Source organism: Schistocerca americana, chromosome X (genome assembly GCF_021461395.2).
Source record: "Schistocerca americana isolate TAMUIC-IGC-003095 chromosome X, iqSchAmer2.1, whole genome shotgun sequence".
NCBI lineage: Eukaryota > Metazoa > Arthropoda > Insecta > Orthoptera > Acrididae > Schistocerca > Schistocerca americana.
Genome location: NC_060130.1, coordinates 20,758,094 through 20,902,272, shown reverse-complemented (window position 1 = coordinate 20,902,272; position 144,179 = coordinate 20,758,094). Strand labels below are relative to the sequence as shown.

General features: G+C 40.2%; 1 protein-coding gene across 1 annotated transcript; it reads right to left on the bottom strand.

Moving 5' to 3' along the window:
• Positions 1–70,438: 70,438 nt before the first annotated feature.
• LOC124554919 (molybdenum cofactor biosynthesis protein 1-like) lies at positions 70,439–137,983 on the bottom strand. Its single transcript, XM_047128609.1, has 7 exons — positions 137,855–137,983; positions 136,454–136,674; positions 132,022–132,277; positions 118,046–118,270; positions 108,669–108,814; positions 95,954–96,039; positions 70,439–70,494 (listed from the first exon to the last, which is right to left on the bottom strand). Exons 1-7 carry the CDS (start codon positions 137,981–137,983, stop codon positions 70,439–70,441), a joined length of 1,119 nt encoding a protein of 372 aa, XP_046984565.1.
• Between the last annotated feature and the right edge of the window lie 6,196 nt (positions 137,984–144,179).

The following is a 144,179-nucleotide window of genomic DNA, read 5'->3' as shown; positions in this document are numbered from 1 at the left end:
CGGAATCAAAACTGGTCTCGCAGGATAGCTTCAAAACATAGACAGTAAGAAGAGTCAGTCTTCTTGAACGTAAGTCGGCATTGTGCATTTTGTAATTAATTCCGATGCAATTTCTGTGTTTCATCGTCAGTAAGAAGGTCCAAGGGAAACAGTAAACCTGAAGTGAAGCATCGGAATCTAAAACTTGTCTCACAGGAATGGTTCAAAACATTGACAGTAAGGAGAGTCAGTCTTCTAGTACTTAAGTCGGCATTGTGCCTTTTGTATTTAATTCGGATGCAATTACTGTGTTTCATCGTCAATAAGAAGGTCCAAGGGATACAATAAACCAGAAGTGAAGCTTCGGAATCTAAAACTGGTCTCACAGAAGAGGTTCAAAGCATAGACAATAAGAAGAGTCAGTCTTCTTGTACTTAAGTCGGCATTGTGCTTTTTGTATTTAATTCCGATGTAGTTTCTGTGTTTCATCTTCAATAAGATGGTCCAAGGGATACAGTAAACCTGAAGTGAAACACCGGAATCAAAACTGGTCTCACAGGAAAGCTTCAAAACATAGACAGTAAGAAGAGTCAGTCTTCTTGAACGTAATTGGCATTGTGCATTTTGTAATTAATTCCGATGCAATTTCTGTGTTTCATCGTCAATAAGAAGGTCCAAGGGAAACAGTAAACCTGAAGTGAAGCATCGGAATCTAAAACTTGTCTCACAGGAATGGTTCAAAACATTGACAGTAAGGAGAGTCAGTCTTCTTGTACTTAAGTCGGCATTGTGCCTTTTGTATTTAATTCGGATGCAATTACTGTGTTTCATCGTCAATAAGAAGGTCCAAGGGATACAATAAACCAGAAGTGAAGCTTCGGAATCTAAAACTGGTCTCACAGGAAAGGTTCAATTCATACAATGTAAGAAGAGTCAGTCCTCTTGTACGTAAGTCGGCATTTTGCCTTTTGTATTTAATTCCGTTGCCATTTCTGTGTTTCATCGTGAATAAAAACTTCCAAGGGATACAGTAAACCTGAAGTGAAGCACCGGAATCAAAACTGGTCTCACAATAAAGCTTCAAATCGTAGACAGTAAGAAGAGTCAGTCTTCTTGTACTTAAGTCTGCATTGTGCATTTTGTATTTAATTCCGATGCAATTTCTGTGTTTCATCGTCAATAAGAAGGTCCAATGGATACAGTAAACCTGAAGTAAAGCATCGGAATCTAAAACTGGTCTCACAGGAATGGTTCAAAACATTGACAGTAAGAAGAGTCAGTCTTCTTCTTCTTAAGTCGGCATTGTGCTTTTTGTATTTAATTCGGATGCAATTACTGTGTTTCATCGTCAATGAGAAGGTCCAAGGGATACAGTAAACTTGACGTGAAGCTTCGGAGTGTAAAACAGGTCTCACAGGAAAGGTTCAATTCATAGAATGTAAGAAGAATCAGTCCTCTTGTACTTAAGTCGGCATAATTCCGATGCAATTTCTGTGTTTCATCGTCAATAAGAAGGTCCAAGGGATACAGTACACCTGAAGTAAAACATCGGAATCTAATACTGGTCTCAGAGGGAAGGTTCAAAATATAGACAGTAAGAAAAGTCAGTCTTCTAGCACTTAAGTCGGCATTGTGCCTTTTGTATTAAACTCCGATGCAATATCTGTGTCTCATTGTCAATAAGAAGGTCCCAGGGATACAGTATACCAGAAACGAGACATAGGAAACTTAAAGTGGTCTCACAGGAATTGTTCAAATCATAGACAGTAAGAAGAGTCAGTCTTCATGTACTTATGTCGTCATTGTGCCTTTAGTATTTAAATCTGATGTAATTTCTGTGTTTCACCGTCAATAAGAAGGTCCAAGGGATACAGTAAACCTGAAGTGAAGCACCGGAATCAAAACTGGTCTCACAGGAAAGCTTTAAAACATAGACAGTAAGAAGAGTCAGTCTTCATGTACTTAAGTCGGCATTGTTCATGTAGTATTTAATTCCGATGCAATTTTTGTGTTTCATCGTCAATAAGAAGGTCCAAGATAAACAGTAAACCTGAAGTAAGGCATCGGAATCTAAAACTGGTCTCAAAGGAAACGTTCAAAACATAGACAGTAAGAAGAGTCAGTCTTCATGTACTTAAGTCGGCATTGTGCCTTTTGTATTTCATTCCGATGCAATATCTGTGTTTCATCGTCAATAAGAAGGTCCAAGGGATACAGTAGACCTGAAAAGAAACCTCGGAATCTGAGGCTGATCTCACAGGAAAGGTTCAAATCATATTCAGTAAGAAGAGCCAGTCTCCTTGTACTTAAGTTTGCAATGTGGCGTTTGTAATTAATTCCGATGTAATTTTTGTGTTTCACGTCAATAAGATGGTCCAAGGGATACAGTAAACCTGACGTGAAGGGTCGGAATCAAAACTGGTCTCACAGGATAGCTTCAAAACATTGTAAGTAAGAAGAGTCAGTCTCCTTGTACTTAAGTCGCCATTGTGCATTTTGTATTTAATTCCGATGCGATTTCTGTGTTTCATCGTCAATAATAAGGTCCAAGGGATACAGTAAACCTGAAGTAAAGCATCGGATTCTAAAACTGGTCTCACAGGAATGGTTCAAAATATTGACAGTAAGAAGAGTCAGTCTTCCTGTACTTAAGTCAGCATTGTACCTTTTGTATTTAATTCGGATGCAATTACTGTGTTCCATCGTCAATAAGAAGCTCCAAGGGATACAGTAAAACTGAAGTAAAGCATCGGAATCTAAGACTGGTCTCAGAGGGAAGGTTCAAAATATAGACAGTAAGAAGAGTCAGTCTTCTGGTACTTAGGTCGTCTTTGCGCCTTTTGTATTTAATTCCGATGTGATATCTGTGTTTCATCGTCAATAAGAAGGTCCAAGGGATACAGTAAACCTGAAGTGAAGCACCGGAATCAAAACTGGTCTCACAGGAATGCTTCAAAACATAGACAGTAAGAGGCCTCGGTCTTCTTGTACTTAAGTCGGCATTGTTCATTTAGTATTTAATTCCGATGTAATTTTTGTTCTTCATCGTCAATAAGAAGGTCAAAGATATACAGTAAACCTGAAGTAAAGCATCGAAATCTAAAACTGGTCTCACAGGAAACGTTCAAAACATAGACAGTTAGAAGTGTCAGTCTTCATGTACTTAAGTCGGCATTGTGCCTTTTGTATTTAATTCCGATGCATTTTCTGTGTTTCATCGTGAATAAAAACTTCCAAGGGATACAGTAAACCTGAAGTAAAGCATCGGAATGTAAAACTGGTCTCACAGGAAAGGTTCAAAACGTAGACAGTAAGATGAGTCGGTCTTCTTGAACTTAAGTCGGCATTGTGCCTTTTGTATTTAATTCCGATGCAATTTCTGTGTTTCATCGTCAATAAAAAGGTCCAAGGGATACAGTAAACCTGAAATGAAGCATCGGAATCTAAAACTGGTCTCACAGGAAAGGTTCAAATCATAGAATGTTAGAGGAGTCAGTCCTCTTGTACTGAAGTCTTCATTGTGCCTTTTGCATTTAATTCCGATGCAATTTCTGTGTTTCATCGTCAATAAGAAGGTCCAAGGGATACAGTAAACCTGAAGTAAAGCATCGGAATCTAAGACTGGTCTCAGAGGGAAGGTTCAAAATATAGACAGTAAGAAGAGTCAGTCTTCTGGTACTTAAGTCTCCATTGCGCCTTTTGTAATTAATTCCGATATAAATTCTGTGTTTCATCGTCATGAGAAGGTCCAAGGGATACAGTAAACTTAACGTGAAGCTTCGGTGTGTAAAACAGGTCTCACAGGAAAGGCTCAATTCATAGAATGTAAGAAGAGTCAGTCCTCTTGTACTTAAGTCGGCATAATTCCGATGCAATTTCTGTGTTTCATCGTCAATAAGAAGGTCCAAGGGATACAGTACACCTGAAGTAAAGCATCGGAATCTAATACTGGTCTCAGAGGGAAGGTTCAAAATATAGACAGTAAGAAAAGTCAGTCTTCTAGTACTTAAGTCGGCATTGTGCCTTTTGTATTTAACTCCGATGCAATATCTGTGTCTCATTGTCAATAAGAAGTTCACAGGGATACAGTATACCAGAAACGAGACATAGGAAACTTAAAGTGGTCTCACAGGAATGGTTCAAATCATAGACAGTAAGAAGAGTCAGTCTTCATGTACTTATGTCGTCATTGTGCCTTTAGTATTTAAATCTGATGTAATTTCTGTGTTTCACCGTCAATAAGAAGGTCCAAGGGATACAGTAAACCTGAAGTGAAGCACCGGAATCAAAACTGGTCTCACAGGAAAGCTTTAAAACATAGACAGTAAGAAGAGTCAGTCTTCAAGTACTTAAGTCGGCATTGTTCATGTAGTATTTAATTCCGATGCAATTTTTGTGTTTCATCGTCAATAAGAAGGCCCAAGATAAACAGTAAACCTGAAGTAAGGCATCGGAATCTAAAACTGGTCTCAAAGGAAACGTTCAAAACATAGACAGTAAGAAGAGTCAGTCTTCATGTACTTGAGTCGGCATTGTGCCTTTTGTATTTCATTCCGATACAATATCTGTGTTTCATCGTCAATAAGAAGGTCCAAGGGATACAGTAGACCTGAAAAGAAACCTCGGAATCTGAGGCTGATCTCACAGGAAAGGTTCAAATCATATTCAGTAAGAAGAGCCAGTCTCCTTGTACTTAAGTTGGCAATGTGGCGTTTGTAAATAATTCCGATGTAATTTTTGTGTTTCACGTCAATAAGATGGTCCAAGGGTTACAGTAAACCTGACGTGAAGGGTCGGAATCAAAACTGGTCTCACAGGATAGCTTCAAAACATTGTAAGTAAGAAGAGTCAGTCTTCTTGTACTTAAGTCGCCATTGTGCATTTTGTATTTAATTCCGATGCGATTTCTGTGTTTCATCGTCAATAATAAGGTCCAAGGGATACATTAAACCTGAAGTAAAGCATCGGAATCTAAAACTGGTCTCACAGGAATGGTTCAAAATATTGACAGTAAGAAGAGTCAGTCTTCTTGCACTTAAGTCGGCATTGTACCTTTTGTATTTAATTCGGATGCAATTACTGTGTTCCATCGTCAATAAGAAGGTCCAAGGGATACAGTAAAACTGAATTGAAGCTTCGGAATCTAAAACTGGTCTCACAGGAAAGGTTCAATTCATAGAATGTAAGAAGAGTCATGCCTCTTGTACTTAGGTCGGCATTTTGCCTTTTGAATTTAATTCCGTTTCCATTTCTGTGTTTCATTGTGAATAAAAAGGTCCAAGGGATACAGTAAACCTGAAATCAAGCATAGGAATCTAAAACTGGTCCCACATGAAAGGTTCAAATCATAGAATGTAAGAAGAGTCAGTCGTCTTGTACGAAAGTCGGCATTGTGCCTTTTGCATTCAATTTCGATGCAATTTTTGTGTCTCATCGTAAATAAGAAAGTCCAAGGGATATAGTAAACCAGAAGTAAAGCATCGGAATCTAAAACTGGTCTCACAGGAAACGTTCAAAACATAGACAGTAAGAAGTGTCAGTCTTCATGTACTTAAGTCGGCATTGTGCCTTTTGTATTACATTCCGATGCATTATCTGTGTTTCATCGTTACTAAGAAGATCCAAGGGATACAGTAAACATGAAATGAAGCATCGGAATCTAAAACTGGTCTCAAATGAAAGGTTCAAATCATAGAATGTAAGAAGAGACAGTCGTCTTGTACGAAAGTCGGCATTGTGCCTTATGTATTTAATTCCGATGCAATTTCTGTGTTTCATCGTCAATAAGAAGGTCCAAGGGATAAAGTAAACCTGAAAGGAATCATAGGAATCTGAAACTGGTCTCACAGGAATGGTTCTAGTCATAGACAGTAAGAAGAGTCAGTCTTCTTGTACTTAAGTCGTCATTGCGCCTTTTGTATTTAATTCCGATGTAATTTCTGTGTTTCATCGTCAATAAGAAGGTCCAAGGGATAGACTAAACCTGAAGTAAAGCATCGGAATGTAAAACTGGTCTCACAGGAAAGGTTCAAAGCATAGACAGTAAGAAGAGTCAGTCTTCTTGTACTTAAGTCGGCATTGTGCCTTTTGTATTTAATTCCGATGCAATTTCTGTTTTTCATCGTCAATACGAAGGTCCAAGGGATACAGTAAACCTGAAATGAAGCATCGGAATCTAAAACTGGTCTCACAGGAAAGGTTCAAATCATAGCATGTAAGAGGAGTCGGTCCTCTTGTACTAAAGTCGGCATTGTGCCTTGTGCATTGAATTCCGTTGCAATTTCTGTGTTTCATCGTCAGTAAGAAGGTCCAAGAGATACAGTACACCTGAAGTAAAGCATCGGAATGTAAAACTGATCTCACAGGAATGGTTCAAAGCATAGGCAGTAAGAAGAGTCAGTCTTCTTGTACTTAAGTCGGCATTGTGCCTTTTGTATTTAATTACGATGCAAATCCTGTGTTTCATCGTCAATAAGAAGGTCCAAGGAATACAGTAAACCTGAAATGAAGCATCGGAATCTAAAACTCTTCCCACAGGAAAGGTTCAAATCATAGAATGTAAGAGGAGTCAGTCCTCTTGTACTAAAGTCGGCATTGTGCCATTTGCATTTAATTCCGATGCAATTTCTGTGTTTCATCGTCAATAAGAAGGTCAAAGGGATACAGTAAACCTCAAGTAAAACAACGGAATCTAAAACTGGTTACACGGTTAAGGTTCAAAACATAGACAGTAAGAAGAGTCAGTCTTCATGTACTGAAGTCGGCATTGTGCCTTTTGTATTTAATTCCGATGCAATATCTGTGTTTTATCGTCAATAAGAAGGTCCAAGCGATACAGTAAACCTGAAGGGTAACATAGGAATCTGACACTGGTCTGACAGGAATAGTTCAAATCATAGACAGTTAGAAGATTCAGTCTTCTTGTACTTAAGTCGTCATTGTGCCTTTTGCATTTAATTCCGATGCAATTTCTTTGTTTCATCGTCAATAAGAAGGTCCAAGGGATACAGTAAACCTGAAATGAAGCATAGGAATCTAAAAATGGTCTCACAGGAAAGGTTCAAATCATAGACACTAAGAAGAATAAGTCATCTTGTACTTAAGTCGGCATTGTGCCTTTTGTATTTAATTCCGATAGAATTTCTGTGTTTCATCGTCAATATGAAGGTGCGAAGGATACACGAAACCTGAAGTGAGGCACCGGAATCAAAACTGGTCTCACAGCAAAGCTTCAAAACATAGACAGTAAGAAGAGTCAGTCATCTTGTACTTAAGTCGGCATTGTGCCTTTTGTATTTCATTCCGATGCAATATCTGTGTTTCATCGTCAATGAGAAGGTCCAAGGGATACAGTTATCCTGAAAGGAAACATAGGAATCTGAAACTGGTCTCACAGGAAAGGTTCAAATCGTAGGCAGTAAGATGAGTCAGTGTCCTTGTACCTAAGTCGGCATTGTGGGTTTTGTATTTAATTCCGATGTAATTTTTGTGATTCACATCAATATGAAGGTCCTAGGGATACAGTAAACCTGAAGTGTAGCACCGGAATCAAGACTGGTCTCACATGAAAGCTTCAAAACATAGACAATAGGAAGAGTCAGTCTTCTTGTACTTAAGTCGGCATTGTGCATTTTGTATTTAATTGCGATGCAATTTCTGTGTTTCATCGTCAATAAGGAGGTCCAAGGGATAAAGTAAACCTGAAAGGAACCATAGGAATCTGAAACTGGTCTCACAGGAATGGTTCTAGTCATAGACAGTAAGAAGAGTCAGTCTTCTTGTACGTAAGTCGTCATTGCGCCTTTTGTATTTAATTCCGATGTAATTTCTGTGTTTCATCGTCAATAAGAAGGTCCAAGGGATAGAGTAAACCTGAAGTAAAGCATCGGAATGTAAAACTGGTCTCACAGGAAAGGTTCAAAGCATAGACAGTAAGAAGAGTCAGTCTTCTTGTACTTAAGTCGGCATTGTGCCTTTTGTATTTAATTCCGATGCAATTTCTGTGTTTCATCGTCAATAAGAAGGTCCAAGGGATACAGTAAACCTGAAATGAAGCATCGGAATCTAAAACTGGTCTCACAGGAAAGGTTCAAGTCATAGCATGTAAGAGGAGTCGGTCCTCTTGTACTAAAGTCGGCATTGTGCCTTGTGCATTGAATTCCGTTGCAATTTCTGTGTTTCATCGTCAGTAAGAAGGTCCAAGGGATACAGTACACCTGAAGTAAAGCATCGGAATGTAAAACTGATCTCACAGGAATGGTTCAAAGCATAGGCAGTAAGAAGAGTCAGTCTTCTTGTACTTAAGTCGGCATTGTGCATTTTGTATTTCATTCCGATGCAAATTCTGTGTTTCATCGTCAATAAGAAGGTCCAAGGAATACAGTAAACCTGAAATGAAGCATCGGAATCTAAAACTCTTCCCACAGGAAAGGTTCAAATCATAGAATGTAAGAGGAGTCAGTCCTCTTGTACTAAAGTCGGCATTGTGCCATTTGCATTTAATTCCGATGCAATTTCTGTGTTTCATCGACAATATGAAGGTCAAAGGGATACAGTAAACCTGAAAAAAAGCAACGGAATCTAAAACTGGTTACACGGGGAAGGTTCAAAACATAGACAGTAAGAAGAGTCAGTCTTCATGTACTGAAGTCGGCATTGTGCCTTTTGCATTTAATTCCGATGCAATATCTGTGTTTTATCGTCAATAAGAAGGTCCAAGCCATACAGTATACCTGAAGGGTAACATAGGAATCTGACACTGGTCTCACAGGAATAGTTCAAATCATAGACAGTAAGAAGATTCAGTCTTCTTGTACTTAAGTCGTCATTGTGCCTTTTGCATTTAATTCCGATGCAATTTCTTTGTTTCATCGTCAATAAAAGGTCCAAGGGATACAGTAAACCTGAAATGAAGCATAGGAATCTAAAAATGGTCTCACAGGAAAGGTTCAAATCATAGACAGTAAGAAGAATCAGTCATCTTGTACTAAAGTCGGCATTGAGCCTTTTGTATTTAATTCCGATAGAATTTCTGTGTTTCATCGTCAATATGAAGGTGCAAGGGATACACTAAACATGAAGTGAGGCACCGGAATCAAAACTGGTCTCACAGCAAAACTTCAAAACATAGACAGTAAGAAGAGTCAGTCTTCTTGTACTTAAGTCGGCATTGGTCATTTACTATTTATTTCCGATGCGATTTCTGTGTTTGATTGTCAATAAGAACGTCCAAGGGATACAGTAAACCTGAAGTAAAGAATCGGAATCTAAAACAGGTCTCACAGGACACGTTCAAAATATAGACAGTAAGAAGGGTCAGTCTTCTTGTACTTAAGTCGGCATTGTGCCTTTTGTATTTCATTCCGATGCAATATCTGTGTTTCATCGTCAATGAGAAGGTCCAAGGGATACAGTAAACCTGAAAGGAAACATAGGAATCTGAAGCTGGTCTCACAGGAAAGGTTCAAATCGTAGCCAGTAAGAAGAGTCAGTGTCCTTGTACCTAAGTCGGCATTGTGGGTTTTGTATTTAATTCCGATGTAATTTTTGTGATTCACATCAATAAGAAGGTCCAAGGGATATAGTAAACCTGAAGTGTAGCACAGGAATCAAGTCTGGTCTCACATGAAAGCTTCAAAACATAGACAATAAGAAGAGTCAGTCTTCTTGTACTTAAGTCGGCATTGTGCATTTTGTATTTAATTGCGATGCAATTTCTGTGTTTCATCGTCAATAAGCAGGTCCAAGGGATACATTAAACCTGAAATGAAGCATCGGAATTTATAACTGGTCTCACAGGAAAGTTTCAAACCATGGACAGTAAGAAGTGTCAGTCTTCTTGTACTTAAGTCGGCAATGTGCCTTTTGTATTTAATTCCGGTGCAATTTCTGTGTTTCATCGTCAATATGCAGGTCCAAAGAATACAGTAAACCTGAAGTGAAGCATCGGAATCTAAAACTGGTCTCACAGGAAAGGTTCAATTCATAGAATGTAAGAAGAGTCATGCCTCTTGTACTTAAGTCGGCATTTTGCCTTTTGAATTTAATTCCGTTTCCATTTCTGTGTTTCATCGTGAATAAAAAGGTCCAAGGGATACAGTAAACCTGACGTAAAGCATCGGAATGTAAAACTGGGCTCACAGGAAAGGTTCAAAGAATAGACAGTTAGAAGAGTCAGTCTTCTTGTACTTAAGTCGGCATTGTGCCTTTTGTATTTAATTCCGATGCAATATCTGTGTTTCATCTTCAATAAAAAAGTCCAAGGGACATTGCAAAATTGAAGTGAAGTTTCGGAATCTAGAACTGGTCTCACAGGAAAGGTTCAAAACATAGAAAGTAGGAGGAGTCAGTCCTCTTGTACTGAAGTCGGCATTGTGCCTTTTGCATTTAATTCCGATGCAATTTCTGTGTCTCATCGTAAATAAGAAGGTCCAAGGGATATAGTAAACCTGAAGTAAAGCATCGGAATCTAAAACTGGTTACACGGGGAAGGTTCAAAACATAGACAGTAAGAAGAGTCAGTCTTCATGTACTGAAGTCGGCATTGTGCATTTTGCATTTAATTGCGATGCAATTTCTGTGTTTCATCGTCAATAAGGAGGTCCAAGGGATACATTAAAGCTGAAATGAAGCATCGGGATCTAAAACTGGTCCCACATGAAAGGTTCAAATCATAGAATGTTAGAAGAGTCAGTCGTCTTGTACGAAAGTCGGCATTGTGCCTTTTGCATTCAATTTCGATGCAATTTCTGTGTCTCATCGTAAATAAGAAGGTCCAAGGGATATAGTAAACCTGAAGTAAAGCATCGGAATCTAAAACTGGTTACACGGGGAAGGTTCAAAACATAGACAGTAAGAAGAGTCAGTCTTCATGTACTGAAGTCGGCATTGTGCCTTTTGCATTCAATTTCGATGCAATTTCTGTGTTTCATCGTCAATAAGGAGGTCCAAGGGATACATTAAACCTGAAATGAAGCATCGGAATTTATAACTGGTCTCACAGGAAAGGTTCAAACCATAGACAGTAAGAAGTGTCAGTCTTCTTGTACTTAAGTCGGCAATGTGCCTTTTGTAATTAATTCCGGTGCAATTTCTCTGTTTCATCGTCAATAAGCAGGTCCAAGGAATACAGTAAACCTGAAGTGAAGCATCGGAATCTAAAACTGGTCTCACAGGAAAGGTTCAAATCACGGAATGTAAGAAGAGTCAGTCTTCTTGTACTTAATTCCGCATTGTGCCCTTTGTAATTAATTCCGATGCAATTTCTGTGTTTCATCGTCAAAAAGAATGTCCAAGGGATACAGTAAACCTGAAGTAAAGCATCGGAATCTTAAACTGGTCTCACAGGAAAGGTTCAAAACACAGACAGTACGAAGAGTCAGTCTTCTTGTTTTTAAGTGGGCATTGTGCCGTTTGTATTTAATTCCGGCCAAATTTCTGTGTTTCATCGTCAATAAGAAAGTCCAAGGGATACAGTCAACCTGAAGTAAAGCATCGGAATCAAATCTGGTCTCACAGGAATGGTTCAAAACATAGACAGTAAGATTAGTCAGTCTTCTTGTACTTAAGACGGCATTGTGCCATTAGTATTTAATTCCGATGCAATTTCTTTGTTTCATCGTCAATAAGAAGGACCAAGGGATACAGTAAACCTGAAATGAAGCATAAGAATCTAAAAATGGTCTCACAGGAAAGGTTCAATTCATAGACAGTAAGAAGACTCAGTCATCTTGTACTTAAGTCTTCAATGTGCCTTTTGTATTTAATTCCGATAGAATTTCTGTGTTTCATCGTCAATATGAAGGTCCAAGGGATACACTAAACCTGAAGTGAAGCACCGGAATCCAAAACTGGTCTCACGAGAAAGGTTTAAATTATAGACAGTATGAAGAGTCAGTCTTCTTGTACTTAAATCGGCATTTTGACTTTTGTATTTAATTCCGATGTAATTTCTGTGTTTCATCGTCATTATGAAAGTCCAAGGGATACAGTAAACCTGAAGTGAAGCATCGGAATCTAAAACTGGTCTCACAGGAAAGGTTCAAATCATAGACAGTAGGAAGACTCAGTCATCTTGTACTTAAGTCAGCATTGTGCCTTTTGTATTTAGTTCCGATGCAATATGTGTGTTTCATCGTCAACATGAAGGTCCAAGGGATACAGTAAACCTGAAGTGAAGCATCGGAATCTTAAAACTGGTCTCACAGGAAAGGTTCAAATCATGGAATGTAAGAAGAGTCAGTCCTCTTGTACTTAAGTCAGCATTGTGCCTTTTGTATTTAATTCCGATGCTATTTCTGTGTTTCATCGTCAATAAGAAGATCCAAGGGATACAGTATACCTGAAATGAAGCATAAGAATCTAAAACTGGTCTCACAGGAAAGGTTCAAATCATAGACAGTAGGAAGACTCAGTCATCTTGTACTTAAGTCGGCATTGTGCCTTTTGTATTTAGTTCCGATGCAATATGTGTGTTTCATCGTCAACATGAAGGTCCAAGGGATACAGTAAACCTGAAGTGAAGCATCGGAATCTAAAACTTGTCTCACAAGAAAAGTTCAAATTATATACAGTGAGAAGAGTGAGTCTTCTTGTTCTGGGTCGGCATAGTGCCATTTTTATTTAATCCCAATTCAATTTCTGTGTTTCAACGTCAACACGAAGGTCCAAGGGATACAGTAAACCTGATGTGAAACACCGGAATCAAAACTAGTCTCACACGAAACATTCAAAACAAAGACAGTAAGAAGAGGCAGACTTCTTGTACTTAAGTCGGAATTGTGCGTTTTAAACTTAATTCCGATGCTATTTCTGCGTTTCATCGTCAATAAGAAAATCCAAGGGATACAGTATACCTGAAATGAAGCATAAGAATCTAAAACTGGTCTCACAGGATAGGTTAAAAGCACAAACAGTCTACTTGTACTGAAGTCGGCATTTTGAATTTTTTATTTAATTCCGGTGCAATTTCTGTGTTTCATCGTCAATAAGAAGGTCCAAGGGATACAGTAAACCTGAAATGAAGCATCGGAATCTAAAACTAGTCTCACATGAAAGGTTCAAATCATAGAATGTAAGATGAGTCAGTCGTCTTGTACGAAAGTCGGCATTGTGCCTTTTGCATTTAATTCCGATGCAATTTCTGTGTCTCATCGTAAATAAGAAGGTCCAAGGGATATAGTAAACCTGAAGTAAAGCATCGGAATCTAAAACTGGTCTCACAGGAAAGGTTCAAATCATAGACAGTAAGAAGAGTCAGTCTTCTTGTACTCAGGTCGTCATTGCGCCTTTTGTATTTAATTCCGATGTATTATCTGTGTTTCATCGTCAATAAGAAGGTCCAAGGGGTACAGTAAACCTGAAGTGAAGCACCGGAATCAAAACTGGTCTCACAGGAATGCTTCAAAATATAGACAGTAAGAAGATTCAGTCTTCTTGTACTTAAGTCGGCATTCTTCATTCAGTATTTATTCCAATGCAATTTTTGTTCTTCATCGTCAATAAGAAGGTCCAAGATATACAGTACACCTGAAGTAAAGCATCGGAATCTAAAACTGGTCTCACAGGAAACGTTCAAAACATAGACAGTAAGAAGCGACAGTCTTCATGTACTTAAGTCGGAATTGTGCCTTCTGTATTTCATTCCGATGCAATATCTGTGTTTCATCGTCAATAAGAAGGTCCAAGGGATACAGTAAACCTGAAAGAAAACCTACGAATCTGAGGCTGCTCTAACAGGAATGGTTCAAATCATAGACAGTAAGAAGAGTCAGACTCATTGTACTTATGTCGGCATTGTGGCGTTTGTATTTAATTCCGATGTAATTTTTGTGTTTCACGTCAATAAGAAGGTCCAAGGGATACAGCAAACCTGACGTGAAGCACCGGAATCAAAACTGGTCTCACAGAAAAGCTTCAAAACATAGACAGTAAAAAGAGTATGCCTTCTTGTTCTTAAGTCGGCATTGTGCATTTTGTATTTAATTCCCATGCAATTTCTGTGTTTCATCATCAATAAGAAGGTCCAAGGGATACAGTAAACCTGAAGTAAAGCATCGGAATCAAAAACTGGTCTCACAGGAATGGTGCAAAACATTGACAGAAAGAAGAGTCAGTCTTCTTGTACTTAAGTCGGCATTGTGCCTTTTGTATTTAATTCGGATGCATTTACTGTGTTTCATCGTCAATAAGAAGGTCCAAAGGATACAGTAAACTTGAAGTGAAACTTCGGAATCTAAAACAGGTCTCACAGGAAAGGTTCAATTCATAGAAAGTAAGAAGAGTCAGTCCTCTTGTACTTAAGTCGGCATTGTGCCTTTTGTATTTAATTCCGATGCCATTTCTGTGTTTCATCGTGAATAAGAAGGTCCAAGGGATAGAGTAAAAATGAAGTACAGCATCGGAATGTAAAACTGGTCTGACAGGAAAGGTTCAAAGCATAGACAGTAAGAAGAGTCAGTCTTCTAGTACTTAAGTCGGCATCGTCCCTTTTGTATTTAATTCCGATGCCATTTCTGTGTTTCAACGTCAATAAGAAGGTCCAAGGGATACAGTAAAACTGAAATGAAGCATTGTCTCACAGGAAAGGTTCAAATCATAGACAGTAAGAAGACTCAGTCATCTTGTACTTAAGTCGGCATTGTGCCTTTTGTATTTAATTCCGATCGAATTTCTGTGTTTCATTGTCAATATGAAGGTCCAAGGGATACACTAACCCTGAAGTGAAGCACCGGAATCTAAAACTGGTCTCACAGGAAAGGTTTAAATTATAGACAAAAAGAAGAGTCGGTCTTCTTGTACTTAAATCGGCATTTTGACTTTTGTATTTAATTCCGATGCAATTTCAGTGTTTCATCGTCATTATGAAAGTCCAAGGGATACAGTAAACCTGAAGTGAAGCATCGGAATCTATAACTGGTCTCACAGGAAGGGTTCAAAATATAGTCACAAAGAAGAGTCAGTCTACTTGTACTTAAGTCGGCATTGTGCCTTTTGTATATAATTTTGATGCAATTTCTGTGTTTCATCTTCAATAAGAAGGTCCAAGGGATACAGTAAACCTGAAGTGTAACACCGGAAACAAAACTGGTCTCACAGGAAACCTTCAAAACATAGACAGTAAAAAGAGTCAGTCTTCTTGTACTTAAGTCGGAATTGTGCGTTTTGTACTTAATTCCGATGAAATTTCTGTGTTTCATCGTCAATAAGCAATTCCAAGGGATACAGTAAACCTCAGGTGAAGCATCGGAATCTTAAAACTGGTCTCACAGGAAAGGTTCAAATCATGGAATGTAAGAAGAGTCAGTCCTCTTGTACTTAAGTCCGCATTGTGCCTTTTGTATTTAAATCCGATGCAATTTCTGTGTTTCATCGTCAATAAGAAGGTCCAAGGGATACAGTAAACCTGCAGTAAAGCAACCGAATCTAAAACTGGTCTCACAGGAATGGTTCAAAACATAGACAGTAAGAAGAGTCAGTCTTCTTGTTTTTAAGTGGGCATTGTGCCTTTCGTATTTAATTCCGACAAATTTCTGTGTTTCATCGTCAATACGAAAGTCCAAGGGATACAGTAAACCTAAAGTGAGGCATCGGAACCTAAAACGTGTCTCACAGGAAAGGTTCAAATTATAGACAGTAAGAAGAGTCAGACTACTCGTACTTAAGTCGGCATTTTGACTTTTGTATTTAATTCCGATGCAATTTCGGTGTTTCATCTTCAATAAGAAGCTCCAAGGGATACAGTAAACCTGAAGTGAAACACCGGAACCAAAACTGGTCTCACAGGATTGGTTCAAAACATAGACAGTAAGAGGAGTCAGTCTTCTTGTACTTAAGTCAGCATTGTGCCTTTTGTATTAAATTCCTATGCTATTTCTGTGTTTCATCGTCAATAAGAAGGTCCAAGGGATACAGCAAACCTGAAGTGAAGCATCGGAATCTATAACTGGTCGAACAGGAAAGGTTCAAATCATAGACAGTAAGAAGACTCAGTCATCTCGTACTTAAGTCGGCATTGTGCCATTTGTATTTAGTTCCGATGCAATTTGTGTGTTTCATCATCAACATGAAAGTCTAAGGGATACAGTAAACCTGAAGTGAAGCATCGGAATCTAAAAGTGGTCTCACAGGAAAAGTTCAAATTATAGACAGTGAGAAGAGTCAGTCTTCTTGTACTTATGTCGGCATTTTGACTTTTGTATTTAATTCCGATGCAATTTCTGTGTTTCATCGTCAATATGAAGGTCCAAGGGATACAGCAAACCTGAAGTGAAGCATCGGAATCTATAACTGGTCGAACAGGAAAGGTTCAAAATATAGACAGCAAGAAGAGTCAGTCTTCTTGTTCTGAAGTCGGCATAGTGCCATTTGTATTTAATTCCAATTCAATTTCTGTGCTTCATCGTCAATAAGAAGGTCCAAGGGATACACTAAACCTAAAGTGAAGCATCGTAATCTAAAAATGGTTTCAAAGGAACGGTTCAAAACATAGTCAGTAAGAAGAGTCAATCTTCTTGTACTTAAGTCGGCATTGTGCCTTTTCTATTTAATTCGGATGCAATTACTGTGTTTCATCATCATTAAGAAGGTCCAAGGGATACAGTAAACCTGAAGAGAAGCTTCGGAATCTAAAACTGGTCTCACAGGAAAGGTTCAAAGCATAGACAGTAAGAAGAATCAGTCTTCTTGTACTTGCGTCGGCATTGTGCCATTTGTATTTAATTCTGATGCAATTTCTGTGTTTCATCGTCAATAAGAAGGTCCAAGGGATACAGTAAACCGGAAATGAAGCATCTGAATCTAAAACTGGTCTCACATGAAAGGTTCAAATCATAGAATGTAAGAAGAGTCAGTCGTCTTGAACGAAACCCGGCATTGTGCCTTTTGCATTTAATTCCGATGCAATCTCTGTGTTTCATCGTCAATAAGAAGGTCCAAGGGATACAGTAAATCTGAAACTAAACATAGGAATCTGAAACTCGTCTCACAGGAATCGTTGAAATCGTCGACAGTAAGAAGAGTCAGTCTTCTTGACCTTAAGTCGGTATTGTTCATTTAGTATTTAATTCCGATGCAATTTTTTTGTTTGATCGTCAATCAGAAGGTCCAAGGGATACAGCAAACCTGAAGTGAAGCATCGGAATCTATAACTGGTCTCACAGGAAAGGTTTTTAAAAATGGACAGCAAGAAGAGTCAGTCTTCTTGTTCTGAAGCCGGCATAGTGCCTTTTGTATTTAATTCCGATGCAATATCTGTGTTTCATCGTCGATAAGAAGGTCCAAGGGATACAGTAAACCTGAAATGAAGCATCGGAATCTGAAACTGGTCTCACATGAAAGGTTCAAATCATAGAATGTAAGAAGAGTTAGTCCTCTTGTACGAAAGTCGGCATTGTGCCTTTTGCATTTAATTCCGATGCAATTTCTGTGTCTCATCGCAAATAAGAAGGTCCAATAGATACAGTAAACCTGAAGTAAAGCATGGGAATCTAAAACTGGTCTCACAGGAAAGGTTCAAAACATAGACATTAAGAAGTGTCAGTCTTCATGTACTGAAGTCGGCATTGTGCCTTTTGTATTTAATTCCGATGCAATATCTGTGTTTCATCGTCATTATGAAGGTCCATGGGATATAGTAAACCTGAAGTGAAGCTTCGGAATCTAGAACTGGTCTCACAGGAAAGGTTCAAATCATAGAATGTAAAAAGAGTCAGTCCTACTGTACTTAAGTCGGCATTGTGACTTTTGTATTTGATTCCAATGCCATTTCTGTATTTCATCGTGAATAAGAAGGTCCAAGGGATACAGTACACCTGAAGTAAAGCATCGGAATGTAAAACTGCTCTCACAGGAAAGGTTCAACGCATAGACAGTAAGAAGAGTCAGTCTTCTTGTAGTTGAGTCGGCATTGTGCCTTTTGTATTTAATTCCGATGCAATATCTGTGTTTCATCGACAATAAGAAGGTCCAAGGGATACAGTAAACCTGAAATAAAGCATCGGAATCTAGAACTGGTCTCACATGAAAGGTTCAAATCATAGAATGTAAGGAGAGTCAGTCGTCTTGTACGAAAGTCGGCATTGTGCCTTTTGCATTTAATTCCGATGCAATTTCTGTGTCTCATCGTAAATAAGAAGGTCCAAGGGATACAGTAAACCTGAAGTAAGGCATCGGAATCAAAAACTCGTCTCACAGGAAAGTTTCAAATCATAGAGAGTAAGAAGACACAGTCATCTTGTACTTAAGTCGGCATTGTGCCTTTTGTATTTAATTCCGATGTAATTTTTGTGTTTCATCGTCAATAAGTAGGTCCAAGGGATACTGTAAACCTGAAGTGAAGCATCGGAAATTAAAACTGGTCTCACAGGCGAGGTTAAAAACATAGACAGTAAGGAGTGTCAGTCTTTTTGTACTTAAGTCGGCATTGTGCTTTTTGTATTTAATTCCGATGCAATTTCTGTGTTTCATCGTCAATAAGAAGGTCCAAGGGACACAGTAAACCTGAAATGGAACATCGGAATGTAAAACTGCTCTCACAGGAAAGGTTCAAATCATAGGCAGTAAGAAGAGTCAGTCATCTTGTACTTAAGTCGGCATTGTGCCTTTTGTATTTAATTCCGATGCAATTTTGTGTTTCATCGTCAATAAGCAGATCCAAGGGATACAGTAAACCTGAAGTAAACCATCGGAATCTAAAACTGGTCTCACAGGAAACGTTCAAAACATAGACAGTAAGAAGAGTCAGTCTTTATGTACTTAAGTCGGCATTGTGCCTTTTGTATTTAATTCCGATGCAATTTCTGTATTTCATCGTCAATAAGAAGGTCCAAGGGATACAGTAAACCTGAAGTAAAGCATCTGAATCTAAAACTGGTCTCATGGGAAAGGTTCAAACCATAGACATTAAGAAGAGTCAGTCGTCTTGTTTTTATGTGGGCATTGTGCCTTTTGTATTTAATTCCGATGCCATTTCTGTGTTTCATCGTCAATAAGAAGGTCCAAGGGACACAGTAAACCTGAAATGAAACATCAGAATGTAAAACTGGTCTCACAGGAAAGGTTCAAAACATAGACAGTAAGAAGAGTCAGTCATCTTGTACTTAAGTCGGCATTGTGCCTTTTGTATTTAACTCCGACGCTATATCTGTGTTTCATCGTCAATAAGAAGGTCCAAGGTATACAGTATACCTGAAATGAAGCATAAGAATCTAAAACTGGTCTCACAGGAAAGGTTCAAATCATAGACAGTAAGAAGATTTAGTCATCTTGTACTTAAGTCGGCATTGTGCTTTTTGTATTTAGTTCCGATGCAATTTGTGTGGTGTCACCGCCAGACACCACACTTGCTAGGTGGTAGCTTAAATCGGCCGCGGTCCTTTTAGTACATGTCGGACCCGCGTGTCGCCACTGTGTGATCGCAGACCTAGCGCCACCACAACACAGGTCTCGATATACGATAGAGCACTCGCCCCAGTTGTACGACGACATTGCTAGCGACAATACGGACGAGGCCTTCCTCTCATTTGCCGAGAGACAGTTAGAATAGCCTTCTGCTAAGTCCATGGCTACGACCTAGCAAGCCGCCAATTGTAACAGTGCATGTATCTTACGAGTCGCATTAGTATAGTCGAGAGAGATGTATCACCAGGAGTGAATAAAGTTAAGTATATTCCAGCTACGTACTTTTCTTGCTACCATTCAATAGTCATCCTGTTCCAGACTTCACACCCGTCTGCGATAGATAGCGTGCCTATCGGGCCCCTCAAAATAACACTGTGTCGGCACTTCTGTCGACACATCAATTTGTGTGTTTCATCGTCAACATGAAGGTCCAAGGGATACAGTAAATCTGAAGTGAAGCATCGGAAGCTAAAACTGGTCTCACAGGAGAGGTGTAACTTATTGACAGTAAGAAGAGTTTGTCTTCTTGTACTTAAGTCGGCATTGTGCTTTTTGTATCTAATTCCGATGCAATTTCTGTCTTTCATCGTCAATAAGAAGGTCCAAGGGATACAGTAAACCTGAAGTGAATCATCGTAATCTAAAAATGGTCTCACAGGAAAAGTTCAAATCATAGTCAGTAAGAAGAAACAATCTCGTTGTACATAAGTCGGCATTTGTGCCTTTTGAATTTAATTCGGATGCAATTACTGTGTTTCATCGTCAAAAAGAAGGTCCAAGGGATACAGTAAACCTGAAGTGAAGCTTCGGAAACTAGAACTGGTCTCACAGGAAAGGTTCAAATCATAGAATGTAAGAAGAGTCAGTCCTCTTGTACTTAAGTCGGCATTGTGCCTTTTGTATTTAATTCCGATGCCATTTCTGTGTTTTGTCGTGAATAAGAATGTCCAAGGGATACGGTAAAAATGAAGTAAAGCATCGGAATGTAAAACTGGTCTCACAGAAAGATTCAAAGCATAGACAGTAAGAAGACTCAGTCTTCTTGTACTTAAGTCGGCATTGTGCCTTTTGTATTTAATTCCGATGCAATTCCTGTGTTTCATCGTCAATAAGAAGGTCCAAGGGATACAGTAAACCTGAAATGAAGCATCGGAATCTAAAACTGGTCTCACAGGAAAGGTTCAAAACATAGACAGTAAGAAGAGTCAGTCTTCATGTACTGAAGTCGGCATTCTGCCTTTTGTATTTAATTCCGATGCAAAATCTGTGTTTCATCGTCAATAAGAAGGTCCAAGGGATACAGTAAACCTGAACTGAAGCATCGGAATCTAAAACTGGTGTCACAGGAAAGGTTCAAATCATGGAATGTAAGAAGAGTCAGTCCTCTTGTACTTAAGTCGGCATTGTGCCATTTGAATTTAATTCCGATGCACTCTCTGTGTTTTATCGTCAATATGATGGTCCAAGGCATACAGTAAACCTGAAGTAAAGCATCGGAATTTAAAACTGTTCACACAGGAAAGGTTCATAACATAGACAGTAAGGAGAGTCGGTCTTCTTGTCTTTAAGTCGGCATTGTGCCTTTTGTATTAAATTTCGATGCAAATTCTGTGTTTCATCGTCAATAAGAAGGTCCAACGGATACAGTAAACCTGAAGTGAAGCATCGGAATCTAAAACTGGTCTCACAGTAAAGGTTCAAAACATAGACGGTAAGAAGAGTCAGTCTTCTTGTACTTAAGTCGGCATTGTGCCTTTTTTTTAATTCCGATGCAATTTCTACGTTTCATCGTCAATACGAAAGTCCAAGGGATACAGTAAACCTTAAATGAAGCATAGGAATCTAAAACAGGTCTCATAGGGAAGGTTCAAAACATAGACTGTAAGATGAGTCAGACATCATGTACTTAATTCGGCATGGTGCCTTTTGTATTTAGTTCCGATCGAAATTCTGTGTTTCATCGTCAATTTGAAGCTCCAAGGGATACAGTATACCTGAAGTGAAGCATCGGATTCTAAAATTGGTCTCAGAGGAACGGTTCAAAGTATAGACCGTAAGAAGAGTCAGTCCTCTTGTACTTAAGTAGGCATTGTGCGTTTTGTAATTAATTCCGATGCAATTTCTGTGTTTCATCGTCAATAAGAAGGTCCAACGGATACAGTAAACCTGAAGTGAAGCATAGGAATCTGAAACTGGTCTCACAGGAAAGGTTCAAATCATAGACAGTAAGAAGAGCCAGTCTTCTTGTACTTATGTCGGCATTGTGCCCTTTGTATATATATCCGATGCAATTTCTGTGTTTCATCGTCAATAAGAAGGTCCAAGGGATACAGTAAACCTGAAGTAAAGCATCGGAATCTAAAACTGATCTCACAGGAATGGTTCAAAACATAGACAGTAAGTGGAGTCAGTCTTCTTGTTTTTGAGTCAGCATTGTGCATTTTGTATTTAATACCGACGCAATTTCTGTGTTTCATCGTCAATAAGAAGGTCCAAGGGATACAGTAAACCTGAAGTGAGGCATCAGAATCTAAACTGGTCTCACAAGAAATGTTCAAAATATAGACAGTAAGAAGAGTCAGTCTTCTTGTAATTAAGTCGGCATTGTGCCTTTTGTATTTAATTCCGATGCAATTTCTGTGTTTCACCGTCAATAAGAAGGTCTAAGGCATACATTAAACCTGAAATGAAACATCGGAATCTAAAACTGGTCTCACAGGAAAGGTTCAAACATAGACCGTAAGAAGAGTCAGTCTTCTTGTACTTATGTCGGCATTGTGCCTTTTTTATATAACTACGATGCAATTTCTGAGTTTCATCGTCAATGTGCAGGTCCAAGGGACATAGCAAACATGAAGTGAAGCATCGGAATCTAAACTGGTCTCACAGGAAGGGTAAAAAACATAGACAGTAAGGAGAGTCAGTCTTCTTGTACTTAAGTCGGCATTGTTTGTATTGTATTTAATTCCGATGCAATTTCTGTGTTTCATCGTCAATAAGAAGGTCCAAGGCATACACTAAATCTGAAGTGAAGCATCGGAATCAAAACTGGTCTCACAGGAAAGGTTCAAATCATGGAATGTAAGAAGAGTCAGTCCTCTTGTACTTAAAACGGCATTGTGCCTTTTGTATTTAATTCCGATGCAATTTCTGTGTTTCATCGTCAATAAGAAGGTACAAGGGACACAGTAAACCTGAAATGAAACATCGTAATGTAAAACTGGTCTCACAGGAAAGGTTCAAAACATAGACAGTAAGAAGAGTCAGTCATCTTGTACTTAAGTCGGCATTGTGCCTTTTGTATTTAACTCCGACGCTATATCTGTGTTTCATCGTCAATAAGAAGGTCCAAGGGATACAGTATACCTGAAATGAAGCATAAGAATCTAAAACTGGTCTCACAGGAAAGGTTCAAATCATAGACAGTAAGAAGATTTAGTCATCTTGTACTTAAGTCGGCATTGTGCTTTTTGTATTTAGTTCCGATGCAATTTGTGTGGTGTCACCGCCAGACACCACACTTGCTAGGTGGTAGCTTAAATCGGCCGCGGTCCTTTTAGTACATGTCGGACCCGCGTGTCGCCACTGTGTGATCGCAGACCTAGCGCCACCACAAGGCAGGTCTCGATATACGATAGAGCACTCGCCCCAGTTGTACGACGACATTGCTAGCGACAATACGGACGAGGCCTTCCTCTCATTTGCCGAGAGACAGTTAGAATAGCCTTCTGCTAAGTCCATGGCTACGACCTAGCAAGCCGCCAATTGTAACAGTGCATGTATCTTACGAGTCGCATTAGTATAGTCGAGAGAGATGTATCACCAGGAGTGAATAAAGTTAAGTATATTCCAGCTACGTACTTTTCTTGCTACCATTCAATAGTCATCCTGTTCCAGACTTCACGCCCGTCTGCGATAGATAGCGTGCCTATCGGCCCCCTCAAAATAACACTGTGTCGGCACTTCTGTCGACACATCAATTTGTGTGTTTCATCGTCAACATGAAGGTCCAAGGGATACAGTAAATCTGAAGTGAAGCATCGGAAGCTAAAACTGGTCTCACAGGAGAGGTTCAACTTATTGACAGTAAGAAGAGTTTGTCTTCTTGTACTTAAGTCGACATTGTGCTTTTTGTATTTAATTCCGATGCAATTTCTGTCTTTCATCGTCAATAAGAAGGTCCAAGGGATACAGTAAACCTGAAGTGAAGCATCGTAATCTAAAAATGGTCTCACAGGAAAAGTTCAAATCATAGTCAGTAAGAAGAAACAATCTCGTTGTACATAAGTCGGCATTTGTGACTTTTGAATTTAATTCGGATGCAATTACTGTGTTTCATCGTCAAAAAGAAGGTCCAAGGGATACAGTAAACCTGAAGTGAAGCTTCGGAAACTAGAACTGGTCTCACAGGAAAGTTTCAAATCATAGAATGTAAGAAGAGTCAGTCCTCTTGTACTTAAGTCGGCATTGTGCCTTTTGTATTTAATTCCGATGCCATTTCTGTGTTTTGTCGTGAATAAGAATGTCCAAGGGATACAGTAAAAATGAAGTAAAGCATCGGAATGTAAAACTGGTCTCACAGGAAAGATTCAAAGCATAGACAGTAAGAAGACTCAGTCTTCTTGTACTTAAGTCGGCATTGTGCCTTTTGTATTTAATTCCGATGCAATTCCTGTGTTTCATCGTCAATAAGAAGGTCCAAGGGATACAGTAAACCTGAAATGAAGCATCGGAATCTAAAACTGGTCTCACAGGAAAGGTTCAAAACATAGACAGTAAGAAGAGTCAGTCTTCATGTACTGAAGTCGGCATTCTGCCTTTTGTATTTAATTCCGATGCAAAATCTGTGTTTCATCGTCAATAAGAAGGTCCAAGGGATACAGTAAACCTGAAAGGAAACCTAGGAATCTGAGGCTGGTCTAACAGGAAAGGTTAAAATAATTGACAGTAAGAAGAGTCAGTCTCCTTGTACTTAAGTCGGCATTGTGGCTTTTGTATTTAATTCCGATGTAATGTTTGTGTTTCACGTCAATAAGAAGGTCCAAGGGATACAGTAAACTTGACGTGAAGCACCGGAATCGAAACTGGTCTCACAGGAAATCTTCAAAACATAGACAGTAAGAGGAGTCAGTCTTCTTGTACTTAAGTCGGAATTGTGCATTTTGTATTTAATTCCGATGCAAAATCTGTGTTTCATCGTCAATAAGAAGGTCCAACGGATACAGTAAACCTGAAGTGAAGCATCGGAATCTAAAACTGGTCTCACTTAAAGATTCAAAACATAGACAGTAAGAAGAGTCAGTCTTCTTGTACTTAAGTCGGCTTTTTGACTCTTGTATTTAATTCCGATGCAATTTCTGTGTTTCATCGTCAATAAGAAGGTCCAACGGATACAGTAAACCTGAAGTGAAGCATAGGAATCTGAAACTGGTCTCACAGGAAAGGTTCAAATCATAGACAGTAAGAAGAGCCAGTCTTCTTGTACTTATGTCGGCATTGTGCCCTTTGTATATATTTCCGATGCAATTTCTGTGTATCATCGTCAATAAGAAGGTCCAAGGGATACAGTAAACCTGAAGTAAAGCATCGGAATCTAAAACTGATCTCACAGGAAAGGTTCAAAACATAGACAGTAAGTGGAGTCAGTCTTCTTGTTTTTGAGTCAGCATTGTGCATTTTGTATTTAATACCGACGCAATTTCTGTGTTTCATCGTCAATAAGAAGGTCCAAGGGATACAGTAAACCTGAAGTGAAGCATCGGAATCTAAAACTGGTCTCACTTAAAGATTCAAAACATAGACAGTAAGAAGAGTCAGTCTTCTTGTACTTAAGTCGGCTTTTTGACTCTTGTATTTAATTCCGATGCAATTTCTGTGTTTCATCGTCAATAAGAAGGTCCAAGGGATACAGTAAACCTGAACTGAACCATCGGAATCTAAAACTGGTGTCACAGGAAAGGTTCAAATCATGGAATGTAAGAAGAGTCAGTCCTCTTGTACTTAAGTCGGCATTGTGCCATTTGTATTTAATTCAGATGCACTCTCTGTGTTTTATCGTCAACAAGATGGTCCAAGGCATACAGTAAACCTGAAGTAAAGCATCGGAATTTAAAACTGTTCACACAGGAAAGGTTCATAACATAGACAGTAAGGAGAGTCGGTCTTCTTGTCTTGAAGTCGGCATTGTGCCTTTTGTATTTAATTTCGATGCAAATTCTGTGTTTCATCGTCACTACGAAGGTCCAACGGGTACAGTAAACCTGAAGTGAAGCACCGGAATCAAAACAGGTCTCACTGGAAAGGTTCATAACATAGACAGTAAGAAGAGTCAGTCTTCTGGTTTTTAAGTCGGCATTTTGACTTTTGTATTTAATTCCGATGCTATTTCTGTGTTTCATCGTCAGTAAGAGGGTCGGAGGGATACAGTAACCCTGACGTGAAGCATCGGAAACTAAAACGGGTCTCACAGTAAAGATTCAAAACATAGACGGTAAGAAGAGTCAGTCTTCTTGTACTTAAGTCGGCATTGTGCCTTTTGTATTTAATTCCGATGCACTTTCTGTGTTTCATCGTCAATAAGAAGGTCCAAGGCATACAGTAAACCTGAAGTAAAGCGTCGGAATCTAAAACTGGTCGCACAGGAAAGGTTCAAAACAATGACAGTGAGAAGAGTCAGTGTTCTTGTCTTTAAGTCGGCATTGTGCCATTTGTATTTATTTCCGATGCAATTTCTGTGTTTCAACGCCAATTAGAAGGTGCAAGGGATACAGTAAACCTGAAGTGAACCATAGGAATCTAAAACCGGTCTCACAGGAAAGGATCAAAACATTGACAGTAAGAAGAGTCGGTATTAATGTCTTTAAGTCGGCATTTTGACTTTTGTATTCAATTCCGATCCAATTTCTGTGTTTCATCGTCAATAAGAAGGTCCAACGGATACAGTAAACCTGAAGTGAAGCATCGGAATCGAAAACTGGTCTCACAGTAAAGGTTCAAAACATAGACGGTAAGAAGAGTTAGGCTTCTTGTACTTAAGTCGGCATTGTGCCTTTTTTTTAATTCCGATGCAATTTCTATGTTTCATCGTCAATACGAAAGTCCAAGGGATACAGTAAACCTTAAATGAAGCATACGAATCTAAAACAGGTCTCATAGGGAAGGTTCAAAACATAGACAGTAAGATGAGTCAGACAACATGTACTTAATTCGGCATGGTGCCTTTTGTATTTAGTTCCGATCGAAAGTCTGTGTTTCATCGTCAATTTGAAGCTCCAAGGGATACAGTATACCTGAAGTGAAGCATCGGATTCTAAAATTGGTCTCAGAGGAACGGTTCAAAGTATAGACCGTAAGAAGAGTCAGTCCTCTTGTACTTACGTAGGCATTGTGCGTTTTGTAATTAATTCCGATGCAATTTCTGTGTTTCATCGTCAATAAGAAGGTCCAACGGATACAGTAAACCTGAAGTGAAGCATAGGAATCTGAAACTGGTCTCACAGGAAAGGTTCAAATCATAGACAGTAAGAAGAGCCAGTCTTCTTGTACTTATGTCGGCATTGTACCCTTTGTATATATTTCCGATGCAATTTCTGTGTATCATCGTCAATAAGAAGGTCCATGGGATACAGTAAACCTGAAGTAAAGCATCGGAATCTAAAACTGATCTCACAGGAAAGGTTCAAAACATAGACAGTAAGTGGAGTCAGTCTTCTTGTTTTTGAGTCAGCATTGTGCATTTTGTATTTAATACCGACGCAATTTCTGTGTTTCATCGTCAATAAGAAGGTCCAAGGGATACAGTAAACCTGAAGTGAGGCATCAGAATCTAAACTGGTCTCACAAGAAATGTTCAAAATATAGACAGTAGGAAGAGTAAGTCTTCTTGTAATTAAGTCGGCATTGTGCCTTTTGTATTTAATTCCGATGCAATTTCTGTGATTCACCGTCAATAAGAAGGTCTAAGGCATACATTAAACCTGAAATGAAACATCGGAATCTAAAACTGGTCTCACAGGAAAGGTTCAAACATAGACCGTAAGAAGAGTCAGTCTTCTTGTACTTATGTCGGCATTGTGCCTTTTTTATATAACTACGATGCAATTTCTGAGTTTCATCGTCAATGTGCAGGTCCAAGGGACACAGCAAACATGAAGTGAAGCATCGGAATCTAAACTGGTCTCACAGGAAGGGTAAAAAACATAGACAGTAAGGAGAGTCAGTCTTCTTGTACTTAAGTCGGCATTGTTTGTATTGTATTTAATTCCGATGCAATTTCTGTGTTTCATCGTCAATAAGATGGTCCAAGGGACACAGTAAACCTGAAATGAAACATCGGAATGTAAAACTGGTCTCACAGGAAAGGTTCAAAACATAGACAGTAAGAAGAGTCAGTCATCTTGTACTTAAGTCGGCATTGTGCCTTTTGTATTTAACTCCGACGCTATATCTGTGTTTCATCGTCAATAAGAAGGTCCAAGGGATACAGTATACCTGAAATGAAGCATAAGAATCTAAAACTGGTCTCACAGGAAAGGTTCAAATCATAGACAGTAAGAAGATTTAGTCATCTTGTACTTAAGTCGGCATTGTGCTTTTTGTATTTAGTTCCGATGCAATTTGTGTGGTGTCACCGCCAGACACCACACTTGCTAGGTGGTAGCTTAAATCGGCCGCGGTCCTTTTAGTACATGTCGGACCCGCGTGTCGCCACTGTGTGATCGCAGACCTAGCGCCACCACAAGGCAGGTCTCGATATACGATAGAGCACTCGCCCCAGTTGTACGACGACATTGCTAGCGACAATACGGACGAGGCCTTCCTCTCATTTGCCGAGAGACAGTTAGAATAGCCTTCTGCTAAGTCCATGGCTACGACCTAGCAAGCCGCCAATTGTAACAGTGCATGTATCTTACGAGTCGCATTAGTATAGTCGAGAGAGATGTATCACCAGGAGTGAATAAAGTTAAGTATATTCCAGCTACGTACTTTTCTTGCTACCATTCAATAGTCATCCTGTTCCAGACTTCACGCCCGTCTGCGATAGATAGCGTGCCTATCGGCCCCCTCAAAATAACACTGTGTCGGCACTTCTGTCGACACATCAATTTGTGTGTTTCATCGTCAACATGAAGGTCCAAGGGATACAGTAAATCTGAAGTGAAGCATCGGAAGCTAAAACTGGTCTCACAGGAGAGGTTCAACTTCTTGACAGTAAGAAGAGTTTGTCTTCTTGTACTTAAGTCGGCATTGTGCTTTTTGTATTTAATTCCGATACAATTTCTGTCTTTCATCGTCAATAAGAAGGTCCAAGGGATACAGTAAACCTGAAGTGAAGCATCGTAATCTAAAAATGGTCTCACAGGAAAAGTTCAAATCATAGTCAGTAAGAAGAAACAATCTCGTTGTACATAAGTCGGCATTTGTGCCTTTTGAATTTAATTCGGATGCAATTACTGTGTTTCATCGTCAAAAAGAACGTCCAAGGGATACAGTAAACCTGAAAGGAAACCTAGGAATCTGAGGCTGGTCTCACAGGAAAGGTTAAAATAATTGACAGTAAGAAGAGTCAGTCTCCTTGTACTTAAGTCGGCATTGTGGCTTTTGTATTTAATTCCGATGTAATGTTTGTGTTTCACGTCAATAAGAAGGTCCAAGGGATACAGTAAACTTGACGTGAAGCACCGGAATCGAAACTGGTCTCACAGGAAATCTTCAAAACATAGACAGTAAGAGGAGTCAGTCTTCTTGTACTTAAGTCGGAATTGTGCATTTTGTATTTAATTCCGATGCAAAATCTGTGTTTCATCGTCAATAAGAAGGTCCAACGGATACAGTAAACCTGAAGTGAAGCATCGGAATCTAAAACTGGTCTCACTTAAAGATTCAAAACATAGACAGTAAGAAGAGTCAGTCTTCTTGTACTTAAGTCGGCTTTTTGATTCTTGTATTTAATTCCGATGCAATTTCTGTGTTTCATCGTCAATAAGAAGGTCCAAGGGATACAGTAAACCTGAACTGAACCATCGGAATCTAAAACTGGTGTCACAGGAAAGGTTCAAATCATGGAATGTAAGAAGAGTCAGTCCTCTTGTACTTAAGTCGGCATTGTGCCATTTGTATTTAATTCAGATGCACTCTCTGTGTTTTATCGTCAACAAGATGGTCCAAGGCATACAGTAAACCTGAAGTAAAGCATCGGAATTTAAAACTGTTCACACAGGAAAGGTTCATAACATAGACAGTAAGGAGAGTCGGTCTTCTTGTCTTGAAGTCGGCATTGTGCCTTTTGTATTTAATTTCGATGCAAATTTTGTGTTTCATCGTCACTAAGAAGGTCCAACGGGTACAGTAAACCTGAAGTGAAGCACCGGAATCAAAACAGGTCTCACTGGAAAGGTTCATAACATAGACAGTAAGAAGAGTCAGTCTTCTGGTTTTTAAGTCGGCATTTTGACTTTTGTATTTAATTCCGATGCTATTTCTGTGTTTCATCGTCAGTAAGAGGGTCGGAGGGATACAGTAACCCTGACGTGAAGCATCGGAAACTAAAACGGGTCTCACAGTAAAGATTCAAAACATAGACGGTAAGAAGAGTCAGTCTTCTTGTACTTAAGTCGGCATTGTGCCTTTTGTATTTAATTCCGATGCACTTTCTGTGTTTCATCGTCAATAAGAAGGTCCAAAGCATACAGTAAACCTGAAGTAAAGCGTCGGAATCTAAAACTGGTCGCACAGGAAAGGTTCAAAGCAATGACAGTGAGAAGAGTCAGTGTTCTTGTCTTTAAGTCGGCATTGTGCCATTTGTATTTATTTCCGATGCAATTTCTGTGTTTCATCGCCAATTAGAAGGTGCAAGGGATACAGTAAACCTGAAGTCAACCATAGGAATCTAAAACCGGTCTCACAGGAAAGGATCAAAACATAGACAGTAAGAAGAGTCGGTATTAATGTCTTTAAGTCGGCATTTTGACTTTTGTATTTAATTCCGATGCAATTTCTGTGTTTCATCGTCAATAAGAAGGTCCAACGGATACAGTAAACCTGAAGTGAAGCATCGGAATCTAAAACTGGTCTCACAGTAAAGGTTCAAAACATAGACGGTAAGAAGAGTCAGGCTTCTTGTACTTAAGTCGGCATTGTGCCTTTTTTTTTAATTCCGATGCAATTTCTATGTTTCATCGTCAATACGAAAGTCCAAGGGATACAGTAAACCTTAAATGAAGCATAGGAATCTAAAACAGGTCTCATAGGGAAGGTTCAAAACATAGACAGTAAGATGAGTCAGACATCATGTACTTAATTCGGCATGGTGCCTTTTGTATTTAGTTCCGATCGAAATTCTGTGTTTCATCGTCAATTTGAAGCTCCAAGGGATACAGTATACCTGAAGTGAAGCATCGGATTCTAAAATTGGTCTCAGAGGAACGGTTCAAAGTATAGACCGTAAGAAGAGTCAGTCCTCTTGTACTTAAGTAGGCATTGTGCGTTTTGTAATTAATTCCGATGCAATTTCTGTGTTTCATCGTCAATAAGAAGGTCCAACGGATACAGTAAACCTGAAGTGAAGCATAGGAATCTGAAACGGGTCTCACAGGAAAGGTTCAAATCATAGACAGTAAGAAGAGCCAGTCTTCTTGTACTTATGTCGGCATTGTGCCCTTTGTATATATTTCCGATGCAATTTCTGTGTATCATCGTCAATAAGAAGGTCCAAGGGATACAGTAAACCTGAAGTAAAGCATCGGAATCTAAAACTGATCTCACAGGAAAGGTTCAAAACATAGACAGTAAGTGGAGTCAGTCTTCTTGTTTTTGAGTCAGCATTGTGCATTTTGTATTTAATACCGACGCAATTTCTGTGTTTCATCGTCAATAAGAAGGTCCAAGGGACACAGCAAACATGAAGTGAAGCATCGGAATCTAAACTGGTCTCACAGGAAGGGTAAAAAACATAGACAGTAAGGAGAGTCAGTCTTCTTGTACTTAAGTCGGCATTGTTTGTATTGTATTTAATTCCGATGCAATTTCTGTGTTTCGTCGTCAATAAGAAGGTCCAAGGGACACAGTAAACCTGAAATGGAACATCGGAATGTAAAACTGGTCTCACAGGAAAGGTTCAAATCATAGACAGTAAGAAGAGTCAGTCATCTTGTACTTAAGTCGGCATTGTGCCTTTTGTATTTAATTCCGATGCAATTTTGTGTTTCATCGTCAATAAGCAGATCCAAGGGATACAGTAAACCTGAAGTAAAGCATCGGAATCTAAAACTGGTCTCACAGGAAACGTTCAAAACATAGACAGTAAGAAGAGTCAGTCTTTATGTACTTAAGTCGGCATTGTGCCTTTTGTATTTAATTCCGATGCAATTTCTGTATTTCATCGTCAATAAGAAGGTCCAAGGGACACAGTAAACCTGAAGTAAAGCATCTGAATCTAAAACTGGTCTCATGGGAAATTTTCAAACCATAGACATTAAGAAGAGTCAGTCGTCTTGTTTTTATGTGGGCATTGTGCCTTTTGTATTTAATTCCGATGCCATTTCTGTGTTTCATCGTCAATAAGAATGTCCAAGGGACACAGTAAACCTGAAATGAAACATCGGAATGTAAAACTGGTCTCACAGGAAAGGTTCAAAACATAGACAGTAAGAAGAGTCAGTCATCTTGTACTTAAGTCGGCATTGTGCCTTTTGTATTTAACTCCGACGCTATATCTGTGTTTCATCGTCAATAAGAAGGTCCAAGGGATACAGTATACCTGAAATGAAGCATAAGAATCTAAAACTGGTCACACAGGAAAGGTTCAAATCATAGACAGTAAGAAGATTTAGTCATCTTGTACTTAAGTCGGCATTGTGCTTTTTGTATTTAGTTCCGATGCAATTTGTGTGGTGTCACCGCCAGACACCACACTTGCTAGGTGGTAGCTTAAATCGGCCGCTGTCCTTTTAGTACATGTCGGACCCGCGTGTCGCCACTGTGTGATCGCAGACCTAGCGCCACCACAAGGCAGGTCTCGATATACGATAGAGCACTCGCCCCAGTTGTACGACGACATTGCTAGCGACAATACGGACGAGGCCTTCCTCTCATTTGCCGAGAGACAGTTAGAATAGCCTTCTGCTAAGTCCATGGCTACGACCTAGCAAGCCGCCAATTGTAACAGTGCATGTATCTTACGAGTCGCATTAGTATAGTCGAGAGAGATGTATCACCAGGAGTGAATAAAGTTAAGTATATTCCAGCTACGTACTTTTCTTGCTACCATTCAATAGTCATCCTGTTCCAGACTTCACGCCCGTCTACGATAGATAGCGTGCCTATCGGCCCCCTCAAAATAACACTGTGTCGGCACTTCTGTCGACACATCAATTTGTGTGTTTCATCGTCAACATGAAGGTCCAAGGGATACAGTAAATCTGAAGTGAAGCATCGGAAGCTAAAACTGGTCTCACAGGAGAGGTTCAACTTATTGACAGTAAGAAGAGTTTGTCTTCTTGTACTTAAGTCGGAATTGTGCTTTTTGTATTTAATTCCGATGCAATTTCTGTCTTTCATCGTCAATAAGAAGGTCCAAGGGATACAGTAAACCTGAAGTGAAGCATCGTAATCTAAAAATGGTCTCACAGGAAAAGTTCAAATCATAGTCAGTAAGAAGAAACAATCTCGTTGTACATAAGTCGGCATTTGTACCTTTTGAATTTAATTCGGATGCAATTACTGTGTTTCATCGTCAAAAAGAAGGTCCAAGGGATACAGTAAACATGAAGTGAAGCTTCGGAAACTAGAACTGGTCTCACAGGAAAGGTTCAAATCATAGAATGTAAGAAGAGTCAGTCCTCTTGTACTTAAGTCGGCATTGTGCCTTTTGTATTTAATTCCGATGCCATTTCTGTGTTTTGTCGTGAATAAGAATGTCAAAGGGATACAGTAAAAATGAAGTAAAGCATCGGAATGTAAAACTGGTCTCACAGGAAAGATTCAAAGCATAGACAGTAAGAAGACTCAGTCTTCTTGTACTTAAGTCGGCATTGTGCCTTTTGTATTTAATTCCGATGCAATTCCTGTGTTTCATCGTCAATAAGAAGGTCCAAGGGATACAGTAAACCTGAAATGAAGCATCGGAATCTAAAACTGGTCTCACAGGAAAGGTTCAAAACATAGACAGTAAGAAGAGTCAGTCTTCATGTACTGAAGTCGGCATTCTGCCTTTTGTATTTAATTCCGATGCAAAATCTGTGTTTCATCGTCAATAAGAAGGTCCAAGGGATACAGTAAACCTGAAAGGAAACCTAGGAATCTGAGGCTGGTCTCACAGGAAAGGTTAAAATAATTGACAGTAAGAAGAGTCAGTCTCCTTGTACTTAAGTCGGCATTGTGGCTTTTGTATTTAATTCCGATGTAATGTTCGTGTTTCACGTCAATAAGAAGATCCAAGGGATACAGTAAACTTGACGTGAAGCACCGGAATCGAAACTGGTCTCACAGGAAATCTTCAAAACATAGACAGTACGGAGAGTCGGTCTTCTTGTCTTTAAGTCGGCATTGTGCCTTTTGTATTTAATTGCGATGCAAATTCTGTGTTTCATCGTCAATAAGTAAGTCTGTGGGATTCAGTAAACCTGAAGTGAAGCATCGGAATCAAAAATGGTTTCACAGGAAAGTTCAAATCACAGACAGTAAGAACAGTCAGTATTCTTGTTTTTATGTTTTCATTGTGCCTTTTGTATTTCATTCCGACGCAATTTCTGTGTTTCATCGTCACTACGAAGGTCCAAGGGGTACAGTAAACCTGAAGTGAAGCACCGGAATCAAATCTGGTCTCACTGGAAAGGTTCATAACATAGACAGTAAGAAGAGTCAGTCTTCTGGTTTTTAAGTCGGCATTTTGACTTTTGTATTTAATTCCGATGCTATTTCTGTGTTTCATCGTCAGTAAGAGGGTCGGAGGGATACAGTAACCCTGACGTGAAGCATCGGAAACTAAAACGGGTCTCACAGTAAAGATTCAAAACATAGACGGTAAGAAGAGTCAGTCTTCTTGTACTTAAGTCGGCATTGTGCCTTTTGTATTTAATTCCGATGCACTTTCTGTGTTTCATCGTCAATAAGAAGGTCCAAGGCATACAGTAAACCAGAAGTAAGGCGTCGGAATCTAAAACTGGTCAAACAGGAAAGGTTCAAAACAATGACAGTGAGAAGAGTCAGTGTTCTTGTCTTTAAGTCGGCATTGTGCCATTTGTATTTATTTCCGATGCAATTTCTGTGTTTCATCGCCAATTAGAAGGTGCAAGGGATACAGTAAACCTGAAGTGAACCATAGGAATCTAAAACCGGTCTCACAAGAAAGGATCAAAACATAGACAGTAAGAAGAGTCGGTATTAATGTCTTTAAGTCGGCATTTTGACTTTTGTATTTAATTCCGATGCAATTTCTGTGTTTCATCGACAATAAGAAGGTCCAACGGATACAGTAAACCTGAAGTGAAGCATCGGAATCTAAAACTGGTCTCACAGTAAAGGTTCAAAACATAGGCGGTAAGAAGAGTCAGTCTTCTTTTACTTAGGTCAGTATTGTGCCTTTTTTTTAATTCCGATGCAATTTATATGTTTCATCGTCAATACGAAAGTCCAAGGGATACAGTAAACCTTAAATGTAGCATAGCAATCTAAAACAGGTCTCATAGGGAAGGTTCAAAACATAGACAGTAAGATGAGTCAGACATCATGTACTTAATTCGGCATGGTGCCTTTTGTATTTAGTTCCGATCGAAATTCTGTGTATCATCGTCAATTTGAAGCTCCAAGGGATACAGTATACCTGAAGTGAAGCATCGGATTCTAAAATTGGTCTCAAAGGAACGGTTCAAAGTATAGACCGTAAGAAGACTCAGTTCTCTTGTACTTAATTAGGCATTGTGCGTTTTGTAATTAATTCCGATGCAATTTCTGTGTTTCATCGTCAGTAAGAAGGTCCAACGGATACAGTAAACCTGAAGTGAAGCATAGGAATCTGAAACTGGTCTCACAGGAAAGGTTCAAATCATAGACAGTAAGAAGAGCCAGTCTTCTTGTACTTATGTCGGCATTGTGCCCTTTGTATATATTTCCGATGCAATTTCTGTGTTTCATCGTCAATAAGAACGTCCAAGGGATACAGTAAACCTGAAGTAAAGCATCGGAATCTAAAACTGATCTCACAGGAAAGGTTCAAAACATAGACAGTAAGTGGAGTCAGTCTTCTTGTTTTTGAGTCAGCATTGTGCATTTTGTATTTAATACCGACGCAATTTCTGTGTTTCATCGTCAATAAGAAGGTCCAAGGGATACAGTAAACCTGAAGTGAGGCATCAGAATCTAAACTGGTCTCACAAGAAATGTTCAAAATATAGACAGTAAGAAGAGTCAGTTTTCTTGTAATTAAGTCGGCATTGTGCCTTTTGTACTTAAGTCCGATGCAATTTCTGTGTTTCACCGTCAATAAGAAGGTCTAAGGCATACATTAAATCTGAAATGAAACATCGGAATCTAAAACTGGTCTCACAGGAAAGGTTCAAACATAGACCGTAAGAAGAGTCAGGCTTCTTGTACTTATGTCGGCATTGTGCCTTTTTTATATAACTACGATGCAATTTCTGAGTTTCATCGTCAATGTGCAGGTCCAAGGGACACAGCAAACATGAAGTGAAGCATCGGAATCTAAACTGGTCTCACAGGAAGGGTAAAAAACATAGACAGTAAGGAGAGTCAGTCATCTTGTACTTAAGTCGGCATTGTTTGTATTGTATTTAATTTCGATGCAATTTCTGTGTTTCATCGTCAATAAGAAGGTCCAAGGCATACACTAAATCTGAAGTGAAGCATCGGAATCAAAACTGGTCTCACAGGAAAGGTTCAAATCATGGAATGTAAGAAGAGTCAGTCCTCTTGTACTTAAGTAGGCATTGTGCCTTTTGTATTTAATTCCGATGCAATTTCTGTGTTTCATCGTCAATAAGAAGGTACAAGGGATACAGTAAACCTGAAATGAAGCATAGGATTCTAAAACTGGCCTCACAGGAAAGGTTTCCATCATAGACAGTAAGAAGACTCAGTCTTCTTGTATTTAGGTCGGCAATGTGCCTTTTGTATTTAATTCCGATGCAATATATGTGTTTCATCGTCAATAAGGAGGTCCAAGGGATACAGTAAACCTGAAGTGAAGCATCGGAATCTAAAACTGGTATCACAGGAAAGGTTCAAAACATAGAGAGTAAGAAGAGTCAGTCTTCATGTTTTTAAGTGGGCATTGTGCCCATTGTATTTACTTCCGACGCAATTTCTGTGTTTGATCGTCAATAAGAAAGTCCGAGGGATACAGTAAACCTGAAGTGAAGCATCGGAATCAAAACTGGTCTCACAGGAATGGTTCAAAACATAGACAGTAAGAGGAGTCGGTCCTCTTGTACTTATGTCGGCATTGTGCCTTTTCTATTTAATTCCGATGCAATTTCTGTGTTTCATCGTCAATACGAAGGTAAAAGGGATACAGTAAACCTGAAGTAAAGCATTGGAATATAAAACTGGTCTCACGGGTGAGGTGCAAAATATAGACAGTAAGAGGAGTCGGTCTTCTTGTTTTTATGTCGTCACTGTGCCTTTTGTATTTAATTCCGAAGTAATTTCTGTGTCTCATCGTCAATAAGAGAGTCTGAGGGATACAGTAAAACTGAAGTGAAGCATCGGAATCAAACCTGGTCTCACAGGAAGGGTTCAAAACATAGACAGTAAGAAGAGTCAGTCTTCTTGTACTTAAGTCGGCATTGTGCATATTGTATTTAATTCCTATGCAATTTCTGTGTTTCATCGTCAATAAGAAGGTCCAAAGGATACAGTAAATCTGAAGTGAAGCATCGGATCAAAACTGGTCTCACAGGAAAGGTTTAAAACATAGACAGTAAGAGGAGTCAGACTTCTTGTACTCAAGTCGGCATTGTGCCTCTTGTATTTAATACCGATGCAATTTCTGTGTATCATCGTCAATAAGAAGGTACAAGGGATACAGTAAACCTGCAATGAAGCATAGGAATCTACAACTGGTCTCACAAAAAAGGTTCAAAACATAGACTGTAAGAAGAGTCAGTCTTCTTGTACTTAAGTCGGCATTGTGCGTTTTGTATTTATGTCCGATGCTATTTCTGTGTATCATCGTCAATAAGCAGGTCTAAGCGATACAGTAAACGTGAAGTGAAGCATCGGAATCTAAAACTGGTCTCACACGAAAGGTTCAAAGCATAGACAGTAAGAAGAGTCAGTCTTCTTGTTTTTAAGTCGGCATTGTGCCTTTTGTATTTAATTCCGATGCAATTTCTGTGTTTCATCGTCAATAAGAAATTCCTGGGCATACGGTAAACCTGAAGTGAAGCATCGGAATCGGAAACTGGTCTAACAGGAAAGGTTCCAAGCATAGACAGTAAGAAGAGTCAGTCCTCTTGTACTTAAGTGGCTTTGTGCCTTTTGTATTTAATTCCGATGCAGTTTATGTGTTTCATCGTCAATAAGCAGGTCCAAGGGATACAGTAAACTTGAAGTGAAGCATCGGAACCTAAAACTGGTCTAACAGGAAAGGTTCAAAACATAGACAGTAAGAAGAGTCAGTCTTCTTGTCTTTAAGTGGGCATTGTGCCAGTTGTATTTAATTCCGACGCAATTTCTGTGTTTCATCGTCAATAAGAAAGTCCAAGAGATCCAGTAAACCTGCAGTGAAGCATCGGAATCTAAACTGGTCTCACAGGAATGGTTCAAAACAGAGACAGTAAGTGGAGTTAGTCATCTTGTACTTAAGTCGGCATTGTGCCTTTTGTATTTAATTCCGATGCAATTTCTGTGTTTCATCGTCATTAAGAAGGTCCTAGGCATACAGTAAACCTGAAGTAAAGCATCGGAACCTAAAACTGGTCTAACAGGAAAGGTTCCAAGCATAGACAGTAAGAAGAGTCAGTCTTCTTGTACTTAAGTCGGCATTGTGCCTTTTGTATTTAATTCTGATGCAATTTCTGTGTATCGTCGTCAATAAGCAGGTCCAAGGGATACAGTGAACCTGAAGTGAAGCATCGGAATCTAAAACTGGTCTCACAGGAAAGATTTAAATCATGGTATGTAAGAAGAGTCAGTACTCTTGTACTTAAGTCGGCATTGTGCCTTTTGTAATTAATTCCGATGCAATTTCTGTGTTCCATCGTCTATAAGAAGGTCCAAGGGATATGGCAAAACCTGAAATGAAACATCGGATTCTAAAACTGGTCTCACAGGAAAGGTTTAAATCATAGACAGTAAGAAGAGTCAGTCCTCTTGTACTTAGGTCGCAATGTGCATTTGTATTTAATTCCGATGATATTTCTGTGTTTCATCGTCAATAAGAAGGTCCAAGGGATACAGTAAACCTGAAATGAAACATCCGATTCTAAAACTGGTCACACAGGAAAGGTTTAAAACATACACAGTAAGAAGAGTCAGTGTTCTTGTACTTAAGTCGGCATTCTGCCATTTGTATTTATTTCCGATGCAATTTCTGTGTTTCATCGTTAATAAGAAGGTACAAGGGATACAGTAAACCTGAAATGAAACATCTGATTCTAAAACTGGTCACACAGGAAAGGTTTAAAACATACACAGTAAGAAGAGTCAGTGTTCTTGTACTTAAGTCGCCATTCTGCCTTTTGTATTTAATTCCGATGCAATTTCTGTGTTTCATCGTCAATAAGAAGGTACAAGGGATACAGTTAACCTGAAATGAAGCATAGGATTCTGAAACTGGTCTCACAGGAAAGGTTTAAATCATAGACAGTAAGAAGACGTAGTCTTCTTGTACATAAGTCGGCATTGTGCCTTTTGTATGTAATTCCGATGCAATTTCTGTGTTTCATCGACAATATGAAGGTCCAAGGGATACAGTAAACCAAAGTGAAGCATCAGAATCTAAAACAGGTCTCACAGGAAAGGATCAAAATAAAGACAGTAGGATCGGTCAGTCTTCTTGTACTTAAGTTGCCATTTTTGCTTTTGTATTTAATTCCGATGCAATTTCTGTGTTTCATCGTCAATAAGAAGGGCCAAGGGATACAGTAAACCTTAAGTGAGGCATCGGAAACTAAAACTGGTCTCACAGGAAACTTCAAGTCATGGAATGTAAGAAGAGCCAGTCCTCTTGTACTTCAGTCGGCATTGTGCATTTTGTATTTAAATCCGATGCAATTTCTGTTTTTCATCGTCAATAAGAATGTCCAAGGGATACAGTAAATCTGAACTAAAGCATCGGAATCTAAAACTGATCACACAGGAAAGATTCAAACATAGACAGTAAGAGGAGTCAGTCATCATGTTTTTAAGTCGACATTGTGCCTTTTGTATTTAATACCGACGCAATATCTGTGTTTCATCGTCAATATGAAGATCCAAGGGATACAGTAAACCTGAAGTGAAGCATCGGAATCAAAACTGGTCTCACAGGAAGGGTTCAAAACAAAGACAGTAAAGTGAGTCAGTCTTCTTGTACTTAAGTCGGCATTGTGCATATTGTGTTTAATTCCGGTGCAATTTCTGTGTTTCATCATCAATAAGAAGGTCCAAGGGATACAGTAAACCTGAAGTGAAGAATCGGAATCAAAACTGGTCTCACAGGAAAGGTTCAAATCATGGAATGTAAGAAGAGTCAGTCCCCTTGTACTTAAGTCGGCATTGTGCCTTTTGTATTTAATTCCGATGCAATTTCTGTATTTCATCGTCAATAAGAAGGTACAAGGGATACAGTAAACCTGAAATGAAGCATAGGATTCTAAAACTGGTCTCACAGGATAGGTTTACATCATAGACAGTAAGAAGACTCAGTCTTCTTGTATTTAGGTCGGCAATGTGCCTTTTGTATTTAATTCCGATGCAATTTCTGTGTTTCATCGTCAATAAGAAGGTCCAAGGGATACAGTAAACCTGAAGTAAAGCATCGGCATCTAAAACTGGTCTCACGGGCGAGGATCGAAACGTAGACAGTAAGAAGAGTCGGTCTTCTTGTTTTTAAGTGGGCACTGTGCCTTTTGTATTTAATTCCGATGCAATTTCTGTGTTTCACCGTCAATAAGAAAGTCTGATGGATACAGTAAACCTGAAGTGAAGCATCGGAATCAAAACTGGTCTCACAGGAAGGGTTCAAAAAAAAGACAGTAAACTGAGTCAGTGTTCTTGTACTTAAGTCGGCATTGTGCATATTGTGTTTAATTCCGATGCAATTTCTGTGTTTCATCGTCAATAAGAAGGTCCAAGGGATACAGTAAACCTGAAGTGAAGAATCGGAATAGAAACTGGTCTCACAGGAAAGGTTCAAAACGTAGACAGTAAGAGGAATCTGTCTTCTTGTACTTAAGTCGGCATTGTGCCTCTTGTATTTATTTCCGATCCAATTTCTGTGTTTCATTGCCAACAGGAAGGTACAAGGGATACAGTAAACCTGAAATGAAACATAGAAATCTAAAACTGGTCACACAGGAAAGGTTCAAAACATAGACAGTAAAAAGAGTCAGTCTTCTTGTACTTAAGTCGGCATTGTGCCTTTTGTATTTTATTCCGATGATGTTTCTGTGTTTCATTGACAATATAAAGGTCCAAGGGATACAGTAAACCAAAGTGACGCATCGGAATCTAAAACTGATCTTACAGGAAAGGTTCAAAATATAGACAGTAAGATGAGTCACTCTTCCTGTACTTAAGACGGCATTTTGATTTTTGTATGTAAATCCGTTGCAATTTCCGTGTTTCATCGACAATAAGAAGGTCCAAGGGATACAGTAAACCTGAAGTGAAGCATCGGAATCTAAAACTGGTCTCACAGTAAAGATTCAAATATAGACGATAAGAAGAGTCAGTCTTCTTGTACTCAAGTCGGCATTGTTCCTTTTGTATTTAATTCCAATGCAACTTCTGTGATTCATCGTCAGTCAGAAGGTCCAAGGGATACAGTAAACCTGAAGTGAAGCATCGGAAACTAAAACTGGTCTCACAGGAAGGTTCATATCATAGAATGTAAGAAGAGGCAGTCCTCTTGTACTTAAATCGGCATTGTGCCTTATGTATTTAAATCCGATGCAATTTCTTGTTTCATCGTCAATAAGATGGTCCATGGGATACAGTAAACCTGAACTAAAGCATCGGAATCTAAAAATGATCACACAGGAAAGGTTCAAAACATAGACAGTAAGAGGAGTCAGTCTTCATGTTTTTAAGTCCACATTGTGCGTTTTGTATTTAATACCGACGCAATTTCTGTGTTTCATCGTCAATAAAAATGTCCAAGGGATACAGTAAACCTGAAGTTAAGCATCGGTATCTAAACTGGTCTCACAGGAATGGTTCAAAACATAGACAGTAAGAAGAACAGTCTTCTTGTTCTTAAGTCGGAATTGTGCCTTTTGTATTTAATTCCGATGCAATTTCTGTGTTCTTAAGTCGGAATTGTGCCTTTTGTATTTAATTCCGATGCAATTTCTGTGTTTCATCGTCAATATGAAGATCCAAGGGATGCAGTAAACCTGAAGTGAAGCATCGGAATCAAAACTGGTCTCACAGGAAAGGTTCAAATCGTAGAAAGTATGAAGAGTCAGTCCTCTTGTACTTAAGTCGGCATTGTGCCTTTTGTATTTATTTCCGATGCAGTTTCTGTGTTTCACCGTCAATAAGAAAGTCTGAGGCATACAGTAAACCTGAAGTGAAGCATCGGAACCTAAAACTGGTCACACTGGAAAGGTTAAAAACATAGACAGTAAGAGGAGTCAGTCTTCATGTTTTTAAGTCGGCATTGTGCCTTTTGTATTTAATACCGATGCAATTTCTGTGTTTCATCGTCAAGAAGAAGGTCCAATTGATACAGTAAACTTGAACTAAAGCATCGGAATCTAAAACTGGTCTCACGGGAGAGGTTCAAAACATAGACAGTAAGAGGAGTCAGTCTTCATGTTTTTAAGTCGACATTGTGCCTTTTGTATTTAATACCGACGCAATTTCTGTGTTTCATCGTCAATAAAAAGGTCCAAGGGATACAGTAAGCCTGACGTTAAGCATCGGTATCTAAACTGGTCTCACAGGAAAGGTTCAAAACATACACAGTAAGAAGAGTCAGTCTTCATGTTTTTAAGTCGACATTGTGCCTTTTGTATTTAATTCCGATGCAATTTCTGTGTTTCATCGTCTATATGAAGTTCCAAGGGATGCCGTAAACCTGAAGTGAAGCATCGGAATCAAAACTGGCCTCACAGGAAAGGTTCAAATCGTAGAAAGTATGAAGAGTCAGTCCTCTTGTACTTAAGTCGGCATTGTGCCTTTTGTATATAATTCCGATGCAGTTTCTGTGTTTCACCGTCAATAAGAAGGTCTGAGGGATACAGTAAACCTGAAGTGAAGCATCGGAATCTAAAACTGGTCACACTGGAAAGGTTCAAAGCATAGAGAGTAGGAAGAGTCAGTTTTCTTGTATTTAAGTGGGCATTGTGCCTTTTGTATTTAATTCCGACGCAATTTCTGTGTTTCATCCTCAACAAGAAAGGCCAATTGATACAGTAAACCTAAGTGAAGCATCGGAATCAAAACTGGTCCCACAGGAATGGTTCATAACATACATAGTAACACGAGTCAGTCTTCTTGTACTTAAGTCGGCATTGTGCCTTTTGTATGTAATTCCGATGCAATTTCTGTGTTTCATCGTCAATATGAGGGTCCAAGGGATACAGTAAACCAAAGTGAAGCATCGGAACCTAAAACTGGTCTCACGGGAGAGGTTCAAAATATAGACAGTAAGATGAGTCAGTCTTCTTGTACTTAAGTTGGCATTTTGATTTTTGTATTTAATTCCGTTGCAATTTCTGTGTTTCCTCGTTAATAAGAAGGTCCAAGGGATACAGTAAACCTGAAGTGAAGCATCTGAATCTAAAACTGGTTTCACAGTAAAGATTCAAAACATAGACAGTAAGAAGAGTCAGTCTTCTTGCACTTAAGTCGGAATTGTACCTTTTGTATTTAATTCCAATGCAACTTCTGTGGTTCATCGTCAGTCAGGAGGTCCATGGGATACAGTAAACCTGAAGCGAAGCATCGTAATTTAAATCAGGTCTCGCAGGAAAGGTTCAAAACATAAACAGTAAGAAGAGTCAGTCTTCTTTTACTTAAGTCGGCATTGTGCCTTTTGTATTTAATTCCGATGCAATTTCTGTGTTTCATCGTCAATAAGAAGGTCCAAGGGATACAGTAAACCTCAACTAAGCATTGGAATCTAAAACTGATCACACAGTAAAGGTTCAAAACATAGACAGTAAGAGGAGTCAGTCTTCATGTTTTTAAGTCGGCATTGTGCCTTTTGTATTTAATACCGATGCTATTTCTGTGTTTCATCGTCAAGAAGAAGGTCCAATTGATACAGTAAACTTGAACTAAAGCATCGGAATCTAAAACTGGTCTCACGGGAGAGGGTCAAAACATAGACAGTAAGAAGAGTCGGTCTTCTTGTTTTTGAGTCGGCACTGTGCCTTTTGTATTTAATTCCGATGCAATTTATGTGTTTCATCGTCAATAAGAAGGTCCAAGGGATACAGTAAACCTGAAGTGAAGCATCGGAATAAAAACTGGTCTCACAGGAAAGGTCAAAACATAGACAGTAACAGGAGTCAGTCTTCTTGTACTAAACTCGGCATTGTGCCTCTTGCATTATTTCCGATGCAATTTCTGTGTTTCATCGTCAATAAGAAGGTACAAGGGATACAGTAAACCTGAAATGAAGCATAGGAATAAAAACTGGTCTCACAGGAAAGGTCAAAACATAGACAATAAGAGGAGTCAGTCTTCTTGTATTAAACTCGGCATTGTGCCTCTTGTATTTAATTCCGATGCAATTTCTGTGTTTCATCGTCAATAAGAAGGTACAAGGGATACAATAAACCTGAAATGAAGCATAGGAATCTAAAACTGGTCTCACAGGAAAGTTTCAAATCATAGACAGTAAGAAGACTCAGTATTCTTGTACATAAGTCGGCATTGTGATTTTTGTATTTAATGCCGATGCAATTTCTTTGTTTCATCGTCAATAAAAAGGTCCAAGGGATACAGTAAACCTGAAGTGAAGCATCGGAATCTAAAACTGGTCTCACAGGAAAGGTTCAAATGATAGATTGTAAGAAGAGTCAGTCCTCTTGTACTTAAGTCGGCATTGTGCCTTTTGTATTTACTTCCGATACAGTTTCTGTGCTTCATCGTCAATATGAAGATCTAAGGGATACAGTAAACCTGAAGTGAAGCATCGAAATCAAAACTGGTCTCACAGGAAAGGTTCAAATCGTAGAATGTAAGAAGAGTCAGTCTTCTGGTACTTAAGTCGGCATTGTGCCTTTTGTATTTAAGTTCGATGCAATTTCTGTGTTTCATCGTCAATAAGAAGGTCCAAGGGATACAGTAAACCTGACGTGAAGCATCGGAATCTAAAACTGGTCTCACAGGAAGGGTTCAAATCATAGATTGTAAGAAGAGTCAGTCCTCTTGTACTTAAGTCGGCGTTGTACCTTTTGTAGTTAATTCCGATGCAATTTCTGTGATTCATCGTCAATATGAAGATCCAAGGGATACAGTAAACCTGAAGTGAAACATCGGAATCAAAACTGGTCTCACAGGAAAGGTTCAAATCGTAAAACGTAAGAAGAGTCTCTTGTACTTAAGTCGGCATTGTGCCTTTTCTATTTTTTTCCGATGCAATTTCTGTGTTTCATCGTCAATAAGAAGTTCCAAGGGATACATTAACCCTGAAGTGAAGCATCGAAAACTAAAACTGGTCTCACAGGAAAGTTTCAATTCATAGAATGTAAGAAGAGTCAGTCTTATTGTACTTAAGTCGGCATTGTGCCTTTTGTATTTAAGTCCGATGCAATTTCTATGTTCCATCGTCAATAAGATGGTCCAAGGGATACAGTAAACGTGAAGTAAAGCATCGGCATCTAAAACTGGTCTCACAGGATAGGTTCAAAACATAGACAGTAAGAAGAGTCAGTCTTCTTGTTTTTAAGTATGCATTGTGGCTTTGTATTTAATTCCGACGCAATTTCTGTGTTTCATCGTCAATAAGTAAGTCCAAGGGAAACAGCAAACCTGAAGTGAAGCATCGGAATCAAAACTGGTCTCACAGAAATGGTTCAAAACATAGACAGTAAGAGGAGTTAGTTTTCTTGTACTTAAGTCGGCATTGTTCCTTTTGTATTTAATTCCAATGCAACTTCTGTGGTTCATCGTCAATAAGATGGTCCAACTGATACAGTAAACCTGAAGTGAAGCATCGGAATCTAAAACTGGTCTCACAGGAAAGGTTCAAATCATAGAATATAAGAAGAGTCAGTCCTCTTGTACTTAAGTCGGCGTTGGGCCTTTTGTATTTAATTCCGATGCAATTTCTGTGTTTGATCGTCATTAAGAAGTTCCAAGGTTCAAATGGTTCAAATGGCTCTGAGCACTATGGGAATCAACTGCTGAGGTCATTAGTCCCCTAGAACATAGAACTAGTTAAACCTAACTAACCTAAGGACATCACAAACAACCATGCCTAAGGCTGGATTCGAACCTGCGACCGTAGCGGTCTAGCGGTTCCAGACTGCAGCGCCTATAACCGCACGGCCACTTCGGCTGGCCAAGGTCCAAGGGATACAGTAAACCGGAAGTGAAGCATCGGTATCAAACCTGGTCTCACAGCAAAGGTTCAAAACATAGACAGTAAGGGGAGTCAGTCTTCTTGTACTTAAGTCGGCATTGTGCCTTTCGTATTTAATTCCGTTGCGATTTCTGTAATTTCATCGTCAATAAGATGGTCCAAGGGATACAGTAAACCTGAAGTGAAGCATCGGAATCTAAAACTGGTCTCACAGTAAAGATTCAAAACATAGACAGTAAGAAGAGTCAATCTTCTTGTACTTAAGGCGGCATTGTGCTTTTGTTTTTAATTCCAATGCAATTTCTGTGTTTCGTCGTCAATAAGAAGGTCCAAGGGATACAGTAAACCTGAAGTGAAGCATCGGAAACTAAAACTGGTCTCACAGGAATGGTTCAAAACATAGACAGTAAGAAGAGTCAGTCTTCTTGTACTTAAGTCGGCATTGTGCCTTTTGTATTTAATTCCGATGCAATTTCTGTGTTTCATCATCAATAAAATGGTCCAACTGATACAGTAAACCTGAAGTGAAGCATCGGAATCTAAAACTGGTCTCACAGGAAAGGTTCAAATCATAGAATATAAGAAGAGTCAGTCCTCTTGTACTTAAGTCGGCGTTGGGCCTTTTGTATTTAAATCCGATGCAATTTCTGTGATTCATCGTCAATATGCAGATCCAAGGGATACAGTAAACCTGAAGTGAAACATCGGAATCAAAAATCGTCTCACTGGAAAGATTCAAATCGTAGAACGTAAGAAGAGTCTCTTGTACTTAAGTCAGCATTGTGCCTTTTGTATTTAACTCCGATGCAATTTCTGTGTTTCATCGTCAATAAGAAGGTACCAGGGATACAGTAAACCTTAAATGAAGCATAGGAATCTAAAACTGGTCTCACAGGTAAGTTCAAATCATAGACAGTAAGGAGACTCAGTCTTCTTGTACTTAAGTCGGCATTGTGCCTTTTGTATTTAGTTCCGATGCAATTTCTGCGTTTCATCGTCAATATGAAGGTCCAAGGGATACAGTAAACCAAAGTGAAGCATCAGAATATAAAACGGTTCTCACAGGAAAGGTTCAAAATAAAGACAGTAAGATGAGCCAGCCTTCTTGTACTTAAGTCGCCATTTTGATTTTTCTATTTAATTCCGATGCAATATCTGTGATGAAATGAAGCATAGGAATCTAAAACTGGTCTCACAGGAAAGGTTCAAATGATAGATTGTAAGAAGAGTCAGTCCTCTTGTACTTAAGTCGGCATTGTGCCTTTTGTATTTACTTCCGATACAGTTTCTGTGCTTCATCGTCAATATGAAGATCTAAGGGATACAGTAAACCTGAAGTGAAGCATCGAAATCAAAACTGGTCTCACAGGAAAGGTTCAAATCGTAGAATGTAAGAAGAGTCAGTCTTCTGGTACTTAAGTCGGCATTGTGCCTTTTGTATTTAACTTCGATGCAATTTCTGTGTTTCATCGTCAATAAGAAGGTCCAAGGGATACAGTAAACCTGAAGTAAAGCATCGGAATCAATAACTGGTCTCACAGGAGAGGTTCAAAACATAGTCAGTAAGAAGAGTCGGTCTTCTTGTTTTTATGTCGGCATTGTGCATTTTGTATTTAATTCCGACGCAATATCTGTGTTTCATCGTCAACAAGAAGGTCCAAGGGATACAGTAAACCTGAAGTAAAGCATCGGCATCTAAAACTGGTCCCATAGGAAAGGTTCAAATCATAGACAGTGAGAAGAGTCAGTCTACTTGTTTCTAAGTGGGCATTATGAAATTTGTATTTAATTCCGACGCAATTTCTGTGTTTCATCGTCAATAAGAAGGTCCAAGGGATACATTAACCCTGAAGTGAAGCATCGGAATCTAAAACTGGTCTCACAGTAAAGGTTCAATTCATAGAATGTAAGAAGAGTCAGTCCTCTTGTACTTAAGTCGGCATTGTGCCTTTTGTATTTAGTTCCGATGCAATTTCTATGTTCCATCGTCAATAAGAAGGTCCAAGGGATACAGTAAATTTGAAGTAAAGCATCGGCATCTAAAACTGGTCTCACAGGATAGGTTCAAAACATAGACAGTAAGAAGAGTCAGTCTTCTTGTCTTTAAGTGGACATTATGGCATTTGTATTTAATTCCGACGCATTTTCTGTGATTCATCGTCAATAAGAAAGTCCAAGGGAAACAGTAAATCTGAAGTGAAGCAACGGAATCAAAACTGGTCTCACAGGAATGGTTCAAAACATAGACAGTAAGAGGAGTTAGTTTGCTTGTACTTAAGTCGGCATTGGTCCTTTTGTATTTAATTCCAATGCAACTTCTGTGGTTCTTCGTCAGTCAGAAGGTCCAAGGGGCACAGTAAACCTGACGTGAAGCATCGGAATCTAAAACTGGTCTCACGGGAAGGGTTCAAATCATAGATTGTAAGAAGAGTCAGTCCTCTTGTACTTAAGTCGGCGTTGTACCTTTTGTAGTTAATTCCGATGCAATTTCTGTGATTCATCGTCAATATGAAGATCCAAGGGATACAGTAAACCTGAAGTGAAACATCGGAATCAAAACTTGTCTCACAGGAAAGGTTCAAATCGTAAAACGTAAGAAGAGTCTCTTGTACTTAAGTCGGCATTGTGCCTTTTATATTTTTTTCCGATGCAATTTCTGTGTTTCATCGTGAATAAGAAGTTCCAAGGGATACATTAACCCTGAAGTGAAGCATCGGAAACTAAAACTGGTCTCACAGGTAAGTTTCAATTCATAGAATGTAAGAAGAGTCAGTCTTATTGTACTTAAGTCGGCATTGTGCCTTTTGTATTTAAGTCCGATGCAATTTCTATGTTCCATCGTCAATAAGATGGTCCAAGGGATACAGTAAACCTGTAGTGAAGCATCGGAATCAAAACTGGTCTCACAGCAAAGGTTCAAATCATAGACAAAAAGAAGAGTCAGTCTTCTTGTACTTAAATCGGCATTGTGCCTTTTGTATTTAATTCCAATTCAATTTCTGCGTTTCTTCGTCAATAAGAAGGTCCAAGGGATACAGTAAACCTGAAGTGATGCATCGGAATCTAAAACTGGTCTCACAGGAAAGGTTCAAATCATAGAATGTAAGAAGAGTCAGTCCTCTGGTTCTTAAGTCGGCATTGTGCCTTTTGTATTTAATTCCGATGCAATTTCTGTGTTTCATCGTCAATAAGAAGATCCAAGGGATACATTAAACCTGAAGTAAAGCATCGGAATGTAAAACTGGTCTCACAGGAAAGGTTCAAATCATAGGCAGTGAGAAGAGTCAGTCTTCTTCATTTTAAGTCGGCATTTTGCCTTTTGTATTTAATTCCGATGTAATATCGGTGGCTCATCGTCAATAAGAAGGTCCAAGAGATACAGTAAACTTGTTGTGAAGCATTGTAATCAAAACTGGTCCCACAGGAAAGGTTCAAAACATAGAGAGTAAGGCGAGTCAGTCGTCTTGTACTTAGGTCGGCACTGTGACTTTTATATTAATTTCCAATAAAATTTCTGTGTTTCATCGTCAATAAGAAGTTCCAAGGGATACAGTAAACCTGAAATGAAGCATAGGAATCTAAAATTGGTCTCACAGGAAAGGTTCAAAATATGGACAGTAAGAAGAGTCAGTCTTCTTGTACCTATGTCGGCATTGTGCGTCTTGTATTTAATTCCGATGCAATATCTGTGTATCATCGTCAATAAGCAGGTCCAAGGGATACAGTGAGCCTGAATTGAAGCATCGGAATCTAAAACTGATCTCACACGAATGGTTCAATTCATGGAATGTAAGAAGAGTCAGTCCTCTTGTACTTAAGTCGGCATTGTGATTTTTGTATTCAATCCCGATGCAATTTCTGTTTTTCTTGGTCAATGTGAAGGTCGAAGGAATACAGTAAACCCTCACTGGTGCATCGGAATCTAATACTGGTCTCCCAGGAGCAGCTCAATGGACAAACTCTTAGAAGTTTAACTCTTCTTGTCCTTAAGTCGGCATTGTGCCTTTTGCATTCAATCCCAATGCGGTTTCTGTGTTTCATGGTCATTGCGAAGATCCAAGGGATACATTAAACCTGCCTGGTGGATCAGAATCTAATATTGGTCTCCCAGGAGCCGCACAAAGCACAAATTCTTAGAAGATTCTTTCTTCTAGTACTAAAGTCAGCATTGTGCCTTTGGTATTCAATCCCGATGCAGTTTTTGAATTTAATGGTAATTGTGAAGGTCCAAGAGATACAGGAAACCTGCACTGGTGTATTGGAATCTAATACTGGACTCCCAGTAGCCGCTGTAAGCACAAATTCTTCGAAGATTCACTCTTCTTGTACTTAAGGCGGCATTGTGCCTTTTGTATTCAATCCCGATGCAATTTCTGTGTCTCATGGTCAATGTGAGTGTCCAAGGGATTTACTAAACCTGTACTGGTGCATCGGAATCTAATACTGGTCTCCCAGGAGCCGGTCAAAGCACAAGCTCTTAGAAGATTCACTCTTCTTGTACTTAAGTTGGCATTGTCCCTTTTGTATTCAATCCCGATGGAATTTCTGTGTTTCATGGTCAATGTGAAGGTCCAAGGGATACAGTAAAACTGCACTGGTGCATCGGAATCTAATACTGGTTTCACAGGAGCCGCCCAAAGCAGAAACTCTTAGATGATTCTTTCTTCTTGTACTTAAGTCGGCATTGTGCCTTTTGTATTCAATCACAATGCAATTTCTGTGTTTCATGGTCAATGTGAAAGTCCATGGGATACAGTAAACCTGCACTGGTGCATCGATATCTAATACTGGTCTCCCAGGTGCCGCTGAAATCAGAAACTCTTAGAAGATTCGTTCTTCTTGTACTTAATTTATTTATTTATTTATTTATTTATTTATTTAACCTGGCAAGATTAGGGCCATCAGGCCCTCTCTTACATCTAACCAGGCATCCTACTTATATTACATTCATATGTTTAAGTAGGCATGTTAAACTACATTTCTCCAAAAAGTGGAATAAACAATTAGAAAGGTACACCTGGAAAAATATATACATATAGAGTTTATATTCGTAGATCATAGGTACTGTTATAATTAGACATTATTGAAGAGACAAATTTTAGATAGGAGTGCTGGCAGCAGGGAGTATGAGGGACACTCATTGTGAACGGAGGAGAAGAATACACATGATGAAACATAATTAAGGAAATATAAAGGAAAAGAAGATTGCCTGGCTAATAGAGATAGATGAATGGGAAGGCATCTCAGGAGCAAGATGGGAGAAGCTAGCTTTGCTATTTGACAGATGAGAGGATTGGCCTGGTACATTAATTTTGTGGAGAACTTTATGAGGATGATAGTACGAAATGCTTCAACTTCTTCTTAAAAGCAGCAGGAGATTGAATTTTGCGCAAGGTAAGGGGCAGTTTGTTCCGGATGCTGACAGCGGCAACTGAGAAGGAGTTTGCAAAAGTTTTTGTTTTGTGAGAGGGCACAGTTAGGATACCAAATAAGAGTGACCTCGTGTTTCGATTATGATGGCACGACAGGTTTTTAATCTCTGAAGCAAGGTACTGGGGTGCTTGCGCGACGAAGAGTTTGTGAAGTAGACATAGAGTGTGGTAGTCACGCAATTTGTCCGGCTGCAGCCACTTTAGCTCGGAGTATGAAGCACTAACATGATCATATCGGCGAATGTTGCAGGTGTAATGCACACAGGCATTCATGGTTATCTCTAGCCGTATTTTCTTTTCACTACCCGTGCCTTGTTGAATCACATCACAATAGTGGAGGTTCGGTAGAAAGAGTGCTTGCACGAGCTGGCGTTTCAAGTCCAGTGGAAATATGTTCTGAAACTTTTTGAGAGCATAGAGACAAGCAGACGTCTTTCGGCACACTGCGACTGTATTCTCCGCCCAGTTGAGATGCTCATCCAAAGTTACACCCAATTTTTCACTGTTTTCTGATATGGTATTGGAGTACCATCGAGCAGAATAGAAGGTAGCCATTCGCGGAGATCTGAACTTATTAATTTCTGATGGGCTATTAAGATTACTTGCGTCTTCTTTGCATTTAGTTTAAGCCCCAGGCTTTTCGCCCATGTCACTACCGAAGACAGATCATCATTCATCTGAGCGTTTGCAGTGTTTACGTTTTCAGGTCTGACGCTTAGGTAGAGCTGGAGGTCGTCGGAATAGAAATGATATTTACAGGACAGAACCGACGAAATATAGTTGACATATAAAGAAAACAAAAGTGGTCCTAAGACTGATCCTTGTGGCAGTCCCGAGGAAAGATGTTTCCAGGAAGATTTTTCATTTACGCAGACAACACATTGCTGTCTGTCTTTTAAGTAGCTTTCAAACCATCTCACTGCACTAACAGAGAAATTAAGCTGTTGCATTTTTTTGAGCAATATGTCAAAGTTACCAGTGTCAAAAGCTTTGCTGAAGTCCAGTAGCGTCAATATTGCTGCCTTTAGATTGTCAGTGGCACATTTCAGGTCATCTAATACTTTAATTAGAGCAGTGTTTGTGCTGTGATGTTTACGGAAACCAGATTGAAATTTGTGATACAGGCTGAATTCGTGCAAGTGTTCAGTGATTTGGTCATGAACAATATATTCGAGTGCTTTGGAAACAGCAGGCAGTATGCTAATTGGTTGGTGCCTTTTGTATCCAATCCCGATGCAATTTCTGTGTTTCATGGTCAATGTAAAGGTCCATGGGATACAGCAAACTTGCACTGCTGCATCGGACTCTAATACTGGTGTCCCAGGAGCCGCTCAAATTACAAACTCATAAAATTCACTCTTCTTGTACTTAAGTCGGCATTGTGCCTTTTGTATTCAACCGCGGTGCAATTTCTGTGTTTCATGGTCACTATGAAGGTCAAAGGGATACAGTAAACCTGAACTGGTGCATCGGAATCTAATACTGGTCTCCCAGGAGCCGCTCAAAGCAGAAACTTTTAGAAGTTTCACTCTTCTTGTACTTAAGTCGGCACTGTGCCTTTTACATTCAATCCCGATGCATTTTCTGTGTTTCATGGTCAATATGAAAGTCCAAGCGATACAGTAAATCTGCACTGGTGCATTGGAATCTAATACTGGTCACCCAGGAGCCGCTCAAAACACAAATTCTTACAACATTCACTCTTGTTGTACTTAAGTCGGCATTGTGCATTTTGTATTCAATCCCGATGCATTTTCAGTGCTTCATGGTCAATGTGAAGGTCCAAGGTATACAGTAACCTGCACTGGTGCATCGGAATCTAATACTTGACCCACAGGGGCCGCTCAAAGCACAAACTCTTAGAAGATTAACTCTAATTGCAGTTATGTAGGCATTGTGCCTTTGGTATTCAATCGCGATGCAATTTCTGTGTTTCATGCACAATGTGAAGGTCTGAGGGATACAGTAACCCTGCACTGGTGCATCGGAATATAATACTGGTCTCCCAGGAGCCGCTATAAGCACAACCTCTTAGGAGATTCACTCCTCTTGTACTTCAGTCGGCATTCTGTCTTTTGTATTCTATCCCGATGAAATTTCTGTGTTTCATGGTCAATGTTAAGGTCCAAGGGATACAGTAAAACTGCACTGGTGCATCGGAATCCAATACTGGTCACCCAGGAGCCGCTCAAAGCTCAAATTCTTAGATGATTCACTATTCTTGTACTTATGTCGGCATAGTGCAATTTGTTTTCAATCGCGAAGCAATTTGTGTGTTTCATGGTCAATGTGAAGGTCCAAGGGATACATTAAAGCTGGAATAGTGCATCAGAATCTAATACTGGTCTCCCAGGAGCTTCACAAAGCGGGCACTCTTAGAAGATTCACTCTTCTTGTACATAAGTCGGCATTGTGCCTTTTGTATTCAATCCCGATGCAATTTCTGTAGTTCATGGTCAATGTGAAAGTCGAAGGTATACAGTAAACCTGCACTGAAGCATCGGAATCTAATACTGGTCTCCCAGGAGTCGCTCAAAGCTCAAACTCTTAGAAGATTCACTCTTCTTGTACTTAAGTCGGCATTGTGCAATTTGTATTCAATCCCGATGTAATTTCTGTGTCTCATGCTCAATGTGAAGGTCCAAGGGATACAGTAAAGCTGGAATAGTGAATCGGAATCAAATACTCTTCCCCTAGGAGACGCTCAAAGCACAAACTCTTAGAAGATTCGCTCTTCTTGTACTTAAGTCGGCATTGTGCCATTTGTATTCAATCCCGATGCATTATCTGCACTTCATGGACAATGTGAAGGTCCAAGGTATACAGTATACCTGTACTGCTGCATCGGACTCTAATACTTTACATATCAGGAGTCACTAAAAGCACAAAATCTTAGAAGATTCACTCTTCTTGTACATAAGTCGGCGTTGTGCGTTTTGTTTTGATTCCCGATGCAATTTCTGTGTTCCATGGTCTATGTGAAGGTCCAACGGATACAGTAAAGCTGGAATAGTGAATCGGAATCAAATACTCTTTCCCTAGGAGACGCTCAAATCACAAACTCTTAGAAGATTCGCTCTTCTTGTACTTAAGTCGGCATTGTGTCTTTTGTATTCAATCACGGTGTAATTTCTGTGTTTCATGGTCAATGTGAAAGTCTGAGGGATACAGTAACCCTGCACTGGTGCATCGGAATCTAATACTGGTCTCCCAGGAGCCGCTATAAGCACAACCTCTTAGGAGATTCACTCCTCTTGTACTTCAGTCGGCATTCTGTCTTTTGTATTCTATCCCGATGAAATTTCTGTGTTTCATGGTCAATGTTAAGGTCCAAGGGATACAGTAAAACTGCACTGGTGCATCGGAATCCAATACTGGTCACCCAGGAGCCGCTCAAAGCTCAAACTCTTAGAAGATTCACTCTTCTTGTACTTAAGTCGGCATTGTGCAATTTGTATTCAATCCCGACGTAATTTCTGTGTCTCATGCTCAATGTGAAGGTCCAAGGGATACAGTAAAGCTGGAATAGTGAATCGGAATCAAATACTCTTCCCCTAGGAGACGCTCAAAGCACAAACTCTTAGAAGATTCGCTCTTCTTGTACTTAAGTCGGCATTGTGCCATTTGTATTCAATCCCGATGCATTATCTGCACTTCATGGACAATGTGAAGGTCCAAGGTATACAGTATACCTGTACTGCTGCATCGGACTCTAATTCTTTACCCATCAGGAGTCACTAAAAGCACAAAATCTTAGAAGATTCACTCTTCTTGTACATAAGTCGGCGTTGTGCGTTTTGTTTTGATTCCCGATGCAATTTCTGTGTTCCATGGTCTATGTGAAGGTCCAACGGATACAGTAAAGCTGGAATAGTGAATCGGAATCAAATACTCTTTCCCTAGGAGACGCTCAAATCACAAACTCTTAGAAGATTCGCTCTTCTTGTACTTAAGTCGGCATTGTGTCTTTTGTATTCAATCACGGTGCAATTTCTGTGTTTCATGGTCAATGTGAAAGTCCAAGGGATACAGTAAGCCTGCATTGGTGCATTGGAATCTAATACTGGTCTCCCAGCAGCCGTACATGGCAGAAAGTCTTTGAGGATTCACTCGTCTTGTACTTAAATCATTGAGCCTCTTGTATTCAATCCCGATGCATTTTCTGTGCATCATGGTCAATGTGAGGGTCCAAGGGATCCAGTAACCCTGCACTGGTGTATGGGAATCTAAAACTGGTCTCCCAGGAGCCACTCAAAACACATACACTTGGAAGACTCACACTTCTTGTACTTAAGTCGGCATTGTGCTTTATCTATTCAATCCCAATGCAATTTCTGTGTTTCATGGTAAACGCGAAAGTAGAAGGGATACAGTAAACCAGCACTGGTGCATCGGAATCTAATACTGGTCACCAAGGAGGCGCTCAAAGCACAAACTCTTTGAAGATTCACTATTCTTGTATTTAAGTCGGCTTTGTGACTTTGTATTCGATCCCGATGCATTTTCAGTGTTTCATGGTCAATGTTAGGGTCCAAGGGATTCACTAAACCTGCACTGGTGCATCGGAATCTAATACTGGACCCCAGGAGCCGCTCAAAGCACAAACTCTTAGAAGATTCACTCTCCTTGTACATAAGTCGGCATTGTGCCTTTTGTTTTCAATCCCGACGCAATTTCTGTGTTCCATGTTCAATTTGAAGGTCCAAGGGATTCAATAAACCTGCACTGGTGCATCGGAATCTAATACTGGTCTCCCAGCAGCCACTCAAAGCACAAACTCTTAGAAGATTCACTCTTCTTGTACTTAAGTCGGCATTGAGCCTTTTGTATTCAATCCTGATGCAATTTCGGTGCATCATGGGCAATGTGAAGGTCCAAGGGATTCAGTAAACCTGCACTGATGCATGGGAATCAAATACAGGTCTCCCAGAAGTGTCTCAAAGAAGAAACACTTGGAAGATTCACACTACTTGGACTTAAGTCGGCATTGTGCCTTATGTATTCAATCCCGATACAATTTCTGTGTTTCATGGTCAACGCGAAAGTCGAATGGATACAGTAAACCAGCACTGGTGCATCGAAATCTAATACTGGTCTGCCAGGAGCCGCTCAAAGCAGAAACTTTTAGAAGTTTCAATCTTCTTGTACTTAAATCGGCTTTGTGCCTTTTGTTTTCAATCCCAATGCATTTTCTGTGTTTCATGGGCACTGTGAAGGTCCAAGGGATACAGTAAATCTGCACTGGTGCATTGGAATCTAATACTGGTCTCCAAGGAGCCGCTCAAAGCACAAACTCTTAGAAGATTCACACTTCTTGTACTTAAGTCGGCATTGTGCATATTGTATTCAATCCCGATTCAATTTCTGTGTTTCATGGTCAATGTGAATGTCCAACGAATGCTTTAAACCAGCACTTGTGCTTCGGAATTTCGATCGGGTCTCCCAGTAGCAGCTCAAACCACAGACTCTGAGAAGATTCACTCTTCTTGTACTTAAGTCGGCATTGTGCCTTTTGTATTCAATCCCGATGCATTTTCAGTGCTTCATGGTTAATGTGAAGTTCCAAGGTATACAGTAACATGCACTGGTGAATTGGAATCTAATACTTGCCCCCAGGGGCCGCTCAAAGCACAAACACTTAGAAGATTAACTACAATTGTAGATAAGTCCTCATTGTGCCATTGGTATTCAATCACGATGCAATTTCTGTGTTTCATGCCCAATGTGAAGGTCCAAGACATTCAGTAATCCTGCACTGGTGCATCGGAATCTAATACTGGTCTACCAGGACAAACTCAAAGCACAAACTCTTAGACAATTCACTCTTCATGTACTTAAGTCGGCATTGTGCCTTTTGTATTCAATCCTGATACATTTTCTGTGTTTCATGGTCAATGTGAAGGTCCAAGGTGTACTGTATAGCTGCACAGGTGCATCGGAATCTAATACTTTACCCATCAGGAATCGCTCAAAGCACAAATTCTTAGAAGATTCACTCATCTTGTACACAAGGCGGCATAGAGCCTATTGTATTCAATCCCGATGAAATTTCTGTGTTTCATGGTCAATGTGAAAGTCAAAGGGATACAGTAAACCTGCACTGGTGCATCGGAATTTAATACTGGTCTCCCAGGAGTCGCTTAAAGTAGAAACTCTTTCAAGATTCACTCTTCTTGTACATAAGTCGGCATTGTGCATTTTGTATTCAATCCCGATGTAGTTTCTGTGTCTCATGGTCAATGTGAAGGTCAAAGAGTTACAGTAACCTGCACTAGTGCATCGGAATCTTATACCTGACCCCCATGGTCCGCTCAAAGCACAAACTCTTAGAAGATTATCTCTAATTGTACTAAAGTCGGCATTGTGCCTTTGGTATTCAATCGCGATGCAGTTTCTGTGTTTCATGCACAATGTGAAGGTCCGAGGGATACAGTAAACCTGCATTGGTGCATCGGAATCAAGAACTGGTCTCCCAGGAGCCGCTCAAACCACAAACTCTTAGAAGATTCAATCTTCTTGTACTTACGTCGGCATTGTGCCTTTTGAATTTAATTGCGATGCAATCTCTGTGTTTCATGGTCAATAGGAAGGTCCAACGTATATCGTAAACCTGAACTGGTGCATCGGAATCTAATACTGGTCTCCCAGGAGTTGCTAAAAGCGCAAAATCTTAGAAGATTCACTCTTCTTGTAGTTATGTTGGCATTGTGCCTTTTGTATTCAATCCCGATGCAATTTCTGTGCTTCATGGTCAATGTGAATGTCCAAGGGTTATTGTAAACCTGCACTGGTGCATCAGAATCTAATACTGGTGCCCCAGGAGCCGCTCAAACCACAAACTCTTAGAAGATTCACTCCTCTTGAACTTAAGTCGGCATTGTGCCTTTGTATGCAATCCCGATTAAATTTCTGTGTTTCATGGTCATTGTGAAGGTCCAAAGGATACAGAAAACCTACACTGGGGCATCGGAATGTAATACTGGTCTCCCAGGAGCCGCACAAAGCAGACACTCTTAGAAGCTTCACACTTCTTGTACTTGAGTCGGCATTGTGCCTTTTGTTTTGAATCCCGATGTAATTTATGTGTCTCAAGGTCAATGTCAAGGTCCCAGGGATTCAGTAAACCTGCACTGGTGCATCGGAATCTAATACTGGTCTCCCAGGAGCCGCTGAAATCACAAACTCTTAGAAGATTCACTCTTATTGTAATTAATGCGGCATTGTGTCTTTTGTATTCAATTGCGGTGCAATTTCTGTGTTTCATGGTCATTGTGAAAGTCCAAGGGATACAGTAAGCCTGCATTGGTGCATCGGAATCTAATACTGGTCTCCCAGTAGCTGAACATGGCAGAAACTCTTAGAAGATTCACTATTCTTGTACTTAAGTCGGCATTGAGCCTTCTGTATTCAATCCCGATGCATCTTCTGTGCATCATGGTCAATGTGAAGGTCCAAGGGATTCAGTAACCCTGCAACGGTGCATTGGAATCTAATACTGGTCTCCAAGGAGCCGCTCAAAGCACAAATTCTTAGAAGATTCACTCTTCATGTACATAAGTCGGAATGGGCCTTTTGTATTCAATCCTGATGCATTTTCCGTGTTTCATGATCAATGTGAATGTTTAAGCGCTACAGTAAATCAGCACTGGTGCAATGGAATCTAATACTCGTCTCCCAGGAGGCGCTCAAAGCACAACCTCTTAGAAGATTCACTATTCTTGTAGTTAAGTCGGCATTGTGCCTTTTGTATTCAATCCTGATCCAATTTCTGTGTTCCTCGGTCAATGTGAAGGTCCAAGGGATACAGTAAACCTGTACTGGTGCATCTAAATCTAATACTGGTCTCCCAGGAGCCGCTCAAAGCACAAACACTTAGAAGATTCACTCTTCTTGTACTTAAGTCGGCATTGTGCCTATTGTATTCAATCCCGATTCAATTCCTGTGTTTCATGGTCAATGAGAATGTCCAAGGAATGCTGCAAACCTGCACTTGTGCAACGGAATTTAATTCTGGTCTCCCTGGAGCAGCTCAAAACACAAACCCTTAGAAGATTCACTCTTCTTGTACTTAAGTGGGCATTGTGCATTTTGTATTCAATCCCGATGCATTTTCAGTGTCTTATGGTCAATGCGAAGGTCCAAGGTATACAGTAACCTGCACTGGTGCATCGGAATCTAATACTTGACCCCCAGGGTCCGCTCAAAGCACAAACTCTTAGAAGATTAACTCTAATTGTACTAAAGTCGGCATTGTGCCTTTGGTATTCAATCGCGATGCAATTTCTGTGTTTCATGCACAATGTGAAGGTCCGAGGGATACGCTAAACCTGCATTGGTGCATCGGAATCAATAACTGGTCTCCCAGGAGCCGCTCAAACCACAAACTCTTAGAAGATTCACTCTTCTTGTACTTAAGTCGGCATTGTGCCTTCTGTATTTCATCGCGATGCAATTTCAGTGTTTCATGGTCAATAGGAAGCTCCAAAGTATACAGTAAACCTGAACTGGTGCTTCGGAATCTTATACTGGTCTCGCAGGAGTTGCCCATAGCACAAATTGTTAGAAGATTCACTCTTCTTGTACTTAGGTCGGCATTAAGGATTTGGTATTCAATCCCCATGCGATTTCTGTTTTTCATGGTCAATGTGACAGTCGAAGGGATACAGTAAATCTGCACTGGTGCATCGGAAACTAATACTGGTCTCCCAGGAGCAGCTCAAAACACAAGCTCTTAGCAGATTCACTCTTCTTGTACTTGAGTCGGCATTGTGCCTTTTGTATTCAATCCCGATGCATTTTCTGTGTTTCATGGTCAATTTGAAGGTCCAAGGTATACTGTAAACCTGCACTGGTGCACTGCAATCTAACACTGGTCTCCCAGGAGTCGCTTAAAGCAGAAACTCTTAGAAGATTCACTCTTCTTGTACTTAAGTCGGCATTGTGCATTTTGTATTGAATCCCGATGCATTTTCAGTGTCTCATGGTCAATGAGAAGGTCCAAGGAATGCTGCAAACCTGCACTTGTGCATCGGAATTTAATTCTTGTCTCCCAGGAGCAGCTCAAAACACAAGCTCTTAGAAGATTCACTCTTCTTGTACCTAAGTCTGCATTGTGCCTTTTGTATTCAATCCCGATGTTTTTCTGTGTTTCATGGTCAATGTGAAGGTCCAAGGTATACCGTAAACCTGCACTGGCGCATTGGAATCTGACACTGGTCTCCCAAAAGTCGCTTAAAGCAGAAACTCTTAGAAGATTCACTTTTCTTGTACTTAAGTCTGCATTGTGATTTTTGTATTCAATCCCGATGTAGTTTCTGTCTCTCATGGTCAATGTGAAGGTCTAAGGGATTCATTAAACCTGCACTGGTGCATCGGAATCTAATACTGGTCTCCCAGGAGCCGCTCAAATCACAAACTCTTAGAAGATTCACTCTTCTTGTACTTAATACGGCATTGTGTCTTTTGTATCAAATCGCGGTGCAATTTCTGTGTTTTATGGTCAATATGAAGGTCCAAGGGATACTGTAAAGCTAGAATAGTGCATCGGATTCTAATACTGGTCTCCAGGGAGCCGCTCAAAGCACAAAGTCGTAAAAGATTCACTCTTCTTGTACTTAAGTCGGCATTGTGCCTTTAGTATTCAATCCCAATGCAATTTCTGTGCTTCATTGTCAATGTGAGAGTCGGAGGGATACAGCAAACCTGCAGTGGTGCATTGGAATATAATACTGGTCTCCCAGGGAGCGTTCAAACCACAAACTATTAGAAGATTCACTCTTCTTTTACTTAAGTCGGCATTGTGCCTTTTGTATTTAATCGAGATGCAATTTCTGTGTTTCATGGTCAATAGGAAGGTCCAAAGTATACAGTAAACCTGAACTGGTGCATCCGAATCTAATACTGGTCTCCCAGGAGCCGCACAAAGCAGACACTCTTAGAAGCTTCACTCTTCTTGTACTTGAGTCGGCATTGTGCCTTTTGTATTCAATCCCGATGTAATTTACGTCTCTCAAGGTCAATGTGAAGGTCCAAGGGATAAAGTAAACCAGCACTGATGCATCGGAAACTAATACTGGTCTCCCAGGAGCCGCACAAACCACAAACTCTTAAACCATTCTTTCTTCTTGCACTTAAGTCGGCATTTTGCCTTTTGAATTCAATCTCGATGCAATTTCTGTGATTCATGATCAATGTGAAGTTCCAAGGGATACAGTAAACCTCAATTGGTGCATTGAAATCTAATACTGGTCACCCAGGAGCCTTTCAAAGCACATACACTTGGAAGATTCACACTTCTTGTACTTAAGTCGGCATTGTGCCTTATGTATTCAATCCCGATGCAATTTCTGTGTTTCATGGTAAACGCGAAAGTCGAAGGGACACAGTAAACCAGCACTGGTGCATAGGAATCTACTACTGTTCACCAAGGAGCCGTTCAAAGCACAAACTATTAGAAGATTCACCTTTCTTGTACTTAAGTCAGCATTGTGACTTTTGTATTCAATACCGATGCATTTTCAGTGTTTCATGGTCAATGTTAGGGTCCAAGGGATTCACTAAACCTGCACTGGTACATCGGAATCTAATACAGGACTCCAGGAGATTCTCAAAGCACAAACTCTTAGAAGATTCACACTCCTTGTACTTAATTCGGCATTGTGCCTTTTGTTCTCAATCCCGAAGCAATTTCTGTGTTTCATGTTCGATTTGAAGGTCCAAGGGATTCAATAAACCTGCACTGCTCCATCGGAATCTAATACTGGTCTCCCAGCAGCCGCTCAAAGCACAAGCTCTTAGATGATTCACTCTTCTTGTATTTAAGTCGGCATTCTGCCTTTTGTATTCAATACCGATGCACTATCTGTGTCTCATGCTTAATTTGAAAGTCCAAGGGATTTAGTTAACCAGCACTGGTGCATCAGAATCTAATACTGGTCTCCCACAAGCCGCTCAAAGCAGAAACTCTTTGAAGCTTCACTCTTCTTGTACTAAAGTCGGCATTTTGCATTTTGTATTCAACCCCGATGCAATTTCTGTGCCTCATGGTCAATGCGAAGGTCCAAGGGATACAGTAAACCTGCATTGGTGCATCAGAATCTAATACTGGTCTCCCAGGAGCCGCTCATGCACAATCTCTTAGAAGTTTCACTCTTCTTGCACTTTAGCCGGTATTGTGCCTTTTGTATTCAATCGCGATGCCATTTGCTCAAATTCATGATCAATGTGAGTGTTCAAGGGATACAGTTAGCCTGAACTGGTGCATCGGAATCTAATACTGGTCTACCAGTTGACGCTCAAAGCTCAAACTCTTAGATGATTCACTCTTCTTGTACTTAAGTCGGCATTGTTCCTTTTGTATTCAATCCCGATGCAATTTCTGTGTCTCATGGTCAATGTGAAGGTCCAAGGGATACAGTAAACCTGCATTGGTGCATCGGAATCTAATACTGGTCTCCAAGGAGCCGCTCATACACAAAATCTTAGAAGAATCACTCTTCTTGTACTTAAGTCGGCATTGTGTGTTTTGTATTCAATCCCGATGTAATTTCTATGTCTCATGATCAATGTGAAAGTCCAAGGGAATCGATAAACCTGCACTGGTGCTTCGGAATCTAATACTGGTCCCCCAGGAGCCGCTCAAATCACAAACTCTTAGAAGATTCACTCTTCTAGTACTTAAGTCGTCATTGTTCCATTTGAATTCAATCCCGATGCAATTTCTGTGTTTCATGGTCAATGTGAAAGTCGAAGGGATACAGTAAACCTGCATTGATGCATTGGAATCTAATTCTGGTCTCCCAGGAGCCGCTCAAAACTCAAATTCTTAGATGATTCACTCTTCTTGTACTTAAGAGGCATTAAGCCGTTTGTATTCAATCCCGATCCAATTTCTGTGTTACATGGTCAATGTGACAGTCCAAGGGATAGAGTAAACCTGCATTGGTGCAGCGGAATCTAATACTGGTCTCCCAGGAGACGCTCTAAGCACAACCTCTTAGGAGATTTACTCCTCTTGTACTTAAGTCGGCATTCGGTGTTTTGTATTCAATTATGATGCAATTTCTGTGTTTCATGGTCAATGTTAAGGTCCAAGGGACACAGTAAAACTGCACTGGTGCATCGGGATCCAATACTGGTCTCCCAGTAGTCGCTCAAAACTCATATTCTTAGATGATTCACTCTTCTTGTACTTATGTCGGCATTAAGCCTTTTGTATTCAATCCCGATGCAATTTCTGTGTTTCATGGTCAATGTGAAGGTCCGAGGTATACAGTATACCTGCACTGTGGCATCGGAATCGAATACTTTACCCATTAGGAGTCGCTCAAACACAAACTCTTAGAAGATTCACTCATCATGTACATAAGGCGGCATAGAGCCTATCGTATTCAATGCAGATGAAATTTCTGTGTTTCGTGGTTAATGTGAAAGTCGAAAGGATACAGTAAACCTGAGCTGGTGCATCGGAATCTAATACTGGTCCCCCAGGAGCCGCTCAAATCACAAACTCTTAGAAGATTCATTCTTCTTGTACTTAATTCGGCATTGTGTCTTTTGTATTCAATTGCGGTGCAATTTCTGCGTTTCATGGTCAATATGAAGGTCAAAGGGATACAGTAAACCTGAACTGGTGCATCGGAATGTAATACTGGTCTCCCAGGATACGCTCAAAGCAGAAACGCATGGAAGATACACTCTTCCTGTACTTAAGTCGGCATTGTTCCATTTCAATTCAATCCCGCTGCATTTTCTGTGTATCATGGTCAATGTGAAAGTCGAAGGGATACAGTAAACCTGCATTGATGCATTGGAATCTAATACTGGTCTCCCAGGAGCCGCTCAAAACTCAAATTCTTAGATGATTTACTCTTCTTGTACTTTGGTCGGCATTAAGCCGTTTGTATTCAATCCCGATCCAATTTCTGTGTTACATGGTCAATGTGACAGACCAAGGGATAGAGTAAACCTGCATTGGTGCAGCGGAATCTAATACTGGTCTCCCAGGAGACGCTCTAAGCACAACCACTTAGGAGATTCACTCCTCATGTACTTAAGTCGGCATTGGGTGTTTTGTATTCAATCCCGATGCAATTTCTGTGCATCCTGGCCATGTGAAGGTCCAAAGGATTCAGTAAACCTGCACTGGTGCATGGGAATCTAATACACGTATTACAGGAGCCACTCAAAGCACAAACATTTGGAAGATTCACTCCTCTTGTACTTAAGTCGGCATTGTGCCTTTTGTATTCAATCCTGATGCAATATCTGTGTTTCATGCACATTGTGAAGGTCCAAGACATTCAGTAAACCTGCACTGGTGCATCGGAATCTAATACTGGTCTCCCAGGAGCCGTTCAAAGTTCAAAATCTCAGAAGATTCAGTCTTCTTGTACCTAAGTCGGCATTGTGCCTTTTGTATTCAATCCCGATCCAATTTCTGTGTGTCACGGTCAATGAGAAGGTCCAAGGGATACAGGAAACCTGCACTGCTGCATCGCAATCTAATACTGGTCTCCCAGGAGCCGCTCAAAGAACAAACTCTCAGAAGATTCACTCATCTTGTACTTAAATCGGCATTGTGCCTTTTGTATTCATTCCCGATGCAATTTCTGTGTTTCATGATCAATGTGAGGGTCCAAAGGATTCAGTAAACCTGCACTGGTGAATCGGAGTCTATTACTGGTCTCCCAGGAGACGCTCAAACTACAAACTCATAGACGTTTGACTGTTTCTGTACTTAAGTCGTAAATGTGCCATTAGTATTCAATCCCAATGCAATTTCTGTGTTACACGGTCACTGTGAAAGTCCAAGGGATACAGTAATCCTGCACTGGTGCATTGGAATATAATACTGGTCTGCCACGAGCAGCTCAAAACACAAACTCTTAGAAGTTTCACTCTTCTTGTACTTAAGTCGTCATAGTGCCTATTCTATTCAATCCCGATCCAATTTTTGTGTTTCATGGTCAAAGTGAAGGTACAAGGCATACAGTAAACCTGCACTGGTGCAACGGAATCTAATACTTTACCCCCAGGAGTCGCTCAAAGCACAAACTCTTAGAAGATTCACTCTTCTTGTACATATGTCGGATGAGAGCCAATTGTATTCAATCACGATGGAATTCGGAGTTTCATGGTCAATGTGAACGTCCAAGGGATTCTGCAGACCTGCACTGGTGCATCGCAATCTAATACTGGTCTTCCATAATCTGTACAAAGCAGAAACTCTTAGAAGATTCACTCTTCTTGTACTTATGCCGGCATTGTGCCTTTTGTATTCAATCCTGATGCATTTCTGTGTCTCATGGTCAATGTGAAGGTCCAAGGGATTCAGCAAACCTGCACTGGTGAAACGGAATCTAATACTGGTCTCCCAGGAACCGCTCAAAGCACAAACTCTTAGAAGATTCACTCTTCTTGTATTTAAGTCGGCATTCTGCCTTTTGTATTCAGCCCCGATGCAATTTATGTGTTCCATGTCAATCTGAAAGTCCAATGGATACAGTAAACCTGCACTTGTGTATCTGAATCTAACACTGGTCTCCCAGGAGCCACTCAAAGCACAAAATCTTAGAAGATTCACTCTTCTTGTACTTAAGTCGTCATAGTGCCTATTCTATTCAATCCCGATCCAATTTCTGTGTTTCATGGTCAATGTGAAGGTACAAGGGATACAGTAAACCTGCACTGGTTCGTCGGAATCTAATACTGGTCTCCCAGGAGCCGCTCAAAGCACAAATTCTTAGAAGATTCACTCGTCCTGTACTTAAGTTGGCATTGTGCCTTTTGTATTCAATCCCGATGCAATTTCTATGTATCATTTTCAATGTGAAGGTCCAACGGATTCAGTAAACCTACACTGGTGCATCGGATTCTAATCCTGGTCTCCCAGGAGCCGCTCAAAACACAAACTCTTAGAAGATTCACTCTTCTTGTACTTAAGTTGGCATTGTGTTATTTGTATTCAATCCCCACGCAGTTTGTGTGTTTCATGGTCAATGTTACGGTCCAAGGGATACAGTAAACCTGCACTGGTGCATCGGAATCTATTACTGGTCTCCCAGGAGCCGCTCAAATCACAAAGTCTTAGAAGATTCACTCTTCTTGTACTTAAGTCGGCATTGTGCCATTTTTATTCAATCACGATGCAATTTCTGTGTTTCACGGTCAATATGAAAGTCCAAGGGATACAGTAAACCTGCACTGGTGCATCGGAATCTAATACTGGTCTACCAGTTGACGCCCACATCACAAACTCTTAGATGATTCACTCTTCTTGTACTTAACTTGGCATTGTGTGTTTTGTATTCAATCCCGATGCAATCTCTTTTTTTCACGGTCAATGTCCTGCAAAGTAGTGTTCCACGGCCTGCACAATCTAGGGAACATACTTGTCCGCCACTAATCCTGTGAGTGACCCAGGTGCAAGACCTGTCCCACAAATCCACCCACCACCTCCTACAGCAGTCCAGTCGCAGGCATCTCCCACCATATAAAAGGCACGATCATGTGCAAAAGCAACCTGTTAAAAATCAGCTATGCTGCAATTACCATACAATTTTCCATGTAGGGATGACAAGTAACCAACTGTTCACTCGCAGTAATGTCTAGCACCAAACTGTGGAATCCACAGACTTGACATTGCAGTTGCCAAGAGACTGTACACCACTTCAACAACTGCTTCACTAGACATACCATTTGGATATTCCCTTCCAGTGCAAGTTTCTCTGAACTACACAGGTGGAAATTGTCTCTCCAGCACATCTAGTGCCATCCACCTGACCTAAACCTCTGCTAATTTGTTTCCCACTGTATCACTTTACCTTTTCCCTTCTCTCTTCTGTACCCACCAATCTTTTCCCATTCAGACCATGTACTGTCTTCTCCAATCACTCTGCCCCCCACCCCTAGCAGCTACTGCGGGTGTGTACATTTGGCTGTCTGTGTGGTTTCCAAACTAAACCATGTGCATTTTAGATATGTTAGATCCATATACTTTACCTGAAACTAATTCTCTGAGGTACTGAGACTACTGCTTCCTGGCTCAGGGTTTCTATTTTCAGCTAACACAGTAGTATTGTCTACAAACAAAAGTGTATGGGACAGGATATTTACCAGTGAATCATTCACACTGGACACCAAAAAGACTGTTGTGGGGCATGTAGACAACCCCTGAGATGGTGCACCAAGGCTTTGTGACTGCAGGAGCAGACAGCAAAAACTCTACACAAAAGATGGTCCAGCACGTCTCAGAGCTTACAGTGAAAAATTATCAGGCAAGGTGTCCATATTATGCAAATTAACGTAGGATTAACAAGTGACAAATGCAGTTACCAAAGCAAATTAAATGATGAGCATGCCATCAGTATTATAGCTCTAAAGGAAATGCATTTAGGTGATAATTCAGCAGCTACATGCAAGATTACGCAATATAAAGCAATATCAATACTTCTCTCAATTGTTAGGTGCATCCACAATAAATGAAAAAAGAAACAGCTCTTGGATTATGCTGGCTTAACCTGTCAGAAAATTAGTGATGTAGAAGTAATTAGGATAAAACTCAAAGGCCTGGTTATTACATCAGTCCACAAATCACCTAACGGAAAGTGTCTGACACTAGTCTTACACACAGCAACTAGACAGCACGTATATGTTTAAGATTTTAATTCCAAAACACAACCTGGAGATACATAAATAGAGACAAAAATAGAGAACCATTGTTCGAATGGATCAACACACAAGAAATTATCTAAGTTTGATGCCAAGGAATTTAAAAAGTTTTGGGCAGGCAGATGGAAACTGATACAAAACCTGACCCATCCATCTTTTCCACTGATGAGAACAAATTACCACTGAATCACTCAATAGTAGTACCTAAACATTTTTCAAGGAGTGTACATTGGCTCACAAAAGTTATCATTGGTGCTGAAATATCAGTTACAAAATACATTGATAAACCCTCATGGAAATTTGAAAAAGCTAACTCGATACAATACACCCAGGAAGTGGAGAGCAACCCACACTGGACACCTCAAAAGTCAGAACATTGGGAATTATTGTAGATGCAGCTAAATGGAATATCTGAAGGGAAGTAACAAAATAATGTGTACTAGGATGGGACAAACCTGCCCAAGTCCTCTACAAAGGATACCAAGTGTCTAAATAATGTTTTGATAACATTTTGTATTTAAAAATATGTGTGTGTATAAATTTTTCATGTTGATGTATATTTGACAATTTAAGAAATGGTCATGCTTAGGAACAATGTAAGAAATAGGTGTTATGTAAAAACCAGTGTGCTTTTGTTTGAAACGAAAATGGCTGTGGCGCACGGAAGAGGTGCGAAAGGAGAATTGGCGTGCTACCTTGAGCAAGTTCGGGAAGTAAGTCACACAGTCTGAAGGCAGCAGTGATTGAGGTAACTCCTTTGTGGAGCAGAAGCTTTGCCTGCAAATTTTCATAAAAATGCCTCGGTTGAAGACTGCAAACAGCTTACAGCATAGCTGCGAGTTGTTGAGCTACTGTATGTAAAACTGAATGAAGCCAAGAAGAGAAATTGAGCCCATACAGCAAGAAACTTGCAGGCCGTAGTGTGGGTAGTGTAGCCATCATAACTGTTCACCACACTCAAGCCTACAGCCACCAGATAAGATTTTTTTCTATTTTTACCTTTGTACAGCATGAACCATTAATTTAAACTGTGTTTTAATAATCATTCTTGAACTTTACGGAAACTGGCTCACCCTGTTATTTCATCCTAATCATACATCTGTATAGGGTTCCTTCCTGGTGTTTGATTAATCCGAGTGTCCTGTTTTACAGACTTATGAAGTGCCAAGTTAATATAAAGAGGCACCATTTAAATTGCTTTAGTGTAAATAATAAAAATGTTTTCTTAACTATTGCAAAGTGTTATGGTTTGCTTACATAAAATTCAATCAGAGTGAAGCCAAGTTACTAGAACCTGTTAGATGGCTACACAGAATTATTTCAAACAATAATAGCTTTTGAAAGTAAATTCCACCAAGAAAGAGGTTTTCTTTAAGTGAAATGTTCAGTTAAAAAGTGTGTGCTTTAGTGTCTAAGTATTTAAGTTTCTTGATTATGGAAAGTGCTTTTCTAAAGGTAGTCCCCCCCACCCCGGCTAATTTTTTTTACCTTCCTTGAAGTTATCTACTGGGCTTTTTCTTTTTTAAAAACATAATGTATAAAGATGTAGCCCAAAATTGTTTAAGTGGGGTAATTTATTTGAAGAGCCAAACTAAACAGTAGCAAGAAAGTAGGCAAAATTCACATTTCTGCTTCTCCAATACTTCACTATTTCATTGCCAGGATAGGTTGGTGACCATTAAGTACATGTTTTAAACCACTAAATGAACTTGGAAATGAGTTTTCCTAGCTTCAGTATATTATTATTCATACTGTGTTCCTATCTAGCCACTGGGTAAGATCTTAGGAAAAGAAGTGAATAGTCCAATTTACTTATCCATTAGACGCAACACACGGTAAATCCTGTAAGAAGGATAACTCTATTGATTATCTTTTCCTGTAAACAGGACTATCCTTCGATAGTGTATTTTATTTTAAAACTAAACTAAATTTTAGTAAGAGGGTTATACGTGGCAACATAGAGACAGGTTTTCTGTTATTTACGTAAAAGCATACTAATATCATAATGGTAGTGTTATAAGGTCCTATTAATGTGTGGTCATGACATTTGTTAAATGTCTCACCACATTCCTATTGAAACTATTTACTCTTCTTGTAAATAACACCTATGACAATTTTATACAAATGTCCACTAAGACTTTGCTCGTCAACTTTCATTTAGGTAACAGCGATCTTTTAGATGTATTTAAATCAGTACTGTTAAGAAATACTGACTAGCTTTATTTTCAAGAATCTCAAGTTTAAGTTATACATACTGTTATCCTCCAATAAGAATCATTGGCCCATTCTTCATCTTTGACAGGTTCATCATGCCTGCAATGCAAAACATTATCTTTTGTATTAACAGATGAAATCCAACTTTTTAAATTTAATAAATGCTTATACAAACATAAAGTTTCTTCAAAAAATGTATTTATGACAACTTCCTGTCACAGATAATTTTCACTGAATGTTGCAACCCAGTTATAATGCTGATGAGAAGCAAATGTTGTTCTTTTCCCTCTCTTCCTTCACCATCTCCTGTTTTGTTCACCTTGACATATTTCTACCAAACAGACTACCCCAATGGATCCACTGCTTATATTTAACACACAGTAAATTCAGTGCAAATATTTCCTTAACACAGGATGTGCATTGACGAGCTTGAATTAATCAGAAAAATATAAACAGATACTAACCGTTCCACAGCTCTTACAAAATACTTGCATTAAGTAATCATCAAAGCTACTTTTTGTACAGCAAGAGGACTAAAAGTCAAAATGGTGCTACATGCTACAGGCAGTGCAATACAATTTATTTTACTCATTGCTACAGCAATAAATGTACTTATAAAAATATTCAGACTTAGACTATAATCAAATACAGAGAGAGAAAATATTCTAACTAAAGAGATATAGCAGCCATAGGCAGAAACAAATAAAAAAACTGATACTAATCTTAGCTTTGAGGACCAAAAGTTTCTTCATCTGGAAAACACAAAAAGAGAAATGAGACTGTTCAAGAATTAAGGATGAAAATTCAGGATCTTGAGTCAAGGAAGATGGACATGATGAAATTCAGTTGCGAAAGAGCAGCAGATGATGTAATTTTAAATGCTGAGAAATAAGATCTCTTCAAGAGGAGCCACCAAAAGGTCAAATAAGTGAAGAACAAGCTGAAAATACCGGTAAATGGGCTAAAATGGCGGCAAATAGATAAAGGAAACAGAAAGAAAGTGCTGAAGAACAGGCAACCAAACAACAACAACAACAACAACAACAATAATAACAGCACATTGTAGCAATATATAATAGCAGTCCCACAACATCTGGAGGAAGATTTTCCACTGACAGAGCAATAAATTCATGAAGCCATCAAATCTTCCAAAACTTCAAAGCAACAAATGAAGACTCCACTACAGCAAAATTATTGAAATAGTCAGAACACACAAATGATCTACAACTGCTGTTTGAGAACATTTGGAAAGCTGAAGAGATTATGGAAAGCATTAATCCACAGCTATGAAAAAAAAGGGGACACTCAAAATGTCAACAATGGCAGAGATGCCTCACTTCTGCCAGTGGTATACAAAATATTATCAAAAATTCTCTGGACAGAGTTGTAGAAACTTTAGACAAATAACTGGGAGAATCTCGAGGAGCTCTAGAAAGGGAAGACCCTGCACAGAGCAGATGTTTATTAGAAAATCGATAATCCTCCACAGACTGCTAATCACCAAACCTATAATAGTATCATGTATTGGTTTCAAGAAAACTTTTGATTTGGTAGGCAGAGAAATTATAGGTAAAATCATCAAAGAATTTTGTATTAAAGCAAACATAATCCTCAAAACACTAGCAAATAGGATGACTGAAGCTAAATTTATGGGAGAAGTATCTCAACCATTTGAAATAAAAACTGGTGTTAGACAAGGGGACAGTTTATCACCTTTACTGTAACACTGCACTCTAGAAAAAATAGAAAGTATCTGGAATTTGGAGAAAAAAAAATTACAAAATTGAACCAATAATTTTAGGACGAATAACAAATGGAATTAAGGTAAACTGCCTGGCTTCTGCAGATGATTCTGATATACTTTCAAAAAATCTGACAGACAGTTATTGAAAGAAATCTTTTGGAAGAAATAGCAAAGAGAGCTGGTCCCAAAATTTCAGCCGAAAAAACAACATTGATGACAATTTCAAACAATGCATCAACATTCTTAGAAAAACAAAAATGTAAAATAGCATTAGTAAGTAAATTTAAATATATTGGACAAACTGTACAACAAAATGGACTAGAAGAATTAACAGTAGATGCAAGAGTCAGCAAACTGGAGAGAGCAAATCGTTTTACAAAGGATATTTACAACAAGAAATGTACAACTAAAAAAACAAAACTAAAACACTATCCCACAGTGGTATGACCAGGATGTTTATATGGATGAGGATGCCTAATGATGAACTATAAGCTGGACAGAACAGAGGTTCCTCAAAGGAGCATTATTAGAAAATAATGGTTGCAATACAAGCTACAGATGGCTGGAAAATGAGAAGTAATGAGGAGATCTACAAAAATTTTGAGAAAATATCAGAAGTAATGGCTAAAAGAAGATTATTCTTTTTTTAGAGATCTCTACTGAATGAGTAGTACTGGAAGAAGGACTCAATGATAGCATGGATTACAGAAATAAGAAAGAAACAACATCAAACAATCAGAAATAATAGAAAGAAACCTTTTTACAGATAAAATACTGAATTTAAAAGGATCATCACGTCTCCAAGATCAAAATTAATTTCATCCCTCTCAATAAGACCGTAAAAACCGGAAATAAAATTCATAAATATGATATTGCGAAGATCAAAATCAATCAAAACATATTGGAACAATGCCACCAGTAACTGACAGTTGAATCCCATAAATGGGCAGACATTGCCTCCATGATCCAACAAGCAGCTAATACTACAATCCTGACAGCTAAAAAGAGGAATCATACATGGTGGAATGAGGTTTGTGGTGAGGTGGTGGCCCAAACAGCAAGTGCATGGAAAAAGTGGAATTCTACCAGGAGTCCTGATGATTTTGATGTATTCCATGAAGTTCGAAAATATGCAGCCAGAACTCTATGAAGGTCTAAGCAATTGCATGAGAAACAGCAGTTAGAATAGATCGATCAGCTTTTCCAGATAAACAATGTCAGAGACTTCTATCAGACGTTCAAATCGAACTTGAAAGGATACCAAGCCCCTAGTTTTTGTTTTAGAGACGAAAATGGAAAGCTCAGTGTTGTGTACATAGTTCCACATATTCAGCGCGTACACAAATTTCCCACTAGAGTGCGCCCCGCCAAGCAAAACAGCGCAGGCGCAGCGCTCGTCCACCTCCGCACTATGAGATGGCGCTGCCATAGAGACAGACCAAATTCTGCTTCCGCCGATCCGCGTATTAATATGTAACGCAGCCAATGAGATTGCTGCTAACATAGAACATTTTCTCCTCGCGCATCACACTCGCGCAGTGATACATGAACGTGCGAGGTATTATAACGAGTGTAGAGACCTTCGATCAGTCAGTCTGCATTTGTCTGCACCAGTCTGTATGAGTCTGCATTAGTCTGTACCAGTCTGCATTAGTCTGTACCAGTCCGTCGAGTTCTACAATTGTCTGTACCAGTCCATAGTCAAGATTCAGTCTGCGCCTAATAAGATTACCATATTCCTGTACATTACCATGAAGATAAATGTATAGACACTTTCATCAAGTACCCGAGATATATGTGAGAATAAGATTAATGTATCAATACCAAAGGAACTTCAGATTGTCAACTGTAAATAGCATCCAGAACCAAGTTAAGTAATTTTTATATTTGTTATTATTTTAGTAAATGTGTGTGAAAATTAATCAAATTCTGTTTAAAGTTGGTCACCGTCAATCTGCTACTCTAAGCATGCAAGTGGCATTTCTATCATCTGACCGAATGGCAGAAGATAAACACACCATGATAAGACCACGAGACATATTGCTGACACTCGCTTACTTCGTTAGAGCAACAAGTCAAATAATCTGATGGTGTGTGTACTGAAGGTCTTACAGTATGCACACCACACTCGGCCTGACCAACAAAGAAAACTGCAAGATCATGTCTCGTTACTTTGAAAACCTACTTAATTGTGATGAACCGAAAGAAAGATTCCCTGCATGTGCCCCAATCCACAAACTACCCCTAACCTCCATCTAGTAAAGAGGAGACCAAAGAGATCATCAACAACTTTAAGAATAATAAGGCAGCTGGAGAGGATTCAATAGTGGTGGAACTACTGAAGCTGAAACTCTAGATATACTAGTCCAACTTTTTGAGGAGATCTGGAGAGCTGGGATGATACCAACTGAATGGCAGTCAGCTTTAATCCATCGTCTACACAAAAAAGGTAATAAATAGAATGTCAATAACTATAGGGGTACCTCATTAGTATCTGTTCCATATAAGATTCTCTCCAAAGTGATACAGAATAGAATAGAAGGTCATTGTAACCAACTGATTGGGGACTATCAAGCTGGTTTCCGAAAGGGCGATTCTTGCGCAGAACAGATCTTTAGCCTGAAGAACATCATCAGGTCCAAAAAACTGGAAGAAATAACTATGTGGTCATGTTTGTTGATTTTCAAAAAGTATATGACTCCATCGACTGACAGGCATTAATGAATATTTTGGAAAAGTTTGGGATGGATAATACCTCAAGAAAGCTGATCAAATAAACTCTTACTAACACAGCGTCAAAAATTAAATTTATGGGTGAGGTATCTAAACCCTTTACAATCAGAACGGACATAAGACGAGGAGATGGACTATCCCTCTCCTTTTCAATTGTGTCTTGGAAAAGGTCACTCGAGAGTGGAGAAAGTTATTAGCCCAAGAAGAAACAAGTGAAGAGTGGTTCAGACTTGGTCCTAAGAACAAAGGGGTGTGCATTGACTGCTTAGATTTTGTGGCTGACCTGGCCATTTTTGCTAACAACATAGAGTCAGCAGTCAACAAGATAAATAGGCTGTCAGAAATTGCTGAAAAAAGTTAGACTCCAGATCTCTATTCAAAAGACAAAATATATGACGAACATCTGTAACGGACCTGAATGGATGATAACCAACCTGGGAAAAAATCGGATGAGTTAAGAATTTCAGGTATCTCGGTGAAGTCATCCACCAGGAAAATGGATTAAAAGAAGAAGCAATTGCCAGGATGAGGAAGTTAGACCAAGCATACCAACTGACAAAGATTACTTATAACAAAAAGTCTATGAGTATGTGGGCCAAGTTCCAACATTATAATACAGTTGTAAAACCTGAGGGCTTATAAGCATCCAAAACTTTGACCACGAATAGACAAGGTCAAGCTGAGCGGCTGGAAAAGCGTGAGTGTAGGATATTAAGGAAAATCCTAAGGTAATAGATGGGTCGATGGACAATGGCGAATGAGAGCAAATGAGGAATCGTGCAGCAAGACAGAACCTATCACAGCATCCATTACAAAGAAATGATTGTTATTTTATGGTCATCTCATGAAAATGGACGGTGATCGACTATCAAAAAGAGTACAGAGTTTCATCCTATCTAAGAAAACGAGGCCGAGATGGTTCAAAGAATGTGAAAAAGATCTTAAGCAGATTGGTATCTCAGAGAGAAATTCCTGAAAGGAACAAATTTAGAAGATTGGTGACCAACTACCAAGGTTTTAACATGGCATCAACATCCGAAAGACAGTGAGGACTCTTATCTGAAGGGCATAAAAAGGTACTTCTTGGAGGGGCTCAGAAGATACTGGCAGGAAGTCAAAGCTGGAGCAAGAACAAGACCTGGACACTACAGTGAAGTCGGTTGTTACCACGCAGTCCATAAAGACTCACCTCGATAAAAAAAATAAATAAATAAAAATAAAAGGCTTTCGATGCAGAAGAAATAGGGGATTGAGAACAACACGAATAGAATAAAGGGGGAAAAACATGAGGAGGAGATGGATGAGTACTGGAAAAACAGGAGACGACAAGGGAAGAAGAAGAAGTGAAGTTATTACATGATGAGAGATGGTGATTGCATTTGATTTGATTCAGTTTTCGTTACATATACTGAAAAAATGAGATGATTCTCAAGGGTGTGGAACATGTCAGAATGTATAACACAAAACATTTTAATATAATGAATACTACCCTGATCATTTGTCACGAGATTGTCAAAATAGGTGAATACAATACAGTAAACTGGAGAAGCTAATATTTACAGAATTAATACGCTGTCAGAATGAAATATTGTTGTTGTTGTTGTTGTTGTGGTCTTCAGTCCTGAGACTGGTTTGATGCAGCTCTCCATGCTACTCTATCCTGTGCAAGCTTTTTCATCTCCCAGTACCTACTGCAACCTACATCCTTCTGAATCTGCTTAGTGTATTCATCTCTTGGTCTCCCTCTACGATTTTTACCCTCCACGCTGCCGTCCAATACTAAATTGGTGATCGCTTGATGCCTCAGAACATGTCCTACCAACTGATCCCTTCTTCTGGTCAAGTTGTGCCACAAACTTCTCTTCTCCCCAATCCTATTCAATACTTCCTCATTAGTTATGTGATCTACCCATCTAATCTTCAGCATTCTTCTGTAGCACCACATTTCGAAAGCTTCTATTCTCTTCTTGTCCAAACTATTTATCGTCCATGTTTCACTTCCATACATGGCTACACTCCATACGAATACTTTCAGAAATGACTTCCTGACACTTAAATCTATACTGGATGTTAACAAATTTCTCTTCTTCAGAAACGCTTTCCTTGCCATTGCCAGCCTACATTTTATATCCTCTCTACTTCGACCATCATCAGTTATTTTGCTCCCCAAATAGCAAAATTCCTTTACTACTTTAAGTGCCTCATTTCCTAATCTAATTCCCTCAGCATCACCCGACTTAATTAGACTACATTCCATTATCCTTGTTTTGCTTTTGTTGATGTTCATCTTATATCCTCCTTTCAAGACACTGTCCATTCCATTCAACTGCTCTTCCAAGTCCTTTGCTGTCTCTGACAGAATTACAATGTCATCGGCGAACCTCAAAGTTTTTATTTCTTCTCCATGAATTTTAATACCTACCCCAAATTTTTCTTTTGTTTCCTTTACTGCTTGCTCAATATACAGATTGAACAACATCGGGGAGAGGCTACAACCCTGTCTTACTCCCTTCCCAACCACTGCTTCCCTTTCATGTCCCTTGACTCTTATAACTGCCATCTGGTTTCTGTACAAATTGTAAATAGCCTTTCGCTCCCTGTATTTTACCGCTGACACCTTTAGAATTTGAAAGAGAGTATTCCAGTCAACATTGTCAAAAGCTTTCTCTAAGTCTACAAATGCTAGAAACATAGGTTTGCCTTTCCTTAATCTTTCTTCTAAGATAAGTCGTAAGGTCAGTATTGCCTCACGTGTTCCAGTGTTTCTACGGAATCCAAACTGATCTTCCCCGAGGTTGGCTTCTACTAGTTTTTCCATTCGTCTGTAAAGAATTCATGTTAGTATTTTGCAGCTGTGACTTATTAAGCTGATAGTTCGGTAATTTTCACATCTGTCAACACCTGCTTTCTTTGGGATTGGAATTATTATATTCTTCTTGAAGTCTGAGGGTATTTCGCCTGTTTCATACATCTTGCTCACCAGATGGTAGAGTTTTGTCAGGACTGGCTCTCCCACGGCCGTCAGTAGTTCCAATGGAATATTGTCTACTCCGGGGGCCTTGTTTCGACTCAGGTCTTTCAGTGCTCTGTCAAACTCTTCACGCAGTATCATATCTCCCATTTCATCTTCATCTACATCCTCTTCCATTTCCATAATATTGTCCTCAAGTACATCACCCTTGTATAGACCCTCTATATACTCCTTCCACCTTTCTGCTTTCCCTTCTTTGCTTAGAACTGGGTTTCCATCTGAGGTCTTGATATTCATACAAGTCGTTCTCTTATCTCCAAAGGTCTCTTTAATTTTCCTGTAGGCGGTATCTATCTTACCCCTAGTGAGATAGGCCTCTACATCTTTACATTTGTCCTCTAGCCATCCCTGCTTAGCCATTTTGCACTTCCTGTCGATCTCATTTTTGAGACGTTTGTATTCCTTTTTGCCTGTTTCACTTACTGCATTTTTATATTTTCTCCTTTCATCAATTAAATTCAATATTTCTTCTGTTACCCAAGGATTTCTACTAGCTCTCGTCTTTTTACCTACTTGATCCTCTGCTGCCTTCACTACTTCATCCCTCAAAGCTACCCATTCTTCTTCTACTGTATTTATTTCCCCCATTCCTGTCAATTGCTCCCTTATGCTCTCCCTGAATCTCTGTACAACCTCTGGTTCTTTTAGTTTATCCAGGTCCCATCTCCTTAAATTCCCACCTTTTTGCAGTTTCTTCAGTTTTAATCTACAGGCCATAACCAATAGATTGTGGTCAGAGTCCACATCTGCCCCTGGAAATGTCTTACAATTTAAAACCTGGTTCCTAAATCTCTGTCTTACCATTATATAATCTATCTGATACCTTTTAGTATCGCCAGGGTTCTTCCATGTATACAACCTTCTTTCATGGTTCTTAAACCAAGTGTTAGTTATGATTATGTTGTGCTCTGTGCAAAATTCGACCAGGCGGCTTCCTCTTTCATTTCTGTCCCCCAGTCCATATTCACCTACTATGTTTCCTTCTCTCCCTTTTCCTACACTCGAATTCCAGTCACCCATGACTATTAAATTTTTGTCTCCCTTCACAATCTGAATAATTTCTTTTATTTCATCATACATTTCTTCAGTTTCTTCGTCATCTGCAGAGCTAGTTGGCATATAAACTTGTACTACTGTAGTAGGCGTGGGCTTCGTATCTATCTTGGCCACAATAATGCGTTCACTATGCTGTTTGTAGTAGCTTACCCGCATTCCTATTATCCTATTCATTATTAAACCTACTCCTGCATTACCCCTATTTGATTTTGTGTTTAGAACCCTGTAGTCACCTGACCAGAAGTCTTGTTCCTCCTGCCACCGAACTTCACTAATTCCCACTATATCTAACTTCAACCTATCCATTTCCCTTTTTAAATTTTCTAACCTACCTGCCCGATTAAGGGATCTGATATTCCACGCTCCGATCCGTAGAAGACCAGTTTTCTTTCTCCTGATAACGACATCCTCTTGCGTAGTCCCCGCCCGGAGATCCGAATGGGGGACTATTTTACCTCCGGAATATTTTACCCAAGAGGACGCCATCATCATGTAATCATACAGTAAAGCTGCATGCCCTCGGGAAAAATTATGGCTGTAGTTTCCCCTTGCTTTCAGCCGTTCGCAGTACCAGCACAGCAAGGCCGTTTTGGTTATTGTTACAAGGCCAGATCAGTCAATCATCCAGACTGTTGCCCTTGCAACTACTGAAAAGGCTGCTGCCCCTCTTCAGGAACCACACGTTTGTCTGGCCTCTCAACAGATACCCCTCCATTGTGGTTGCACCTACGGTACGGCTATCTGTATCGCTGAGGCACGCAAGCCTCCCCACCAACGGCAAGGTCCATGGTTCATGGGGGGGGGGGGAAACATTGTTATGCACTATTAATAAATTTATGTTATGCACTATTAATAAATTTAGCATACACAAAATACCTAATATTGACTGTTGCAACCAAGTACTGTCAAAACTTAAATCTAACATATTTTTACTTACGCTGGCCTAACAGTCTCTGTTAGGATATTCATCTGTAGAGTAGAAGGCATTGCCTATCAAAAAGTCATTCAAACTCTGTTTAAACTGTGCTTTATCTGAAACCAAGTTTTTAATGGTTGCTGGTAATTTATTGAAAATGTGTGTTCCTGAATATTGGGCCCCCTTTTGGACCAACATAAGTGATTTTAGGTCTTTATGTAGATTGTTCTTATTCCTAGTATTGATAATATGTATTGAGCTATTTGTTGGAAATATAGATATATAACTTGCATCAAATTTCATTATGGAGTAAGTATACTGAGAAGCAATGGTTGGAATTCAAAGTTCCTCGAATAGGTTCTGCACGATGTTCTTCAAAGACTGGTCCCAGATACTCCATTGCACCATTCACCAAACCTGATAACCCCGAGCCGTCAGTAACAAAAATTAAGTCTTGCTTAAGAGATTTACAGCACTACATGCACTTGTTACCAAAGTCTCATTTACTTTTAGAGCTATCGGTTCCACTTCCTTTTTGGCCCCACTTCTCTCTGTCTTCACTATATCCCATACAGTTCTTATTTTGTTGCCCGATACAATTATCTTTTTCTCTTAATAAAGCTACTTCGATTTCTGGATTACTTGATTCAATATTTTGCAGTATTCTTTGCAATGCATTACAATTCTAATATCAGAAATGTTCCTAGATAGTAGATACAGTCTCCTTTTTGCCCCACATGATATCTTTATTCCTTGTGTAATCCATGGTTTATCTTTTGACTTCTGTGTGATCTGAGTTACCTTTAGGGGAAAACAATTTTCAAAAGAGGAGGTAACTTTATTAATAAATGCTTTGTATTTTCCATTTGAGTCAGGTAAACATCTCTCCAGTTCATGTCTTTGAGCAATTTCCTGAATTCCTCAATTTCTGGCTTATTTATTATCCTCCTGTACTCAGATTTAATATTTTTTTATCCTGACAAGTTTCAACATTTAACACAAGATGCTACACGTCGTGATCAGATAGTCCATTTACTATTGGTTTTGTGATATGACTTTTTTCCCCTAGATTTGTTCATAAAGATATTATCAATAGCAGTCTCAGAGCATTTACATATCCTAGCTGCAAAGTTCACAGTAGGAACTAAATTGAATGATAGTGTTAAAAACACCAGCAACCACTATTTCCTCTTCTTTTTTTTTACACAAGCTATTCCTTTCGCTTTGTGAAATGAAGCACTGCCTAGTTCCAAAACACAGGACTACTATGACAAGGTGAAATGTTCTCAGAGTGCTACATGTATGATAGTAAATGTAATCCGCACTATAGTTGTTTTCTGAGTAGTTATGCTGTGTGTGTTTCTTTCAATCAGATGAAATGGAATAAAATCATCAATTTATTTATTTTGGCTCTTTATCACCAAGATACATTCAATGTTGGTTGAGGTTTATCTTTTGAATTCACTCCAGTGTAGATTGTCAAAATTTTATCAGTTGTCAAAGTACTTGTAACACAGTTTCCGAATTTACTGCCATCCAGGAAAGTCTCCCACTCAAATTATTCTCAGAGACTGAGAGCTGGCTGAAACCCAGAGTAGAAAGCTCTCACATATTTAGTGATTAATGGAATATATATCGGAAAGGCAGGTTAGACACTGTAGGAGAGGGAGTGTCCATTGTCTCTATTGAGGTCAAAGCTGATTGTGACAGTGAAGTTACCTGGTTGCCTATAACAAGTCTATGTGAAATCACGTTAATTAATGGATGTTTTAATCATCCACCCGGTTCTGCTATGACAGTTTTGGAGCCATTCAAAGAAAGTCTACAGACAGTAGCACGTAAATACCTAGATCATGCAATGCTAGTTGGAGGTTAATTTAGCCTACTGAGTATAGATGGTAGCCTATGGCTTTATTTCAGGGGGTGCAGTCAATCTTGTGAAGCACTTTTGAATGTGGTTTTCGAAAATTGTCTTGAGCACCTAGTTTGGCATGCCACATGCAATGGAAATATCTTAGACCTTGTAGTTACAAACAGCCCAGATATCATCAATGACTTCAGCATAGAGATGGGGATTAATAATCATGATAACATCATAACAACTAAGATTACAAAAATTAATAAATCAGTCAAGAAGGCTAGGAAAATGTTCATGCCAGAAAGAGCAGATAAGCAGATGTTAGCATCTCACTTAGACAGAACTGACATCACTTAGTTCCATTAAGATGGACATAGAGAGATTATGGTCAAAGCTTAAGCAGATCGTGAATTGCACTCTCAACAAGTCTGTACCAAGTAAACGAATTATGGATGCAAAAGAGCCACTGTGGTTTAACAATGAAATTCAGAAAATACTGAGGAAGGAAGAGCTACTGCACTCTTAGTTCAAAAGAGAATGCCAAATGCCAACAAGGAAAGGTTACTACCACTGTCATACCTCAGCAAAAGATCTGGCTGAGAAGCAGGGGAAATTATTGTCCTATGTAAAATCACTAAGTGAGTCAAAGTTTTCCATCAAGTCACTTGACCAGTCTGGTGTGGCAGTAGGAGATAAATGTTTTAAATTTTGCATTCAAGAAATCATTCATGCAAGAGAATCATATAAACATACCGTCATTTGACAATAGCACAAAGACACCTAACAACAATCACCACAAGAGGCCAGCGCTAGCACAAGTTGTTCACATGATATTCGTTGGACTGTTGCCTGTAAACACATGCCATGTCAGTGCTCTTGGAAGAGAGCTGTGGCAGTGACACGGCTCTGTTGTTGTTCCTGTGTAGTGATCTGCAATGACGGGACGGTACAGGGGGGGGGGGGGGGGGGGTGGGTCGAGATTCAAGCAGTAATTAAGAACTTCATAAAGAAAGGTATGAAAGCGAAGGACATTCATGCCGATTTCCAGAATACACCAGGGGACTCTGCTCCTTTGTCTTCAACTGTTGCCAAGTGGATAAATGAATTTAAATTTGGTCAGGAGAGCTTAGATGATGATCATCCATGAATAGGTCAGCCAAGATGTGTCACTACTCTAGAAATCATTGCAAAAGTGCGCATAATGATCAAGGAGGATCACCAATTTAGAGGGCATGAAATTTCTCACGCTTGCCAGATGTATCTGAAAGGTATTCACAAGATGGGTGCCGCAACTCTTGACGCTGGGTCAAAAACGCATGAGAATGGACATATCACAACAATGTTTGGCCTGTTTTAGGAGAAACAAGCAAGATCTTTTGTGCTGGTTTGTGACCACGAAGAAACTTTGTTTTACTACTATACCCCAGAGACAAAGCAACAATCAAAGCAGTGGAAACATGCTGAATCTCCGCCGCCAAACTCCTTCAGCGGGGAAGGACTTGGCGTCAGTGTTCTGGGATGCGCCACCAAATTCCTTCAGCGGGGAAGATCATGGCATCAGTGTTCTGGGATGAGAAGGGGATTCTGTTTGTACATTGTCTCCCCACTGGGCAAACAATTACTGGAGAATACTATGCTAACCTTCTGGACAAATTATAACAAAAGGTATGCGAAAAAGGCCAGGTTTAATAAGGAAGAAAGTCATCTAGCATCAAGCCAATGCACGCTCACACGCGTGTGCCATCGCCATGGTAAAATTACACAAACTAAGGTATGAATTGTTGCCACACGTGCCTCTTCCCTAAACTGAAAATTTTTCTTTGTGGATGAAGATTCACTTAAATGAAGAATTGGTAGCCTGAGTTGACAACTATTTTGTAGGCCTGGAGGAAAATCATTGTCGAGATGGGATCAAGGTATTGGAACACTGTTGGACCAAGTGAATTAATCTACAAGCAGGGTACATTGAAAAACAAAAAAGTTTCAGTGACATAAGTACTTTTTTTCTATTCTGTTTCAAGAACTTTTCAAACCACCCTCGTAAGCATCCCTGACACCTGAAATAATTAAAAACAAATAAGTCGCCAGTTGCAGATGGAATCTCAATTTGGTTTTACAAAGAGTGCTATATGGCACTGGACCCTTACTTAGCTTGTATTTATTGTGAATCTCTCACCCAGCAGAAAGACCTAAGCAACTGGGGAAAAAAATACAGAGGCGTCTCCTGTAAATACGAAGGGCGAAAGAACAGACCTACGAAATTACAGACCAATCCGTAACATCAGTTTGCTGCAGAATTCTTGTACATATTCTGGGTTTGAATCTAATCAGTTTCATAGTGACCAATAAGTTTATGTCCACAAATCAGTACAAAGCATCACTCATGGGCAACTCAGCATGCTCTTTTGTCATACGACGTCTGTTCAAAAAATTCCAGAACTTTGTCCACAAAATTTTCTGTGCTTATCTTTTAGTTACTATGGATTGTCTCCTTCGAAATACTCTCTTCCACAATTGATACACTGCTCCCAATATCATTTCCACTTCCAGGAGCAGTCATGACACACCTCTTGCTGGGTCGCATAAAGTGCTGTCTGCGAATTTTCTTTTATCTCACCTACCATTGCAAAACTTCATCCTTTTCAACTTTGGAAATAAAAAGAAGTCTGCAGGGGTCATACTATTCTCACATGGAACATCTCATTCTCTTTTGTGAGATCCAAAAAGTTTTTTTGGTTTTGACTCATGAGCCGTGGAATGAACTTGGCGGCAACACAATGCATTCCAAGATGCTGTGTCATTTCATAACATGATCCAATTGAAATGTTACATTCTTCTACAATCTCTCGGACAGCGAATCTTCGACTGGCACACACAATTTCGTTGACGTTCCTGACACAAGCGTCATCAGGGGACATCTAAGAGCGTCCTGAACAAGGATCATTTTTGACTTTTGTAAAGCCATTTTTAAAATGTGTGAATAATACGTAACACCGAGTATGGCTTAAGCACTCATCGCTATAGGCTCCCTGCATCATTTGGTGTGTCTCTGTAAAGGTTTTCTTGAGTTTCACGCAAAATTTAATGCAGATGCATTGCTCCTCTAACTTTGCCATCAAAAATTCACAAACCCAGATTCCATATTTCTTGATTTCCGAGAAGCATTTGACATAGTGCCTCACTGCAGACTTTTAACAAAGGTACAAGCACATGGAATAGGTTCCCAGACATGTGAGTGGCTCAAAGACTTCTGAAGTAATAGAACCCACTACATTATCCCGACGGTAAGTGTCCATCAGTGACTAGGGTATCATTAGGATCGTTCCAGGGATGTGTGCTAGGAGCGCTATTACTCATACTTTCTATGTGCATAACTGATCTGATGGACAAAGTGGACAGTAATCTATGGTTGTTTGCTGATGATGATGTGGTGTATGGAAGGTGTCATTGTTGAGTGATTTAGGAGGATAAAAGATGACTTGGACAAAGTTCCCAGTTGGTGCAATAAATGACAGCTAACCCTAAATGTAGAAAAGTATAAGTTACTGCAAATGAGTTGGAAAAACAAATCCATAATGCCAGAATCCTGCATTAGTAGTGTCATGAATGAAGAAGTCATATTGTTTCAATATCTGGACATAACTTTGCAATGTGATATGAAATGGAACAAACTTGTGAGGGTCATGGTAGGGAAGGTGAATAATCATCTTTCGTTTGTTGGGTGGATTTTACTAGTGTGGCTCAGCTGTGATGGACATCACATATAGGGTGCTAGTGTGATCTCTTCTTGAGTACAGTTTGAGTGTCTGGGATCCGCAAGGGGTCAAATTAAAGCAGACATTGAGGTATTTCAGAGGCAGGATACTAGATTTGTTAACAGTAGGTTGAAACAACAACATACAAGTATTATGGAGATGTTTCTGGAACTCAAATGGGAATCCCTGGAGGGATTTTGAGGAACACTGTGCTGACTGCAGAACAATTCTGCTTGCACCAACATACATTACGCATAGGGACCACGAAGATAAGAGATGACAAATTAGGACTCATAGAGAGGCATATAGACATTCACTTTTTCCCCACTCGATTGGCAGATGGAACGGGAAAGGAACTGACTACAGTCGAATTAAAATTACTTGATAGTTGGCACTTCAAACGCCAATAAGAGTTGTCAGCGTCACACTTGAACTGTCTGCTGTTGCCAAACTCCACCAAAATTGGCCAGTCACTTCCAATTCCTGGTACAGCATTCTTTCTTGATGTATTTGTATCCCGAATTATGAGCCCGACACTTTTATTATGTATTTCATGACACATGATAACTACACCAAAAACAACACACATTAACAATGCTAATGAAAGACACATATTTTATTCATAGCACTAACCAAACACTACTGAATAAATCAGCACAAGGTGTAATTCAGTATCATACTTACAGTTATCATATTCACAGAGATCATCTTACATTAGATAAGCTTTTCACTACACTGCGTGAAACTGAAATTTTTAAGGTTGCAATTCATAGTTGGAACTGGGTCACTACATTCACATATATAAATACTTCATGCAGTGCTGTGGCATAGCACAATGGTTGGCAGATTAATCTAATGTGTAGCATGTCGTAGGTTTGAATCTCATCAATGTAGCAAAATTTTTAATTCTAAATCTAACCAAATGAGTGTGATTATTATTTTCACTCAATTAATTGGTTTAAATGTATTTTTTTATTTTTAATACTTCGCTGCATCATTTTTCATCATTGTTTTGACTGTTCTATTTGGTCTTATTTTTCATCTTGTCATTATTTCTTCATTTGGAATCTGTCTCAGTCATCTATAATCCACGACTAAGGGCCCACACGGACTGTTCACTGGTTTCAAACATGGCAGCATGTGCAGCTAGTTTAAGGATAGTTACAGGTAACAAATGACACGGAGAAATTTCAATTTGCTTTCAGCCCTGAAATTGAGTTTTTGTTGTCTTGAGTTTACCCTTAAGGGTTAGCTTTAATCGCCATGAACAAAGCGATAATGATATTAGTACTGCTGCAGACTGTTGACCACAATTTTCTCAGCTGGGTTAGGACACAAGTTTACAGTCAGGGATACAAAACGCGTTGTCTGCCCCAGTTCAGTCACTGGTCACTTTAAATCAATAGTCAACAGAGTATCCAACATTTCTGACATACCTTGCACCAGCCACTAGAAAAATTGCTCTGTGTTAAACATTTAACATAATTTGTGAAGTGAGCTGCTTGTTTGTTGTCACCTGTAACCAAACGGTAGCTGGTAGCCAATGTGGCAAGATTGTTGCAGCAAGTGATTGATGTCAACTATCAAGTAATTTTATTCAGACTATTGTAGTGAGACAGGGTACCTTCAGCCATGCACCATATGGTGGCTAGTGGAGTATGTATGTAGATGTGGAATCAGTCTTTCCTTCTCATCCCATCTGGAAAGTCTCCCCTGATCTGCAGTTCTGGGTAACTTTCTCAAAATCTAACCTTTTTCCTAGACCTATCCTTCACCCCTCTTCCTTCCACTTCAACCCTTCTGCCTGAAGAATGAGCTACTGGCTCTGAAAGCTCGCCTAATTATAATCTTCTTTTATGTGTGTGCTCTGCCGCCACTTAGCGAGTAGATTGTTTATCTATCCAATTCAATTATCATGTAATCAAAAGCTGCATTTAACATGCCAAGTCTCTTTTACCAATCATTTTTAATATGTCCTACAGAATGTGCTGTCTATCCTGTCCTTTTTTGAGATTACTGTTTTGCTGTACTTTTCTACAGACATCATCTTACTTATTAGGAGTCAGTTCATTCATGTTGTTGTTGTTGTGGTCTTCAGTCCTGAGACTGGTTTGATGCAGCTCTCCATGCTACTCTATCCTGTGCGAGCTTCTTCATCTCCCAGTACCTCCTGCAACCTACATCCTTCTGAATCTGCTTAGTGTATTCATCTCTTGGTCTCCCTCTACGATTTTTACCCTCCACGCTGCCTTCCAATGCTAAATTTGTGATGCCTTGATGCCTCAAAATGTGTCCTACCAACCGATCTCTTCTTCTAGTCTAGTTGTAGAGCTGCATGTCCTCGGGAAAAATTATGGCTGTAGTTTCCCCTTGCTTTCAGCCGTTCGCAGTACCAGCACAGCAAGGCCATTTTGGTTAATGTTACAAAGCCAGATCAGTCAATCATCCAGACTGTTGCCCCTGCAACTACTGAAAAGGCTGCTGCCCCTCTTCAGGAACCACATGTTTGTCTGGCCTCTCAACGGATACCCCTCCATTGTGGTTGCACCTACGGTACGGCCATCTGTATCGCTGAGGCACGCAAGCCTCCCCACCAACGGTAAGGTCCATGGTTCATGAGGGGAGTTCCTTCATAGTCAACAGTTAAGGAATGGGTGGCTGAATTCATATGTGGCATATGTCTGTAAGATGACTCATGAACAATTTCCTAGAATTACAATCAAATATGAAAATGCTGAGAAAGAACACAGTGTGATATTGCAAGATCAGTAATTAAAAAGATGTGCAAAACAGTTGATGCCGTGGCTGTACCAGAAAGTGAGTGGCATATCTGTTGAAGCCTCACTACAACCTAATGTGAAAAACAATTTGGGACAATCTGACACACAACTGATTCTATGCACCAATCTGTTCCCGTGGATGAGAGATGACCGAAATGAAACAGCAGTTGCACAAAAATAGCCAAGGTGACTTCATCGGAGAGAAAGAGTGGTCATTGTTTTCTAGGATGCAAAAGGGATTTGTATTTTAGATTAGCTTGCAAGACTGAAACAATACCTCACAAATACTATGCAAGTATTCTGACTCAACTGGATGAAAAAATATGGAGCCAAGACCCAGGGGGAAAAAAAAAAGTTTATCGTCAGTGAAATGCATATGGTCACAAAGGCACTTTCACAATAGAAAAACTGGGAGTTTCAAGTGTGAAGTCTTCAAATATCTATTCCATTCTCCAATTTTTTCACATTCTGACTTTAGCTTCTTCTTCTTTTCTTTTTGTATGAATGATTCACTTAAGACTATATGCGTCACAGCTCAAAACCATTTTGTGAGTCAACAACTGGATATGTTTTCACTGCTCTGTCTCTTGTAACTCCGTTGGACATGGAGGTAGCAAATGAGGATATAGGATGTCCATGACATACTGCTGTGCTGTCAGAGTGACCTGAAGTCATATCCGATGCTGCCCCACACGCCCTCTCCCTATGTCGTTGTCATACTGACTGACAACTGCAATCGCGGGTCTTGCAGAATGTGACTCACTGCTGATCACATGACAGGTGCAGGTGTGAAAGGGTTACAATGTGCTCGGTGTACATTACAGCGATTCTCCCATGGGCTCGTCAGACACGGTCAACTGGAAGCTTGCTGACAAGCACGCTGCCCTTACGTTCCCAAGCAGTCCAACATGGGGCCACTACCACATCTGAATGTCTCACAAATCTGCATATTGCATAATTCAATCAGCCTGGCAAATGGAGACACACAATTGGGCCCCTTCAAATTTTGTTACGTGCTGATAATGCTGACTCACAGAAGTACAGGGCATCTGTGTCCTTCACAGGGATCACTCAACATCTTACACTCTTCACATCTCTTATAGCTCCTACCATTCATGGTAACAATCCGAGACACAAACAAAGCTAATGCAATCTGGTGGCCTTTGTATCCATTTCAGAGAGTTGCGACTCTCATAATTTACCACTGGTATGCACACTCGTGAAACTACGTTGCTTCAGGGAGCTTCCCTTTTTTTTCTTCAAGCAGTTTAGTTCTTTGAATCCATTTTTCTTGTAGCTCAGAATAATTATTTTATTGTGTAGCAAACTTAGAGACTAGCATTCTGCTCTGAGCTGTCGGAGTTGGCGGTCATGTGTGTGTGAGGTGTGCTTGCTTGTGTGAATGAATGGTGTGTATTTCTATTTCTTTTTCTGATGAAGGTTGTGGCCAAAAGCTTATGTGTAAGTGTCTTAACTGTGCCTGTCTGCATTTTAACGTGCCATCTTTATGGTAATTAGCACTCTATCTTTTCCTACACTGCTGATATTCCAACCTGGAGTTTCCATTGTTTTAACTTACGGTCTACTGTTTTATTTTGCAGTGCACTTCTACAAGTGTAATACACAAATGTTGCCTTAGGAAAGAGTCACAATAACATCCATGTCTACCGTTTGCTATTTTTTACTAAATAGCAAGTCACACTCGAAATTTAACTTAGCCAATGAAATAAGTTTGAAGATTTATTGTGTGTAAAAGACACTATGGCCCACTGTGTGGGAAATGTGGGAAGTTCTGTGCAGAGACGGAGTTATCCACAGACGTGGTAAGTCTGGGGAGCTATACGGGTGTTAAAACATCGCCACCTGCTGGGATGAGGGGCCACTTACTCTGTGGTGGCGCTGTGCCAGCAACGAGCTCGAACCATTGATTAGCACCACACATGACAATGACCAACCAGCTGCTTCTCTGTGCAGAGATATAAAATTTATCGATTTTGGACGTCGGGTGACAATCTGTCACATGGAGAACAATGTTTACTCTGGCAATTTTAACGCTAATCTAGTGTTCTACAACATATTAATGTGAAATGTTGTCTATGATGTTGAAGCGTGTAAGTTAAACTGATATCTGAGAATTTGTTGTTTTTGTGGCACTATCTGGAAAATGACCTCTCTTGCAGCTCCAAGCATAAATGTCAAGTGAAGAAGAATAATTAGCACAGCACACTGGAACCGAGTAGGGATCCGGTTTACTGCTCGGCCACTAAATTAGCATATTGTGAGTACACCAGAATAGACGCTGTACACACTTGCATATACTACATACACAAGTACAAGCATCGATCAAGCTACTGTGAAACTGCACTCTGTGTGACTCATCACTACATCAGAATACTGTAAATGTAGTGATTCCAATTTCTTAAGGTCTCTTCCTGTTTGTTTTCATCAGTTGGATCTTATTTTTCAAGTATGTGGGAATCCAATGAGCTGCCTGTTTGGACACATTCTTTCTGTATGTCCCACAAGTTGGATTCTTTGGAGACACATTGTAACAAGAGTTTTTAGGAATTTGATGGAGATTTCACGCTGGGTTCTGTGTGATGTGTTCCATCTTTTATTCTTGGGCCTAAGATTTTTACTACAATTTTACATTCTTCTAATTCAGTTTGCTGTTTTCATGTCTTGTGTTGGACAAAGAGTCTCTCTCATGCATAAAGAAATTCTAATTTGATCACTGTTGTACAATGTTAGATTTTAAAGTTCCAGGAAAAATACTTTTAGTTAACTGAGAGACAGTTTGTATTTTCTGAAATCTGGATTCTATGGCCTTCTTTTCATTATGATGTTCAGTGGTCTTTTTCACCTAATTATTTAAACTCTTTAACACCAAATACTATTTTGTTGCCTATATAAGTTCAACTAGTGCCATTTTGGTATCAGCCAAGAATTTTTTCTCCAGGTGAAATTAGTAGTCCAATTTTCCTAGCTTGCTCCCCTAATATTTCAAATTGCTTTAGCACATCAGTAATGTTTTTGTCAATTAGTATTATGTCATCGGTATAGGTTACACAATATAATTCTATCTTTAAGTTTAAGTTCTAGTCAGTGTAATAGTGCACCTGCTCTTCTCCATTATCTTACAATTTTCTTAGGGGCATAGTTGAATAGCAATGTGATATGCCATCCTATTTTCATATTCTTATGTCTGTCTTAAATTACACTGCTTGAAAAAAAGTGAGACACTCAGAAGGTGGGGAGAAAACAAATTGAAACATAGCGAATTTAGAGGATATGTGATGTTATTTCAGTGATAACAAAACAGAGTCAAATTTACACAGAACTTATCAGTTTGAGCCCACTTATCAATACAGCAATGCACCCTGTCTGGCCTGGACAGTGCGGGAGGATGTCGTAAAGCTGCTGCATACCCTCCTGAGAAAGGTGATCCACAACTGTTGTAACTGGATATTGCAATCATGGATACAGGCAGTGGGACGGAGTTGACGTCCATGTTGGTCCCATAATGTTCTATCGGGGACAGATATGGGGATTTTGCTGGCCACAGGAGTATATCAACATCACACAGACAATTTAAAGAGACACATACTACATGTGGACAAGCACTGGCCTGTTGAAAAATAGCACCACAATACTATTACACACTGCTGTACCATCAGAGTTCCCTCGGCCATTACAAGCCGTGACTTGAAGTCATACCCAATGGCTCCCCACACCATGGGACTCCTTTGTGACCCCCCCCCCCCCCAAAAATGTGGAAGAATGGGACCTCTCCCAATCTCCCCGGGTCACTGTCAAACTTCTCCACGATAGTCATTTGGAGCAGTGCAGGACTGGGACTCATTAGTGAACATAATGTGACACCATTCATTAGCAGTCCATACTTCTCGATCATGGCACCACTTCGCATGCAGTCATTTGCTTGAGTGTTAATGGCAGCCTATGCGCAGGATGGCAATGCCATAGTCTGGCTGCTCCTAGCTGTATGACACAGCATGTTGCAAGGAGTCTATTACAGTGAACTCCTGTTTATCCGAAATGATCAGGACGGTGGCCGGTTCCGATAACGAAAATTTCAGATAAATCAAAGTCCCCCTGTTTTCACATGTGAACACTCCAAATTGTGTCAATATTGCGAAATACGATCGTAAAACGTGCGTAGGGTATGTAAAACGTTTCTGATACGGTTGCAAATAACCCTGTACTTTTTTACTGAAAAAATTGTGTTGACATGTTAAAAAGGCACCAAACTATGATTGAAAACTCAAAGTTTTTAAATGCTGTATAACAAAGCTCGTTTATTTTGCATTCTTACAGAAAAAAATCTCCCTTATTTGGCAGCAGGAAAAAACAGGAGTTTTAATTTTATTACCTGCTCTTTTGAATAAAAAATAAACTACTGAACAAAATTGTGAAACAAATCTAGAGATTACTCAAAGGAACGAAAAGTCTGTCTAGAGAAACTTTCAAGAAAATTAAAAAAAAGAAACCTTTTAAGTTATCGACATAGAAGTTCTAGGATGCTTCATTAGAGTTTATTTTTTGGTAACGAAGTCACGAATGTCTTTTTTGTTTTTTGTTTTTTTGCTTGAGAAACTATTGCTGCAACAATACATCTCCAACATTGAAATCAAACTATTTCAGGATAAATCGTCTCCTCCTGTTGGCTGATGTACTCCAGGGCAGTTTGGATCACTTCGTAACAGAATGTGTGAGGAATATTTTTCTCTGATTCATCATCAGAAACATAGTCTTCTAACGCTTTATGATCGGTCACAATTTGGACGATTTCATCCTCAGTCACATGAAAAAATGCCATTTTCCATCCACTCTTCAATGTCTTCGAAGTGTGTGTCTTTACAACCAGCTTCTCCAGTAAATTCACCAAAATTATGTCAGCTTGAGTTTCGGTGTTGCCTCCTCCTTCCCACCACTTAGGTTGCCTTACGATCTAAGAGTTTTTTCCAAGACCTAACAAGAGGAACTGGAGGAATTAGATTCCAAGCTTCAGCAATCAATGAATGACACTTAAAACATCGATTTTTTTAAGAGCTTCCACAAAATCATCTGCAGTATCAATCACACGTATTAAGTATTCCAGCATCTTGCGTCTGTAATGTTTTTCTATCGCCTCAAGAATACCTTGGTCCATCGGTTGACATAGATATGTGACATTTTGTGGGAGAAATACAACTTTGATATCCCCATCTTGCAGATCACCTGGGTGATAAGGAGCATTATCCACAAGAAGTAGCGCTTTTCAAGGAAGTCCTTTTCCTTCCATGTAATTTACTACAGCTGGAACAAACTCTGCCTGGAACCACTCTCTGAAGATGGCACTGTTCATACATGCCTTAAGACTGATTCGTGTACCTCAGTGGTAAAGCTGGTTGGTTGGTGTCTAAATGCTCTTGGTGTTTTGGATTTGCCAATTAAAGTAAGACACAGTTTATGATTGCCAGTGGCATTACTGCAAGTGAGGACAGTAAATCTTTCTTTGATTTTTTTGTATCCGGAAGCCATTTCTTCTTCTTTAGAGGCAAGGGTTTTCGTTGGCAGCATTTTGTAATTCAACTCAGTCTCATCACATTTGTAAAGTTGATTGCCAGTATAACCTCCTTTGTCAATGATTGTGTGCAGTTTCTTCTTAAAATCAGCGTAGCAGCTTCATCCCCAGATAATGATTTGGCACTGATGGCAATTTCATGAATGCCATGCCGCTTCTTGAAACAATCCTGCCGGCCATTACTTCCGAGGAATTCTTGCTTCTTTCCTTCAATCAGCTCATCAGCTCATTTTGACAAAGTAGAGGACATGAAACTGACACATCTTTGGCTCTTATTTATTCGTGCCACAAAAATAATGCCTCTTCTAACTGAGGATGTGCACCTTTTCTCATTGTTTTTCAAGATTTCACTGCGCTGCCCAATGCTTGGATGGAACAAAATTTTTCAATTCCTGATCGATTTGACTTCCGATCAGTAATTGTACTCCTACTCTGCAGCAACTTTTGTGGGTGGCTCACCAGCATCAATTATCTGCAAAGTGTGAAGCTCTTTTTCCAACAAGATCACATTCGTTTTATGTTTTGTGCCCGTAGTCACGTTCAGTGTTCTTTTTACAGACACTCGACTGAGTCCTTTATGGTTTTTGGCCCCTTTTATCTCTGGACACTTTAAGGCACATAGTGGGAGCACAAAACCTCAAATCAGAAACACACAGATGCAAAACTTGACAACACTCGAGATGCACTAGACAAACTTTTGATTTTTGAAACCAGGCTGTGGCAGCCATCAAATGAAAGCATTCGATACATCTATGCCATTTCCTCTGTTCTACCCAAGCCCACATGGCAACACAACAGGGTGTTGTACGTTCACTGTTAAACACTCAGCTTTGGTGTACCGACAACAAGTGGAAAGTGTTAGGCGGCGCACTCTAATTGTCGGTTTCGACAGGGCTACGTTGCGCTGCATAGAACAATACTGTATGTACTGTACTTCCAAGGAGTTCCAATAGATGGCAGTGGCATACGAATAAGAAACACACTAGAGCTTCAACCAACACACGCACGAATTGATGATACTTGGACTTTTGACACGCACCAGTGCACTGATTAGCAGTAGATTGCCAAAAAACACTAGCAAATGCTTGGCTCCAGGTGCATGCAAATTGAAACTTGTCAAGCGTCAATCTAGCTAGCCAAAAGTGTAGCTGCACGAGAGTTTACTGTACTTGTTCTCAGATGGCAGTCACAGACATGAACAGATTACAATGTACTCAGTACACTACACAGTGATGCTCCCTTGTAGCGGTCTGATGTAGTCAACTGGAAGATTGATGATGAGTATGCCCTTACTTTCCAACATCAGGCCACTGTCAGATCCAAATACTCCAAAAATACAGATGTTGCAAGGTTTAACCAGGCGACCAAATGGACATCCACAATGAGGTTTCTTTCAAACTCTCATCAGATAATGCTGTCTCACACCAATATGCAGCACCTTCATATCCTCCAGAGTGATGATTCAACATCTGACGCTATTCACATCCCTTATATACCACACGATGCTTGCTAAACAGCAATAAAAACAAAGAACACTAATGAATAATGAAGGAAAAGACAGACTGTTACTTACCATAAAGAAGATACCTTAGGCTGCAGATGGGCAGAATTAAAAGACACTTACACAAAGCTTTCAGCCACAGCCTTCATCAGTAAGTAGTAATCTGTCTTTTCCAACATTGTTGATATTCCTACTGGAGTTTCCATTGTTTCAAGGACACTGATGCTTTTCTGTGAGTGTTTCCTTTATGATGTTTTCTGCATTTTAGCTATTTTTAAAAAAAAGAAAAAAAAAGAAAGAAAGAAAAAAAAAAGATTTGTTGCTGGAAAACTTCTGAAGTCCAATAAAGGAGTTACAACAGCCATATATGGTTATCTGGTGGACCTTGCAGAACCAAATTCTAGGGCTGAAATGTACTGTTGACCAATGGGCATTAATCAGAATGAATACTAAATAAAAAATTAAATCCAATTTTACACAAAAAACTCAGGTTCTATCACTGTTGTTTTTCGTTCTGTTTTGCTCTTATGTTTGCTATGACTTGTTAAGCAGAAATTTTCTTTCTATCTATAGAGTTACATTTGCTGTAATGTATCTTACCTGCATGTTGTTTCTTCTTTCTTCTCACTGCTGCCCCAATCATGGCAAGCAAGTCATCCTCACTGCATTTGCTTCGTATTGCATCTCTGAAACAACAGTTAAAACACCCGTTAAACAGTACCAGGCCAACACCACACAGTGAAATGTTGGTACACTAAAAAGGAAGAAAAACTTTGCAGAAATCTTCAACAGTAATCTTGTAGTCTGCAGTAGGCAACAGCAGGATAACAAACCCACTGGACAAAAATGGGAAAGTCATGATAGAAGTTACTTTTATTTTTATAAATAAACAGGTATCTTACACAAATGCTCAAGAGTATACATAGGATCTCAGGCTGAAGAGGTGGAGCAGAAACTGACATTAGTTTTGTTGAAGAGGGAGTAGTGGAACACAGCACAATTTCTTGCAAAATGAAGCCAAATTTATTGATAAACTGTTAATTAATTGCGAAGCTCACTAATGTGACCATTTTACAACAGGTACTTACTGCTTGGAGTATATGTGACTTTTCAGGCTTGCCTGATAGATCTGTTGCAAAAACACTTTGGGTTCCCCACCAGATAACATTATGCAAGTCCCTCCCTCAATATTTCAGTGACACAACGTTTTGGCATCTTCAGGTGATGGTGATTTCCACCATCACTGCTGCAAGATGGAACTGGCAATTTCCACATGACAGCTTTGAAATTTATCATGTGGATGACTATGACCATCATATTTAGAATTCAGAGGATTTCATAGAATACCTGAAAATGCTTAAACTAGAACTTTCAGATCTTTTAGTTAGCTCAAATGTTATATCATTACTTACAAAAGTGCCCTGCAGCCCTCATTAGAGGTTATTAGCAGCAAGTTTGAGAAAGAAATTGTGGTGCTGTTTAAAAATGTGCATACCTCATCCTATTTCTTATGTAACACCAACTACTTTAATCAAGTGGACAGTGTTCCCATGGGAGATCCTCTATTTCCCTTAGTAAATATCCAACATTCCTCCTTCTGGCAGAATGCTGAAGAGACATTTGTGGTGTGGCCCACATAATACAGACACTACCTATGTTCCTGCAGCATTTGCACTCGGTCCATCTAAATATTCAGTTCACTGTGGAAGTACAAAAAGATAGCAGCTTACCATTCCTGGATGTCACAGTTAGAAGAAAAGCTGACAGAACACTGGGGCTTAGTCTCTACTGCAAACTGATACACGCAGAGTTATATTTGCGGTCCAAAAGTTGCCGTCACCCTGCACAATGTGGTGGTGTCTTACACTCCCTGGCACATAGAGCACACGTGATCTCAGATACCGACAGTCTGCCTGGTGAACTGTAACACCTAAGAACAGTGTTCCAGCAGAATGTTTATTCTTGTAAACAGATTTGCAATGTGTTCTGAGCAAAGCAAGTTCAGTGTAGGGATGTAAATGAAGTTACTTAGACAAGCACTGCAAATGGCTTTCCTACCATATTTCAGCGGCATGTTTTCAAAAATAGAAAGAATCACTAAGAGAAACAGAATCAAGTGTGTTTTTTGTCTACCAGCAAAACTAAGGAATTGTTTGTCTTCAGTTAAAGACAATCTTGACCTTAGAAAACACAGATCATATATAAGATCTGATGCCATTATGGGAAATCTTATATAGGGCAGACACCTCACATTGTGCAAGAACACTGTGTTCAACAGCGCTGACAAAAATGCCACCCAGTAAATTAGTGGTAGCAGAGCACTGCCTGAATACAGGGTACCACATGTTTCCCAAGAGGACTGAAATTTTATTCTCAGGATCATCACTCTAGGATTGTGTTTTTAAGAATGAGGCATGTATCCATACGGTGGGCAATCTTACCAACAGGAATATGGAATTTTGACTAAGCACTGCCCAGAATCCAGCACTGACTGCCATGAAATTAAAACAGTAGAAACCAGATCCTCCGATGTATGACCTGATGCAGCACCTTGCAGAGAGTTAATTCAGCGTTTAACCACACGAGTGTCCAGAAGTGCAGTCATTGCCCACAACACATAAGCAGAAGGCTACTATGAATGGCATTTCCATCCAACTGGGAGTGCCTCCGTACTCCTGCTTCTAGCCTGACAAATTTCAATTCTGCTGTGCAAATATCACCAGTCACATCTTGCAGCAGTGATGACAGGACCCACCACTACCTGAAGATGACGAACAGTTGTGTTGGTGAAATATTGTGCGGCTTGCACAAAGTTATTCAGTGGAAAATCTGAGAAGATTCGTATACATTATTTTTCTGTGACGCAGGTAATGTGCAGCCAAATGTGATAATTTTCTGCATTTGCCTTTTTGTACATTTCAAAATACCCCAAAAATTGGCGAGAAACACTGAACATATGACATAACCAGATGACATACCCCACAGCATGTGCAGCAGTCGGGGTTGAGTGTAAAGGAATGATTGAGCAGTGCAATACTTTCATTTGAGCAAACAGAGCAAATTTCGAAAACATTTTGTAAATATGATCTGTTGTAAATGTAGATGTTACAAAATTATTGTCCCTGCTGTAATCAAGCAAAAGCAGTTCTGATTTTGTGTTTTTTGCTTCTGTCCTCTTTTTGTTTACAGACATTAGTTAGTAAAGAAAACATAGGTCATTTAATGGCAATGATGCTATTCTGAAGTTTATACTCATCTACTTTTTATGCAATACGGTAGGTTTTGATTTGTACTGTACTTTGCAAGAAATCAAGGAAACTGCAAGATCGGTAAATAAAATAATAAACTTCAATATAAATACATAATTGTTAAACACAATGAAAAAATACTGCCTGCCAGATGCAAGACTCAAATCCTGAACGCCATCACTAAAGTCGCACATGTGTGTCCGTAGCCACAATGATATGAATACTTGACTTGGGTTGGGATGATCAAGTGTGACAGACTGAGAGGCTCTACCACTGCAAGCATGACAAGGTACATCATCTGGTGACATTTATCATTCACTTTTGACACATTTCCCAACATTTGTATCATATCCAACATTTGTGATCCCATGTGTCTTGTATTAAATTACTTGTCTCAGGGTCATCTACAGTGCTTTGGAGGTTTCTAAATGTTAATACGCATCACCCTGTCTGTCTGTGTGTGTGTGTGTGTGTGTGTGTGTGTGTGTGTGTGTGTGTGTGTGTGTGTGTGTGTGTGTGTGTGTTTATATATATGAAACAAATACTAACAAAGAGATAGAGGGCCTGACCAGTACTTACCTCAGCTCAGTACAGCCGATTCATACACAAAACAGAACAGAAAATTGACGTATCCTAGCTTTCGGAACTTCGTTCCTTCATCAGGGAGGAGAGAGGGGAAAAAAGGGGAAGAAGGGAAAGTGGATTCAGGTTTTGTATCGGGGTCGGTTACAGGGGTAGGAACCGCTGGGTAGAGAAGGTGGTCTGGGAATATTGTAGGGTTTGACAAGGATGATACGGAGGTTAGGGGGTTGGCAAAAGGCAACTCTGGGTGGTGTGGGGAGAATATTGTCAAGGGATGATCTCATTTCAGGGCTTGACTTGAGAAAGTCATATCCCTGGCGGAGTAATTAGTTGATGTATTCGAGGCCAGGATAATATTGGGTGACAAGGGGGATGCTTCTGTGTGGTCTGGGGGTAGTACCATTGTTGTTGGGTGGGGAGGAATGTATTGCTTGGGAGATCTGTTTGTGGACAAGGTCTGCAGGATAGTTGTGGGAGAGGAAAGCACTGATATATAATATAATACAGGGAAACATTCCAAATGGGAAAAATATATCTAAAAACAAAGATGATGTAACTTACCAAACGAAAGCATTGGTATGTTGATAGACACACAAACAAACACACACACAAAATTCAAGCTTTCGCAACCCACAGTTGCTTCATCAGCAAAGAGGGAAGGAGAGGGAAAGACGAAAGGATGTGGGTTTTAAGGGAGAGGGTAAGGAGTCATTCCAATCCTGGGAGTGGAAAGACTTACCTTAGGGGGGAAAAAGGACAGGTATACACTCGCACACACACACACATATATCCATCCGCACATATACAGACACAAGCAGGGTATATGTGTGGATGGATATGTGTGTGTGTGTGTGTGTGTGTGTGTGTGTGTGTGTGTGTGTGTGGCATACTGATCTGATCTGAACTATGCAGCCTTAAAATGGAAGTTTTTTGATCACTCCTTATTTTGCTCCCTGCCACCTTGGCAATATGTACCGCAAATCATCAGACAGACGACCTTCCTGCATGCTTCATGTTGTGTCTAGACAAGACAGCCTAGACACAATGAGAGGAAGCCGAAAGGCATGCTCTAAGTTAAAAAAGGAGGGCGTGAGGTCTAAAACAGGATACGTAATGAATGCTATAAAGAAAAGTACGTAGCTTCTGGAATACTTAACTTTAATCCATCCTTTTGGTACATCTGGAGATTGTGGTGATACAAGTGAGACTCTTTATATACATGCAATGTTACTAATGGCGCCTTGCTAGGTCGTAGCCATTGACTTAGCTGAAGGCTATTCTAACTATCGGCTCAGCTAATGAGCAATGCTTCGTCCATGTAGTCGCTAGCAAAGTCGTCCGTACAACTGGGGTGAGTGCTAGTCCGTATCTCGAGACCTGCCTTGTGGTGGCGCTCGGTCTGCAATCACACAGTGGCGACACGCGGGTCCGACATGTACTAATGGACCCTGGCCAATTTAAAGCTACCACCTAGCAAGTGTGGTGTCTGGTGGTGACACCACATTCCTCCCCTGCAAATCGGCGAATGGTCGTGTTATAAGGCTTCCGCCCGCTGTGGGGAGAACCCCATGTTGACGTATGCGATGAGGTGGGGAGCCTAACAACAGGCGAGGCTGTGCCACCCGCACACGGCCATTCGGTCCAAGGGGAGCTAGGAAACACCTGAAAACCTAGTCCAGGGTGCACGTCAACATGCGGTGTATGTGCCCGTAAAGAGACAGGAGGGGCCGAAGGGTCGACCTCCATTGCGTCGGGGTACCCGACGCGTGAAGACGCCATGTGGTCCGGAGCGGGCAAGAGTTCCATGGCGGAGGACAGCTGGTCACGGGAAGCGATCGGTGGCGTGTGACCCAGGGAGACGCTTGGTGGCTGCAGCGAAGCGTCCACTGCGGGCAGCACCAGCTGGACAGGCGGCGGCGGCGGAGGCGGCAGCGGTGCGTCGCCATGGGGCAAAATGGAAGGCATCGTTGGTAACACCTGGGGATGAGCGCGAGCCAGTAGATGGGTCCCCAGGGTGCTGACCGGATGGCACCGTCGCTGAAAGCAGACGGGGAGCGGCAGAACCCGTGCGACGACAGAGGCGCAGCTGATTGAGATGCCGACGCACCTCACCAGAGGCCCCCAAAACCAAATACATCACGCGGCCGAGGCAGCGAAGAATGTGCACTGCGAGCCAACGCCGTGAACCTCGATAGTTGCGATAAAATACAACGTCGCCTGGAGCAAAAGCAGAAGTCTGCCGCTGCACAGGAACCTGATGCGGCGGGTGCAGCAAAGACATCAAGGTTCGATGAGGACGACTGTGGAGCAACTCAGCTGGCGAGCGACCATCTCGGGGCTGAGAGCGATACAAAGACAAAATGAGCAACAACGCGTCCTCCCGAGAATGCGACTCTTTCAACTTCAACATCTGTGACTTGAAAGTCCGGACCAATCGTTGAGCGACACCGTTTGACTGAGGCGAAAACGGCGCAGATGTCAGATGTTGAATACCATTGGCCTGGCAGAATGACTGAAATTCTGCGGACATGAATTGTGGGCCATTGTCGGAAACAATAGTCTGCGGAAGACCTTCAATGCAAAAGATGCAGACAACGCTTGGATGGTGGCAGTTGATGTCGTGGAAGACATCCGGACAACAAAAGGAAAATTACTGAAGGCATCTACCAGAACAAACCACCGAGCATACCAGAATGGACCAGCAAAATCGATGTGCAAGCGTTGCCAAGGGGAAGTGGCTTTTGGCCATGCAGAGACTTTCCGCGGCAGTGCGGTTTGTTCTTTGGCACACGCCATGCAAGAAGAACACATATTCGTAATCGCAGCATTGATTCCAAACCAAGTACAGTGCTGACGAGGAAGTTGTTTCGTTTGCACTATACCCCAATGTCCTTGGTGAAGTAGCCGTAAAACAGAGGACTGTAACGAACGTGGGACCACGATTCTGGACTGATCATTATCAGAACGCAACAACAAAACACCGCATCGAACAAAAAGTCTCTCCTTGTGAGCAAAAAATCAGCAAACCAACGGATCCTCGATCCGAGACTTTGACAAAGGCCATTGCGTAGCAACAAAATGCAAAACGGTAGCAAGGACCGGGTCAGCAGCTGTGGCTGTAGCTACACGACGAAAATCAATCGGAAACGAGTCGACCACGTCATCGGTTTCCGAATCAATGAACATGCAAGCAAGTTCAGAAGAATCGAATGCTCTATCCTCAGCAACAGGCAAACTGGACAACGCATCGGCGTTTCCGTGCTTAGCAGTGGACCGATACAAGATATCGTAGCGGTACTGCGAGAGGAAAATAGACCAGCAAATGAATTTCTGCGCTGTACGCGGAGGTACAGGCTTGTTCGGATGAAAAAGCGACATCAAAGGTTTGTGGTCTGTGATGATGGTAAAGTGACGACCATACAAGAAATCATGGAACTTAGTAACACCAAACACGAGAGCCAAAGCTTCTTTCTCTATCTGTGAATAATTTCTTTGCGCAGACGAGAGCAATTTGGATGCAAAGGCAATAGGGCGATCATGCGACCCATCTTTGTGCGCAAGCACAGCACCGATCCCGAAATCCGATGCATCTACCATCAACAAAAGGGGTTTCTGGGGATTGAATGGCGTAAGGCAAGTATTAGAAAGCAACGCCGATTTCAACTGGCGAAAGGCGCGTTCGCATTCCGTCGTCCAGACGAACGGAACACCCTTACGGCGTAAGCTATGAATCGTAGCTGAAATGGAAGAGGCATTGCGCAGAAAGCGATGATAATAGTTAATTTTACCTAACACACTCTGTAGCTGCTTCAAATTCTGCGGCGAAGGCAAGTCTTGTATGGCACGGAGGTGCTCTGGACTCGGATGTATGCCTTGGGCATTGATGACATGTCCCAGGTATGGTAAGTCACGAGCAAAAAACACACATTTGTCCTTCCGCAAGCGAAGACCATTTTGTCGCAATACCTGAAATAATGTTCGTAGGTGTGCTAAATGCTCGTCTGCTGTCTTTCCGGAGATCACAATATCGTCCAGATAGTTCGCAGCAGTTGGGACTGATGCACAAACAGTTTGTAAATATTGCTGAAACAATGCAGGGGCAGATGCACACCCGAATGGCAGTCTTTTGAATCGGTACAAACCAAGATGCGTGTTAACCACCAAGACGCGCTGGGATTCTTCGTCCACTGGTATTTGGAAGTACGCATCTGTGACGTCCAACTTTGAAAAATATTTACCCGGGCACAGTTTGTCAAAAAGATCTTCCAGGCGGGGTAATGGAAAAGTTGCAAACACTAGTTGTGGATTCACAGTGGCCTTGAAGTCCACACAAAGTCTCAGTTTTCCGGAAGGTTTGGGCAAAATTACTAATGGTGAGGCCCAGAGAGAAGCCTGCACACGTTCAATTACACCCTGTGATTCTAAATCGTGTAATGTTCTTGCAACCTCATCACGCAATGCGTGAGGAACATTGCACGCTCTGAAAAATTTCGGTTGCCCGTTGACTTTCAGTTCCAAATGTGCTTCATAGTTTTTAGCGCAACCTAAGCCCGGCGCAAAAATGTCTGCAAATTCTTCACACAGACGAGAAACACTGTCTGAAGGCACAGTCTGATTCACTGATAGGACCTGATTTACTATAGACATGTTAAACAACTGAAATAAATCGAAACCAAACAAGTTCACTGCAGTAGAAGAAAGAAGAACGTAAAATGAGACAAGTTTTGTTTGTCCCTTGTATGTTGCAAGAAGGCTGCACTGTCCTAACACAGGGGATATTCTGACCTGAATAACTATTTAACTTAACATTTGCGGCACGCAACGGAGGTTTGCCCAGTTGTTTGTACGTGTCGTGATTGAGCAACGAAACTGCAGCTCCGGTATTGAGCTGGAATGGTATGACCATTCCATTAAAATCCAAATCTACAAAAAGTTTATTGTCCTGCTGACGACAAGAGCAACTGTCTCGTGCAATTTGAACTGATACAGGTACAGCATCACTTGCTAATTGACGTGATTTCCGGCGACGTCGACGCACACTTTGTGTGGGACGAACACTGTCACTGTTTGAGAAAGTGGCACTGGACGGGGTGGAATTCACTACATGAATGTCCATGGGCGAAGGTCCACGAGCCTGAGTGTCCTTGGTTCGATTCCGGCGCGAAGCAAAAGGCCTGGAATGGTTGTGATTGTCTGATCTGAGCTTTTTCTGGCAAACACTTTGAACATGTCCTTTCTTATTACAGAAAAAGCAAATAGCTTGGCGTGACGAGCAATTTTCACGCGAATGTCTAGTAGCACACCGCGGGCATGATTTTACTGCAGTTGTATGCTGTCGCGGCACACCTGGTTTAGAGCGTAGTGGCAGCTGCGTGGACGTGCGCGAGGGCAGTTTACCGGGCCGTGCAGCGCGCCCGGCGGGCTGGTTAATGTTACACACGGCTGGCGAAGTTGCAAATGATTCCTGAGCAAAGTGAAGTGTGTCTTGTCTATCTAATGTGTCTATCACTTGCTGAAGGGAGGGATTAACTAGTTTCAAAATCTGTTCCCATATACGAACATCAGAAACGTTTTGTGCAATTGCATCACGGATCATTGTATCTGAATAAGGGAGTCCACATTCACACTCAAAAGCACAATCCCTTGTAAGGCCTTGCAATGTTGCAACCCACTCCCTATTAGTTTGACCGGCCGTACGTTTTGTACGAAAGAACGTATACCTTTTTGCAACTACATTAACTGTTTCCTTGAAATAGGCATCTAAAGCAGACAAAAGTTCTTCGTAGGACAGAGTTGCTACGTCGCATTGGGGAAATAATTTCACTATCACACGGTACGTTTGCACCCCTACACATGCCAATAAATGAGGCTGCCGCTCGTTACCTTGAATTCTGTAGGCGGCGAGATGAAATCCAACCTGGCGTGACCACTCCGTCCATGTTTCCTTAGCTGGGTCAAACGGCCTAAAAGGCGGTGCAACTGTGAGTTGTGGCTGTGGTAGTAGTAGAGCGGTGGCTGCCGCATCGTTGTGCAGTTCACGTTGACCCTGGACGAGCCGTCCAAGGGCATCCAATAACGCCTGCGTCTGCTGATTCTGCAAGTGATAAAATTCGGACAGTACATCTGGCGAAGCCATGACACAAGTAAATGTAAGCAATTTGAAAGAACAAGACCCTTTCCGTTGACTTGTCGCCAAAAATTGTTGTGTCTAGACAAGACAGCCTAGACACAATGAGAGGAAGCCGAAAGGCACGCGCTAAGTTAAAAAAGGAGGGCGTGAGGTCTGAAACAGGATACGTAATGATTGCTTGTGTGTTGTGCCTGGTGCAACTTTGTTTTCTTTATGGTAAATAGTGATCTATCTTTCCCTGCACACACACAGAGAAAAAAAACTGCCAAGTCCAGCAGCTAGGGGCAAGCTGCTGGAGTTGGTAGTCATATGTGTGTGACATGTGCTTGCCTGTGTGTATGAATGTGTGTGTTTCTCTGTATCTCTTTTGCTGATGAAGGCTGTGGCCGAAAGCTTTGTGTAAGTGCCTTTTTAATTGTGCCTGTCTACAATGTAACATGTCTCCTTTACAGTAAGCAGCAATCTATGTTTTCCTATATTTTTCATTTACACAGATGTAATTAACAAATCAGAGTCTATTTATTCCAGAGAAGTGACAGTTTGTTCATGACAGTTCAGCACAAATCTGATTTTTTATATACAGCAAGGCTACCTATAAATTATTCTGTGTGCCAGTATTCATGCTGACTATAGGGATTCACACTGATCATGTGTAATTTGACACCTGGTCCTGTAAAGTTACTTCTGCTCAACGTGAAAAATTCTCCAATTCACATTTTGTAATTAACCTTAACATATCAAATAATGCACCCTTCGATATAACTGCTTATTGTCCACTTCCCATCACTCTATTCCCAATGTCAACCCAGCTGACCTCTACTTCTAATCCAAAAACCATGGTTGACTCAATGTTTGCTATTGCAAGCTATTGCTATTGCAACACAAAAGTGCCAGAGGCACCAGTAATGATATACAATTAAAAATACTAGAAAGTAAGGCACACCGGTTAGTACATGCTAAGACAAACACTACAAGTGTCTAAGACACTGCGCTCTCACACAACAAGTACGAGGTCTGAATACATTCCAGTTATGATACACTAAACTGTTTCATTCACAGTGGCTATATACATACTCTCTCCCCAATAAACAGAATAGTTATAACTCAATTGTTCACAAGTGTATATTATGACTCTTGCCACAGCCACGCAGTCAGTATGCCACAGGCGTGCCATAGAAAGCGATCAGGTTCAATTCCTTGTAGAGCCGGGAAATTCTGCTCGGTGGACGGACTGGAATAGAGTACACTCTGCTTGTAGTTCCAGCTGAGGAGATACTCAAGTGAGAAGTAGTGTCTTCAACTTCTGGAAGTTGATAACAGCCTGGAGAGTTGTATACTGACCCCCTAACTCTCCATAGATTTATAGTAGAGGACATCTCTCGAAGAGCATTGCGTGGTCTTCTGGGCCCAATGCAGAGTTCGTTTATCTATGTATATTGTATATCACCACTTGTACACACTCATCAGCACAGTATCATATTGTCTCTTCACGTGGCAAATTTTTGTTCCCTTGTTTCCAGACTATCATTACTTGTACCACACATATTCCACACGGTTTATGCTCACTCCTTCAATGATACTTCCTATCCTCCTCTAGTGTGCGAGTTGTCCCTGCTTTCCTGCGTGTTTCTTGGTTTAAACACCCTTGTTTCAAAAGAGAGTGACAGCTTAGATACAGTCTTGTCAACATTTTGTAATTTTATTTAGCAATTATTGTTTGAGCCTTATAGGCGAATGTCACAAGATATTGTCAACCACTGGATTCACTAGATTGGAATGGGGTTCATGGTAACTTATCAATTCATTTTTTAAGTTGCTGTTATCTTTTTCATCCTATCTTGGACTAGCTTTTCCATACTCCCACTCTATTTTACGTAGCCAAACAGTTATCTGCCCTTGCAAACTTGCTCCTTTACTACCAAGTTAACTAATACTGGGCAGCCTAACAGAAGTTCCAATATCCAGTCTTTCACCACAATTCACCTACACACACTTTTCACTCATTGATTTTCTTTTTTCAATGTCATAAATATTTTGCTTTCACAGACTGCTGTGCTTTGAACATAAAATTGTAGGAACATCTGCCTCACATGTCACTTTTTTTTTTTTTTTTTTTTTTTTTATTAAAGAATATGTTCCTTGCTTATTCCTATTTGCTTCTGATACATTTCCATTCTCACTTTTATTTTCTTTTGATCCATTTCTTTTTTCTTTGATAGACAAGTCAAACAACAATGGCAATATGTTGCAGCCCCCTGTGTTTCACCCTACTTACTACGAACTTACTTTTCTTAGCTTCCAATTTTATTAGTCATTTGGTTTTTAAGATACTTAAATTAATTGTTTGACCCTGTATTTTTATATCTTATTTTACCTTCGGTTGATAAAGGATTTCTGGTATGCTCACAAAGAGAGAGCTGATTTTCCCACCCCTCACCCCCCTTACTTTGTCCGGAAACAAACTTATCGCCAAGTATCTTGCAGTTTTTTTCCTATTATTAATCTCTTAGTCTAGTCATCAATTTAAAAGTGTCAGTTGTTGGTCCCATTGTCTAATAATTTGTACATTTATACACATGAAGTTCCAATTTTTATTTGGAACATATAGACTCTGATAATCATGAATCACAGTTCAAATGGCTCTGGGCACTATGGGACTTAACATTTGAGCCAAGGCAGGATTCAAACCTGCGACCGTAGCAGTCGCGCAGTTCTGGACTGAAGCGCCTAGAACCGCTCGGCAACGGTGGCTGGCGAATCATAGTTACCATCACACGGACAGAAATACTGTATTAACTTTAATACAACATAGGGACATAGCTAAAAATGTCTTTACATAATTTCCAGTTCTGACTACTTTCCTTTAATTTAATCTAACAAATAGGTTAGTGTAACATGATGTTGACAGAGGCAAATTATATATACTCACAAATTATTTAGCTAGAGGTATCTGGTTTGTATGTCTGGGAGGGAGGAGGGTGCAAGCTGAAAACTTCAAGAAAAGATTACTCATTTCATACCTGCTGGATTTAACTGCAGTTTATCTCTTCCATATACCAACCACATACCTAATGTGCATGGCAAACAGTTTGAAAGTATTATTCTATACTCAGCATTTGGAACTATCAGTTCCTTCATGAGAGAGGAAAGAGGGATAAGTTTCTGAAGGTCTGAAAGGTCACTCGGACTCCACAACTAATGTGAGGACAAGAGGAACAAATGTGTCTATAAGAAGTTTTGGAATTTCACCTCCTGAAGGTAAAATACTGATCAGTCTGTCAGTCTTCTAGTAATTTTATGGTTTCCTCGCATGAATTTTCACTTGGACATGATTATTCTATGTTTCATCACTCACCTGAGAGATATCTCTGAATTCCCAAAGAGACACACCTTCAAATTGCCATCAGCTGTTATCGGTAAACGGTTGCACGTGCCACAGAAGTGTTCACTCATTGAGGTAATAAATCCCACACGTCCCTTGAAGCCCGGGACATGGTATGCCTGCAAAAAGAAATTGTAAGAAAATAGGTACTGCTGTTGTGAAAATACTATAAATGTGTTGCTCACCAAGTGGAGGAAGGAGAAAATGTGCATTAAGGGGAGTTTGAACGCCCTATCCTGACAATGTTACATTTAGTGACTTAACTTCCCCGTACTTCAGGAACAACTGTAGCCATTGACAAGAAACTTTTACAGGACATTAAACTATATGTTCTGAGTCTTACAATAATTGCATTTCAGCCACTGCTTTTGGAAATACAATTTTTTAATTACACAGTTAAAATTTTGTGTACCTTTTTGTATGTTATTCTAAATAATTTTATTTATACATAACATTATGTTTTTCTTTTAGTTCAGAAGACTCAGGATACATATGTCATTACTCCCTGAAAATTTGAATTCGCTACTTGCCGTAGTTTCGGAGATTTAGGGAAAAATGCAAGAGAAAATGTAAATTTTCAGGAAGAGTTTTTAAAGTTTCAATAGACTGTAACTCAATATATGCTTAACATTTTATTTTTAGTCACTCAGAAGCACCCTGCACCATACTGTATATCATCCTCTTGATCTTTTTTAAGTTTTTTTTTTTTTCTTCTTTCTGGACTCCGTAGTGGCCAACTGTGCTGCATACTCTGCTTTACCAGTGCAAACCTTGTCCATCCCTTCAAATTCTCTGATGCAGTTTGCTCCAGAATTAATTCCCATATGTTGTAGCACTTTCACGCTACCAATGTTGCCATCATTAAAAGCAATAACAGCATGACTGACCCCCACTTTAGTGTCTTCATTACAAGAAAAACATTTTTTGGTCTACATCTACATCTACATCCATACTCCTCAAGCCACCTGATGGTGTAGGCTACCTTGAGTACCTCTATTGGTTCTCCCTTCTATTCCAGTCTCGTATTGTTCGTGGAAAGAAGGATTGTCAGTATGCCTCTGTGCGGGCTCTAATCTCTCTCATTTTATCCTCATGGTCTCTTCGTGAGATATACGTAGGAGGGAGAAATATACTGCTTGACTCCTCAGTGAAGGTATGTTCTCGAAACTTCAACAAAAGCCCATACCGAGCTACTGAGCGTCTCTCCCACAGAGTCTTCCACTGGAGTTTATCTAACATCTCCGTAATGCTTTCATGATTACTAAATGATCCTATAACGAAGCATGCTGCTCTCTGTTGGATCTTCTCTATCTCTTCTATCAACCCTATCTGGTACAGATCCCACACTGCTGAGCAGTATTCAAACATTGGGGGAACAAGTGTACTGTAACCTAATTCCTTTGTTTTTGGATTGCATTTCCTTAGGATTCTTCCAATGAATCTCAGTCTGGCATCTGATTTACCGATGATCAACTTTATATGATCATTCCATTTTAAATCACTCCTAATGCATACTCCCAGATAATTTATGGAATTAACTGCTTCCAATTGCTGACCTGCTATATTGTAGCTAAATGATATGGGATCTTTCTTTCTATGTATTCGCAGCACATTACACTTGTCTACATTGAGATTCAATTGCCATTCCCTGCACCATGCATCAATTCGCTGCAGATCATCCTGCATTTCAGTGCAATTTTCCATTGTTGCAACCTCTCGATATACCACAGCATCATCCGCAAAAAGCCTCAGTGAACTTCTGATGTCATTCACAAGGTCATTTATGTGTATTGTGAATAGCAACGGTCCTACGACACTCCCCTGCAGCACACCTGAAATCACTCTTACTTCGGAAGACTTCTCTCCATTGAGAATGACAGGCTGCGTTCTGTTATCTAGCAACTCTTCAATCCAATCACATAATTGGTCTGATAGCCCATATGCTCTTACTTTGTTCATTAAATGATTGCGGGGAACTGTATCGAACACCTTGCGGATGTCAAGAAACACAGCATCTACCTGGGAACCCGTGTCTATGGCCCTCTGAGTCTCGTGGACGAATAGTGCGAGCTGGGTTTCACACGATCGTCTTTTTCGAAACCCATGCTGATTCCTACAGAGTAGATTTCTAGTTTACAGAAAAATCATAATACTCGAACATAATACATGTTCTAAAATTCTACAACTGATCGACATTAGAGATATAGGTCTATAGTTCTGCACATCTGTTCGACGTCCCTTCTTGAAAACGGGGATGACCTGTGCCCTTTTCCAATTCTTTGGAACGCTACGCTCTTGTAGAGACCTACGGTACACTGCTGCAAGAAGGGGGGTAAGTTCCTTCGCATACTCTGTGTAAAATTGAACTGGTATCCCATCAGGTCAGCGGCCTTCCCTCTTTTGAGTGATTTTAATTGTTTCTCTATCCCTCTGTCATCTATTTCAATATCTACCATTTTGTCATCTGTGCGACAATCTAGAGAAGGAACTACAGTGTAATCTTCCTCTGTGAAACAGCTTTGGAAAAAGACATTTAGTATTTCGGCCTTCAGTCCATCAGCCTCTGTTTCAGTACCTTTTTGGTCACAGAGTGTCTGGACATTTTGTTTTGATCCACCTACCGCTTTGACATAAGAGCAAAATTTCTTAGGATTTTCTGCCAAGTCAGTACATAGAACTTTACTTTCGAATTCATTTAACGCCTCTCGCATGGCCCTCCTCACATTACATTTCACTTCACGTAATTTTTGTTTGTCTGCAAGGTGTTGGCTACGTTTATGTTTGCTGTGAAGTTCCCTTTGCTTCCGCAGCAGTTTTCTAACTCGGTTGTTGTACCACGCTGGCTCTTTTCCATCTCTTACGATCTTGCTTGGCACATACTCATCTAACGCATATTGTACGATGGTTTTGAACTTTGTCCACTGATCCTCAACACTATCTGTACTTAAAACAAAACTTTTGTGTGAGGTGTTAGGTACTCTGATGTCTGATTTTTGTCACTTTTGCTAACCAGAAAAATCTTCGTACCTTTTTTTAATATTTCTATTTACGGCTGAAATCATCGCTGCAGTAACCGCTTTATGATCGCTGATTCCCTGTTCTGCGTTAATTGTTTCAAATAGTTCGGGTCTGTTTGTCACTAGAAGGTCTAATATGTTATCGCCACGAGTCAGTTCTCTGTTTAACTGCTCAAGGTAGTTTTCAGACAAAGCTCTTAAAAAATTTCACTGGATTCTTTGTCCCTGCCACCCATTATGAAAGTTTGAGTCTCCCAGTCTATATCCGGCAAATTAAAATCTCCACCCAGAACTATAACATGGTGGGCAAATCTACTCGAAATATTTTCCAAATTATCCTTCAGGTGCTCAGCCACAACAGCTGCTGAGCCAGGGGGCCTATAGAGACATCCAATTACCTTGTCTGAGCCTGCTTTAACCGTGACCTTCACCCAAATTATTTCACATTTCGGATCTCCATCAATTTCCTTCGATACTATTGCACTTCTTATCGCATTAAACATGCCTCCCCCTTCACTGTCCAGCCTGTCTCTGCGGTATACATTCCAATCTGAGTATAGAATTTCATTACTGTTTACATCTGGTTTCAGCCTACTTTCTGTCCCTAGTACTATGTGGGCATTGTGACCGTTTATTAATGAGAGCAGTTCTGGGACCTTTCTATAGACGCTCCTGCAGTTTACTATTAGCACACTAATATTGTTATTCCCTGCTGCATTTTGTCTACTCCTACCTTGCCGCATCTCAGGAGGTGTCTTGTCGGGCCTAGGGAGGGAGTTCTCTAACTTAAAAAACCCACATGTGCACTCCACACATACTCCGCTACCCTTGTAGCCGCTTCCTGCATGTAGTGCACGCGTGACCTATTCAGGGGGACCCTACATTTCTGCACCCGATAGCGGAGGTCGAGAAATTTGCACCCCAGATCTCCGCAGAATCGTCTGAGCACCTGGTTTAAGCCTTCCACTCGGCTCCAAACCAGAGGACCACTATCGGTTCTGGGAACGATACAACAAGTAGCTAGCTCAGATTCCACCCCGCGAGGCTTTCCGCCTACACCAACTCCGCTAACTGCCTGTACGAACTGAGGATGACCTCTGAACCCATACGGCAGGAGTCATTGGTGCCGACATGAGCAACAATTTGCAGTCGGGTGCACCCAGTGCTCTCTATCACTGCCAGCACGGCCTCCTCCACATCTCGGATGAGACCCCCGGCAAGCAGACAGAGTGAACACTGACCTTCTTCCCCGACCTTTCCGCTATTTCCCTAAGGGGCTCCATCACCCGCCTAACGTTGGAGCTCCCAATAACTAATATACCCCTCCCCCCATGTGCCTGCTCGGACCTTGCTGAAGGAGTGGCCACATGTCCACTCACAGGCAGAACGGGCGATGCCACACGGCCAGCCTCCACACTGACCCTCAGCCTCATGCGCCGCGAATGCCGCTGAACCCGCCACTCCCCTTGGGAAGAGGGTGGCCCAACCGTGCCCGGTAGCCGCAAAGATGTCGTGACAGCAGGGTCAGTGGGTGAAGCATGTAATGTAACACCTGGGGTGTACCATGCAGCGCACCAGACTCCCCACTGCCGCTACACTCTGAGGCAGCAGCCTGAAGATGGCTAACCGCGGCTTCAACACATTCAGCTGTTTGCGAACAGTGGCCAGCTCCTCCTGTGTCCGTACACAGCAGTCACACATCCTATCCATCATAAGAAATCAATTTACTGTAGAGAGTTAATCAACTTATAACTAGACTGCTAATTCACTAAAGGCGGCTGATAGTTGACTAAACTGTGGTTACTAGACACTTCCTGTAGAAAACAATGAAAATAGCACTACCTGTCTCTGGACTGTATTGAAAACAAACACTAGCACTACTGGCACTATGGCTGACTAAACGGACTCTCTCTGACTGTATTCAAAACAAACACGAAATCTATGGAACACTATTACTAGCACCTGACAATTAAAGCTTCCTAAAAGCAAAAACACACGGAAAAGGAAGTGACAAGTAAGAAAAATAGAGTTAATACTTCAATTAGCATAGCTCGCTGCACAGCAGACGTGATGCAGATGGCAGTTACAACGACACTGACACAATAAGATTATTGAACGACTCACTGGGATTTTGAGTCTGACAATGCAGACACTTCTTCAATAATTCAGGATTGCCAGGTCTCTGTAAACAGGTTTTATGATATCCACAACTGCTGCTGGGATAGAATGTTTATGGCTGTATGACCTGTTTGAGTACTGGGCATTGCGGTAATTGCACCATGAACCAGATCTAGGAGGGCAAAGATGGTGTACTGGTTTATCATCAGCTGACAGTCTCTGGAAGAAGGTAGCCCATACTGCCTGCTTCATTTTCAACAAATCCTCAGTATTATTTCTAATGGCAATCTCATAATACTGTTGTAGTTCATCAATCATGTTGTCTGTCAGCCTGCTTCTTATGGTCTTACCACCTGAAAGTTTCTTGTCTCTCAAACTTTGTTTCAACTTCCTCAATCTGGTATCCATCCTCTTCTGGACATGAGCAACACATTCCAGTTCTGTGATAAGCTTCTCACCATAAGGCTGAGTGGCTACTACACTGTTATATGCATTTGAGTCTGCATAACCTAAGAACTTAGTGTAACACACTCCCCTTTAGTTTACAGATCGATTATAAATTTCAACAGCTGCACAGGCCTCCGTACGACTAGTTGTCCTTCATAATTTCTGTCACAGATATGCCCTTCTTCATTCCCTGATTTATACTTATAACAATGTTTGGTTAAAATCTGGAAATCTATTAGCTTTCCAGTATCAACACTGGTCACTGTAGCAACAGAATTCTTAGAACTGCAGCTGCCCTTCTACCAAGTGCCCCAAAAGCTACTGATATGACAATCATACCATCGTTTATTTCAGCAGCTTCATTTGTAGCACCCTTAATTGACTCACATGCAGTGGATTTCACAGCAGCTCCAATAAATCCTGCATACTTGTCCATTTTACAAAGTGGGCGTGGCATATACATCACGACACACATTGTTTCTGCTGCAGTGTGTCCTTTGCCAATAGCTCTCAATCCATAAAACCACCTAACATTTATGTCAAAATAATTATCTTTACACTTATCAGAATTCCAAAATGAATGAGTGTATTTACAAATGGCAGAATTAATGGTAAGTTTCCTGGCTAGTCCATTTGATACCTCAATGTCTTCATGTAAACTAACTGGCCCTCCACATACATACAGCACACACATTCACATAACACCCCTGTTAGGATGTGTAAATGTATCAGAATATAACCTAACCTACCGTTTACATGAGTTTTGTTTTGAGATAACTGTGTTATCACTATGTATTATTTTAATCTTCGAAGCACTAATGGGTGTTTCGCTAGATACTCATGAGTTTGCCAGTATTTCATTGTCTGCAACTTCACACACCACATGCTGAACACAATGTTTCTCTTTATTCAAAAATTTATTACCATGAAACCCACATTTCTTAAAAACACTTCATTTTGGAGTCATACTTTTTGAGAGATTTACCAGTCTATTCATCACTTCTCCTCGGAAAAACGTTAGCACTTTGATATACAAAGCATGTTTATACTATGAAAAGATACGATACTATTTTTGACAGTGCTACCAATGCAAACACATAATTTAACCTTTATAACACAGCAATCCACAGCTTTCTACAGGGTAGTCCATTGATAGTGACCGGGCCAAATATCTCACGAAATAAGCATGAAATGAAAAAACTACAAAGAACGAAATTCGTCTAGCTTGAAGGGAGAAACCAGATGGCGCTATGGTTGGCCTGCTAAATGGCACTGCCATAGGTCAAACTCATATCAACTGCATTTTTTAAAAATAGGAGCCCCCATTTTTTATTACATATTCATGTAGTACGTAAAGAAATGTGAATGTTTTAGCTGGACCACTTTTTCACTTTGGGATAGATGAAGCTGTAATAGTCAAAAATGGTTCAAATGGCTCTGAGCACTATGGGACTTAACTTCTGAGGTCATCAGTCCCCTAGAACTTAAAACTACTTAAACCCAACTAACCTAAGGACATTACACACATCCATGCCCAAGGCAGGATTCGAACCTGCGACCGTAGCGGTCGTGCGTTTCCAGACTGTAGCGCCTAGCACCGCTCAGCCACTTCGGCCAGCTGCTGTAATAGTCACAAACATATAAGTATGTATATCACATAACTTTCCGCCAGTGCGGACGGTATTTGCTTCGTGATACATTACCCGTGTTAAAATGGACCGTTTACCAATTGCGGAAAAGGTCGGTATCGTGTTGATGTATGGCTATTGTGATCAAAATGCCCAAGGGGCGTGTGCTATGTATGCTGCTCGGTATCCTGGACAACATCATTGAAGTGTCGGGACCATTCGCCAGATAGTTACATTATTTAAGGAAACAGGAAGTGTCCAGTCACATGTGAAACATCAACCATGACCTGCAACAAATGATGATGCCCTAGTAGGTGTTTCAGCTGCTGGGGCAGCTAATCCACACATCAGTAGCAGACAAATTGCGCGAGAATTGGGAATCTCAAAAACGTCGGTGTTGAGAATGCTACATCAACATTGATTGCACCCGTACCATATTTCAATGCACCAGGAATTGCATGCCACTGACTTTGAATGTCATGAACAGTTCTGCCACTGGGCACAAGAGAAATTACGAGACGATGAAAGATTTTTTGCATGTGTTCTATTTAGCGATGAAGCATCATTCACCAACAGCGGTAACCTAAACCGCCATAATATGCACTATTGGACAACGGAAAATCTACGATGGCAGCGACAAGTGGAACAGCAGCGACCTTGGCAAGTTAATGTATGGTGTGGCATTAAGGGAGGAAGGTTAATTGGCCCCCATTTTATCCATGGCAATCTAAATGGTGCAATGTATGCTGATTTCCTGCGTAATGTTCTACCAATGTTACTACAAGATGTTTCACTGCATGACAGAATGGCGATGTACTTCCAACATGATGGATGTCCGGCACATAGTTTGCGTGCGGTTGAAGCAGTATTGAATAGCACATTTCATGACAGGTGGATTGGTCATCAAAGCACCATACCATGGCCCGCACGTTCACCGGAACTGACGTCCCAGGATTTCTTTCTGTGGGGAAAGTTGAAGGATATTTGCTATCGTGATCCACCGACAATGCCTGACAACATGCGTCAGTACATTATCAATGCATGTGCGAACATTACGGAAGGCAAACTACTCACTGTTGAGAGGAATGTCATTACACGTATTGCCAAAGGCATTGAGGTTGACAGACATCATTTTGAGCATTTATTGCATTAATGTGGTATTCACAGGTAATCACGCCGTAACAGCATGCATTCTCAGAAATGATAAGTTCACAAAGGTACATGTATCACATTGGAACAACCGAAATAAAATGTTCAAATGTACCTAGGTTCTGTATTTTAATTTAAAAAACCTACCTGTTACCAACTGTTCATCTAAAATTATGAGACATATGTTTGTGACTATTACAGTGCCATCTATCACAAACTGAAAAAAGTGGTCCAACTAAAACATTCATATTTCTTTATGTATTACACGAATATGTAATAAAAAATGGGGTTCCTATTTTAAAAAACACAGTTGATATCAGTTTGAGCTATGGCAGTGCCTTATAGCAGGCCAACCATTGCGCCAGCTGGTTTCCCCCTTCGAGCTAGACAAATTTCGTTCTTTGTAGTTTTTTCGTTTGACACTTATTTCGTGAGATATTTGGCCCGGTCACGATCAATGGACTACCCTGTATATAAAAAATTACCGATTTTATTAGGTCTTGAAGTAATGCATGTAAAAATTTTAACATTTTCAACTGGTGTAGATTATATTTTAGAAAATAAAATAAAATACTTCTCACGCAAGTTTATAAGTAATATACATATCATTTTATTTGGAAAATGGCAAATTTTATAATCAGATAAAAACCCGAAAAAGTGAAAAAGAATGTTTTCCCCTTCTAACTTCCCTTAAAGTTATGGAAATGTGTAAGCTTTCGGAGCCAGTGGCTTCTTCTTCTGGCAGAAACAATAAGGGGAAGGAAAAGGGAAGAAAGAAAAGGATTGTCAAGGGTTAGGAAATGGGGAGAGTTGCAGAAAAGCTGCAGAGAAACCCAGGCCAGGACAGACTTACTGAATGGGATGAGAAATATGTAACTAAACCAGTCTATCTCTCATACCACCAGCAGATGTGAAGTATTCTTGTGATTGGTAGTAAGTCATAAACATTAAATTATTATCAATGTATGTTCATACGTAATACTGCACGTACCTTTGAGGTATCATTGGGCCCATTGGGAAGAGGATCAAAATTAGGCCACTGCTTTCTAATTATTTGGAGCATTTCACAAAATGAGACCATCTTCCCATCATTCCATTTGTTGCCGCTGAAAGGCATGTACTCGATAAATCTTACATCAACATTTTTCTCTTTTGTTAACTCCACAAAACTGCACACTTCATCTTCATTAAAACCTCGCATTACAACACAATTTATCTGTGGAAGAAAGACACCATTAAAAACTTGGTATCAGATAAAGCATGGTTTAAACAGAGTTTGAAAGACTTTTTGATAGATAACTCATCCTACTCTATAGATGAATATCTTAACAGTGGCTGTTAGGCCAGCTTAAATAAGAATGTCTGTTAGATTTCAGTTCTGAGAGCACTTTGCCATAACAGTCAAGATTATGTACTTTTTGTTTGATAAATTTATTAATAGTGCATAACGATGTTTCAGTCTGACAGCGTATCAATTCTGAAAATATTAGCTGTTCCAGTTTGTATTGTATTCACCTAGTTTGACAATCTCCTGACAAATGATCAGGGTATTCAAATGTTTTATATTTTTTATGTTATACTTTCTGGCATGTTACTCACCCATGAGAATCGTCTCATGTTTTGGGTCTTGGAACAAAAGCTGAATCTAATCTAATCTAACCTACAAAATAATGGTTCTACAAGTCTGTAGTTATATTTGTATACCTCACTGATTCTGTTAAATTAATCTTTTTCTCTCTTTTTAGAGAATGTCTGAATTTATCTTAGCATGCCAAGCTGTTAACCTTCTTAACAATTTATGAAAATTAAACTACATACATCTCCAATCTTTTTCCCCACTCCAACGCACACATCTTTTGCTGAAGGTATTATTTTAACTATTACATGAAATTAAGAAGCTTTCTTGAAACTGTGCTGCCATTTGTGAAACAAAGTTGAAAGTGTTCTCAAGATAAAAGGTCTTCACAAAAGGAGCATTTAGTATCTGTGCAGGTGGTAATACTGACAGCCATCATATAAACAAGCCCAAATGGTAGAACATCCTGCTTTACACATACACGCAATGGCAGAAAAAAGGAAAAGAGCACACCTTTCATTCAAGCATTGAATATATAAACTGATGAGACAAAACACTATGACCTCCTGTTTGATAATGTGTTTGTCCACTGTTGGAACACAATACAGCAGTGATTTTGTGTGGGACAAGTTCAACAAATTTCAGGTATGTTCCCAGCATTATGTGAGGTATGTTCCCAGCATTATGCAGCACCGCATGTCTAAGCACAGGTCATGTAATTCCCATAAATTGGAGATCAGTGGTTTCTGGGTGCAGAACTGGTATCTGATAGCATTGCAGATGTATTCCATCAGATTCAGAAGGGGTGAATTTGATTCTGGCCTCGTGACACTGAAAGTCATATTGTTGAAACATGTCACCTTCATTAGGGACAGGGTGCGGACAGTGCACAATAATGTTCACACAGAACAAAGCTGTTATGGAGCCTTCAGTTACTACCACAGGACCCATAGAAGACCAGGTGAATGTCCTCCATAGCATAATATTGCTCCCACTGGCCTAAGTCTGTAGCAAAGTGCACCTTTCAAGCACCAATTCACTCTGTTGACAGTGTATGTGCACAAAACCGTCACGCAGGTGTAATGCGAAACTCGAATGATTCAACCAGATGACACATTTCTATTGATTCACTGCCCAATCTCAATGCTCCTGAGCCACAGAAATTGTAATTCAACTGTGTTGTCAACATGGGAACATACAGGGGTTGTCTGCAGCAGAGCCCTATGTTTAACAATGTGCAATGGATGGTGTGCTCTGAAATACTCGTGCTTCCACCAGCACTGTGTAGCTTCCTCAGCTGAATGTCATCTTTTTCAAAGGAACCATCCCAGAATTTGTCTTAAATCATTTAGGGAAATCAAGGAAAACCCAAATTTTGGTGGCCCGATGGGACTCGGGTCCGTTGTCCTCTCGAAGGCAAGTCCACTGTTTGACCACTGTGGTGGCATGACCTAGTCTTAATTAAGCCAGAAAATCTTGGGAAATGCTGACAGATTTAAGATATAACAATTTAAAGCAATCCTTTCATGAATTTCACTACAATTTTCTGCTCTTTTGAAAAACAATTTCTTTTGACTGTTTTGATGTTGTTTAGTATGTTTAAATAATGATGGCAGTCTCTATAAAAGGGCAGTTCGGCTTTTAAGTTTAGTTATACTGTTTTAAACTACATCCTTCATCTATTTGTCCACCCAGAAGTGCTATAGGATGTAACTTGAAGACTATGGTGAGGTGGTGGGGGACAGTCATGTGTTGAGGAGGAGGTGCTGCCAGAAATGAAGTGTGTGAGGTGACGTTATTGACACTGCATACAGGGAGAATAAAAATACTCTATTCCATATTCATTCACAATCTACGTCTGCCCCCATATGGTTTTACTTTTCTCCAATAAGAAAAAAGAAATTGTCAGTAACTGTCTCTATAAGGTCTTAAAAGGAAACAAACAATAGAAAATCTAGGCTGGAATAATGACCATATTATAAAAAAGATACATTGCTATTCACTGTACACAGGAAATGTTAGGTCACAGACAAGCACAACAAAAAGACTACTAAACACGTAAGCATTCGATCAGAAAGTCTTCTTCGTAAGTGGACAAAACACACACACACACACACACACACACATATGAATGTTGTTTCTCCCATGATGCGCAGTTGCTCCCAGTCTGGCCCTAGCAGCCAGAGACCGTGGTCATGTATGTGTGATCTGCATTTGCACGCATGTGTGTGTGTGTGTGTGTGTGTGTGTGTGTGTGTGTGTGTGTGTGTGTGGGAAGGGGGGGGGGGGGGGGGGAGGTTTGCACCAAAAGCTTACGTGTTTAATGGGTGGTGTATTTTTTTTTTTTTTTTCCCCTGCCTGCAACACAACATCTACACTATACAGTGAGTGCCAATCTATCGTTTTCATAATACTGTCGTTACCACCTTGCCAAGAGGCATATTGTGGAGTAATCCGAAGGGCTCTACTAATTTGTACAAGAGGAAGGAGAGCACAATCTCAATGTAAGTTTTTAGAAAACTGGTATGTGCATTACTTCTGCAAACCTTTCAGAAAGGACACAGTATGCACTTCATCCAGCAAGATGAGTAATAAACAATATTAGCAATACTGCATCAAACTTGTTCACTTTCATCTTTGGATTAAACATTCGATTTCAGAGAGTACAGAATTTGGCAGAATCAAATTTTGGGGATATGTGGAACTGGGACGACGGCATATTTTTTACCCATTCACAAACTAAGCACTGCTGATTGCTACTTTTATTGTGTCTGCTGCTGCAATGCATATATGAAACTGTAAGTGCAGCATCTATGATGGAATAAAATGTTATACAAATGAAACAAACAGGCACAGTGAAATAGAGTAGTATGGCTCATCATTTCGGTCTCACAGATTAGCAGGTGTTGACTTGAAAGATAATACTTAAGAAGTTGAATCCAAAGGAGAGGATGTACCGTATTTACTCAAATGTAAGCCGCATTTTTTCTGGTTTTTGTAATCCAAAAAACCGCCTGCGGCTTAGAATCGAGTGCAAAGCAAGTGGAAGTACTGAAAAATGTCGGTAGGTGCTGCCACAACTAACTTTTGCCGTCGAATATATGTAGCGCTACACAGGCATGCTTCGTAGGCACAAAGATAAATACTTGCGCCAAAACCTCTGCGTCAGTAAATAAATTAAAAAAAAACGGTGGAAGACGATTTTCATACATTATCCAACGAAGTAAATATAAATTCCGTATTGTTCATCTTCGAATGTAGCAGAACTTCAATGTATTACGAAAATCCGACTGGCAAGACTGTTTCGGATGTTTGTCAATATGGCCAACTCTACGTTCTGAATTTTTTCCTACCTGTGAGAAGAGATGGTTGCTTATAGGAACCTGATGAAATGTGAATCACATGCAGTATTCTCTTCATCATAAGAGTAATACGAATATAAACATGTTGCCACGTATTCTTTCGTGTTTGCTGCTATCTTATTTAAATCCTGTCTGCCTAATAAACTACGAAACTAGAGTGAGACAACAGCAAATGTGGAAGAATATACGTATCGTGTCATGTTTATATTCGTATTATTCTTATGCCTAATAGTGATACAGTCAGAACTGAAGCACGGCAACTGACTAGATTTTTAAATCTAAGATGACTCTAATTTCTGTGCAGAATTTGATGTACTAAAGAAGCGGCCGCAAAGATTTTCAAACGGAGATAAATTTTCGCCTAACTCTTGTTCAGAACATGTTCTATCATACGCAGTCTATTATTTGGTTCTTGTTGATCATTATCAAAGAAAGCAGCAGTGTAAGTAACAACAAATAGTCTCTTGCCATTGTTTCGCTAATGAGATGATTTCTCTCTCTTTTTTTTTTTTTTTTTTAATTGTAGGCAGTGGTAGCGTGCATAAAAGCAAGCCATGCCGCGAGCAACGACAGGCCGCAAACACGCACTATCAGAATGCGACAAATAATGCATGACACAGTACAGTAATGTATTTTCAGCTTAGAGTGACATAAACGCCTATAACAAGGAAAACGGCACTTATCAGATCAAAGCAAAATAAGCAATGGATTCAAACCAGACGAAGCACGTGAAAAAGGAAGGGTACCAGTATAAATACGGACGGAGGGCCTGACGCATAGCAAAGGCTACCTGGTAAAGCTTAAGTGCTAAGCTTACGACTCGAACCAAACTACTGTAGCTGTATCGTCATTCATTCGACCTAAATTGTGTCTCATATTACAATGGACCGACTTTGTTTCGATTTGGAGGTGCAGCCTAAAACTTTTCTCTCCCCTTGAACTTCGAGTCTCAAATTTCAGGTGCGGCTTAGATTCGGGAATTTTTTTTTTTTCCTTCCTTTATTTCGAGTCTCATTTTTCAGGTTTGAGTGCAGCTTAGATTTGAGTAAATACGGTAGGTGGTATTTCACCTAATTCTGACTATGAAATAAAACAAAGTACGGCAGGGAGCTCTGACGAATCAAAGAGCAGCGATGAAGATTCTGATGAATAGTAAAGTATGAGTTAAGAAATAAGATGCTACTGAGATCGTAAATTTTTGTTGTGTTGATGAATCTGTTAACAAACATATTCAAAAATGCACTGAAACATTGGCACATGTAGTGTTGGGAGGTGATAAACTGTCATTACGGTTAGAGGAGCTATGTATTTCTTGCTGTTCTACTCCTACATGACACTGTATCTGAAGGTACAGAATGAATCTTCACTGGCTAGAGAAATGGGTAACACAATTATACAAATCTCTGCTGTCATGTAATCTCTTCAGGGAAATCATGACTGTACTACGATTCGGTTTGTGGTTGACAAGGTCAGAGTCATTAAGAAATGCAAGGCAGCTACCATGTCAGTCCTAGAAGAAAGAGACGTAGCAAACTGTCAAAGCATGTACATTCCCGGTCCATATGTTTGTGGTGATGTAATAACCAAGTAATACTGAAGTGTGATCCAAGTCGCACAAATATGGCTTTAATAATAACCTCCGAACAATATGCCTCTAAGGACTCAACAAGACACAGAACACTGATGTGCACATTACAAACTAGAATCACACAGAGAATCAGTCAGCACTGTTCCACACTAATATATGTGCGAGTCACCAGCAGATGGCATGGCAGCGACCGCGCCACACGCTTGGCTCCCAGAGACAGAATCCAGCAGCCAGCCTGCAATGATCAGTGGGTGACCAATTTAAAGACGCATGTACGGCAACACCTCTCTCGGTGCACTCACACTGACATGTACTAGTAGCACGATACAGCAGTGATGAGCAGTAGTACCCCTCCTGTCTTGCGCGCCTTTTATCTGGCTCTACAATTTACTTTCCTAGACCCACACAAATGCCTGATCCTCCTAATTCAATTTGCTCTGCAGACTATTTAAAATTCACAAAGAAAAAGGAGCCAAAATTGCACTTTGTGTGCCAGTTACTTTCCAATACATTGCCACCAGCTGATCTTATTTAAGAATACTCAACTTTCGTAGCCATACTTACAGCACATCCTTTGCTTCCTGGCCTAAATCCAAGTTAACTACCAGCCCCCCTGCCCCGCCCCCCCCCACACACACACACGCCCCTGCCCCACCCCTCCCCCCCCCTCTCCCCCTTCCCAATCAGCTAGTTGTGTGCTGTTATCTCACGTCCCACCCTAGTCTATGAGTGCCCAGCTGTCTGTCGCCTGACCCCTCTACCTGCACCCCTAGCTAGCCCACAGATGGCTCCCCACTCTCCCACGAGCCACTAAATGCTGCCCTCCAAACCCCTCCCATCTCTCTCCATCCCTCACATTGCCTCAACCCACCCCATCCTACCCCACTCTAAAGCCCCACCTCACTCCAGAACACTCACCATGGGCCAGTAAAGAGCTGGCAGCTGAGCGACCACAACATAAGGAGACATGCATGTGCATGTGTGTGTGTGTGTGTGTGTGTGTGTGTGTGTGTACACGCGGGCGCATGTTTTCCCTACAGCTAGAAAAAGAAAGTGCATTCTGGAAGCTCGCCAAGCAACGTACCTTTTAGCTTGGAAGGTAGAAGACGAGGTACTGGTGGAAGTAAAGCTGTGAGTACGGGTCGTGAGTCATGCATGGATAGCTCAGATGGTAGAGCACTTGCCCACAAAAGGCAAAGGTCCCAAGTTTGACTCTTAGTCCGGCACACACTTTTAATCTGCCACGAAGTTTCATATCAGTGCACACTCCACTGCACAGTGAAAATCTCATTCTACAAACCTTTTGTTCGTGTGCCTATCAATGAGACAGTGCTTCTGCCTTTTGGTGAGCCATCTGCTTTATTCCTAAATAATTCGTAATTTTCAACAGAAACTTTCCGTACGTTATTATTGCATCCTACATTACAATATGCAATTTCCACAATATGTGGTCATCTGTGAATATAATGGGGGTAACAACTGTAGGAGACCAAAAACTGACTGCAGTAAGCAAGTTCAAGTTATTGTACGCTGTAGTAGTTACGCAGAGGTGAAGAGGGTCACACAGGATAGGCTAGCATGGGCAACTCCATGAAACCAATCTTCAGATGGAAGATCACAACAATAAAAACATTTGATTCAGCATACACCAGACTCCAAACAGCGTACACAACCTGTATGCTCAGAAACACAGAAAATCATATTGGTTCCATCAGCAGGAAACTTCAACCCGTAATTGTTATGGAACACTGCGGCGATTTTGTTCATTAATAAAACCCAAAACTGGGGAGTAATAAGAAAGTATTGTTGTAACTTCTTATCAACCTCATTACCAAAATACATATTAAGAAGACTGGTAAATTTTTATTTTAAAGGGGTCACTCCAAAGCGCCACGAAAGTATTTGAGCAATGTATAAAATTAGAGAATCAGTGCACAATATTGAAAGCCTATCTACATTATCTATATCTGCATGACTAGTCTGTAATTCACAATTGAATGCTGGCAGAGGGTTCAGAGAACCACCCTCAACCTATTTATCTACCATTCCACTCCCCTACAGCATTTGAGGAAAAACAAACACTTCAATATTTCCGTACAAGCTCTGATTTCTCTTATTTCATTACAATGATCATTTCTCCCTATGTAAGAGGGCTCTAACAAAATATTTTCACATTCGGAGGAGAAAGTTGATGATTGAAATTTTAAGAACCTGCTCCAGCAAAATGCTTTTGCTTTAATGACTGCCACCCCAATTCACATGTGATATCTGTGGCATGCACTTTCCTGTTTCCCAATAATACAAAATGAGCTGCCTTTCTTTGAACTTTTAAATGATGTCCTCTGTCAGTCCTATCTGGTAAGGATCCCACACCATGCAGAATACTCCAAAAGAGGACAGACAAGTATAGTTGTAGATAGTCTCTTTAGTAATCCTAATCTTCTAAATGTTTTACTATTAAATCACAGTCTTTTGTTTGCTTTGCCACCGCATTATCTATGCGAGCATTCCAATTTAAGTTATTTGTAAATGTAATTCCTAAGTATTCAGTAGACTTCACAGCCTTTAGATCTGTGTGAATTATCATGTAAACAAAATTTAGTAGATGCCTTTTACTACTCGTGCAGATGACATAAAAATTTTTATTATTTAAGGTCAGTTACCACTTTTTGCATCATATGGATACGTAGCCTAAATCATTTTGCAGTTCATTTTGATCATCTGATCACTTTACAAGACAGTAAATGATTTGCGAGACTGTAAATGATAGCATCATCTAAGAGGACTGCTCAGATTCTCTCTTAAATTGTTAATGTAGATCGGCAACAGCAGGTGGTCTATAACACTTCCTTGAGGAATGTCAGATATCACTTCTGTTTACTTGACGATTTTCCATCAATAGCTATGAACTGTGACCTTTCTGACAGGAAACCACACATCCAGTTGTACAACTCAGACAATACTCCATAGGCACACAATATGATTAGAAAATGCTTGTGAGGAACTGTTTCAAAAAGTCTTCTGGAAATCTACAAATATGGAATCAATTTGAGATCCCCAGTCGACAGCACTTATTACTTTGTGTGACTAAAGAGCTAGCTGAGTTTTAAAAGGTCGATATTTCTGAATCTATCTTAGCTATTTATCAATGAATCATTACCTTTGAGATAATTCAAAATATTCAAACACAATATATGTTCCAAAATCCTAATGCAAATCAACATTAGTGATATGAGTCTGTTATTTAGTAGATTACTCCTCTTTTCTTTCTTGAGCATTGGTGTGACCTGAGCAACTTTTCAGTCTCTAGGTATGGATCTTTATCAAATGAGCGGCTATATATGATTTCTAATGGAGCTATTGTATCAGCATTCTCTGAAAGAAACATAAATGGTTTATGACACTGAGGAGAGCTACTACTAAGTTACTCACAGTTGCAGTTGTTCTTGATTTGAATACTGCAATATTTACTTTGTTGTCTTTGGTGAAGAAATTTCAGAAATCCGTGTTTAGTAACTCTGCTTTAGTAGCACTGTCATCAGTAACATTACCACAGCTATTGCGCAGTGAAGGTATTGGTTGTGTCTTGCCATTGGTGTACTATACATTCAACCAGAACCTCTTTGGATTTTCTTCCAGATTTCAAAACGAAGTTTCACTATGGGAATTATTAAACACATCTTCCACTGAAACCCACCCTAAGTTTCGAGCTTCAGTAAAACATCGCTAATCTTGGAGATTTTGCATTCTTTTAAATTTTGACATGCTTTTTTTCATTGCTTCTGCAGCTGAGTTTTGACATATTTTGTGCACCACCCTTTTAATTTATTTGGTATCCATTCAATTTATTTGGTATATATCTCTTAATTGATGTCGATACTATTTCTCTGAATTTAAACCATCTCTGGTCTACACTTACATAGTCAGACTTGAAGGAGTAGAGACTTAGTAGAGACCGTCACCTTGGAAGGCATCAAGTTAATTTTTATCTGCTTTCTCATTAAATGCCCTATTGTGTACGGCTGAAAATTAATAGAGATAAGGCAAACAGAATGTGCAAAGTAAGTGGAAATTACTCGTCTCTTCCCCGATTACAGTGCAATAGAAGATACTACAAGATGTTGACAGATTGCCCTATCTAGGTAGCTTTATATGTAATAATGAGGTCACAGATGCAGAAATCACCAGCAGAACTGTAAAATCAGTCCATATGGCAATTAGGTCTGTAATATGTCAACAAAGCTTTGCCTGTACTCCTTTATTGTTTATATTTGTGATACTTGGAAAATGTCAGTAAAATCAGCACACAGTCTCCATATTTTTCACCAACAATGCTAGAGATGAATTCTGAAGATGTTAACCCGACCAAGTTACAAACGATGTAGTGCTGAGAATACGAGGTCTACACAGCCTGCACAAAATTATTGTTGAAAGAAGACTGAAGATTGCAGGTTATGTTCTACACATGTAAGGTGGAAGAATCCCAAAATCAACACTGTTGTGGAAATCAATGGACTGATACAGATGTACAGGAAGACCTTTTAACACCTGGAACTTTTGCAATGAATCTTCAATGCATGGACACAAACTTGGAGGAAGGTGAGAACTTGGCAGCTGATCGAGTGAACTAGTGGAAACCAGTTCCTTGTATGGTACACAGCAAATCTGAGTAAGTTAGTAAGTAAGTAAGTAAGTAAAGTAAGTACAACTGGGGATTTTGCAAAACTGTTGGATGATCGATATTATTGTCTAGATTTGACACTGTTGGACTTCTACCTCTTCCTTGATGTGTATTCTTCAAATTGTGAGTTTTATGAGAAAGCTGATAGGTACTTACCAATCAACCTTCCCTCACACGAACTGACATTGTCTCTTTATAAATTCTACTGTGCTAACAATTATCTACTGAGAATCCTCGACTAGGTCTCCACAGCTCAAATGAGCCAGTTTCTTTTAAATTTCTGTCTTTGGCTATAATTGTCTTCCAAGTATGGTGACACAACATCCTGTCATGAAACTTTTGCCTTTACATTTGTTTACTTTTCTGGACACTGCCTTTTTCTGCACTGTGCACCAAATACACTATGTGAGTAACGCCCAAGCTCCAACAACCAATCGTGAACTGTAAACAGTTGTACACTCTACCAGGGCACATAACAAACAATTAACATTTGTTTTTTAGTGTTCTAAGCTGTGAGGTCATCAGCGGACAAATAATTTAGTACCTATTCCTAGGCAGCCGGAGTGGCCATGCGGTTCTAGGCGCTACAGTCTGGAACCGAGTGACCGCTACGTTCGCAGGTTCGAATCCTGCCTCGGGCATGGATGTGTGTGATGTCCTTAGGTTAGTTAGGTTTAATTAGTTCTAAGTTCTAGGCGACTGATGACCTCAGAAGTTAAGTTGCATAGTGCTCAGAGCCATTTGAACCTATTCCTGACGTGCAGTTGTTTGGAACAACGACTGACATGATCCAAAATATTACTTTCTTTTATTATAGCTTCACTTTTATTTTGTCTAATGGTTACTAATTTCAGTATCAAATTCCATCATCAAGCCACTATATGATCAGAAAGCATAGTGTATCATTAAAATATTGTTTAATAAACAGATTACCATTATATCATCATTCCTTAAAGTAATGTCCAAACTGGAAGGACAGATGATTAATTTTGAGTATATACAAAAGTCAGAGTACTGAACCGGATATGAAAGAAGGAAAACCAGAAGGGCAGTGAGAGACGGGTGCCTTCTATCACCTTACTTCCTTAATATGTTCATCAAGGAAGTAATAACAACAACAAAGAAAAGATGACAAGAATCAAAAGGTAATTTCTGGAATACTCCAAGGAAATGTGATAGGGCCATTACATTTACAATGTATATAAATGATCCAGTAGAAAGTGTCAGAGGCTCCTTAATATTGTTCACAGGTATTACACTTGTCCATAAGAAAGTGTCAACAACAGAAGACAGTATCAATTTGCACAATGACCTGCAAAGGATTGGTGAATGATGCAGGCTCTGGCAGTTGACCCTGCACATAAATAAATGTAACATATCACACACACACACACACACACACACACACACACACACACACACACACACACACACACACACACACACACACAGGAAAAGAAATCCAATACTGTACAACTACACTATTAATGACAAATTGCTGGAAACAGAATCTACCATAAAATATCTAGAAGTAACTATTCAGAGCAACCTTAAAGTGGAATGATCACACAAAACAGCAATAGAAAAGCAGATGCCAGACTAACATCCACAGGAAGAATCTTAAGTGAATGTAAATTACCCCTGTGTCCTTACCCAGTACGACTGACAGAAGAGAGAAAGAAGATCCAATGAAGTGCGGAGTGTTTTGTCACAGAATCATTTAGTCACTGTGAGATCATTACAGAGATGCTCAGCAACTCCAGTGGTAGATGCCATAAGAGAGCAGTTGTGCATCACGGAAAGATTTACTACCCATGTTTCGAGAGAGTAGTTTCCGAGAAGAGTCTGACAACATAATAGTTTCTCTCATATACAATTCACGAAATGATCACGAGAAGAAAATTTGAGAAGTTAGAGATAATACAGAAGCGTACTGACAGTCATTCTTCCCAAACACTGTTCACAAGTGGAACAAGGCAGAGGGGGTCAGTTGGTGGCATGAGACGTACCCCCTGTCACACACAGTTAGGTGGTTTTTGGAGCATGATGTCGATATGGAAATTTAATTGCATGCATATACACTGCAGATTGACGACATCACAATAGTAAATCAGAGTAGGAACTAAATAAAATATTTCAGGCCTTAAATCAAGAAATGGTAAAACTAAAGCTAAAAATGAATACAAAGAAGACAAAAGTTATGGCTACAGACAAGAAAGGAGGTGGAGGCAGGACTGACGCAAGAACAGGCAATGAGCAACTCAAGAAAGGAACTGAAATTCACTATCTCAGTAGCATTTTGCAAGAAAACAATCAATATTTCAAGGCATTCAAGAAAAGAATAGCACAGGTGAAGAGTTGCTTCCAAAATAAGAAGAAGCTGCAACTGAATAAACATATCAGCTCCCACATTAAGAAAATATTTGTAAAGACCTTTGTGTGGAGTGTTCTGACACACAGATGCAAAATCTGTACATTAGAAAAGCCAAAGGAAGCTCACCTCAAACCTGCTGAAATGTGGTTCTGGAGGAGAAGTACAAGAACTAGCTGCATTGACAGAAAAATTAAAGGAAATAGGAGAGAAGAAGGAACCACTGAAAGTTATAGGCCAGAGCAAAGCAAAATACACTGGACACTTAACTGGAGATGATAATCTTTTAAAAAACATTTCTGAAGGCAAGATCATAGGTAAGAAAACAAGGGGATGGCTGAGAACATCCTACTTAAACAATATGATCAATGAATGGGATTTTCTTCACACATGGAGATGAAAACAACTGCTGAAGAGAGGAAGCTGTGGCTGCAGAGACAAGGTTTAACCTTTTGGAAGAGTAAGGACAAACTAATACAAAATATGATTCTGCATGGCAGCTACATATGGAATAAATGACAACTTCTTGTGTGCATTCATCAAGTCACTTACCCCAGTAGGTGTCTTATCTACTAAAAGTAAAGGTCACTGTTGTGCTTTCAATTGATGTGAACTGCACCCTGAAAATGGTATGTCTAGTTTGCAGTTGTACAGAAGCTTTTTATTTTGCAAAATGGTTCAAATGGCTCTAAGCACTATGGGACTTAACATCTGAGGTCATCAGCCCCCCAGACTTAGAACTACTTAAACCTAACTAACCTAAGGACATCCCTGCCTGAGGCAGGATTCGAACCTGCGACCGTAGCAGCAGCATGGTTCCGGACTGAAGTGCCTAGAACCGCTCGGCCACAGTGGTCAGCTTTTATTTTGCAAAGAAATTTTTGATAATAAGATGAACTGATGCTGGTACTCGCTACTGAAACCAGTAGTACTTAGACACAAAAAAAGTGTGACTACAGAATTAAGAATAATTTTTCCAAACAATTGAGTATTTTTTTCAAAACAACACCACAATAGAGGAAACTTATTTTAAACTAAAGACACAAAAGAAAAAAAGAGAAACTGTAAAGATCTTGAGTCTCATAAGACTCTCTTGGGAGGAAAATATAAGATATTTAATTGGTAAACTTGCAAGGCATACTTTTTTATGTTGTATAAACTACGAAACTGTTAGCATCTTCAGCTAAAATTTACTTCTTCTGTCTTAATATACCTTCCTTCACTTTCAGCTGCAGTGTGGAGACAGGGGTGAGGGTGGGAGCGGGAATGGAGTCGAGGGTGAGGGCGTACTGCTTTAAAATGGTGATTCTTGTATTGATATTCTTAACAACAGATTTATATCTCTTGCTTATGAAAGTCTGCATGCGATGACAGCTGCACTAGTAATACCTTCACAGGGTCGTATTCAAGTTGCAAGGCTAGATCTATGCCAGCCATGGCATGCTCCCAGCCTTTCCTCCTCGTGATCTGGTTGTAGCATTGGGACTGCAGGGTGTCTAAGCAGATGTTCAGACCATCAAGCCCTGCCCTCTGTAAGGCAACCAGCTGTCTTGTCAATATGAGGCCATCGGTTGTCATTAAGACACTTTCGCGATCTTTTATTTTTTTCAGGGCACCTGTGAAACAGCAAATTATTCTAAACAAACTGAAACAAATAATTTGTAACATTTCTGCTGCATATGAAACAAAACTCCAGTTGATAAATTGAAAATACAAATTCCTTAAAAGTTAACTGTACATTTGCCCTAATACAAAGAGATAAGAAGGGTTAATAAACTGAATTGAAGAATGCAAGTTAAGATAGCAATGAAAAAATAATTAGAGGCATAAGATCACCTACTGAAACAGAGAAATGGGAATCAATATGAACCATTACCACTACTGTCAACTGATTCCATGTCTCCATGCACACTGTATAAACCACTGTGGGTTTGTCCGACAAAGTACATTGTTGTACCACACATTATGGATTTTCCCCATTCAGTGCTCATGTGGAGTGTGGGAAGAATGATTCTTTAAATGGTTCTGTGCATGCTGTAATTAATCTTGCCTTCATGGTCCCTATAGGAGTGATACATATGCGGTTATTGTATAATCCCTAAATACCTCGCTTAATACATGTTCCTGAAATTTCATAAGTTGGGTTTTGTCATATATTTGGCGTCTATCTTCACTTGTCTGGCATTTCCAATTTTTAGTAGCTTCTTGATGCTCTCCCATGCATCAAATAAATCTATGATCAATCATGCTACACTATTTTGTATACATTCAATGTCTGCCATTAGCCTTATTTGTTATGGGTCATACTTAAGCAATATTCTAGAATGGGCCACACAAGTATTTTGTAAGCAATGTCCTCTATCGACTGATTGCATTTTCCAGTATCTTACCAACGAATTGAAGTCTGCATTCTGCTTTGCCTACAAGTGAGTCTATGTCACCATTTCATTTCATCCAGATATTTGTATGAGTTGACCAATTAAAACTGTGATTATTTGATAATGTAGTCATACAATACTGTCTTTTATTTGTTTTGTGATGTGCTCCAATTTACATTTGTGAAAACTTAAACTCAGTTGCCCATCTTTGGACCAATTTGAAATGTTATGATCTGACTCAAATTTGTACAGATCTTTTTCAGGCAATAATTCATTATAGACAACTCTATCATCCAGGAAAAGTATGAGGTTCCTTATAATATCATCTTCCAGAACATTAAGGTACAACATTAATGTAATGGTATAAATTACTATAACTGTATAAATAAGTTTATAAGTGTGTAAAATACATTGAACTATTTGTTACAACAAAACATTGTACTGGTATACTCAGCAAGATGTTAAATCAGCAGATAGCTATATTTTATGTTCAACATTTTGTGTACAGCATATATGCTGGAAAGGATTTATACCCAAATTAAATAAATCTGAAGAAATGGTAGTGTGTCTCTGGAAAAAAAATCCATAAAAACTCATACAGTCCAATTTGCTATTATGTCACTGTTACTGAAATATAATACAAAGTAACTGAATTCGATGAACATTCTCAGAGTGCAATATGCCTCAGAGTGAAATGCACAGTAATGTCAACATTATTTTTCAAGGCTATGTTTGTGAAAATGGATGACAGCATACCGCACATTTTGTTCTCAATCTGAGGAAGCATTATGCACTGTAAAACACTGTACTGCTGTTCTACATAAAAGCTGTCGCATTGCCAACATCTTTCCCCTGCTGGCTGTTCTACACTTCTCATCACTGATTCAACATGTTGTAAGGTATTTTATGCTGTACAACACCACAGTCCAATCTGGTAAGGATACATTAAAAATAATATATGAATTTCAGTATTGAAACTGGAACAGCAGAACAGCTCTCATCACACTGGATATCAAATCGAGGTTGGATTACAGCCATGGGTACATTAATTCATGCTACTCAACTGTATGTCATATGTCAGAGTTCATCAACTGTAGTGGTTGGCGACTGGTGGCTGGCGACTGGTGGCATACCCATCTCTTGGCATCCTGTGAACAGATGTTCTCCACAGGTGACAGATTTGAAGAAAATGCTGGATATGGCAACAGTGGAATACTCTCTGTATCGAGGTAGCTCAGTACAGCTCAGGTGATGTGTAGTCTTGCATTATCTTGTTAAAAGATAACATCACGGAGCCCTTGAAAATACGGCACAGCGATAGGCCTTAACAAAACACAAATGCAATGGCTGCTGTCCAAATTACTGGCTATGTGAACCAGAGGTTGTGACATGTATCCAGTTGCACCCCATACCATCACATCACATGCTGGACCCGCATGGGAATGACAGGTACAATCTGGCCAGGTCTGTTGGCATCAGAGCCTCCACACACAAGTACATCAATTGTGACGATATTACAGAACCGAGACTCATCTGATACGATGACACAGTGCCATTCCTGTGTCTGGCAATGTTGTTAGTTGCACCGCTGTCAGTTCACCTCTCTCTAGAGCTGCATTAAGGGCTTGACAGTCTGTGCTGCTCCAGATGCCATCACATTGTCTGTGTGGATACTTGTCTCACTGTTTACAAGCCCACTTCCTGACTAAATGTACACAACTTCACTGCAGGATCACGTACGCATGAGCAAACACTTGTCTGCCCTCTCAGGTGCTAGTTGGGTGGCACTACTGAGGCCCTGCAAGGCATTTAGCATGGCCCTCCTGAACCTACCAATTCTATGTTCGCACAAAATGAGATTCTGAGCAATGCAAGCAGCAATATAGTGAAACAATAAACCAGAGTCTCAGCAGACCATGAGCCTGCCACTGCCAAATCTGGAATGCTGATAAACATTTCTCCTTCTTCCATTATGCTTAACACGGTCTTCGTGTAAACAATCAACACCGAAATAGAATTTCTGAATGAGAAACCTGCTCCATAAGCTTATCTTGCATACAGAATATGCATGGGAGTGCTGAAAAGTAATGCCTCTGAATTTTTTATTCTGTTCTCAATATCGGTCGAGGTATGACACGTCACACATATTACTTGGTCAGCTTTCCCACTTCACTGACTCGTGGCACACCCCCCTCCCGCAAACAGATGGAGTCACAATAGGCAGCCCACTCTGACCAGAGATTGTGAATATATTTACGGTGCACTTCGAGGAAGAGGCCCTGATGTCATCCAAATGGAAATCCTTCTTCTTCTTCCTCTTCTTCTTCTTCTGTTATGTGGATAACACACTTGTCATCTGGCCTCATGGAAGAGACAAACTTCTTGACTTCTTTGTACATCTGAACTCCACATGCCACAAAATCAAATTCACTATGGAGACCAAAGAAGAAGGAAGACTACCATTCCTGCACATCATAGTCAGGAGAATAACGGACAGCACCCTGCGCCACAGCGTGTATCTGACTCTACAAAACACATAAACTCAGTTCTCCCTATGGCACTGTGAATAATTTCAATAACAAAAAGTGTGATGAACGTTGCAGCGTACATTTAATTTCCACTTAGGCTTTGCATTCAAGATCAGTCTTACCTGAGAGTGCAACATTACATCTTTGGTTAATTTAATTATATGTTCATTAGATTTTGGTTATAAGGCACGTTTTGCTGCCTAATGTTTCATCTCCAAATGCTGGAAACAATCCATGGAGGAAGAGGAGTATGTAAGACATTGGTGGACCAGGTTGGAAGAATCTGTGAATTTCAATACTCTGTAGAAGTGCTCAATCATTTGAAAATAACTTTCAGACCTTGTGGCTATTCTAACAGATGCACATAAGGCACTACATTCTAAAATATTTGCATCTTTCACTGAAAAACAAGCAACTAGAGGAAAAGTACTCTTGCCATTTGTAAAAACAGTCGCAGATCGCGACCTCCGAGTTCTATGAAGAGAAGGTATTGACGCAGTGCTTAAACCAAACTGAAGACCACAACAGCAGCCATACTCAAGTAAATTGCTATGCAGTAGTTTCAGTGAATTTGACAATGATGTGGCTGCTTTCATGGTGGCCCAGTCATGTTGTGGGGATAGGGAATGCCAGTGACAGGGATGGAATTGTAGGTGACAGATTGATTTTTCGCAAAGCCTTGTATCAATACCTCCTTAATTATTGAGCTGAAAAACTGTAAAAAACATTCATACAGTAAAATCACACAAAAAAATTTCCTATTTCTGCAGGTATTGTGCCTTCTGTTTCCTTTTCATTACAAAAACATATTGATTCAAATTTATAAAGTCACAACTATGTCGCTGTGATTTGTGTAACACACATTCTGGAACATGTTCCAGGAATGTCATGAAACAGACAGCTTTAAATACTTACTCTAGCTCATCTTTCAAGACTTGCATGCCAACAACAACACCATCTATCCAATCTGTTTTTATTTCTCTTTCATGTAAAGATTTCTCCACAAAGGATATCATCTGCCATGTAGGCAGTGCAAGAGGAAATTCCACACTCACATTTGGGTAATCAAGTAGAGTCTGTGCCTTGTCAGAACCAAGTACAATCAACCCAATTTCATCTTTCCCACTGGTAAATATCTGGAAACATATTAAATGCTAAAAATAAGTTTTGTTTATAACAAGTTGTATACCAATAAAAACATCACACACAGATACTCTTTATAAAATTATTTAATTGGATAGATAAAAAATCTACTCGCCAAGCAGTGGCAGAACACACACATAAAAGACTGTTGTGATAGGCAAGCGTTTGGAGCCAGTGACTCCTTCTTCAGGCTAAAGGGTTGCAGGGGAAGCAAGAAGGGTGAAGGAAAAGGACTGGAGAGGTCTAAGAAAAGGGGTAGATTTTGGGAAAGTTACCCAGAACCGTGGGTCATGGGTGACTTACCGTACAGGATGAGAAGGAAAGACTAATTGTTGGGGACTGCATCGGGCAAGATTCGGAAACCTGAGAGCTTAAAGGTGGAAGACAGGGTAATATGCAAGACAGAGATTACTACTAAAACTTACATGAGTTAATAAGAGTGAGAAGCTAAGCGTATTGTATACAACAGCTGCGGGAGGGGGTAGTGAAAATAGACGGGAAAGACAATGAAAGATGTAGAAAGCTAAAACGGAGTGAAGCAAAGAGTAATTACAGTGAAGAAAGGCTGAGACAGCAGAAATTAACGCAAATTAAAGCGAGGTGGGTGGTGAGAACCAAGGACACGTTGTAGTGCTAGTTCCCACCTGCGGAGTTCTGAGAAACTGGTGTCTGGCGGAAGAATCCAGGTGGCATGTGTGGTGAAACAAGTGTCGAGGTCACGTATGCCATGTTGTAGAGCATGCCCTGCAACAGGATATTGTGAGTTTCCAGTATATACACTATGCCTATGCCCATTTATCGTAACTAATAATTTGGTGGTAGTCATGCAGATGTAGAAAGCTGAACAGTGTTTACATAATAGCTGGTATATGACATGTGTCGTTTCTATTTTTCGCCTGATCCGCAGTTCTGGGTGACTTTCCCAAAATCTACACCTTTTCCTGGAACTCTCCAGGCCTTTTCCTTTACCCTTCTTTCTTCCCCTTCAATGCTTCTGTCTGGAGGAGCCACTGGCTCCGAAAGCTTGCCAATCATAACAGTCTTTTATGTGTATGTTCTGCTGCCACTTGGTGAGTAGATTTTTTATCTATTCAATTAAATAATTTTATAAATAATATATTGTTTTTGTTGTTATAGTCACTCTTTATAACCTACTTAAAATACATCACGTACCCTCCTCTCCACAATTCTTCGAACACATAGTTTTGCCTTTTGTAAAAAATCACTGCGTTTCTGTATAACATACTTGGAATCAAAGTGTCCAACATCTATTACAATCATAAACAGAAGAAAGAAAGTCATTGTATTTATTGGCAGTATTACGCAATCAAATATTTTGAAAGAGTTCCAGTGGTATAAATTTACAAAATCTTACAAATAAATATATACGTTTATTCTTTAAATCAATTCTTAGCAATAACATAATAGTATAAATTGCAGAATCAATATAGCCAATTTTAATGTAATGACTGCAATAAAAATACAAAATAACAGCGGTAAGTTATAACAAATGAGAGAGAGTGAGAGAGAGAGAGAGAGAGAGAGGCATTTAGACAATGTTTCATTACAGTGTGAAACTTATTAGAATTAAAATGAAGCCATAGTGAATTATTACATTCCAAAAATAATAATTATTGTGCTCTTTCACCCCAAAATACTACCTTCATTAGGTAATATATACTTTTAATTTCAGAAATTTTTACAACAGCTCTGGACTTCACTGCCTCGATGAATTTATTACATGTGTCAATGAATGAGGGTTGATAACACTGCTTTAGTCATTCAATTGTTCATCATGTGATATTCACAATGTTCTTAATAACTTCTTATGTAAAGTTCTATCATGAAAAAGGTAATCTACGTAAGTTTTAAAAGTCGCGAATCTTTAAACAACAACTTGATAATGGGTATATCAGTATTTTGTATACATTCTAGCATTGCTAGATTTACTTTTAAATTTTAAAGTATATGAGCAGATTGGCAACTTTCCATCCAGAAAATTTGCTGTTGGCAAGACCTCACTATAAAGAAAAATGGTCTTTCCGGAGTCAAATGCTAAAGAATTCATAAATACCAGCAGTGTAAGTGATACAAACAGGTATTAAGCAACGGTCATAAATATCGTTCTGCTAGACGAGAAAAAAAGTAGGTAGATGAAAGAGTAAATTGGGTGCAAGGATTGAACATAAACTCACCCAAATTACAAAGGATCTTTCTTTTTCTTTAAAAAAAAAAAAAAAAAGAGTGTCACTGCTCAAGAATTGAGAACTGCCCCCACCCCCCTTTCTTTTACAGGCTTGCTTTCACTTCTCAGATGAGACCATGTCCCCCATATAAGAAGAAAATAGCCAATATGTAAAGAGAATTACAGTTGAAGAGTTTTCTAGAATGAGACTTTCACTCTGCAGCATAGCGTGCACTGATATGAAACTTCCTGGCAGATTAAAACTGTGTGCTGGACCAAGGCTCAAACTTGGTGATCGTAACCCCAGACCTGTGTTGCCGTTTTCGGAGGTAAATCTCGTATCTGGAAAGAGGAGATGACAGTTAGGGTACTATGGGCGAGCAGCTGCCATCAATTTTTGATGGTGCAGAACCCACAATAGTGGAACTGCTGCCTAGTCCAAAGGCACCTGTTACCAGTCTTACCCCGCAATAGTGTATCGAATCCAGGCGTAATGTCGTAGCTGATAAAAAGTCATATGAGAGATTCCTGTAATCTAGGTGTGACTGCACCAATGCTGCGTACAGCCATACCAAACTAGAGTGGACCACACCGCAGTCGGTGTCGCTGAGGCATAGAAGAGCATTCAGGTGCGACCTACATGTCTGCTTTAGTTGACAAAGACGGGGAAGCCATGTCAACTAAGCATCAAAGACCGGTCCTAAAAAACACAATGGCAGAAATGCATAACGTAAGTCATGGCAGCCAAAAAATGGATGCTATGAGTGAAAGTGCAGGATTGTGCTTAGTGTATTGCTCCCTGCATTCTGCCTCCAGCAATAGCCGTCGCGGACGAACAAAAAAGATGGGGACACCATATGTCATGCAGCTGCCGCCAGATCATTGATAGCCACATAAAGGAGAGCGGCACTCAAAACAGAACCTTGTGCAAGCCCCTTCTAATGCAGACGGGGATGCTACAGGAGGCACCAACCTGTACCCAAAAAGTGTGGCATGGAAGAAAGTTCTGGATAAAAATCATGAGTGGACCATGGAGGCCCCACTCCTTTAAGGTGGCAAGGACGTTATGGCACCATGTGGTATCATAAGATATATATGCAGATCAATGAAAACTGCAACAAGGAACTGATGCTGAGCAAAAGCTGTTCAGATAACACACTTCAAGTGGACTAAATTATCTTCAGTAGAGCGCCCTTGGCGAAAAGCACACTGGATCGAAGCCAAAAGACCCGGTGATTCAAGGACACAATACAGCCTTCGACTAACCATATGTTCAAGTAACTTGCAGGACACTGAGTAAACAATCTGGATGACAGCTGTCCGTTTGAAGAGGCAATTTATCTGATTTCAAAATTGGAATAACAGCATTTTCTCGCTACTGGGAAGAAAATTCTGCATTGCACCAGGGATGGTTAAAGAAAGGCCAGGTACACTGACGGAAAAATTTGCAACACCAAAAAATAATTAATGTAGAGTAATGAAATACCAGGAATATATTTGTTGAGACAACGTATGTAAAGTGATTAATGTTGCAGGATCAGGGATCAATGTAAGTGTGAGATAAGCCACAGCAAATGTAAATGTAAATTCTGGTACGCTGTAGTACACGTGTCATGTGTCAGTTTGTGGAATGGAGTTCCATGCCTGTTGCACTTTGTTGGCCAATATAAGGACAGTTAATGATGTTTGTGGATGCGCTGAAGCTGTCATCAGATGATGTCCAATATGTGCTCGATTGGAGGTAGAGCTGGTTATCGAGCAAGCCAAGGCAATATGTTGACACACTATAGCATGTTGGCTTACAACAGCAGTATGTGAGCAAGTGTTATCCTGTAGGAAAACACCTCCAGGAATGCTGTTTGCGAATGGCAGCACAACAGGTCAAATAACCAGACGGACATACAAATTTGCAGTCAGCGTTCGTGGGATTCATACAGACAGTTTTGTCAGTGGAAAAGTGAAAGCCATTGTCGATGCTCCAGGAGTAAAGACAATCAAGGCATTGCTGAAGATGCCACTAAGTGAGACAGGTTCACAGAGAACTGCAATAGAAGGCAAAATCGTCAAAAAAAAGGGAGCCGGAGATGCCCAGTGGGAGACATGCCATTATAGGGTTAATGGCGATAGCAAAGAGAATGACACTCAGAATGGAAACCTGAGACACACCATTTTCCTGGATAAAGGTGTCCAACAAGGTAGACCCTTCATGCACCTCGAAAACTCGGTCTTTTAAAAATGTCTGAAGGAAACAGGGTAGGTGGTCACGGAAGCCCCACATGTGAAGAGTATGGAGGGTACTAGCTCTCTAGCAGGTGTCATAGGCCTTCTCCAAATCGAAAAACACGGCGACAGTCTGGGATTTCTGCAGAAAACCATTCATGACATGGGTGGGCAAAATAATGAGACGGTCAACTGCAGTATGCCGTGTTGAAAGCCACACTGTGCATTCATCAAAAATTGTGAGACTCGAGCCACCATATCATCCGGGCATGAATCATATGTCCCATCACCTTGCGAACACACTGGTAAGAGAGATGGAGTGGTAGCTAGAAGGAAGAGTGTGTGTGTGTGTGTGTGTGTGTGTGTGTGTGTGTGTGTGTGTGTGTGTGTGTGTGTGTGTGTCAGAGAGAGAGAGAGAGAGAGAGAGAGAGAGAGACAGAGAGAGAGAGAGCTAATTTCGGCAAGAGCTGGATTTCCATCAATAAACTGAGTTGAAGTCTGCTGTTGTGGTCTTCATCCAACTACTGCTTTGGTGCATCTCACCAGCCTTTGTAAGCCTCTTCATCTCTGCATAGTATTTCAACCTAAATCCACTTAGAATGGTGAACCACCATTCAGAGAATAACTTTTTAACAACACAGTTTGACTTCTGTAAAGGCTTCTATACTGAGAATCCAACATAATATCTCACAAATTCAATTCCAGTAGAATTAAATAGTGGAAATTATCCCCTCTGTCATCTTGCCAAAGCCTTTGACTGTTTAGATTAAATACACTCCTGGAAATGGAAAAAAGAACACATTGACACCGGTGTGTCACACCCACCATACTTGCTCCGGACACTGCGAGAGGGCTGTACAAGCAATGATCACACGCACGGCACAGCGGACACACCAGGAACCGCGGTGTTGGCCGTCGAATGCCGCTAGCTGCGCAGCATTTGTGCACCGCCGCCGTCAGTGTCAGCCAGTTTGCCGTGGCATACGGAGCTCCATCGCAGTCTTTAACACTGGTAGCATGCCGCGACAGCATGGACGTGAACCGTATGTGCAGTTGACGGACTTTGAGCGAGGGCATATAGTGGGCATGCGGGAGGCCGGGTGGACGTACCGCCGAATTGCTCAACACGTGGGGCGTGAGGTCTCCACAGTACATCGATGTTGTCGCCAGTGGTAGGCGGAAGGTGCACGTGCCCGTCGACCTGGGACCGGACCGCAGCGATGCACAGATGCACGCCAAGACCGTAGGATCCTACGCAGTGCCGTAGGGGACTGCACCGCCACTTCCCAGCAAATTAGGGACACTGTTGCTCCTGGGGTATCGGCGAGGACCATTCGCAACCGTCTCCATGAAGCTGGGCTATGGTCCCACACACCGTTAGGCCGTCTTCCGCTCACGCCCCAACATCGTGCAGCCCGCCTCCAGTGGTGTCGCGACAGGCGTGAATGGAGGGACGAATGGAGACGCGTCGTCTTCAGCGATGAGAGTCGCTTCTGCCTTGGTGCCAATGATGGTCGTATGCGTGTTTGGCGCCGTGCAGATGAGCGCCACAATCAGGACTGCATACGACCGAGGCACGCAGGGCCAACACCCAGCATCATGGTGTGGGGAGCGATATCCTACACTGGCCGTACACCACTGGTGATCATCGAGGGGACACTGAATAGTGCACGGTACATCCAAACCGCCATCGAACCCATCGTTCTACCATTCCTAGACCGGCAAGGGAACTTGCTGTTCCAACAGGACAATGCACGTCCGCATGTATCCCGTGCCACCCAACGTGCTCTAGAAGGTGTAAGTCAACTACCCTGGCCAGCAAGATCTCCGGATCTGTCCCCCATTGAGCATGTTTGGGACTGAATGAAGCGTCGTCTCACGCGGTCTGCACGTCCAGCACGAACGCTGATCCAACTGAGGCGCCAGGTGGAAATGGCATGGCAAGCCGTTCCACAGGACTACATCCAGCATCTCTACGATCGTCTCCATGGGAGAATAGCAGCCTGCATTGCTGCGAAAGGTGGATATACACTGTACTAGTGCCGACATTGTGCATGCTCTGTTGCCTGTGTCTATGTGTCTGTGGTTCTGTCAGTGTGATCATGTGATGTATCTGACCCCAGGAATGTGTCAATAAAGTTTCCCCTTCCTGGGTCAATGAATTCATGGTGTTCTTATTTCAATTTCCAGGAGTGTAATTTTGTGAGGGGAAGCTAAAATAGTATGGCATTAAAAGTCTTCCCCTTGCATGGATTGAGTTGTACTTTAACTACAGAAAATGGAAGGTCACATTAACAAATGATAAGACAGGAATAAGATTAAACTCAAAAAGGGAGAACATAAAATATGGTGTGGCACACAGTGTTTGCTGCCAATTCCACAAAAATGATTTACTTGGGGCACTGGAGGGCTTTGGAAAAACTCTAATGTTTTGCACTGTCACAAACTTATTGATGCAAGATCAAAACTCATCCATACCAGAAACATCCAGGAGAATAACAGAACAGGCTTGTACTGATCCACAGGTACCAGCTTAATGCCTAAAAACTTGTATTGTGCAGTTCTAAAGAAATAAAAGCGACTTACAGATATGAATATCAAAAGTAGGGATAAATGGGCAATTAGGCTCCCGTGTTCTAAGTTCCTGGGTATGCAGATACCACTCACGTGTGAGACCAACATGTGGGTCAGTTAACCGAGGAGCTAGTTCCGCCCATTTTGTGCTTAGAAATCTCTTACTGTATGAAACTGGACAAAGGATTGCTAACACACTTTCACTCAGTTTACTCATATGGCATAATCTTCTGAGGTACTTCAGCTAAGCAGAAAAAAATATTTATTCTACATCTTGAAAAAGCTTCTTCAGGGACCCATGGATTCTCACACTTACATGCCTGTAGAAGTTATATTCCCTAATGGTATTTGTGATTAATAACAAGAGTTAGTTTAAGATGAACTCAGCAATTCAGAACTGCAATACTAGAAGCAAAAATAATTTCCATATATAAAAACCTGAAATCAGGGTTGCCGCAAGTTTCTCCAAGTGAAATTCCCTGATATTTCTCTGATTCCACAGACACATTTTAGAATTTT

Coding starts and splice junctions, on each gene's coding strand:
- LOC124554919 (XM_047128609.1), bottom strand. CDS start 137,983: ATGACTTTCTTTCTTCTGTTTATGATTGTAATAGATGTTGGACACTTT. Junction 108,815..118,045: donor GGCCCAATGATACCTCAAAG/GTACGTGCAGTA, acceptor TTCTTTTTGCAG/GCATACCATGTCCCGGGCTT. Junction 70,495..95,953: donor AAAGAAGAAACAACATGCAG/GTAAGATACATT, acceptor TTTGCATTGCAG/GCATGATGAACCTGTCAAAG.